The sequence below is a fragment of the Magnolia sinica genome, chromosome 9 (genome assembly GCF_029962835.1).
Source record: "Magnolia sinica isolate HGM2019 chromosome 9, MsV1, whole genome shotgun sequence".
NCBI classification, from domain to species: domain Eukaryota; kingdom Viridiplantae; phylum Streptophyta; class Magnoliopsida; order Magnoliales; family Magnoliaceae; genus Magnolia; species Magnolia sinica.
In genome coordinates this window covers 91,039,393-91,183,571 of record NC_080581.1, presented here as the reverse complement: position 1 = coordinate 91,183,571, position 144,179 = coordinate 91,039,393, and the positions used below count along the sequence as shown (strand labels likewise).

Genomic DNA, 144,179 nt, shown 5'->3' with positions numbered 1-144,179 from the left:
CGCATGTTTCGACTCCCCCGCCCGATGCGTGGCACACGCCGACTGACGCAAGTAACGCCTCCGCCACGTGTCCAACGCCCATAAGCGGACGAAACGATTCGACGGCTGTCCGCTCGTGCGACCTCAAGTAACGATCCGTCGCACGTCAAGAACGACACAAGAAGCAATAAATGACCCGTCATAGCCTCGGTCTGTAATACAGTACTTCTTAGTGTCGTTGTAACTGACACAAGGAGTAGGGGGTTTACTGTTGGGGAAAAATATGACAAGTTCGGAGACTCGGTTATGGAATGGACCAACTCTATTAAAACCGACCGAAGGATCCGAGCTTATAGTTTGGATCGAACATAATAAAGCCAAAGGAGAGACTTGCTCGGATTTGTAGGGAATGAATCCCGACCGAAAGTGAGAGAGTTGAGAGCCTTAGGCAAGTATAAGACACATCAAGTTGACTCGGTTAACAAGGCAGCAATGTCTAAAAGGACCTATTAAAGGTCCTGAATCAGAAAGCCACCTGACCGATTATGAAACCGACATATGTATGGTTGGTTGTGGTATCGGCTATCAGATAGAAGAAAAACATCGGTCCTGAACTGACTCAGTTTCGTCCGAAAGTATGCTAAAAGTCTCCTCTATAAGCCAGCCGAGATTACGAATCTATCGAGGCCGAGCCAAACAAAGGAGAGACAGTGTAATCTTAAACACTGTCCCGAGAATCTTGTAAAAGGATTCCCGATCCCGAAAATCTCGGGATCGGAAAGTATCCGTAAACAAAATTACACCTAAATCAAATCTCCCGGAAAATCAGGAGAGGAGCGTCTTGTTGGGAGATTGAGCTGAGAGCACTCGACTGAGTTGCATGAGAGGCTGACATAGGTAGATGAGTAAGCAGGGTTTGAAGATTGGTTCTTGCTGTTGATAGCAGCCATCACCACCATCGCAGGGCTGGCATTGGATCCAGGTGAGGTCGCTGCCGGTGTCAAATTCAAGGGTCATATCCATCTTTGGAATGCCGAATCCGACGGTCACGATGTAGTTTCCGGTAGCGAATGCATTGCCCGGTCGAGCCGGTATGGTGGTATCTTGAACGTTGACTCGAGTGGAATTGCGAGTGAGTCGGGATTGGAGCCATCTGACTCGAGATTGGTCCTGTTGGAGGATTTGGATGGGTGTGGCCTTTTCTCCATCTCATGGCGAGCATGGCCCATACCTGTGAACTATTTTCAGCCCTTGACTGATTTTTATATTCTGTTATAACCCAAAAGAAAAAAATAAAAATAAAAAATGATGAAATTAATAAAGAGAAATAATGATTCAGTGCATGCATCAGAACACTTGGATGGTTTTTTTCCTGTCAATCTGGACCGTGTATTTGGTGTAATACATGTTTAGTTCTCCGAGTGAGTTACTGAGTCATCGTGTCCAAAAAACGATCCATGTGGGGCGAGTAGAGTGAGTAGAGTGAGTTTTAACTCTTTGTGATTAACGGTCGCCTGTAAGTGTTGCCTCGTGGAGACCACAAGAACCAATTGTACATATGTACGGGTGACTGAAGACGGGCTCGGATTCGGTAGTAACCCCTTCAGTACTGAGCTAGGTACTTGTGGTACTTGCCGAAGCTCTGTGGGCCCACTATGATCCATTCTGTCCATCCATTTTTCCAGATCATGTTAAGATATTAACTCAAAAATGAGGCAGATTCAAAGCTCAAGTAGACCACACCACAGGAAACAATGGGGATTGAACGACTAACGTTGAAAACTTCTTGTGGGCCACAGAAGTATTCGATAAAGATGACTTTTGTGTTTCCCTTCATCCACGTTTATTTATTAACAGTTTGGATGGCAAATAAATATTATGGTGGGCCATAGGAAAGTTTCAACGTGTGTGATCCAGTTGAGCTTTGGATCTGCCTCATTTTTTGAACACACGCCCTAAAATGATCTCGCACAATGAATGGACGGTGTGGATAAAACACATATATCATAGCGGGACTCACGGAGCTTTTCCAGTACCGAGCATCACTACTAAATTCGAGTCCGTAGGAGACCTCTGTCCGCAGAGTGACTATTTTAAGTGGGGACCCACCACTTTTTTGTGACACACGAGGAATTCTGGCTTTGATGTGATCGTCAAGAGCAGAGATTCGTGCACTCGGGGCAACCTGGTAGAGATGTGGGGTACACAGGCCTTTTATCAGATGGGTCCCACCAAGAAACTTTCCTAGCTCAAAAATCAGCTGGCTGACCCTATCATTACCGGTCCACATCTGTACAAGATAAATCCATAATTTCAAAAATAAATAAACGAGTAAGTTGGGGATGGGGATGGATGCTAACCGTAGATTTGTGGATGGGGCCACCATATGTGTATCTTTCATCAAACTCATTCATTAGATCTGACTCTTCAGGAAGAGGGGAATTTATGAAAATCAATCTGATCTAAAACCCAGCAAACCACAATTCAAGGGTTATCACCTGAAGGACGGGTGAATTTAACATATACAACATGGTGGACCCACAGAGCATGTGGATGTTTTATGTAAGGGTATTATACACAAGTTGGGTCTTTGTTAGTGTGTATGTGCGCGTTCGCTTAAATAGAGAGCAAGAAGGCTCCATGGAACAAGATACATATCAACGGTCCTGATTAGAAATCAGTTCAAGCAACAAGAAATGTATAACCTTTGGATGAACAGGCCATATCTGGGGACGGCTGAGGTGAGACCTTCGTGTTGGCTCCAATGACCATTGAAATGTTGTAGAGGGAAGAGGAGGAAAAGGGCGAGAAACAAGTAGGAATTGGTGGCCATTGCTGCAACAGTGGTTGTTCTTAGCATTGCCAAACCCATACACATCTACATATAAAGAGAGAGATAAAACGATGACTGAGTCAATGATAGAAAGTAACCGTTTACGTTTGGAATCTTGGAGTCAGCAGACACCTGCAAGGAAGAGTGGGGTATGGCCCATTAAAATCAAGATGACCACCATTGAAACATTCTTAAGGTATGACTGGGTTTTTTTTTGGTTTTCAGTTCATATAAGTAGGAATGACATTATGAATCGCTTGGATGGCATATAAACATTAAGGTAGAATTAAAAAATGTTTCAATGGGTGATAGTATTTCTTAGTTCACTTGAGTTTTGAATTAGCCTTATTTTTTATTTCATGTACTCAAAATGATATGTAAAAATGGATGGATAGTAGACCCTACGAATAACCAGCCGTGACGCATGCATCGTGTGTTATCATGTGCCTTGATGTAACATGCACCGCACGTTGCTGCGTGGATTGTGATGATTTTTCTCGTCCTTTTACTACCATTAATTGCATGGAGTGCTTGAATGGCTTGTATCATGAGATGGTTCCGAGGTTTCTTTTCTTCTCTGTCTATTAGCGACTGCTGCTTGAATGGTCAAGAGGTAATACCCGCCGTGACGCACGCATCGTGTGTTATCCGTTGCATGATTGTTGGGCTCGAGTCCTTACTTCAGTGGTAGACGCTAAGGAGTTACAACACAAGGTCTTGAATTCCCATGGGTTGTGAAATCCTACTAGGGCGTGTGTGGGTGCATGTGTGTGTGTCAGGTGCGTGTGTAAAAAAAAAATTTTTTTTTTTTAAAGAAGTGGTACCTAATTAATGTTGAATTTATTTTTCGGAAACAAAATTTTTTAAATAACTACTCATAAATTATTATTATTATTATTATCATTTCACTACCTTCCCTTACAGCGTGGTATGGTTGAGTGGGCTTGTGAGAAAATGGGTTGGCTGCTTTGGGGGGCCACATTATGATGTTGATATAAAATTCATTTTCACCACATTGATGCCACCTCATGTTAAGCCAAAAGCTCAAAAATCACTCCTATCTTAATTAAGGTGGACCATGTGAATGGAAATAGTGTACAAGCAATAGTCACCCTCTAAAGGCCCACCTGAATCATGGATGAGTTTAAATTTTAGGACTCATGTTTAAATTTTTGTGTGGCATTTAATGGTTAGAGTGGATTTCATATTATCATCATGATGGGCTCTATAAGAATCAATCTTAATAGTTTTATATGATGTGTGTCTCACCTGAATCACAAGCTAGCCTCTTTTATTTTTGCTTGAGCTCTAATTTGAGATTATATATCTTATGGTCGGAGTAGATCTTACTAAATATTAAGGTGGGCCCCACCAAAAATCATCTGTACGTCCCTCTCTCCAAATTGAATGGAAAGTAGACGAATAATTAAGAAAGGGAATTCTATGTACCCACTCTTGATTTTGACAGGCCCATGGTATTTATGTAAGATCCACACCAACCATTAGATATTTAGGAAGGTCCAGAGAAAAAAAATAATCAGGATGACTTTGGTGGGCAACACAAACGTAAATAGTTGAGTGAGAGACGTCCACCCTTGATTTTTAATGGACACGCAGTCATAATAATATGAAATCCACTCTAATTATGAGATTCAACACAAACATTTAAACTTGTATCCCAAAAATCCTATTCATCTCTGATTCACATGGGCCATACTAATGGAAATAGTTTGGAGGGTGAGCATTGTCTTGCATGATGTTTCCAATCATGTGGTCCACTTGAATCATGGATGGAGCTGATTTTTTGCCTTTTGAATTAACATCAAGTTGCGCACATGATGGTTGGGGTAGATTTTATATAAACATCATGGTGGGGGTGACTCAAGCATGTGGAGAAAGTAAGAAGAGATTGAGGGAAAGAGGGAGCACAGCTGTGTGCTACATGCAAGAGAGAGAGATGGGTACTCAATGTTAGGCAACTCAATTCCCCTTTTAGTGTCATGGGGCACATAAGTTTTAAATCTCCCATGCTACATCCTTGGTTCCCAATGCAAATATTAAAGGGTCCCAATATAAAAGCTCTCTCTCTTCCCATTACCTTTTCAACGTTGGATCAAAACAACATCAGAAATTAAAGGGGACTAAAAGACTTAAATAGAGAAAAAGACAAGTAGAAAAATTAAGTTTTCCCTAATTTGATAAGTCCATTTTTTTCTAACATTAAAAATATCATTCTATGACAAAGAATTCAGAAATATATGATAGAAGCACATATTAAAGAAGTGAGCCACGGCATGTGCTAATACAAAACACGTGAGTGAGATCCTTGCCATGTATTAATTGGGTCTTAAATGTAAAACTGCCCCTAAAAAAGTCTGCTACATTTGCCTTTGTCTACATCAATTACAGTAATGTTGCAATAGCGGGAGATTGATTTTTTTTGGATAATTTCATTGGATAGCAACATTCTAACTTATGAGATGTAAGCAAAACAACTGAAATATCGTGGAAAGCGCTTCGCATGAAAGACTTTTCTACGATGTAACCATCTAACCCATAGAAGCTACTTTCCATGGACAGCTTTATCCCAAGCCAAAGTTTCAACGCGTGCAAACGCATGCAAAAGCCGCTTGTGTCTTCTAAGGCCCACTTTTGTACTTTTTCTCTCCTTGAACTATACTTTCGGGCGTGGATTGCGACTACTGCCCACCATGACCTAGTCAGAGACGGTCTTGGCAGGGACTCTGTAAAACCCACCGTGATGTATGTGTTTTATCCACAGTCAATCCATCTTGACTAATCATTTTAGGGCATGAGCTTAAAAAGGAAGGAAAAGTATTGAAGGCTTGAGTGGAGCACATGACAAGAAGCAATAATGATAATGATGCCGTTGAAACCATTCTAAGTCCTAAGACTATGTTTATTTGTCATCCAACCTGTTTATAAGGTTAGATGGACCCGGATAAAAGGAAAACATAAATATTAGCTTGATCCAAAACTTATGTAGTTTTGAAGAGGTTTTCTACTATAGGCGTTTCACCAACTGTTTCTTGAGGTGTGGTCCATTTGAGACTAGCTAAAATCTGCCTCATTTTTAAGCCCATGCCTTAAAATGATATGCCGAAATGGATGGACCATTTGGATAAAATATATATATCAAGATGGGCCCTACAGAGCCTCTACAAGGACCGTTCATCTCTAGCTAGGTTAGGTCGACGGGGTATTACATATCCATGAACCTTCCATTTTACTTTTAAATAAGAGGTGTAACCTTCCATTTTACTTTTAAATAAGAGGTGTTTTTTAATGGACAGGAATCTTTGGTCACACCGTTTGCAGGTAGAAGGGCACGGATTTCATCCGAAGCCATCGCCAGGGCCACGTTCCTGCACGCACTGGGATGCTAGATGGGGCCACTATGATGTTTTCGAAAAATCCATACCGTCCATCTGTTTTTCTAGATCATTTGAGTACATGAGACAAAAACTCAGGTGGATCCAAAACTCAAGGTAGGCATAATAAGGAAAAATTAGAGAAAGAGAGTTTCATACCGTTGAAACCTTCTTGGCTCCACCTTATGTTTATATGCCATCGAAACCGCTTTTAATGTCACTCCCACTGTGATGATATGAAAACAGGAAAATCTTAACTTAATATGAAATTTTTGTGGCCATAAGAATGTTTCAATGGTGGTTACTGAATCCCCACTATTTCCTCTCGTGTGGCCCACTTGAGTTTTGGATCCACTTCATTTTCAATCACATGTATTAAAATAAGCTTGTCAAAAAACAAATGAACGGTTTAAATTTATTACAAACATCATAATGATCCCACTTAGCATCTCAAGAAGTACCCGTGAAATACATCATAGTTTTACATCCTTTTGTGAAACACATGTTAAAGCAAAGGTCGGCCTTGCCAACGGGCAGGACGGGTCCTTTTTTGGCCCATATTTCAAACTGGTGGAACCAAGCCAGCTGGACCATCCCGGTTCAACGTTCCCACCTTGCTCTGTTAGGGTTAGCCCATTCACCGCTTCCAGTAATGCCCATCCTTCATTTTTATATGAGACCTGATCCAGTGCTCCACACCGTAAATGTGCCATTGGTGGCAGGATCTGGACTGTTAGGGGAAATGTAGTCCTTCCACTATCAGCTTGGCTCGACAATATTACAACCGGTGAAAGTGATGTACAGCCAGTATCCGTCCCCACAAGAACAGTTCTGAATAATATGAAATACAGAGCCTTTGCTCGGTAGTAACCTATCAAAGGGCGAGAGGAGCTACCCGGACGAGTAGTCTGGAAATAAAACTACACCCGAACTGAAGTCTCTGCTTGTCACATCCCGTCCAAGTCAGGATACGCTGTGCTCAGCCAACCGACGAGGATCGGTGCAAGGCTCGGTGTAGATGAGCTAGACTCGGGTCATCCTCGGCAGCTCAAAGGTAAGCTCAACTCGGATAATCCTCAGTCGACCAACAAGGCTAAATCAACTCCAGTAACGCACGATAGGAGTAACACCCAGCACACGATCTTAGCGTAACCGACAACATCACCAGTCACACAATTCTCGCCTAATGGCTGAGATCGTGCCTATAATGATGGGCCACAACATCCTATGAACATTATAAATGAGGAGCCCACCCATTAGGACAGGTACACAAAAATCTCTCACCTGAAACTTCACCTATACTACTTAGACCCAGATTCCTAGCCTGGCTCTAGCATTGGAGGGTTTTCTGCATTAGTTAGGATCTCTTTTCTCTCCTTCCTGTGCAGGTGCTCGGGTGGTCTAGCAACTGGGTCAAGGTGAACTGGACTTCTGCACCAACATGGACCATTCAAAGTAAACAGTTCATTTATGACATGTGTCCAATTCCTCATTCCCTGCATATCAAGAGTCATGCACAGTGGGAGTATTAATTAATTCCACGAGATCACATTTTGGAAGGGGAGCGAAATAGGTGTTACTGGGGAGCGGATTATGTGAGGCCCTGAGCTCACCCAAGATGGTGCGTAGGGCCCACCTTGATGTTTGTATTCAGTATCCATGCCATCTGTTTTTCCAGATCATTTCAGAGCATTATCTCAAAAATCAAGCAGATTCAATTACCGGGTGGACCATATCAGTAGTGATTGACCCTTAATGGGCCACAAAGGTACCGGATCAAGTTGATATTTTTTTACCTTTATCTAGCTAGGCTTATATGACATTATCAACATATCGAATGGCAAATAAATGCTATGGAAACATTAAGGTGCACCCTAAAAAGTTTTTATTGGTTGGGTGTTCAATCAAAGTGGACGCCATGGATAGAGAATAGAAACATCAAGGTGGGCCCCACAGTCTGTCTTGGGTGAGACGGGGTCTCACCTAATCCACTGCCGTTAGCCCCTAGGGCTCCCTTTGATAATTTTTCACATATCGATGTTCATCCATTTTTTCCAGCTCATTTTAAGACGTCATTACAAAAATCAAACATATTCAATTTTCAGGTGAGTGGTGATTGAATGCCGATTTTTAAAAATTTCCTAGAGCTCACCCTAATTAGGAGTGTGAATGGGTTGTGCTCAGGCTTACCAAAATCAGAAATTTGAATAGGCTTAGCCCGAAACAGTTCAAAATCCGAGACATGACTAACATTAGGCCCAACCTGTTGACACCACTAATCATGATGTTTATTTGTCATCCAACTTCTTTATAAGGTCTGCGAGACACCACTAATCCACTCCCTTTTGGAAGAAGACCTGATCTCGATCAAGGCTTTGCTGAAATTAATGTTGTTTTGTTCTTTTAAATGTTCTGCGCAATGAATCCAAGCAGTCTGAGTTGGGGGAAATCGGATTGCATATTCAGTTACTCAGTATGCTCTTATCGTACTGCGTAAACTCACTTGGGTCCACCAACTAGTCCCGGGCCCTATGATCTGACACTTAAGACTCAACATGGATCTAACAACAAGCATTCAAAATATATGGATTGTGTACGGAGGATTGAGGTTTAGAATAACATATTTGTAGAATATATTTATAAAATATGTTGCATAAAGAGATAAAATAACTTAACCAAGCCTTACCTCAAAATTGATTGGGCCATGCATGCCAGCCCCAAGCTTGGCTATAGACTCCCTTATGTGCAGGTTTCATAATCCATTTGAACACGGACCTAGATCAAAATCTCCAAGTGGGCCACATCAAAGGAACATAATGCTGATGTTTGGGGACACAAAAGTCATGGATCAAGTTGATATTTGTTTTTTTTTTTTTTTTTTTTTTTTTAAATTTTAAATCCTTCATCCCGGTCTGTATGAGCTAATCAACAGGTTAGATTAACTCATCAACAGGTTGGATAAATAAATAAATAAAGGTTAGATGCCAAATAAACATTACAGTGGGCCCTAGGAGATTCTTAATGGTGAACATCCAATCACTATTGCTTTCATGTGGTGTGGTCCACCTGAGATTTAAATCTACCTCACTTTTAGGATCAAGTACTAGTACAATGAGCTGGAAAATTGGATGAACGGCGTGGATAAAATACATACATCATGGTGGGGGCCATCGAGCACCGACCACATGGACATGTCTTTTGATCCAAGAACCGTACGTGCGAGTCCAGTTATAGAATTGTGTAGAAATAAGGTGCTTAGATCGTATGGATGTAAGATGCTTACTGCTCAGATCATATCTACCGGCATAAGGGCTTTGATCAACACACGAGTGGTCATCGACTGCTTTCAAACCAATCCATATATGCTCTTATTGATACTTCTACTTTTCCTTGTGGTATAGTTCGCTTGAGCTTTGAATATGCATAGATTTTTGGTTCAACGACTAAAATAATTTTTAAAAACGAATGGACGGCATGGATAAACCACATGCATTCAAGGTGGGCCCCAACAATACTTACTGTGTACAATAAGAAAGTGTTCGTTGGTGTACCGCACACAGTTATGTACAGCTGTCTTATCAAGACGAGTGGTTGGAAAGTGAAAATGACTCCCCTGCCACCAGCTAATGGCTGGCGATCGATGCTCTATGGGCCCCACTATGATGTATTTGTTTCATCAATGCCGTTCAATTATATTTCTAGATACTTATATGTTATTACACAAAAAATGAGGTATATCCCAATCTCAAGTGGACCACATTATAGGAAACAGTGTTGAATGTATGTCAACCATTAAAAAAAATTTGGGGCCCATAAAAGTATTGGATCAAGCTGATCTTTGGTTTTTCCCTTCATCTGGGTCTTTATGACCTAATCAACAGATTGGATGTCAAATAAACAGTACAGTGGGCCTTAGTATGATTTAAATGATGGATATCCAATCACTATTGTTTCCCTGTGGTGTCGTCCACTTGAGATTTATCTCCCTATGATAATTTAGTCAAAGCACTAAAATTATCTTTAAAAAAGGATGAACGGAAGGGATGAGATACATACATCATGATGGGCCCCACAGATCACCGACCACTGGCCACGGTGCCGGTGTCAGGGGGAGTAGCCAAACCGTCCCGTCTTCAGCGCGCTGGCGCTCCTCGAGCTGCGAGTTGTACGAACGGTTCAAAGGTGATCAAAGTTATATGGCCTTACAGTGATGTATTTATTATATCTACACCGTTGATATATATTTAGAGATCATTTTAGAGCATTATCCAAAAAAATGGATCATATCCAAAGATCATCTGGACCACACCACAAATAGCAACAGATAATGATTTTCAGTGTGGTCCCACTACTTTTTCCAGTGTGGTCCACTTGATAGTCGGATCTATCTTATTTTTTGTCTTAAGCCTTAACACTAGCTCGCCAAATGGATGGACGGTTTGGATATAACACATATTTCATGATCAGACCTACATAACTAAAGATATCTTTTCGTGGGCAACAAGTTGCCGCAGCTGCCGTGCAAAGCACGTTCGCCGCCACAGAGCCTCGTGCTCCGAGATGTACGAACGGCTCAACTGGTATCATCTCATATGGGCCCCACAATGATGTATTTATTATATCCATACCGTTTATCCATTTTGCAGGATCATTTTAAATCATTTGAAAAAAAAAAAAAAACATATTTAAAACTAAAATGACCACACCGAAAATAGCAATGGGATAATGATTTTCACCATTTTTAACCATTCGAATCGCACCTAACCCGACTCGATTTTTCTGAACGAGTCGAACGCGGTTCGGGTCAGACCAACCGTGTGTTGGGTAGGATTGAGTCCTACGTTCTGGACTCGGTCCCGGATCGGAACAGATTCGGGTCAGCCCAGTTAGATTTCGGATGAACGGCGTGGATAAAATACATACATCATGGTGGGGGCCATCGAGCACCGACCACATGGACATGTCTTTTGATCCAAGAACCGTACGTGCGAGTCCAGTTATAGAATTGTGTAGAAATAAGGTGCTTAGATCGTATGGATGTAAGATGCTTACTGCTCAGATCATATCTACCGGCATAAGGGCTTTGATCAACACACGAGTGGTCATCGACTGCTTTCAAACCAATCCATATATGTGTGACTGCCCATAAGATCCTGACCGTCCAGATTACTATCAAAGCAATTCAGGCTGTGCTTCTGCACTGCCCGTTAGATCCGGAGCGTCCATACTGTTGTACGTGAAATCAGACGGTGCGTGTGCACCGCCCATTAGATCTGAACTGTCCATATTATTGCACGTGGGCAATCCAGACTTTGCATGTGCACTGCCCGTGATCAGATGTCGATCTTCCATATTGATACAGGACACAAGGGACTCGGATTGGGTAGCGCACCACCCACGTGGGCACCGTATACTACTCAAAAAGCTCTGTGGGCCCCACAGTGATGTATGTTTTATCCACACTGTTCATTCATTTTTCCAGCTCATTTTAAGGCATGAACTAAAAAATGAGATAGATCCAAATCTCAGGTAAACCACACCATAGGAAATAATGGTGATTGAACGCTCACCATTAAGAACTCAAAGGTTTACAAAAGTTTTGGATCATGCTAATATTTATGTTTCCCTTCATTCAGGTCTTTGTGATCTTATAAACTGGTTAGATGGCACATAAACATTACAATGGACCCTTTGAAGCTTTTTATGGCAGGTGTTAAATCACCAATGTTTCCTGTGGTGGGGTCCATTTCTGCCTCGCGGGGCAAGATGGATGAATGGTAGGGTCCATAGAGTTTTTACAGCATCACACAGTACAAACGTCAGTATTGTGAGCTACATTACGCAATCCGAGTCATACAAACAGGGGTGTCAATGGGCCTGGTTAGCCTGCCAGGCTTTTGGGCCTTGGGGTTTCGTGCCTGAGGGCTGAGCACGGGCTTAAACTTTAAGACCATTTTTAAATCGGGTCAAGATAACGCTACACATCCAAAAGCCCATCAATGTCCCGACCCATTAAGGTTTGACAACCCATCTCTCTCTCTCTCTCTCTCTCTCTCTCTCTCTCTCTCTCCGCAACCGTTTCGGGCTCAGGCCAGGCCTGTTATATGTATTCAGGCTGGGCTTGGGCTAGACTATTTCAACCCATCATACTATAAGGGAATAATAGTGACCCAAACATAAGTTTGTACCAGGGGCCACCATGATGTGTATCTTTCATCAATCCAATTTATTAGGTTTGACTCGCCAAGATTTTTTATTTTTAAAAAAAAAAAAAAAAGAACATACATAAATCAGTCTGATATAATTAACCTAGGCAAGCCACAACACATGGACTTAAGAGGTCCCGCTAAAATCTATACGGTCTGGATTTCTCATAAACATCACGGTGGACCCCACCTTGCATCGCTTTCACTGGAAATCTACATCCGCCCCAAAGAGCAATTGGGTGTTTTATGTACAAGTGTACATCCAGTCAAACCGAGTCGAGCTGGGCTTAGCTCGACTTGGCTCAGTCAGCAAGCACACCCAGCTCGAACTCAACTCGATTGGTGACCGAGCCATCATCTCCAGTTCGAGCTAAGTTTGAGCTTACCAGTAGACAGGGCAGGCGACAGCCAGACTATCAAGTGGCAGGAGGAGGGCAAGCAGCAGGCTGCAGAAGGCCGAGCAGGTGAGTCGCTGGTCGAGTAGAGGCCAAACGAGAGAGAGAGAGAGAGAGAGAGAGAGAGAGAGAGAGGGGCAGAGTCACTGGCCGCTGCTAGTTAGGCAGGACAAGCAGAGAGAGAGGGAGAGTCGCTAGTCGGGTGGGACGAGCAGAGACTGAGAGAGAGAGGCAAAGTCACTCGATGTTGGTCGGGCGGGACGAGCAAAGAGATAAAGAGAGAGTCGCTGGCCGGACGAGGACGAGCAGAGAGAGAGAGAGAGAGAGAGAGAGAGAGAGAAGCAAAGAGCTAGGGTGGGCTGCAGGTTCTTTTTTCAAACAAAGGAGAAAGAGTAAATGATACAAGCATTTAAACAATTCACAGAAAAAATAAAAACTAATAATTACGTTTTTTATATATTCGAGAATATATATATATATATATATATATATATATATATATATATATATATATCTCGAATCAAGTCAAGTTGAGCTCGGGCAAGCTCGAACTCAGTTTCAAGCTCTAAAAACCAACACAACTCAGATCGAACTCAACTTCGTACCGAGCCAAATGAGCTTTTTCGAGCTGAGTCAAGCAAGTTGACCGAGCTAGCTCGGTTCGTGTACACCCCTAGAGGTGTGGTAGAAGACTTGGAACCTTGTAAGTGTATGCATGCACGTGGTTTGTATTGCCATGATGTATGATTTAGAGATGCGTGAAGTCAGGAACAGGATACCCATCAACGGTCTTGATTAGTGGATCATCTGGCATAATTGTGAGAAATTGGTCAAGCAACAAGAAATGTTAACCTTTGGATGAGCTGAGCTAGAGTGGCAGAGATCGGATCCTTACAAGATCATGGCTTGCCATGTTGGCACCAACGACAATTGAACGATTGCAAAGGGAAGAGAAAGGAAAAAAGGCTAAAAAAGAGGTAGGAATAGGTAGCCATTGCTGCATTGGTAACTGCTTTCTTGGTATTACCAGCCCTAGAGAGAAAACGCGTAACGCGTATTGAATCAATCATTGACTAAAAGCAACCCTTTTGTGTGGGAAATCTGGAATCTGTGGCACACGGAAAGCAAGATGCTCGACCCTCCAACATCATGACCCACTCCATTCATATTTTTCAGCTCATTTTAGGGCATGAATCCAAAAATTAAGCAGACCTAAAACTCAATGGACCATACCACAGGAAATGGTGGGGTAATGACAATTACCATTGAAACCTTTTTAGGGCCACCCTAATGTTTATTTTATCATCCAACCTGTTGATAAGGTCACTCAGACCTGGATGTATGGAGGAAACACAAATATCAGCCTGATCCAAAACTTTTGTGGCCCCAAGAAATTTTTAATGGTGGCCGTTCATTCACTAGTGTTTCCGATGGCGTGGTTCACTTGAGCTTCGTATATGATTCATTTTTTGACTTAATGGCCTAAAATGAAGGGGCAAAATGAATGGACGGCATGGATATAAAACATATATCACGTTGGGCCCCACAGCGCCCAACACATGGACACACCACCACTAGGGGTGGTGTTGGCAACACCATCTGAAACGCGTCCTTTTTTGTGCCGACTTCCTGGACATGGGTGATACGTGTGAGCAGTGATCCAGTAATCTTTATGGCATGGGAGTTATCATGTGCCTCGTTATTATGGACAGCACGTTGCTGTATGCATTGTGATGATCCGGACCGTCTTTCAGATGGGCACTTCCATGATTAGTGGAATCAGTGAATTTGTCGTTGAAATCGAATGTGAAACGGTTCTACCTTTTGTGTTTTAAATGCAAGTGGGTTAGGATCATGAGATGCTTGAGAATTTTCTTCTTTACGAGGACTCAGTATCCGGCCGTGATTCCCGTTTCCACCTAATTGTAAAAGTTTGTCGGATTTAAGAAATATTATTCTTTTCACATCGATGGTTCTTGAGAAAGATACGCTTTTAGCAAAGACTGGACTTCTTGAGAGAGAGAGCTTTTAGCAGACGCTGAACTTCTTTTCACATTAGTAGCCGTTGATCGGTAGTGAACTATTATAAACTAAGAGTCAGATAGAGAGAGAGATTTTAGCAAACACTCCACTTCTTTTCACATTGATAGCCCTTGATCCACGATGATATTATATATATATGCGAGCGGAGAGAAAAGGGAGCTGCTCATTAATGGCAGGTAACCTGTGTTATATTTGATATCTTAAATCAAGTTAAATACAAAGTATGTCGATGCCATCGACAAATTGTTCGATGGCACCTTCTATGGCATCGAACAATGCTCAATCCCATCGAGATTTTTTAGATTTTCTTCAATTGGTCACTTGACTATCAATGTATTTTTTCAATGCCATCAAATGATAGATTCGATACCATTGAACATAACTCGATATGATCGAGAATTTTTGAAAAATCATATTTTGTTTCTGAACAGTTGAGGTGTTGTTTCGATGTTATCGAACAATTAGTTTCAATGACATTGAAGACTATTTGATACCATCAAAAGTTTCCGCACATATTTACTCAGAGTTGCATATATGCAGGATTTGTTTCCGATTTTATTTAGGATTCTCCTAGATGTATATATGGGTGTAAACAGGATTAGGAGGAACCTTGGGTTGGGCTAGGGTTGAGCACTAACCTGCCCAACTTTTAGCCCTAGTAGGCATGTGATATAGAACAATTCATCCCCTTAAAGGCATGTGTAAGGATTCGAGCCAACACATTAATTGAATACATGGTGCCAAAGGAAGATCAACAGAAGATCTCTTCAAGTGTGATTATAACTTCTGCATATGCCAAGCATATAATGTTACTATGTGACATTTTTCCATTGGATCGGGTTAATGTGCCTAAAATGGGTATAACAATCCAAAGCTCAAGTCACCATCATTGTAGGCATTACTAAACTTCTTCATCGGTCGATATCTTATCACGAGCTATTTCTCTATCATTCTTCTTCACCACTTGTGGTATGATTGAGAATTCAACCGCACATGTGCTACCATGGAATACATGAGCAAGACTCTTGTCATGTATTAATTCGACTCCCCCACAATGATATGTGTGCTTTATCCACGCCATCCATCCATACTTTTTCCATATCATTCTAGGGCATGAGCACAAAAATGATGCAAATCAAAAAATTAAGTTAGACTTAAAACATGAAAAAGTTGGGAACATTGGACGCCTGTCATTGAAATTTTCTTCAGGGCTATGGAAGCTTTGAAAAAAGAGCTGATATTGGTGCTTTGACTTTGTGGAGATCTATGCGACCTTGTGAACAGGTTAGGTGGCTAATAAACATCATGGTGGACCATAGGAAGGTTTCAACGGGTGGACGTCATCATCCCAATTGTTCCTGAGTTGTGGCCCAATTGATTTTTGAAACTGCCTCGTTTAGGGCTCATGCCCTATAATGATATGGAAAAATGAATCGGTGGTATCGATAAAACACAGACTGTTAAACCTTTCCCAGCGTTTACATAGTACCCACGTAGGGGCTGCGTTTTATACTGCAAATTGAAATTTTATTGGAATCCCTTGTTCCATATGAAGGTCTTTTCTACAACATATGCATCTATCCAATACAAGCTACTTTCCACGGACGCGGTTTGCTGGTGACCCCAACACTAACTAGATATCTGGTGTCAAACTTCTGTGGGCCCCACCATTTTGTATGTGTTTTATCCACACCAGCCATCCATTTTACAACTCATTTTAGCACGTAAGTCTAAAAATGAGGCAGATCCAAATCTCAAGTGGACCACACCATAGGAAACAGCATCCACTTTCCACAGACAACCTTATCTCAAGCGAAGGTTTCAACGCATTACTGCCACCACTTTCCTACTTTTCTGTCAGCTTTCTTCTCAAACAATGGCCCTTATCCAATGGACAGGAATCCTCTACAACATCAGTGACAAAACTGAGGTCCCATCGTGATCGTCCATCCATTTGACCATACCATATTAGGATCCAAGCCGAAAAATGAGACAGATATAAGGCTCAACTGGACCACACCATAGGAAACAGCGTCACTTCCAAAGCCATGTCCATGAAGGAAGAAGTACCCCTATAGTATTGAAAAAGGGATTTTTTTTTCTAAAAACTACTTATAATTTATGCGATGATGAAATAACAGCCTAATTTTTGCAACTTCTATTACAATTCATTATTGAATTTAGAAAGACATGATTATTCTAGAAATTACTAAAAATCTCTTCATCAACCATATCTTATCACATACTATTTCTCTATTATTCTTCTTCGCATTCATTCTATTGCTTCCTATCTTCATTTCCTCTTTCTCATCTTCATTTCCTTAGCCAGAGCGCTCAACGGCAACCACCAGGACCGAACCCCAACCTCCCTCCAGCGACATCATAAACCACATCGAATGTCAGCTGCTGGGTATTTCCTATGATGGCAACGCCGCCGTCACCACCATTCGCAGCAAATGCCAGGCAGCCTACCGTCTCACTCACTTTGAAAATAATCCCAGAGTAGTCCACATTCACATCCACATCCCCTTCAAAATGCATCACTATCGGAGGAACCGACAAAGCTTCGCTCCCACCCAACTCATAACACGTTTCGAGTACGGACGATGGAGAATTAGCCGACCTGTAATTCGACATCTCCTGCTGGAATGCCGACCTCAGCGCAGCATAAGCTGATGAGGGTAGGCGGGAGATGACGGTGCCAGAATCGATGATAGTTCCAGGTGTTGAGAACGTCGATTCTGGTATTGACAGCGCTTTTCCTCCAACGCTTATTCCAATCAGGTTGAGGAAATAGAATGACGGATGGTTCGATTTCGTCACCAGTGGCGTGAATTTCATTCCGGACTTGATGGCATCAGCACCAAAAGTCAGGTACCCGGGCGAGCTTGGAGAGGATGGAAGGCAGTAAGAAAAAACACGACCGAATTTGGTTGCTGTTTGAGAAACTAAAGAAACGGGGTCACGGCCGAGCCCGAGCAACCCAGCAGTCTTGCCGAACAAGCCCGAGTTCTGCTGGCCGCAGCCGAATTTGAAGTTGGGGAAGATGTCGGAGGGGGATAGCGTCAGCGTATCACGTGAGAAGAAGCCAATGGATTGGGAGCCGTCACCGTAGCGAGTGAGGTAGACGCAGGTAGATGAGGAAGAGCATTGTGTTGGGAGACTGAGTTGAGAGCACTCGGCCGAGTTGCAGGAGAGCTTGAGATAGGAAGATGAGTCAGCGGGGTTGAAGATTGGTTCTTGCTGCTCGTAGCAACCATCACCACCATCGCATGGCTGGCATTGGATCCAGGTGAGATCGCTGCCGGTGTCAAATTCAAGGGTCATATCCTTCTTTGGAGTGCCGAATCCGACGGTCACGATGTAGTTTCCGGTAGCGAATGCATTGCCGGGTTGAGCTGGTACGGTGGTGTCTTGAACATCGAGTCGGGAGGAATTGCGAGTGAGTCGAGATTGGAGCCAGCTGACTCGAGATTGGTCTTGTTGGAGGATTTGGATGGGTGTGGCCTTTTCTCCATCTAATGGTGAGCATGGCCCATACCTGTGGACTATTTTCAGCCCTTGCTTTTTATATTCTGTCATAACGCAAAAGGAAAAAAAAAATGATGAAATTAATAAAGAGAAATAATGATTCAGTGCATCAGGACACTTGGATGGTTTTTTTTTATTCCTGTCAATCTGGACCGTGTATTTGGTGTAACACATGTTTAAAATGATCTTGGCTGTACATTTTGTAGGTTGGGTGCTTAGGATTGTCTGATTGGTGTGATGAGTTTCTGAAAGCCATGGAAATATATAATCAATTCCTGTTAAGTGCATGTGAAATTCAAGCCTTCTGATAGGTTGGGCCTACCATAAGAATTACTTTTTGTAAAAATCTGCTATATCCACTTATTGAGTGGACCACACTTATATTTTGCTATTCGTTAATTTCTACACACTGTTTTCATAGTGTGGCCCACCTGTTAAGCATGTGGGGATGATTTTTGTATCAGATGACTCTCGTGGTGGGGCCACCTAATAGATGCATTGGATATCGTCTGCACATGAAATTCTGGAAAACATCCATGTGGGGGCGAGTAGAGTGAGTTTTTACTCTTTGTGATTAACGGTCGCCTGTAAGTGTTGCCTCATGGGGATCATAAGCACCGGGTGACTGGAGACGGGATCGGATTCGGTGGTAACCCCTTCAGTACTGAGTTAGGTAGTTGTGGTACTTAGTCGAAGTTCTGTGGGACCCACCATGATATATGTGTTTTATCCATTCTGTTCATCCATTTTTCCAACTCATTTTAGGGTATAAATCGAAAAATGAGTAAGATCCACAGCTCAAGTGAACCACACCACAGGAAACAATGGGGATTGAATGCTTCTTCTTCTTTTTTTTTCATACTCACCCACAATATAAATCCATAGTTTCAAAAATAAATAAATGAGTAAGTTGGACCATCATTCTAAGCTCCAGGAATAAATAAATAAACAGTCAAATCCACAACCCAAGTTAACCACATGACAAGAAATAATGAGGATGAATGCTAACATTGATTTATGCATGAGCCCACCATGATGTGTATCATTCATCAAACCCATTCATTAGATCTGACCCTTTAGGACAAGGGGAATTTATGAAAATCAATCTGATATAAAACCCAGGCACGCCACAATTTAAGGGTTATCACCTGAAGGACGAGTGGATTAACATATACAAGTGGTCCCACAGAGCAGGGCTATTTTGTGCCTTTGTAAGTGTGTGTGTGTGTGCGCGCGTGCTTGCTTAAATAGAGAGCAAGAAGGCTCCATGGAACAAGATGCATATCAACGGTCCTGATTAGTGGACCATCTGTCATGGTTGTGAGAAATTGGCCCAATTAACAGATTCTGCAGACAATCGGGTCAAGCAACAAGAAATGTGTAACCTTTGGATGAACAGGCCATAGCTGGGACGGGCGTTGGTCGAACCTTCCTGTTGGCTCCAACGACCATTGAAAGGTTGCAGAGGGAAGAGAAGAGGAAAAGGGTAAGAAAGAAGTAGGAATAGGTGGCCATTGCTGCAATTGTGGTTGGTTTCTTAGCATTGCCAACCTCATACATATATATAGAGATAAAACGCGTATTGAGTCAATGATAGAAAGTAATCCTTTACGTTTGGAATCATGGAGTCAATAGACCCAAGGAAGAGTGGGGCCCGACCCATTAAACTAAAGATGCTTTAGATTGTCTAACGACCTTGGCGTGGATGCTACGTACCCCTCCTGTCCATCACTACCAAAAAACAATGGAAGGGGCTCTAAGATTCCACTACAATATATGGGTTTTATCCATTTTAACATATCATTTTAGGGTATAAGGCCAAAAAGTAAGCAGTTCCCATGCTTAAATGGACGCTTCCGATCTAAAACTTTTATGGGAGTTGGATCAAATTAAGTTGATATTTGTGTTTTTCCCATCTAAGTCTACGTGATCTTATGTACAGGTTGGATGGTAATTAACCATCACGGTGGGCCTTTGGAAAGTTTCAACAGTGGGTGTCATTATCACCGCTGCTTCTTGTGGTGTGGTTAACTTAAGTTGTAGAAGTGTTTTATTTTTGGGCTTGTACCCATATTAAATGGAAGAACGACATTGATGAAACCCACACATCACAACAGCCCTTTAGAAAGCTTGTACATTGCTCGGGAAGGGTGCCGAAGCCTTGTCTAGCCTACATCCTCTGGCTTGCGGATTAGGTGCGGCCCTTACCTTGTAGCACACCAGGATGTTTTTATTCTATATCTACTATGTTGATGTGGAGCAGGTTGCAGACGATTTCATGGCTAAGATGGATCAGAAAAGGCCTGGTTGATGATAGAAGTGATCCAGACTGTCAAACCTTAAATTGGGCGTATCTCGCAATTCAAGATAAGTTTTTCAACATACCATATATGATTTTGGGGTAGGACGAGGTACTTTAGTCATCCAACCTGCTATGCCGGGTTGCGCACGCTGATTTTGTGAAATACCGCCAAATTGATAGTTGAATTCTCGTTTTATTTTCATTTTTAATATTTATATTAAGTTCTAGTTTCAATATAACTCTTCATCTGTAGGAGTCGTGCCCAACATGAAAAGTGCATAGAATAATTAGGAGAACAGCGTGGTTCAGACAAATAGGACATTTACTATTTTTGGCTAAAAACCTTGTGCACTAGTAGACATCACGATCATCTATAAAAGGTAAGTTTATTGTTTATATTAAGTTGCGAATTTTAGGAGTTTTAGTTTTAGTTTAATTCCTAAACTTTTTCCAAGGCTTGGTATCCTTATTTAAAGGGTTGTAGACTAGTTTATTTTATTAATCAATTAAATTACGAATTTTATAGAATTTATTTCTATTTTTCTTGTTTTTTCTTCGTGGATTCAAGAAGTCTCCATGAGGAGTCTAGAGAAGCTCCGTGGATTCAAAGTAGTTATTCTTGAGGAAAACAGTGATTGGCCTCATCACGTTCATACCTATGCCAAATGTCCATCTGTTTTTTCGGATCATTTTATGACATGGGCTCAAAAATGAAGTGTATCTAATTCTCAGGTGGAACTTACCACAAAAAAGAGTGGTGATTGCAGACCTTACCATTAAAAACTTTCTAGGGTCCACTGTAATGTTTATGTAATGCTTATTTTCTATCCATCCTATTTATACATCAAAGAAACATGGATGAAGCGAAGAAAACAAATATCTACTTGACATAAAACTTTTGTGGCCTAGTAATACTCAATCACTACTGTTTCTCATAATATGGTTTACTTGAAAATTATGTCTGCTTCATTTTTGGGCTGTTTTGCTGTGGGAAGCCAGGTAGGACCCACTGATATTTGTGAGAAATACACTCTATCCCTCTATTTTGACAGCTCGATTCAGGATACGAGCCAAAAATAACATTAGCAGTCTCAAAACTCAAGTGAGCCACACAGGAGGAAACACGGGGGATTGAAAGACCACCGTTGAAGAAGTTTTTTTATCATGGTAGGATTTTTTGGTTTTCAGTTCATCTCAGTGGAATTGACTTTATTAACAGTTTGGAGGGCATATAAACATCAAGGTGGATCCAGAGAAAGTTTTAATGGTTGGTATTTCTTTTTCCACCGTTTCCTCTCGTGTGGCCAACTTGTGTTTTTGATCAACCTTATATTTTATCTCATGTCCTTAAAACGGTATGAAAAAATGAATGGATGGGTGATATAGTGGATCCTAGAAAGAAGCAGTGATCATCTGATCCGCATGACTTTGGAGTTATCATGTACCTTGATGTACCATGCACCGCACATCGCTGCGTGAATTGTGATTATTTTTCTTCTCCTTTTACTACCATTAATGGTACGCGATGCTTGAATGGCTATGATCATGAGATGGTTTGGAGGTTTATTTTTCTTCTCTGTCTATTAGCAACTACTGCATGAATGGTCAAGAGTGAGTGAATACCCGCCGTGACGGACGCGTCATGTGTTATCATCGTTTGTTATCAGTTGCATGATTGTTAAAGAAAATTCTATAAAGTCTTTTAGTAACTTATTCAAAAATAAATAAATAAATAAAATCAAATAGCTACCTCATAAATTGTTATTATTATCATTTCACTGCCTTCCATTGCACCTTGGTATGTTTGGGTAGGCTTGTGAGAAAATGGGTTGTCTGCTTTTGGGGCCACACCATGATGTTTATGTAAAATTTATCCTCACCACATGTTAAGCCAAAAGCCTAAAAATCCTTCCTATCTTAATTAATTAAGGTGGACAATGTGAATGGAAATAGTGTACAAGCAGCAGTCAACCACTAAAGGCCCACCTAAATCATGGATGAGTTTAAATTTTAGGACTCATGTTTAAATTTTTCTGTATCATCCAAAGGTTAGAGTGTATTTCATAAAAATCATCAAGCTAGGCTTTATAAAAATCAAGGGTGGACATATCTTTCCTAATTTTTTTCTATGGTGGTAGATCTTACATAAACATCGAGGTGGGCCCCACCAAAAATAATCCGTATGTCCCTCTCTCCAAATTGAATGGAAATTAGTCTCACAAGAAAAGGAATTCTATGTACCCAATCTTGATTTAATTTGACAGGCCCACCATGGTATTTATGTAAGATCCACTCCAACCATTAGATATTTAATCTAATATTATGTCCAAAGTAAAAAAAAAAAAAAAAAAAAAAAAAAAGAAGAAAGAATCAGATGACTTGTGATTTGGTGGGCAACACAAAAGGAAATAGTTAAGTGAGAGACATTCACCCTTGATTTTTAACAGACCCACCATGATAATTATATTAAATCCGCTCTAATCATGAGATTCAACACAAACATTTAGACTTGAATCCCAAAAATCTTATCCATATGTGATTCACATGGGCCATACTAATGGAAAGAGTTTTGAGGGTGAGCATTGCCATATATGTACGTTTCCAATCATGTGGTCCACTTGAATCATAGATGGAACTGATTTTTTGCCTCTTGAACTAACATCAGGTTGTGCACATGGTGGTTGGGGTAGATTTTATATAAACATCATGGTGGGGCTGACTCAAGCCATGCACCCATTTGCCCTTAGGGTAGCCGATAACAAAACATAGTGGAATAATAAGTATATCGGTTAAGGAGGTAGTTTTTTGAAAAAGTAATTGGAATGTAAAGTCTAGCAGCATTCTAACTTCTGAGATGTAAGCCAAACAACTGAAATATCGTGGAAAACGCTTGTCCCATGAAAGTCTTTTCCACGAAGCATCCATCGAACCCATAGATGCTACTTTCCATGGACAGCTTTATCCCATGCCAAAGTTTCAATGCATTCAAACGCTGCCTCTGTCTTCTTAGGCCCACTTTTGTACTTTTTCTCTTTTTAAACTTTACTTTCGGGCTTGGTTAGCTGTAGATGGACGGTCTTGGCAGGGACTCTGTAAAACCTACCATGATGCATTTGTTTTATCCACGCAGTCAACCTATCTTGACTATCATTTTAAGGCATTAGCTCAAAAAGAAAAGAAGCATATTAAAGGCTTGAGTGGACCACGTAACAAGAAGCAGTATAATGACAATGACGCCAGCTGTTGAAATCATTTAAGTCTTAAGTGGATTTTTTTATTTGTCATCCAACATGTTTATTAGTTCAGATAGACTAAAACATAAATATCAACTTGATCCAAAACTTACCTAGTTCTGAAGAGGTTTTCTAGTATAGTAATTCCACACCTTTGTTTCTTGAGGTGTGGTCCACTTGAAACTAAGATCTGCCTCCTTTTTAGGCCCATACCTTAAAATGATCCGCCAAAATGGATGGACCATATGTATAAAATACATACATTAAAGTGGGCCCCATAGAGACCCTTCCAGGACCGTCCATCTCTAGTTAGGTTACGACCTGACGGGGATAGTTCCCTGTCCACGTACTTTCCTTTTTTCCTTTTCTTAAATAAGGGGATTTTTTTTTCGTGGAGAGGAATATTCTGCAACACCAGTTGCACTCGCACGCAGCGGGGGGCGCAGATTTCATGCGAAAGCCATTCCAAGGGAAGTTCCTGTGCGCGCCGGGATGCTAGGTGTGGCCCACCGTGATGTTTTGGAGAAATCCACCCCGTCCATCCGTTTTTCTAGATTATTTAAGTACATGAGGAAAAAACTCAGATGGATCCAATATTCAAGGTAGCCATGCCAATGAAATTTTTGAGAAAGAGTTTCATACGTTGAAACCTTTCTGGCTCCACCTTGATGTTTATATGCCATCCAAACCGTTTTTAATGTCACTCTCACTGTAATGATATGAAAAGACGAAAATCTTGAGCTGGTACGAAACTTTTGTGGTCATAGGAATATTTCAACGGTGGTAACTGAATCCCCACTATTTCCTCTTGTGTGGCCCACTTGAGTTTTGGATATACTTCATTTTCAATCACATATCTTAAAATAAACTCTCCAAGAACAGATGAACGGAATAGATTTCTCACAAAATTCACAGTGATCCCACTTAACATCCCAAGAAGAACCCGCGGAAGGATTTAGCAAGAAATCCGCGTCTCGTGAAAGACGTCATAGTTTCACATCATCCTTCTGTGAAACACATGTTAAAGCAAAGGTCGGGTCTTGCCAACGGGCAGGACAAGTCGGTTTTTGGCCTATATTTCAAACATGTGGGACCAAGCCAGCTGGGAGATCCCACGAAAACGGGAGCGACAGGTGGGAGAAGTACTACTTTTTTTCTTTTTTTTTTTTTAATGTTTTACACACACATACATCCCCACACACGCCGTAGTGGGCTTTCACCGCTACTCCCACCCTTGATCAGGTGTTGAAACTCCCGAGATTCTACCACCGGAACAAGAGTAAGGAGCCGGCGGGAGAAAGATTTGTTGATGACAAGGGCAGCCGAGTTGGTACTGAGGAACGCATGAGCGACGCTGTCAGGCCAACAATGGGATTTCACCCAAGACGTGCAGCCCTTACCGTGGGGCCCACCTTTGACGCAGGGAAGGACGTGAGTTCGAGCAACATCTTCCTCAAGAGAATAACTATTCCGAATCCATGAAACTTTTCTGGACTCCTCGTAGCAACTTTTCAAATTCACGAGGAAAGAAAGCAGAAAATATAAATAAATTCTAATAAATTCGAAATTAATTAATGAATAAATAAAAACAAGTTCACAACCCTTTAAATAGGTGTACCAAGCAATGGGAAGAAATCAATATCAAACTACAACTAAAATTTCTAGAATTTGCGACTTACTATAAATAGTAAACTTACTATTTATAAACGATCGTGATGTCTACTAGTGCACAAGGTTTTTGGCCAAAAATAATAAGTGTCCTATTTGGTTTTATCAAGCGGTTCTCCTAATTTTTCTAAGCTATTTTCACGTTCAACTCATAAAGCCAAACGGATGAAGAGTTATAATCAAACTAAAACTTACTATTTATAGTAAAAATGAAATTAAAATAGGAAAACGACCGTCAATTTGGCGATATTTTGCAAATCTGGCATGGGTAACCCGGCATAGCGGGATTGGTTGGCTAAAGTAGCTCATTTTATCCCAAAATCATATATTTTACGTCAAATAATTCATTCCGGATTGCAAGATACGCCCAATTTAAGGTCCGATGGTCTGGATCACTTCTGTCGTCGACCAGGCCTTTTCTAATCCATCTTGGCCATGTAACTGTCCGCAACCCGCTCTACATCAACCTTAATGTATGTATTCAGCATCCACACCATCCATTTTTTCAGATCATTTCAAAATATTATCCCAAAAATCAAGCAGATTCAATTACCAGGTGGACCATATCACGGGAGAAAGTGGTGATGGACCACAAAAGTATTGGATCAACTTGATTTTTGTTTTTTAACTTTTTCTAAGCTTCCGTGACATTGTATATTAATATATTGGATGGCAAATAAACACTACAGAAACATTGAGGTGCTCTTGGACGACATGGATATAGAGTTGATACATCAAGGTGGGCCCTACTGTCGGTCTTGGGTGAGACTAGGTCTCACCTAATCCAGTCCATTACCTTACCTCAGCGGGTGTGACCCTTACCATAGGGCTCATTTTGATAATTTTTCACATACTCATATGGTCCATTCATTTTTCCAGCTCATTTTAAGACAGTTACAAAAATTAAATATATTCAATTCTTAGGTGGACCACATCATAGAAAATACTGGTGATTGAACCCCATTATTAAAAATTTCTTAGAGCTCACCTTAAGTAGGGGTGTCGATGGGCTGGGCTTGGGTTTGTCTAACTCAGAATTTTGAATCGACCTATCCCAAAACAGTTCAAAATCCAGGTCAAGACCAACCCCAGGCATGAATACAACACATTCACCTAATCCGCTCCATCCAGGCATTACTGAAAATGTTATTTGTTATTTTAAATGTTCTGTGGGCTTTTTCTGACCGTGGACCCACCTCAATGCATGTGCTTTATATCCATGCCGTACATCAGTTTTTCCTGTTCAATTTAGATTATGATACCAAAAAGGATATAAATCCAAATGATCTCATGTGGACCACAACACACGAAACAGCGGTGATTGACCGTTAAAAACTTCATAGGCCCTAGATCAATCTAATATTTATGCTTTCCCTACATCCACATCCAGGTGTGTGTGACATTATCAACAGGTTAGATGGCAAATAATCATTATTATGGGCCTTGGGAAGTTTTTAACTGTGTACGTTCAATGTCCACCATTTCCCACGGTATAGTCCACTTGAGATTTAGATATGCTTCAAATATTTTAGGACCATTCACTAAAGTGATACGTAAAAACTGATGGATGGTGTGGATATATATCATATACACCAAGGTGCGCCCCACGGTTAGTGAAACACTGGATACAGTGTCACCCATATAAAACCAGATCCACCCTGTTGTTCTCCGAACGAGTCAGACTTCTTGGAACTAGCATGCAGCCTGCCAACGCCCACCCTTCATTTTTTTTAAGAGTCCCGTCTTGGTATATACTTGAGCTCCACTCTTATTATTAGATGTGTAATCTCATTTTGGGCTTGTCAAAAAAATTGGGCTAACATGTGGTTCAAGTGGGTCATTCGCATAGAAATAATTGGGAGAGACATCCACTCTTAATTTTTACAAGGCCCACCGTAACGATCATCTAAAATCCACTTCAACCATTAGATGCCACACCAAAGGCCCATATATGATTCAAGTAGACTGCACCAAGTGAAACACTTTGTACGAGTCTGTAGATCAATCAAGCCAATTCGAAGACCCTCAATTGACCCCTTTGATCGATCGGTCATAAATCGAGGAAATTCAAAACAAATTAAGTTTTCAAACACTTTGTTATTTTGATCAATTGAAACCACTTGTTGATCAATCGAGAAAAATCCAAGTTAATTTAATTTGGTCATTAGACTATTTTCACTACCTCCAGTCGATATCTTCGATCAATCGAGACTACTCAAGGAATCCCTAAATTGATCGAGACCAGTTATCAATCAATCGAGGCAATTTTTGAATTTTAGCTTTGGTTTCTTGGACAAAAATTGCCATGTTCGATTGATCGAACCCAAATGAGTTCTGGTACACAAATCAATTTTGAAACTTTTATGATTTTTCTATATATCCTAAGTTTTATGAATTTATCATATTCATAAGTTAAATTCAAAACATTCAATGATTTATTGTCACAGAGTTTTGAAGAAACTAAAAGATTGCTTGGATCCAAACTATCTAATATCTACAATCATACTACAGTATGATTCATTATTAATATTATCTTAGATAGCTGTGGACAATCCAACAGTCAAATCCCTCTAAAATTCTGGGTCGTGATATGTTATGGCCTTAAGAAACCTCTTATTCAATACTATCAGTGTTAGATGGTCCAAATCCAACCTTTATGACCAGATCTCACAAATCCTTCTTCTTTCTTAAAACCTTTCCATAAATCTAAATAATAGACGTTAGGCCAATCCGTCCTGTTCATGATGTAGATCTAGAAATTTTTACATAAATATTTAAAATAAATAGGATTAAAACTTTACCAACGGAAGCTTTCTCCACATCAAAAAGTTAAATACCACGGTACTAGAAATCAATCATCTAACCCTGCCCCCACCAAAAGTGCATCTACCAAAGTGTTAAGTGTTTATTTTTATTATTAATTACAAAATCAAAATTTTAATGTGGTCAATTCATGTCTCACGTGGCTCAAAAATTCAGTGGCATTACACAAGCTATGGTATTGCTATGAAATCCACCCCAACAATCAGATTTGTAACCCCATTTTGTACTCAAGGCCCAAAAATCAGTCTCATTTGTAATTCTGTAAACCACAATATTAGTAAAAGTATATGTAGCACACCCTCCAAACTATATATTTCCCATGGTGTAGCTCACTTGAATCGCTGATATTTTGGGCCTTAGGCTAAACTTTTGGTGGGGTGTGGTTGAAGTGGATTTCACATGCTCATCATTGTCAACACTGCAAAAATCAATCGTGAATGTCTCTCTCCCGACAGTTTCCATGGATTCAGCCCACTTGAATCACACGCCAGTCTACTTTTCTAGTAATGGACCCTGCATAGGACTCCATGTCTAATGGTCGTGATGAGCCCCAAGTTGACGTGGCAAAGTTTTGTGGGCCATGATATATGTGTTATATTCATTCATTTTTTCATATCATTTTAGAGCACAATCCCAAAAATGAGATGGATCGAAAACTCAAATGGACTACCCGACACATTTCGGTGGCCATAAAAGTTTTGAATCAAGCTAATATTTGTGTCTTCTTTTATCCATGTCCGTGTGACCCTATGACCGCAAGAATAAACTGGACTAAAAATAAATATCATGGTGGGCCGTAGCGATGTGTCAACAGTGGGTGTCACTGTCCCCAATGTTGTGGTGAGGTCCACTAGATCTTTGGATCCGCCGAATTTTTGGATCATGTCTACACCAGCAAAACCGCTTCCGCTACTGGCAGGGCGCGCGACTTGCCAGCGACCCTCGAGCCAGCAACGTGGGAATCTAACCGTACAACCCACCTCGACGCATGCATAGTATATCCATACCGTCCATTCGTTTTTCCAGTTTATTTTCAAGGCATAATTCTGAAAATAAAATAAATAGAAATTTCAGGTGGACCACACCACAGGAAAAAGCGGTTGTTGAACACCCCCATTCAAAAATTCCAAAGGTCCACTGTAATGTTTGTTAACCATCCAAACTGTTAATAACGTCAAACAGACCTGAATGAGAGGGGAAAAAAAAAAAACATATCAGCTTGATATGTCCCACAAAAGGTTTTTAATGGCCAATAACCATTGTTTCCCTTAGTGTGGTTCACCTAAAAATTATATCTACTTCATTTTTGGGACTAAGATTTAAAATAAATTATCAAAACAGATGGATGGGATGGATATACAATGAATGCATCGAGGTGGGCCCTACGGTCAGAGTCCCACCCACAGCTGATTCCGGGGTTCGCAGCGAACGTCTTGTTCCCTATACGTACAACGAGCGTTTCCTCCACGTTTCGGAACGTACGCGGTTGCTTCCGGAAACGGATTGGCTACTCCCCTGCCACCAGCCCGGTGGCTGATGGTCGGTCCCCTGTGGGTCCACCATGATGTATGTGTTTCATCCATTCTGTTCATCTATTTTTATCAATCATTTTAGGGCTTTATCAAAAAAATTATATGGATATAAATCTCATGTGGACCACACCATAGGAAAACAATAGTGATTGGATATCCACCATTAAAATCCTCCTAAGGCCCACTGTACTTTTTTTGACATCCAATCTGTTGATTAGGTCATACAGGTCCAGATGAAGGGAAAAAACAAAGATCAGCTTAATCCAAAACCTTTAGGTCCCTCAAAAGGTTTTTAATGGTCATCGCTCATTCAACACTGTTTCCTGTAATGTGTTCCACTTGAGATTAGGATATAACTCATTTTTGGTCTAATAACATAAAATGATCTTAAAAAATAGATGGACGGCATGGATGAAACACATAAATCATCCTAAGGCCCACAGAGCACCAACCATCAGCCATTGGCTGGTGGTAGGGGAGTAGCCAATCCATTTCCGTTGCTTCCTGTCAATGGTTAAGCGCTAAAGGCTGTCAATGGGCTGGGTTGGGCTGTTGGACTTTCGAGCTTAGCCCACCTTAAGCCGGGCTCGAGCCAATGTTTCAAGCCCATTTTTAATTAGACTGGGCTTGAACATAAGGTTCCAAAATCCTGATAGCCCGGCCCACCCATCTGATTTAAATGCAATTTTAATTTCTAGGCAGAGGAAAATTGCAGATGAGAAGTCATTTCAACTTTTAGGAAGAGGGAAAAGCTATTTCATGGGAGTAGTTGCCGTTGGTGTTCATGTAAAATCTACTCGACCCACAGGTTAATGCTCACCCTCCAAACTCTTTACCTTTGTACAGCCCATATGAATAATGAATGGTCTAATTCTTCTAATGAAGTCATAAGTTTTTGTTTTCTATGTAGCGTTTGGAGTGTATTTAACATAATCATCACAACAGACCCTTTAAATATCAACGATGGACGTCTCTCTCTCCGGCCCATTGACACCCCTGTTTAGCACGCATTTTATTTCTCTGTATAAACACAAGTATGCATGAGTTTAGCTATTGCAGCAATGGCCAACCATTCCTACCTCCCTCTCTTTTTATCTTTTTGTGTTTGGAGCCATCTGAAACGGTGAGTATATGCTACTTATCCACATTGATTCATAATGTCCATCAGGTGGGCCCTGTAAGTTGGGCTAAATAATAGAGTTGCAGCTGTTGGGGGAACCCAACTGTGAAAAAGCTTCCCAAGAAGTCGAGCTCCGTCGGCACCATTATAATGTGTGAGTGACATCCATCCCATTAATCAAAGGCAGACTTTCATGGTAAGCCATAAGCCGAAAAATCAGGCCAATTCATGACTCAGGTGGAACACACCACAGACAACAGTTATGTATATAAAAAATGCTTTATGCTACTGAATTCAGTAGGGAACACTCCGAGTGATGTAACAAAGTTCCGGGGTCCTACCATGATGTATGTGTTGTATCCACACCGTCCATCCATTTGGAGAGATCATTTTAGGCATGAGCCAAAAGAAATGAAGCAGATCTAAAGCTCAAGTGGGCCCCGCCATAGAAAACAATGGGAACAGTGACTTCCACCACTGAATCCTTTTTAGGCCCACCATGACATCTGTTTGAGATCCAACCTGTTCCAGACATGCATGGAATAAGGAAAGCACAAATATCTACTTGATCGAAAAAAGACTTACACTTGGCTCAAAAAGTTTTTAATGGTAGGCGTTCAATCCCCACTATTTTCCCTGGTTTTCCTGGTTGAGTCAACTGAAGTTTTGGATATACCTCTTTCACTTTATCATGCCAAAATGATCTCTCTAAATGGATGGATAAGATGGAGCCCACATAACTCACATAACTTAGTGACGTCACTTCAATAGGTAGCGGGTGTCTTCGTTAGCTAATCTGCATCATTTAGGGCCTGTTTGGTTTTTCCAATTACGGGTATTTTGGTGTAATAAGTCATCATTACACTCCGGCCACCTATTTGAAAATCGAGGATTCAGACGCAGTCTGACTGCGCCTGAATCGGTGGTAAAGATGCATCGGGCAGAGACGGGATTTACATCTCCTGCTGACGGTAGTTCGAAGTATGGATGACTCTAACAGCCGTAGTTCGGTGGTCCGCATGAGCACCGATCGTGCTACATATGTATGATTTCAGATTTTAAAAAATCAAAACTGTCTCCTTCTCTTCCACTTCTCACCAACGTACTCGTCTCCTTTTAGAGCTTTCGATCTCAGGCCAGGTAAACGACGCACCCTTCTACTAGATAGCTTTCGCCTATCATATATTCTTTCATCCCTGTGTTTACTGTCCAAACCTCTGGATGGTTGTTCATTGCTCTATGGCTATTTGGTGGTAAGGCTCCTATCTTAGCGAACATCGCGCACTTGCGCATCCTCTGTTTCCATAATATCTGAGGTATGGAAACAGCGTAAAATGCATTTTAATCTGGTTGTGATGTTTCTGTTCATCTTTATCCAGATCGCACGCCTTGCTTGATGTCCGTCTGTTCGGTAGCTTGCATGTCACTGCATGTCTTGGCGGTACTGATGGCTGGACGCAGTGGTCGTTTAAGTAGGCAGCTGTGTGTGTTGGCTATATGGCTTTTTAAAAAAAAATTGTTATGGACAATATTTTGGATGTTGGTTTGCATCGTTGACACTGATATTTGTTTTGGAGATAATATGTTTTGGACTATCACACAATATTATGGACGTTGGTTTGCATCATTGACACCGATATCTAACAATTGTCACATGTATGACTCTTACAGGTAAACCAGGATATGTAATATTACTGCACAATCGAGGATTCACATGCTCCTAATGCAAAATCCATGTAACTTGTTGTCCTATGTGAGCATCATCGGCTGCCCACATACTGTTCTTTCAATCAACTCATTCACGGTTAATGTGGGAAGGATAGAAACTATTACAAATCCAATGGTTGATGACACCTTACTACTGTTCTTTCATATGTGGACCATTACTAAAAGCTTTAGCTATTTCAATTAATAGAGCTGAGATTATAGTTGAACTAGCAAGAAGAAAACCAAAATTACTAGTGATTTTAAGCATGGAGGAAATAAATGATCTCCATGTTCATCCATTTTCATCAAAGGTCGACTCTATGCATACAAAATGCACAGGTATGAAGAATAGTTAGATCCTACCCTGCTGCATTGTCCAGCGTACATGGAGAATATTTAGATCTTACGCTGATGCATTGTCCACTGTAGGCAGATGGACGTGAGGATGGTGGATTTGGTCCTGGTCGTATAAGACCCTGTCAAGTCCGATGCAGTCACTTGTAGCCTTCCAAACATAATCTGTCTTTTTGAAAAAACAAACAGGCGTTTTGAGTAGATGTATAACTAGAATGGTGGACACCATAAGCCTATTAACAGATTGATGTGACTACTACAATATATTACCAAACGATTGGTCACACAGTTAGTGTGAATTACACTCTGAAAGTTTCAAAAAACAAGCGTGGGAAAGCAGAATCTCGGTACTGCTCTAATGATTAGTAATACATGTAAAGAAGTTATTATGATGTCTTTACAGCCAATTACAGTGTAATTCGGAAAACCAAACAGGCCCTTAAGGAAAGCTTGATGTTAATAAATGTTATCATATGAAAGTTGTTATGGGTAAAAATAAATTGGTTAGAGGAATGAGGTCGGCTCGGATATCTAAGCACATCGTGTGGTTGGTTAGTGTCAGTCACGACCAAGAAGCTTCTCGATGACCAAAAAACAGTAATCTATTGTATGAGATTTGTCCACCCGATGGCCCTGCTCGCCAGGAAATGAAGTGCCTCCACCTCCTTTGGAAGAGGACGAGCACCGAGCTCTCCCACGGCTGTTTCCGAAGTCCTGCCCCGTATGATAAGATGAAGAGGATGGTCATCCGAGATGTCGCTTATTTCACCAAGAAAGGGAGACTCAGTCTTAGTACTCAGACACGGGCAGCTCGATAATCCAATCAGGACATTCAACCATAGTCAACCAAAGGGCCCAGTTGAAGGAACTCTTCCTCATGACAGCCGTGAAGATTAGCTCGCTTGGTTGGCCTCGACCCCCTACCATATGTTTTCAAAGTTCGACCACTTAACCTTATCATCACCGATAATCTCGCGAAACGGTGGAGAAACGTTTACTAAACGCGCGCCTATGATTTAGGAAGTGTTTCTCTCCACGCAATCAACTCATGGCTTATAAATAAATGGCCTATATACAATGAAAGGTACAAACTAGTGAACCCCCGGCTCTACTGAACCCAGCGTGCTTCATTCTGACTTATGCATCAGAAGGTCCCCTGCTACAGTCAAGGTCTCCTTTGTCTTCTTCGTGTACAAGTACTCAGAGGTCTAAAGAGGGTCAACTAGCAAACTGCATCAAAAGTTTGGCGCCATATGTGGGAAACGACATCAAAGCTACTCTCATCTCATCAGAGTTCTACAATGGCAAAAGCAAGGAAGAAGCTCTAGCCGCCATTGCTGTTGCGGATATCCCGACCCCACCGGAATCATCTGCAAAGCGAGGCGAACAATCCTCCTAGCAATGAGATGATTCCGCTCCAGCGGCACTAACACCCAGATCCCATACCCAAGGAAGTCGGCTCGTCTATTTGAAAAATCGAGTCGAGGCCTTGAACAACAATATGAACCGGCCGATGCAAATCCTAAAAAGACAAAACCCTCTCCCTAGGCACGAGGCAAAAGCTGGCGCTACCACCAAGCAGTCCTGACCTCCCTGCGACCCCCCAATTCCACAAGAGGTCAGACCGAGCTCGGGACAGCCCAGCCAGCTGCTTGCCTGAACCACAAGAACGGCCAGTCTCCCCACTTCCGACCTACGACACACGCTAGAGAATCAAAGGCGTGAAAAGACTCTTGAGGTAGTAGGGGAAAACGAAGTTCCTTGGGAAGTCAAACTCAAAGAGCTGCGAGGTCAAATTGGCAATATACACCAAGCATAGTGTGCACAAATTCCAACCTCGATAGAAGCTATGCTGGAGGAAACTGAACCGCCATTCACCGACGATATCATGCAAGCCCAACTCCCACATAGATTCAGGATTACACAAATTAATCCCTACTCCGGGTCTGCTGACTCGGTCGTGCATTTAGAATTTTTCAGGGCATGGATGGAACTTCATGGTGTTTCGACTGTAGTAATGTGCACGACATTCTCCTTAACTCTGTCAAGAGCAGTTCGAAAATGGTTTCGCCAGTTAAAACTAAAGTTCATCAATTCATTTGCACAGCTCAGCAAAGTCTTCATCATCCAATTCTTTGGAGGAAATGATAGGCAAAATTCACTGACCCACCTCCTTACTATTACCCATAAAGAGAACGAGTTGCTCAAGGATTACATCAAGCGCTTCAACCAAGAAGCCAGATGGCTACTTAAACCAGATAGCCCTGACAGCCAGGATGGCTGGCCTGAAGGAAGGGAAATTTCTCTTCCCAATCGGCAAAAATCCACCGACAACGTTGGCCCACCTCCTAAACCCATCTCAAAAGTATTCTAACGCCAAGTAGCTATTCAGCTCTCACAAAGCTACTTGGAGTGTAGGAAGCTCAGCAAAGGAAAAGAAGCGCAAAGAAGAGCCCCCTCCCAACGTTAGCAATAAGAGGAGAAGAGACGACGACCAGGCAAGACAACACCCGCCACTAAAAATTTTATAGAGTCATTTATAATGTTTATTTGTCATCCTATTGATCAGGTCACATAGACCTAAATGAAGGGGAAAAAACTAAATATCAGCTTCATCCAAAACTTTTGTGGCCCTTAAAAAGTTTTTAATAGCAAGCATTCAATCACTATTATTTCTTATGGTACGGTCCACATGAGATTTATTTTTGCATCATATTTTTGCTCATGCCCTAAAATAATATGTAAAAGTGCACGAATGCATTGAGTGGATAAAATACATACATTATGGTGGGCCCACATAGCATCATCTAGTAGCTACCGGGTATAGGCAACAATGTCAATAGGCAATCCTCATCCGAGACAGGTATTTAACTTTTCCTATCCGCAAACATCATTTCTCTCCTCTGTCCATAATGTGCGACCCATCTTGTGGAGCCCACCTTTGATGTAGACCATCCATTGTGTGAGTCATCAATCATGTGGGACCACCTTTGATATCTATTGTTTATCACATAGGGGGGGAGGTGTTGTCGGATGTACATATTGGTCTCTTGGAACCTTGATTTGTGATTCTAAAGATGATTCGACCATTAAAATTTAAGATTAACGATATTTGTTCATTTAATCAATGATAGCTTACAGGAAACCTGGTTCAATGAATCAAAACCATCCATAAGATAAGCCATTGGTCATCATCAACATTCAATTGATCTTCAGCTTAAAAACCAACCCAACACATGCATGAAAAATGTACACGTGCGTGTGGCACATTATCCCACTTAAAAGGGGTTTATTTCTTCATAAGATGGAAAAAAAGACTAAAATGGCTTATTATATTTAAAATAAATCAGCGAATGCAAGTTAGTTTACCTTAACGACTCTTGAGCTCACACAATATCGTTGGCAGAGACTCTCGAGCTCACACAGTGTCATTGGTGGAGGCATTTCCTGAATGGCCTTCATCTTTACTAGATTGATCTCAATTCCACGGTGTCGGGTGATAAACCCAAAATTTCCCTAGAAGATGCTCTGATTGCGGATTGCAACGAATTCATGCGCAATTGCCTTTTGCACAATCTGCAAAAGACAATGCCAATATATTAGTTATGTTTTTCACGACAATTAGAATGCCCTACTAGATGCCTGTTCGAGGAGGTTGACTAGATAATTGATCTTTATGTGAGATTTGAAGAGGTACCTTCAAGTGCCCTTGAGATGCATATTTAAGAGGTGCATATCCTTAATTCTCAATTGGCACGCGTATTGCGTTGGAGCCAAAAACCATTCATCTAGCTTATAGAGGTCTTCATAGCAGTATTAGACAATATTTAGCTAGACCTACCTTCGTACTAAGAAGCTATGGTAGACAGATGTAAGGAATAGACTACGTTTGCTCATGTTGCCATGATATAGTCTATCAACATTCTACTAGCCACAACTACCAAGTTGAATTGTGAGATTTGATAAATGGGCATGAAGACAACCTTCCTCGATGGTTTCTTATATGAAGAGATACATAAGCAACCTAAGGGATACTGCCGGCCTAGACAGGAGTTAAAGATGTGCATGCTTTATAACTCTATATATGGCCTGAAGCAAACGATTAAGCGCTAGAATTGTCGTTTTGATGAGGTAGTTCGTTCTTACGAGTTCAAGAAAAATTTTGTGGAACCATGTGTCCACTTTAAATCCACTAGAATAAAGCTACACTTCTTGGTCCTATATGTTGGCAATATTTGTTTAATAAAGAATGATGTAGGATTCATTATGGAGGCTTCGATACAAAAGATTTTGGAGAGGCATCGTATATTTTCAATATTAGACTCAATCGGAACCAACCTTCATGCCTATTAGGCCTCTTCTAAGCGACATAAATCAAGAAAGTGCTGAAGAAATTCTCAATGACCAACTCCAAGAAAGGCAATGTGCCTTTAAGGCACAATACTTCTCTCTCAGGTAGAGGTGGGCATCAAGTCGAGTCGAACCGGATTGGGCCAAACTCGACTCGGTCCAAAATTTCCAATGCCCGACCCAAACTCGATCCGATCCATTACACTATTGGCCTGACCCGAACCGAGTCCGACTCGGTCAGGAAAATCGAGTCAGATTGGGTTAGGTATGGTTCAGATCGAATCTTCTTGACCCCTAAAAGAGTTTCAATGGTAGATGTTCAACCCCCACTGCTTTTTGCAGTGTGGTCCACTTGATCTTTAGATTTGTCTTACTTTTCAGATCAAGCCTTAAGACGAGCCCGCCGAATGGATGGACAGTTTAGATATAACACATACCTCATGATGGGACCCACATAACTTGCTGACGTCTGGCCTGGTGCATGGTACATCTGCCAATCCGTGTCCGGATTCTTTTATTGAGATGAGGATTTCTGCATTGGGATGCTATGTGGGGCCATAGTGATATTTGTAAGAAATCCACACCGTCCATCAGTTGCGAGAGCTCATTTTAGGACATGATATCAAAAAATAGGTAGATCCAAAGCTTGAGTGTACCGGACAAGAGGGAAAACTGACGAAGGTGGTCATTGAATCTACACTGTTTCCTCTCGTAAGGGCCACTTGAGTTTTAGATGCAATTTGTTTTTGGCCGCATATCCTATAATGAGCTCCCAAAACGGATGGATGGTGTGGATTTATCACAAACATCACGGTGGGACCCACCCAACATCCCACGCAAGAACTTAGGCTTTCACTTGAAATCTGCGTCCGTCAAAGAGCTCGTGGCTCGATGCGCCAAGGGTGAGAAGACGGATTGGGTACTCCCCCTGCCACCAGCCAATGGTGGGTAGTCGGTGCTCTGTGGATCCCATCATGATGTATTTATTTCATCCATGCTGTCCATCTATTTTTCTAGATCATTTTATGGTATTAAACAAAAAATGAGGTATATCCCAATCTCAAGTGGACAACATTACAAGAAACAATGTTGAATAAACATTGCACGGATCGAATCGGATCGGATTGGATCGGTCCGGATTGACTATTGATTCGAACTTGATTTGATTTACGGTTGGATCTGACTGGGCCAACTCGATTCGACCCAATCCTGACCTTCGGTTCGGATCAGATCGGGTCAAATTGGATCGAATCCGTTGGATCGGTCCATTTCTGCCCAGCTCTACTCTCAGGGAATGACTATCCCAAGACCCCAGAGGATCGTCAAGCTATGGTTGGAATTCCCTATAAATCTACTATAAAGAGCGTGATGTATGTCATATCGTGCACAATATCTAATATTACTTTCGCAATGAAAGTGGCGAGCATTTACTAAAGCAATCTCTAAATAAATCATTGAATGTCAGTGAAACATATTATGAAATACTTGAGAATGACGAAAGATCTTGTCTTGGTTTAGGTGCATGGGGATTTGTTTATAGTCGGATACTTGATGTTGGGCATTTGACAAGTGGGTACATCTTCTCAATGGTCGGTGATGCTGTAAGCTAGCATAGTGCCAAGCACAAATGCATTACAAATTCTATCATGAAGGTAGAGCATGTAGCCACCAATGAGGCATCCAAGGACGTCGCATGTCTCAAAAAGTTCACTTTAGAACTTCGTGTTGTCCCTAGAAATTGATAGGTTGTTGCCCATTCTCTGCGACAACACGTGATTTTAAAACTTAATGAGTATCCATTAGAAAGTTTCTAATAAATATGCTTTATGAAATATTTCTATTAAAAAATAAAAATTGACATTGATTAGTGTGTCCAAGTAATAGAAAGTCTCTATTACATGGGCCTCACATAATTAATGAATTAGATTGATTAAACATTTTTCGATTATTGAATTATTTGAATGAAAATCTAAGAAATTAAATATCTTCGTCATTAAATATGGTTGCTCATTTAGGTATGATCTCTAATTGAGCATTCTAATAATATCCTTATCCATTTTATATCTATATGATGTGATGATGCATAAGATTATTAAATATTCTAAAATTGACCCTACTTAATCCATATATATATATATATTTATATTTAAGGCAATATAATATATTAACGAGGACACTTGCTTATGTGGATTCAAATAATGAGGTTAGTGTAATAATAAAAGGCTAACTTCCGATTTCTTGTTTCTGCTAACGGGTGGAGCGATCAGTTAAATGTCAAAGCTTTAGTTTATGGTGACTCTTTCTATGATTGAAGCTGAGTATATGGTAGTGATAGAAGCTTTCAAGGAAGGTATTTGGTTGCGAGAAATGATAAATCAATTGGGACTTCAGTAGGAGGCCGCGTCGATCAACTATGACAGTAAAAGTGCGATCAATTTTGCTAAGGATTCTTTTCATCACTCACGTACTAAACATATTAATGTGTGTCACTATTTTATCCGACATGTGCTTGAGGAATGAAGTGTGACTCTAGATAAGATTCACACAAGCGTGAATCTGGCTAACATGCTTACGAATATGATTCCCACAAAGAAGTTCAAGTTTTGTGCAAAGGCTTGGCGAATGCGTAAATGAAGGATGGAACGTGCACAAGAAGTGATGATAGAGCTATAATAGAAGACAAAATTAGAGATGCGATTGATAAAGAGGCATGAAGAATAAAGATTAAATACATGGTGAAGATTGTTGTTGATGTCTTACATCCGTCAATAACAAGGTTTGTCAATACCATTAACAGACCAATCGATGCCATCATGCAGACGTCGATGCCATTGGAAAAATTTAAAAAATTAATGTTAGCTGCTGGAACGTTTTAGTATTGCTACTTAATGTTATTAAAGAAGCTTTAATGTCATCGAGGTCTTCGATGGGATGTCGATGCCATCGAAGGTCCCATCGAGCACGTGCTCAGAATTGCGTTAGTGCAGGATTTATTTCATATTTCGGTTGTGATACTTTTATAAATCGGGTGTAATCGGGATTTGGGATGAGAGGGTGTTATAAGGTTTTCTAATTGGTTCTTATGGATTTAGGGGCATAGTTAGGCCTTGTGGAGTAGATTCAAGGCTTATTAGAATTGGAAAGACTCTCTCTTATAATTTCTATTTTTATAATGCATTACTTATCGCTTTTTGCCGTGATTTTTTCTTACAAAGGTTTTTCTACCTAAAAGTAAGATTGTTATTATTTGAATTGATTGTGCGATTGCATATACTTTGCTTGATTCGTTTTTGTACTTTCGTAATTCCCTAGTAGTTGTAAGATGGTTAGTAAAATATACAAACATGAATGAAGAGAAAATACAAAGATATGCCTGATCGAAAACTTTCACGGCCTAAAAAAAATTTTAATCGTCATTCACCACTTTTCGACCTACTTAATTATTAGAATAATCTCCTAAAATGAGCGGGAAAAGTGGATGGGTGGCATGGATTTACAAAAGTTCAACAATATGGCCCCTAAACAGTGATAACATCTCATCGGCTCATCATGCACATGCCACAACGGTTAAAAACACCAATTAGACATTTCTTTCCATCCAAACAACATTCCACCGAAACCGCAGTACTGTTACTTTAAATGAGAAGATGGTCCTTTCTTGAATGTGGGCCATCAATTCCTCAACATCCATCTCGGATATCTAATTTCTCCAAACAATATCTTCGATCAGATAATCAAATCCAACGGTCACTAAAATAATTCAAACATTCCAATGTTTAGGATCCCAAAAAGAATGCGAAATTTCGAATCGATAACTCAAGGAAAGACAACTTTGATCTAATGAACGGTCCAGATCGATTTTATTAAGTAGCCCACATGCCTAAAAGTACGAGGCTGCACTCAAAACTCGATTACACTCGTTTGCACTCGATCATTCCTAAGACTAATATTAGATCCTGGCCCGTAAAATACATCATCATCCCCTTCCCTCCCTTCCCCTCTTCCGTATACCAATACACAAAAAATATACGGATACAACGTTCCGTATATACTTATACGATATACTTAATTTCCCTCGCTTTATAGTAAGTGAAAGAGAGCGAAAGCGAGAGGGAGGGAGATACGTATTCGTAATTCCGTATGTCTAACAGTAGAATCGCGCGTAATGGTGCCCTCGAGGCTACTGCATGAGAGAGAGAGAGAGAGAGATAGAGAGAGAGAGAGCTTCTCCTTATAGCATTCGCAGCAAGAAAAGGTTCCCTTCCTTCTCTTCCCTCCTTTTGTAACGGTCTTACCTTCAAACCCTTCGAAAAACCCCTTCCTTCCCTATTCTTCTCTTACAAACCCTAGTCTCTCCCTTCTCTTCTATACCTGAGTTCCGTGCCCTAAATCGCTCCGATTCGACTCGCCCCGACTCGTTCCCCCAGCTTCATCCTTCCCTCTTTTCCTCAATCCCTTCAAATTCAACCTCCCTCCAGCGATTCCCCTCTGGTTTTCGAACGCATCCTCCTCCGAATTTGAAATACGAGCCGTTTTCAAACGGTTCGAGCTAGGGCACGCAAAATTTCACGCTTCAAACTATTAGGGTTAGGTCTGTCGTCTGCTTCGAGCGTTTGGAAATCTTGTAGTCTCGATTGAATCCGTTCTTCACCTCGGGCTGCTTCTTTATCTCCCTCTGTTTCAAATTTAGGGTTTTTTTTTACTACTAGAACTCCCCCACTTCCTTCGAATTCGAGCTTTTCTACTTCCTTCTGTAATTTCTAGGGTTTTCTTATTGTTTTGAGCTTCAATTCACTATGTTTTGAGTAATCATGGCCTGCATGGCCAAGTTGACGTGTTTGAGTTAGGTTTCTGCTATGGCAGTATTGCTTTTACAGTTTTTCAATCGGAGGTTAGTGTCCTAGGGTGGATTTCGAGCTTGGAATTGGTGAAATTGGATGAGTTGTGCTGGTTTTTGAATTGCATTGTGTAATACTTGAGGAAATGCCAAGGAGATTTGGTTTGCTTGCATGAAATTGTAATGGGGGTGGCATGACTGCTGAGAAAGCTCTGTTCTTTTCGGACGGGAGATGAGCGGACATGAGTAGGCTGTCAATCCGGCCTCGTCCTCTCGACATTCATAAGAAGCTTCCGATTGTTAAATCAGTCAAGGACTTTGAAGATGATGAGGTCACGGCTTCTACCCGTAACTCCCAGATACTACGCATCGCTGCTGAGGCCGACAATGAGGTAATGCCTTCTGTTCCAATTGGGCACCTGCTACCTTCTCTGTTATCTCCCTGAATTCTTTCCCTCTCTGAACCTGATAGCATTGCATGCTTTTCTCGTGAGGCAGCATGCCCATTCTACTTTGTGCTAAGAATGTGAGTCCTGTGAATTTAAGATTCTACACAATGCTTTCTTTTTAATCACCATCTTATAATGTCGGTTTTCAACTGTTTTGTTCAGTTCAACCAAACCTTGCTGCAATTTAGTTCTGTTATCAACCAAACCTTGTTATCTATTCTAGTTAGTGCCAGAAATAATATAGTGTCGGTTTTCAACTGTTTTCTTTGGCTCAACCAGACCTTGCTGCGATTTAGTTCTGTTATCAACCAAACCTTGCTATCTATTCTATTTAGTGCCAGAATTAATATCCAACAATCAACAAAATTTCCTTTTGGCTGTTGTTGCTCGGATGCAGAGAGAGGCCATTGCTTAGTTGCATGATCCTTTTATCAAGGTGCTGCTCCCCTTACGAATTGCACTTCACACTTGTGCTCCCGCTCCCACTTCCTCCTAGCTGTTATACTTGCTAACATTTCGAAACAGATGCTTCCCTGAATCTGTTATTGCTTTGGTTCACACTGTGCAACTATAGTCTATAGGCCAGTGACACCTTGACCGCCTTGCCAATCATGTGTTGGACTTTGAATCTCCTATTTCATGCCTCGTGGCCTTTTTGGGTGCTTATCTTTAAGTTTTCTTTTCCCCCTTTAGGGTGAACTTTATTTTCCTACCCCACCAACTTTTACATTCTCTTAGTACATCTCTTTAACGCTTTCTTTTAAAGGAGAGTAGTTTTGGTTTGGGCAGAAGCACATTTATTGGAACTCTGCAATTTATTGATTCATGTCCAGTATTTTGCCAAATTATGATTTTGTTTGGTCTATTGTTGAGTTGTTATTAGTTCTGTCTGCGAATTTTCAAAGTTGGAGCAGCAATGCTTTAATGAATTGATGGTTGTTGGGCCTTTTCTAATGTCAATCATTACGTTGCCATTTGTATTTACATTGTCTGAACCATTGAAACAAATACTTCCTCTACCATGTTGGAGAGGCTTTGCTGGTGCATGTGTTTCACCTATGAACTACTAACTGAAACATGTGAATATCTTTAGGTGCATCATGTCCCTACTAAGAAAAGTGCTAATGAGATACCTATTCCACAATTTGTTGTTGTGGATACATATGAAAGAGATTATTCAAGAACATTCGGGCAACCTACATCATATTTACGCGGAAGGGGAGGTACGTTACTTAAAAACCTTTCTTAGTTCCAAAAGGAGAAGTTTGTTCCAAAAGTATCTTCTGTACAGTTTGAAAAAACATTCATCACAAATTGCTGTCATATGTTTGCAGCCAGGGCTGAGATCGGAGAGTTTGTGGAGTATGACTTGGACAACGAGGACGAGGATTGGCTTGAGGAGTTCAACAATGAAAGGAAGATTATTGCACCAGAAAAGTAAATCCGCCTTCTAAATATCTTAACTACATTGACCAATTATGTAGATTCTAATTGGGGAATCTCATTTATGAAATCTCTGACACGCGCAATATTTATATTTCTGGTGGTCTCTTACCTTCTTGTTCTATGAAGCTGGTATCTAAATCCCTGAAAGACTCAAATCTTGATTAAGTAATCCCATTATGATTAATTGTAGACTCTTGATATCATCTTCATAGTGTGAAACATTTCTCCTCAATGAAAATTCACCACTTCCAGTAAGTGCCTGAGGTTTTGCTCTGCTGTTATAGAGAATTGTAATGTGTAATAGGAAAAAAGTTTCTCGCTTAACTGTTTTGAATGGCATAATACTCAGCAATATAGTTTTTTTTTTTTACTCTTTTCTTTTTGAAAAGAACTTGGCAATATTGTTATGCCTTTATAGATCATTTTCTTTAGCATGGGAGGTTCTTGGTGATCCAGAGTTGTAGAAAAAGGACTGGATTGGCCCTATAGTGGACATTTTTCTTTGAGGTGGATTTGAAACTAAATGCCTTATAACTTGCATAACATATGCCCTATTGACTAAAAAAGATATCCACAACTGCATAAATAGTCTGATCACATGCTTCCCGACATGATTGTATGTGTATTTGGAAAAAAAAAGAAAAAGAAATAGGAGGATCTTTGGAAATATCCCTAAACCTGTGAGGATCAAATATCTTCTCATGAGTTGGGGAATCACTTTCAAGGTGTTCATCAGAGCAAGACTTGCGGATCTTGATAGAAATTGGTTTGGCGATTAAAGATCGGCATAAAGGTCAAGAAGTTAGGGATGCAGTGACTGTGGATAGCCTTTGCATGTATTGTTCCTTTCTGCAGATGATGTGGCAGAACTTCAGGCTATTTGTGGCACACTGGGTTATGCTGTCCTCAATTGGGGAGTTTTTCAATGCTGCTTGGCAATGTGATAGAAGGCGACATAAAAGGATGATTCATCATTGGTAGCTTACTTTACTTTCTATCATATGGACTACTTGGCATGAGCTCAATAGCAAGGATTTTCTAGACAAATCGTGTTTGCTAGAAGTGGTCTTTCAGAAGGGTAAGGGGTTTATTATTGAATGGGCTGGATCGTCCAAGGCAGTGTTACCTGGACACTTTTACTTTCGAGGTTTTTGCTGTGCTGATACTTGGGGACACTTGGACACTCCTGGACATGACACGAAACGACACTTCAAAATCTGTATGGATGAAGTGTATTAGTGTCTTAGTGATGTCATCGACAAGTGCCATGTGCCGGGCGTTTTAAGTGGTCTTTCAAATGGGTACGGGATTGGATTACTCTCACTTCAAAAAAGAGGTGGGGACACCCTGTGTCTTCAAAAAAAATAAAAAATAAGAATGGGTAAGGGGTTTGTTATTGAATGGGCTGGATCATCTATGGCAGTGTTAACTGGACACTTCTACTTTCTGAGTTTTTGCTGTGCCAATACTTGGGGACAGTTGGATACTCCTGGATTTAACACAAAACTTCACAATCTCTATGGATGAAGTGGCTTAGTGATGCCATAAAAAATTGCCACATGCCAGACACTTTAAGCGAGGTGTCCAAAGATATCTGACACAAAGCTTTCCTTTCATCATTCTCAATTTTCTTTTCTTTTCTTTTTTTTTTTTCTTTTCTTTTTTAAAAATAATTTAATATGAATTTCTTTCAACAAATCAAAAGATGTCTCACTGCTAGCCCTTGAGCTTGCCTCCATTTTCTTGTTGAAGAAGAAACTACTCATAAGAACTTCTTCTCACTCTCTAGACTTTTCACTCTAGGTACCATGAGCCATGTAACAAAAAAAGGACAAGCTTTGTTGTTCTTTTTGCATTTCTCATCTTTTTATTGTGGTTCTCTAATCTTTTAAGAGAGCAAATAATGTTATACAAACTACCATTTTTAAGGTGATTATGAATTATTTTTGTTTATCAATTACTTGTTAGATTTCTAGTAATTGATTTTTGTTGGGATTGTGTGAGTATTCTTTCTAATTTTTTAAATTCTTTCTTATTTCCTTCCAGTTTTTCATCATTTTATTTTATTTTATAAATAATGTTATTTTTCTGTGTACGGAAGTGCCTCCGTTCCTACATTTTTGTTTGCCATGCCAAACACTTAGGGCACTTTGACAGTTGGCACCCATGCCATGCGTACAGGTAACACTGGTGAAAAGATTTTGCTAATATAGGCCTTTGGATCTTTTAGGGGATCTTGGGGAGTTTCTTCCCTTTTTGTATGATTAGGATCGATGCCTAATCATCTTTCTTGTATGAGCTTTTGGTTTCTATTCTACCATAGTTTTTTCTTGTATGAGCTTTTGGTTTCTCTTCTACTATAGTTTTTGTTGCCCCAAAAAATTATATTAGAGATGATAAATTGTGCACCAACTGGATTGGCTGAAGCTAAATGGTGATGCAGCTCCATGGGCAATTTGGGATTGTGGTCTCAGTGGTGTGGTCAGGGATGATTAATGCTCAAGCTAACTCTTTCATGCCTGTCAGCAGCGCGGATTTAACATATTAGGAATTAACAACATATATTTGTCTTTAATTACCAACTTGTTTGGGGGTCTGCTTTTTTCTTTTTTGTGGAGGGTGATTCAAGAAATGTCAATTTGGGTTGTCCTAAGAAGCCTCACTCCTTGGAATTGTGTGGGGTATTGGCCTACCCATCTCCTTTTCTCATATTGATAGGAAGGTTTACTCCTTGGTTGCTGTTTTGGTTAACGATGGTGGTTGATGCACTTAGGACCTCAATCACAATGATCTATCACCTATAATCAGGTTGGTTCCAGAGGCGATCAGATCATATTCATGCACCCCGAAGGTGGTTCGGTCGAAATGTGGACGCCACATACAACCACTGTTCACACGTATTTACTGTTCACCCCTGCACCATTCACACTGGTGGACTGTTCATCTGTAAACATGTATGAATTATCATACTTGATAAGCAAGATTCCTATTTTTGTTCAAGTTTGCAGTAAGTCTCCGCTTAGTCATCAAGCAAACTTATTACTGGAATAGTTAGATTAGGAAGTTACTGACAAAAGGCCTATAAATCCATAGCCCTACACATGAAATAGACTTGCTATTTCAACTGAATTGCACACTTTTGCTTCCAGTGGTTGGATTCTTTATCTTGCTGGAAAGTTTCCCTTTAATATCTTCACCATTATTCAAGGCCACTTTTCGGTACCAAATAATATCAGAATGACATGGAAAATTTCCTGTTCAAAATGATGTTGAGCTAGCATCTGCATGAACCCAAAATCATGGGATTGACTTGAGTTATGAGTCTTATGACCCATTCACAGAAAGCCTATACAGTTGTCATGAGATTTAAGGGTATGTTAATCATTATTAATATGTTATTCAAATAGGTGGTTGGAATTATAAGTAATGGATGGTGAAGTTACATTGGGGTGTCTTTTGCTTTGGGAAAGCATACCCTTTAATGAATAGTTGAATAAATAATTGAAGTTTTTATGCAAAGAGAGATTCTCTTACTTCGTGGAGCAATTTCTCTTAACCTATTGGGTTTGATGCTCGATGATAGTATGACATGATGCTATGCTCATACATGGTGTGGTGTTTTGTATATAGTCTGTGTGATCCTGTGGGTGGTAAATCTGCATTTCTAACGTTGATAGTGTTCTTCTTTATTTGTTATGGTTCATCATCCTGCATTAGTGTTTTTAGATCTTCTTTGTGTATGTGATCTGAATATCCTTTTTACTTGATAGATTGCTTGTACTTTATGTTGTTTTTAATAAACTAATGTTGCTGATAAATAAAATGTTTCTATAAATAAAAAAAAAAAACCACCAGACCTCTTTTAATCAAGTACCCGGACCTTACATGCTTTTCCATAATGATGCTTGGCTCCACTGACATCTCAGAAACTCCCCTCCATAACCACAACAAGGGCTCACCATTGAATGACCCATATCAAAACTCTGCTTTCTTCAACTGAAGCCCATAAGTTCTGACAGCCATTGGCAGTTTGATACCTCCAACTAAAAGTTTAAAACACTCTTGTGTTTGCATTCCATGCTTTGTCTTGCTGCATCTCATGGTTCTTTTTGGATTCTTTCCCATCAAACCATGTCCTGTTTTCTTTTACTTAGACCGGCACCGAATACTTGGGCTTTCTAGTTCAATGCCGCTTGTCCTGGGGAGACTTTGGGTCAGTGATGCAGTTCAGCTCTAATGTCGAGTGGCATAGAGGGCCCGGTGTGTGCAAGGTCAGGAGCATTCCAGTCCCCCAAAAGTCAAGGCATTTGCATGGATAGCGGCAGCATATAAGATGCAGTTGACAATGTAAAGAAGCGGAAATTGTTGTTTCCAAATAGATGTGTCATGTATAAGGAGAGTTGATCACTCATTCCTTCACTGCCAGGTCGCCAGAGAGGTCTGGGTTTGTATTTATCCTGCTTTCAAATCAAGTGGTGCTTCAATGCCTCTATGGAGAATACAATAGAGGAATGGAGGGGCATACCACTAAAGAACCGCAAGAGGATGTAATTTTTTGGAATTCTTTGGGGGTGTGTAGGAGTGAAATGATAGAATATATGAGGATACAACTTCATCAATAGGTGTGCTAATAAAGAGAATTCTTCTAATGATCATCAACTGGGCACTTGTTAGACAAGATTTTGGGGAATTTTCGAAGGACATGGTAGGAAATTGGGCTGCCTGTGATTCTGTATCGAATGCCATTGTTTATTCCATAGGCAGATTTGGGTTGGATAGCTGTTTTTCTAAATGTTGATTGAATGTTGGCTGTTAGTACATGTACCTCACATTTTATTTATAATTTTCAATTTTAGAAAAAAAATCATGATCAAGGTCCTATAAGAGGTAGAACTTCAATGCTTCGCATGGCAGTTTTTGTATTTGGCCTGTGGGAACAACTTATGTCCTCACTTACGTCCCCACCAGGCACCACATCTAGACGGATGACCATGAACATCATTAAGAAGAAGAATCATGCTTATGTGGTGGCATTAGTGTTTTAAATAGCTTCGCTATGTAGCATGTGGCTTACGCGACATAGCGTAGCTTAGCCTTCACACCGAGTAGCTCATGAAAATAGCTTAAGTCACGTGTAGCCTACGCTGCATGCTACATAGCCTAGGTATATGCTACACAGTTTACACTACAAGTTATTTTTCAGTAAAACATTAAAATTAATTAATGTTTTCAACAATTTGTTGCATTTTTTCATTTTTTTAAATAAAAATTAGTTAATCTTTTGATTTTAGTAAAATAATATAGGTAATAGAATTAAATCAATTAGGTTGCTATTTCTTTACCTTTATAGTTAATCTTTGCCTATTTTTCCTATTATTTTAGGCTGTGTTTGGTTGCAACAAATTTCATTATTAATTAGACTTATTGGTTTAAATTTGGTGCAAAATATCAAAAAATTTCATGATATTTGGCGCAACCAAGCACAACCTTAGTTAAAAATCTAGAAGTAGCATGCAGCTTAGCGTAGCTTATGCTACACGCTATATAGCTTAAGCCTCACACTTTAAAGGAGTGAACATATGCTACATGCTATTTGCTATTTAAAACACTGGATGGCAATGGAGTACCTCGAGGGGTAAGATTGGAAGCATTGAATTTGAAGTTGTTGCTCGACTTTGAAGAATATAGTTTAACAGGGTACTAACTATCATGTAGAAATCTTCCTCCCTTTGTTAATAGCTCTTTCTCCCTCCCCCTCTCTCTCTAAAATCAAAACCCTAACCCTAACATAAAAAAAGAAAGAAAGAGAAACCATGATGAAGGGAAGGTGTTCAACAAAAGCCAATAAGCAATTTTTTAAATTTTTTTTTCCTTAAGGCCATAAGCAATATTAAGGTGTTCAACAACCCTTTTTTAAAGCAGTTTACCCAAGCTAACTTGTGTCGTATGTAGCTGATTTGCTGATGCTGCTCTGTGTGTGTGTGTGTGTGTGTGTGTGTGTGTGTGTAAAGTAGATTATGCCTCTGTATGTAAACACAGGTGTAATGAGGGGACTTTTGTTGTTAAGAATTTGAGGAGAAAACTTAGGAAATGGAGAGATGTGGGTTCTCCATCTACCTTGAATTAGGCAAGTGTATTTTGTTGATTTTCATCTCAAATCATTTTGTTTGATCTAAATTCCCTTCTAGTTCTCTTTCATTTCTTGTTGGTTTGTTGGGTGACCATTTTCCTATTTAAATTGGTAACAAAGCAAGTTCATTTGCCGTGACGAATTTCTTTAGTCTATCTAAGGTGTTTGGATCTAGCAAGAATTTCGGTGTCTTTGTTTCTAATTTGCTGAATTCATGAACTCTAGTGGCTATGGATCCCATAAGACTGACAAAGGTCGGGGATGCGCAACAATGAATAGGAACCATTGATCGACCCATGTGACGAAAAGAACAAGCGATTATGATGGCGGATTGAGCACTTGACCCTGCACCTTGGGGACATGAACCCATCCAAAGTGACTAAAAGATGAGTACCAAGTTGTGCCAAACATGTTCTCATATGTGATCACATAAGTGCTTATGCAATCCCATATGCCATTTCAGGAGCTTATACCACATATGCCATAGTGGCATATGCAGTTTTATGACCGTTGGGCATTGTACATAAGCATACATAAGCATGCAACTGCATGTCATAAGTATGCGGTTATGCAATTGTGTGATTATGCGATGACATATACGATTGTGCGATTGTGCAATGGCATATGTGCATAGCCTCCTTGATTCGCATGCGATCACTTGTGCCATTTGACAACAATGGTGCCGAAACGGTTACGTAACGACTGTATCAGCGGTTACATAATGATATCATCCGACCCCATTACACGATATGGGGTCGAATCGGTGAGCCCTGAAAAAAACTCACCATAACGGTCCATTACAGATTCATAATGGTCGAAGCCGAGCCATTAAAAAAAGTCTCTTCTTCTTCTCCTATGATATGCCATAACAGTTGTGTAACAGTGGTAACAGTAACAGTGGTAATTGCCATGCATCAATCGTTTCGTCGAATGTCTGTTTTAAAGCTGAGTCAGTCGACCATCTGTTCATCCATTGCTCTTTTTCCAGGATTATCTGGTCTGGAATCTGAGATGCTCTGGTGTGATCTGGGCGATAACGGGCTTGATTGAAGGGTTATGTTGTTTGTGTTATGCTGAAGGTGGCGACAGTTTGTGCAAATCTAGATGGAAAGCTGCGCTACTGGCTGTCCTTTGGTCCCTTTTGGAGTGAGAGAAATAATCGCTGCTTTCAGAATGTTAGGGAGTCTACCAATGGGGTCTTCAGTCGGGCTCATTTGTATCTTAGGGAGTGGGTGCCCTAGTTGTGGGTGTGGGTTTGTTGCCAGTTGTCTGGTTCTTTTTGTTTCATTTTTTTACTATTTTTGTTGTTTTAGGTCTTTGGGTTGGGTTGTTTTTCTTCTTCTTCTTCTTTTTTTCTCTTTTGTGTTGTTTTTTTATTTTTATTTTTGGGCCTCTGGCCCTAATAAAGTTCATCATCTTTGAGGAAAAAAAAAAGCCTGTAGCAACCATATAGAAAAAATGGCTTGTAACAGTCCTGTAATGGCACCGAAGCAGGTTTTTCAAATAAAAAAGGGCCCATCATAACTGCCATTACAGCCTGTATCATAACGGTAATGGCGGTTACAGCCACCGTTACCATTATGGAATAGCTTGTTCTCTCTTCTTCTTCTTCTTCATCTCCCTCCCTCTTCCTCTCTTCTTCCCTCTGATACAAGCGTGCAAGCGCCTCTCTCTCTCTCTCTCTCTCCACCTAACAAGTAGATAAGAATTATTTTTGCACCAGGTGGCCCTCATTTTGGGGCTAATCAATTGGAAAGGTTGGTTTTCACATGTACTTAACCAGTTGGAAGTTATTTGTTGGGTGGACTGTAGCTTGTGGTCCAGCTGGTTTGACTTGAGAACTTTCTTTTTTCCTTATAAGATGCTCTGGTGGTGCATGAAACTTGCTACATTTGCACTAAAAAATTTGTACACATGGCATGTATTAAGCCAAACTAAACCCATTAAAATGTGGGCCCCGCTGTTTCCAAGTCACAATTCCAAAATCAAATTGTTTAAAGGATTGTAAATGTTAATTTACGGACACTTGTCTATTGAAATAGGACCAATTGGATTTTTTAGCTCTTCACTATCTGCTAAATGTCCACTGATCTGATAGTCGAATGGTGAAATAAGCATAATTTGGAGCCTGTTGTATCAGTGAGATGAGTGCCATACTTTGCATGAATTTTGGGCCAATTTGGGGGCACTCAAGTGGTCCCCCCAAATTAGCCAATACTATTCATCCAAATTTAATTTTAGTTTTTTTCTTAAAATTTCTCGGAGAGAATGATGTTAAATGCTTAGGGATATATATTAGTGGGATGAGTGCCATAGATTGCATGAATTTGAGCCGATTTGGAGGCATTTGAGTGGTCCCCCGCTTTCATTTGAATTTAAATTTATTTTTCTTAAATTACTTGGGGGAATGATGCTAAAGGGAATGTGCATTAGTAGGATGAGTGTCATAGCTTACATGAATTTGGGGGCATTTGAGTGGTCTTCCAAATCGACAACATTATCCATTTGAATTTGAATTTTTCTTAAAATTACTTGAGGGGAATGATGCGTTCAGTCCAATCTAGGATCAGTCTAAGCCTATCATCAAATAGCTTGAGACGGCATTCTCGCCAAAGAGTGGGCTGTTATACCATCATAAACAAGGGGAAAAAAGGAATACATATTTGGAATCCTCTAAATATTTGGGAATTTTCTCACTTTTTTTTTCCCATTTTAGCAAAAAAAGAAAGAAAGAAAGACTGTAACGGCCAATAATACGTCCATTGAAACCAATACAGCATACCTTGACAAGTACATTTCAACCAGGGGAGTAATGCATCATGAAATGGGGTCAGTATTCACTGCATCCTTCATCTAACAAGTCACAATCAAGGTCCACTAAGGGTGGAGTTTTGATACTTCACATATCATCGTCATATTCAACCTGGGAAAACAACAATGCCCTCACTTGTAGGCCACATGGGCACTACAACCAGATATATGGATGACCAGGAAGATCATCAAGATGATTACTAATGCCATTGTGGTGGACATGGAATAACCCAAGAAGTGAGATTGGAAGCACTAGAGCTGTTGCTCGGCTAGATCACGCGAAGTGTATAGTTGGCAGGATACTAATTGTCACACGGAAATTCAAATTCCACTTGTCAAAAACCCCAGATTCCACTTGTCCAATGCAGGAGAAATCTTGAAGATTGGGAAATTAATGAATATGTGCAGCTTATGGATTTCATCCAACATGCCCTCCCTTCTCAAGAAAGTAAGGATCGTATTATCTGGACTGCAGACAAATCGTCCGTGTTCTCGGTCAAATCTTTTTTCAAGCAGCTATCGATCTCCAACAACGAACCCCCCCTGCAGCATCCCCATTTCATCTGGAAGTATGCAGTCCCCCCTAAGTTGCAAGTTTTTGCCCTGGCTGGCTGGTAAGAGGCGAATCCTCACTGTTGATAACCTTAAGAAAAAAGGAATGATCCTCCCTAACATGTCCTTATGCTGTATGGCCGACGAAGAAACAGTGGATCATCTTCTCATCCACTGCTCTTTTGTCAGATCTATATGGGCTGCCATTCTTTCATCCTTCAAAATTGATTGGTGTTTCCCTAGAGATGTGGATTCCCTTCTAAAGGCCTGGCATGGTGTTCGTCTAGGTAAACTTTTATCTCGTTTATGGCATATGGCAATTTTGGCGACTTGGTGGGCTGTTTGGATTGAAAGGAACAATCGGTGTTTTCGAAACGAATCGAAGGCGCCTTCGCTTGTATGCTCCTTTGTCAAATGTTTCATTGCTGAATGGGCCTCCCATACGGATGGGTTGAATGTAAATTTTGCATTTCTTTATGACTCTTAGGGTCTGCTATCTCAGCAGATTCTTTCGCTCTTTTTTTTTTTCTTTCTCCTTTTTAATTCAAGTTATTTCTCAAAAAAAAAAAAAAAAACCCAGATTCTCAATCTTTGTGGGGTTTATTTTGTGAAGAGGAAATCTGATTTCCTTGTGACAAGTATAGAATGAGCAGAAATCTAATTCCTTGTGGTCGAGGCATCTTGTTTCAATGCAAATTTTAGTGTTTTGTTCCTTCATTTTAGGGGTAATTACGCACTTTTAGTTTGTTTTATTTGTATGGTTAGGATTACAAGTTAATAAGATGCATCAATGGTTTAAATTGATTATGTATTAGTATAAACATAGGGAGAGGAGGAAGAATCTCTGCATGATCTTTATTGACATAGAGAGTTTACGATATGGTCCCTAGAGAGTTAATTTGGTAGGTGTCGGGAGAGAAAGGAGTTGCAAGAGGATATATTGACATGATTAAGGATATGTATGAGGGAGCTAACAAATATGAAGACCAATAGTGGAGAGACAAGTGAGTTCCCAATTATTGTAGGCTTGTACCAAGGGTTGGCATTGAGCTCGTACCTTTTCACATTGGTTATGGATGACTTATCAAGGCATGTGCAAGAAGAAATCCCATGGTGCATGTTGTTTGTAGATGACATAGTTTTGATTGACAAGACAAGGGAGGGCGTAAACACAAAGCTAGATTTATGGAGAGGTGTTGTAGAATCTAAAGGATTTAAAACTAGTCAGACTAAAACAAAGTATATGAAAGTGGAGAGATTGAGAAGGATGTTGCCCATAGAGTTCAAGCAGGGTGGTAGAAATGATGATGTGCCACCTGAGTTTTATGTGATCATTGTGTCCCACTCAAATCGGAAGGAAAATTTAATATGTTGGGTAGTTAAGGAACAATGTGTCCATAGGATGTGTAGCTAAAATGAGGATGTTGAGATGGATGAATGGTAACAGAAGGATAGAATTAGAAACAAATGCATTCGAGCGAATTTAGGAGTGGCACCAATAGGTAATAAGATGAGGGAAAGTAGACTTAGATGATCTGGTCATGTGCAATGGACACCAAGAACTACATTGGTTAGGAGTGAGTAATACAAGTGGAAGACTCCAAAAGGGCAAGGGGAAGGCCCAAAAGGATGGGGGTGGAGGTAGTAAGAAAAGACTCGATGACCTATGGTCTGATTGAAATTATGGGCTGGTCACGTGCAATGGACACCAAGAACTGCATTGGTTAGGAGTGAGCAAGTACAAGTTGAAGGCTCTAAAAGGGCAAGGGAAGGTCCAAAAGGATGTGGGTGGAGGTAGTAACAAAAGACTTGATGACCTATGGTCTAACTGAAATTATGGCCCTTGATAGAGAATGACTGAAAAGGATTCATGTAGCCGACCCCAATTAGTTAGGATCAGTGTTCGAAATATCCATATCGTGTTACGTATCTCATCCTTGGGATACAGATACATATCGGTTATCGCATGGGATATATTGTTTGTATCGGGTATTTATCGCACTTTTTGGGATACATGGGGAAACATTGGGAAAATGGTTGAAATTTTCAATGAAACTTCAGGATTGTTAGAAAATACCCTAATAGACACTTTTAAATCATAATATATCAAAAAAGAAGTGCACATAATAGGTTTCATTTGTATAGGGTCCTAAGTTATATGTTGTCTGACTGAATTAATGTAACTATATTCAAATTGAACGCATAACATTTAGAGTGTATGTGATGACCATTTCATCAAATACTCCTAAATACTTCGAAATTAGTCTAAATTGACAATTGATTGAAGGTAACTTTCGAATTTTTTTTTTTTTAATAATTTTTAATTAAAAATGATTTTTATTTTTTGAAAATTGACAAGGACTTAAAAAATCAATAGATCAACCCTCATACATGCTTGATTTCATATTTAGAGTGCAACATTGGAAGCAATTTGAGAGAAATTGGAGAATTTTCGAAAATTTCCCCAAATCAGACGGGCCACCTACACTCAAATTTCAAAATTTGAATGTATGTGATGATCATTTCATTAAGCACTCCTAAATACTTTGAAAATAGTCTCAATTGACAGTTGGTTGAAGGAGATTTTCGAAAAAAAATGGAGAACATGAAGCACTAATGGATAGTGAAATCAAAGCTCCAACTCCATGATTTTTCATGCAAAACATGAAGAACCAATGGATTTATAACCATTTGGCACTGATTTAACATAATTTCAACAAAAAAAGGGATCGGAAATTGAAAATGCTCACCGAATCAAACATGTGGGATATATCAGCGCTACCTATGCGTTTCGTATCGCACAGGCGGGATACAAGATATATCGTGGGATATATCGGCCGATATCGTTGATATTTAAAACATTGGTCAGGATAAGGCTTAGATGATGATGACGACGATATTGGTACAAAAATACTTGGTTTTATTTGTAATGAGGGACTTCTGTTGTTGAGAATTTGAGGAGAAAATTAGGAAAGAGAGAGCTGGATAATATTATTTGGTTGATTTTCATCTCAAATCACTGTCTGATCTAATCATCTAAATTTCCTTCTAGATTTTGCTTTCTGTGTTGTTGTGCAAAAATTGTGTTGTTGGAGGTTCTTGGTGTTGGGCGACCATTTTCTTACATAATTTAGCAGGTGTGAGTAACGATATAGTTTTGTAACTAAGTTTACTAATCTTGGCCCTGCAAGATTTGCAAGCTGCAAGTATTTGAAGACGGGTTAGTGTGATCTGGAATATAGTAATTGGTGATTTTTTTTTTTTTAAATAAAAAATAATGTTGAATTTCTTGTAGCTAGTCTCTGATTTTAGTGTCTCCATATTAGCTCTGCACTTCGTTGTGGGTGTGATATGACAAGCTTATCTCAAATTAGAGTGCAAGTGTATTAATTGATCCCACCTCTCCCATATTTTTAGTAGGACATCTTCTTTCCTTTTCTTTTTATGACTTACAAACTTTATTAAATGTTCATTTGTTGCTTTCATTTATTCTGTATCTACCCCATTGTTGTAGTTAACAGCACATATGCTTGTCAATGCAGGTTTGAAAGTCTTCTATTTAAGTTGGAAGTTTTGGATCATAAGACCCGAGAAAGAGCAGGAATCATAATGCCTACCCTGAGTGCACCTGTGCCTGTTCTTCTTCGGCTAGATGCTGCATTAGAGGTGAGCATTTAATTTAACAGCGGAAACTGGGAGCCAGATTTGTTTGTCAATGTAACATGTTTATTGTGTTTCTGTATCTGGTTGCTATTAGTACCAAAAACTAGGGGTCAATTCCTTCTGAGTTGTTTAGCCTTTCTTGGTTTTGATCCAATCCAAGAGTCTGGTGCAGTAAGGAATGGACAAGGGTCATCTTCACTTGGTTATCTATGCCACAATTTTTTCTTTAAACTTGTTGTATGCCAAAACACAATGCTGCGGATATGCTCTTGATGAACTAATGCAGACCCTTTATATATAAATATAGCCAGTGAAGTTTTGCTGTTGCCTGGCTTCATAATTAATTGGCGTAAGATAAAATTCACTAGCACTTGAATATTCAATTGGTATAAGAAACTCATGCACTGGAGTCTGAACTTCATGTTTTTATTTGCTTGCAATGCTCTGATTACCAATAAGTGTATACTTGTTACTACGTGCCAGATACTTTATGGTGCATTTAGTTGCACCAAATATCATGAAATTCCATGGTTAATCAGACTAATATGGTGCAAAATGTCACAAAATTTCATGATATTTGACGCAACCAAATGCATCCTTTCAATGGCCTTGATCATTATAAATCAAAGTATCCCATAGGATATGCACATGCACAGCAATTCAAGTAATGCTGAGTGTTTCGAAATTTTTTTTCTCCTGTTTATTTCACACTTTTATAGTCTCATTTCCTGTATGCATTTGACTTGTGTATATATTTGATGTGGGAAGACTAATGATACCCAGAAAAGACAATATAATATTCTCTGAATTGAGAAACCCTGATACTTAGTTGCTCAGTGAAACCCTTGTTGGGTGGCCTTGCAGTTGTCCTTGGTCCCAAGGTTAATTAAGGTAACATCAAGTTGACCACTCTATCCAAAATGCCTCCATTTTTCAATTGCTTTTTCTGAAATAATCCTTTTGAAACAATATTCATCCACTGAAACCCTTGAACTAAACATCCCATCTTTTGCATAAATATTTGTTGTTCCCTCCATGGATTCGCTAGGGGCCTGGGGCCCTTTTTGTTGTTTCCTCATGGGTAGTGTGATACAGTCATTTGGTAATCACCTTCTATGATTAATATTTGGCAAATTTGAAATGTGTTTACACATCTTTACTTGCAATTAGAGGAAGCGTGTAGATAGCAGTACACCTAGGAAGGGAATATTTGTTTTTTTGTTCCCCCCCCCCCCCCTGATTTGAGAGCCACAGCTAATTGTTTACAGTCATCTTGTGCTGCAGGCCCTGCAATCCCAATCCATTAGATATGCAGTTTTCCAGTCCGTCTTTAGCTATTGGAAAGAAAAGGTATGTGTAGCATCTTCCAATATTAGACTGCTGAGTGTATTACATAGATTTTGCATGCGTTAAATGGTATATATACGTACTAACGTCATGCATAAACAGACGCATGTGCAACTGTGCATGCATATATGCACACTCACAGACATACAAACATACTAGTAAATGGCATGTGCGATGTGCATGAGGAGAAAAAGAAAACAGGTGTGATGAACATTCAGATGGTTAAGGGCCTCTTTGGATGCACCCCAGAATGAGAATGATGCGGAATCAAGCCTACCCTGGCTGCAATTTCAGAAAGAAGAAATTGTATATGGACAGAAGATTGAGTTGTTGATTCATGGTACACTGGCCAATGTGTCTGAGATGCTGGCAATTTATCAATTGGAGCTGATCATGAACATGCACTATCCCAAACTCAGACAGGTTCACTCATTAAATGGGCCACACGTGTGAGAAAACTGAACAGTTGGGAAAAGAGGTATTGTTTGATGCTCTATTCAAAGAAATGGCTTTTGTTGTTCAACCTAACATTGTATGGGTGGTCCATATTTCAATAACCTAATCTGTTTATCTGGTGGGCCATACCCCATGCCTTACTACTGGTCCAATCAATCCAATGGAAATGTGTTGGACATCCCAACATATGGTCCCACATTTAAATGGAACAAAATCAGATGATTAGGATTGGCTAATTTGGGTGGTTTGAGGGGCTCTCCTGTCCCATATGGAACCAACCAAATGAACAGTGACTGAGCATATGTGTGGTTATTAGGCTGAACTTAAAGCTCAATCGAACATAAGAAAAAGATGACTCTATATTAAATTTACACGTGCCCCACCTGATGAGTGAACCAGCCTGATTTTTGGGTGAAGGTATGTTCACAATTGCACCAAGGCATGTTTAGCTGCATCTGAATGTTCAAAAAAAAAAGTTTGGCTGCATCTGTTCTGAAATACATGAGTGCTTATCCTTTATAGTATATTTCATGCACTCATGCTCATAATCATTGCTTATTCTGTAGCAAAAAGATCTTATGGATACTCTCTTTCTTTTTCTCAGCGAGAGCAGTGGCAAAAGCCTATTTTACGTCGGTTGCAAGTGAGTTCTCTTACTTCCTAGCATAGAATGGTACTTTGGGGTTTTCGTTGGAAGCATTTCATGGGTCTGATATTTTAAGCATGACAACATGCATCACAATGCATATGAGATAGTTCTGTTCTGGCATATCGTGTATCAAAACGAAGAACCTTTGTTGTAGTCAACATCACTTCTTGCATTACATGGATTGTTGACTTGTCTCTCATGTGGTCCAGATAATATATTTATATGCATTTTAAATATCAAAATATCCATCTTCTACACTAGGTGCACCATTAACTCGTGTTTTGCAATTGAAATAATGGTTTCTTTACCTTATTCATTGTTCTGACAGCCCAAATGGATTGTTGACTTTAAAGTTTTTTAAAAAATTTGCTACATTGAGAAACTGTTTGAAATGTGAAGAAGATAGGACTAAGTCAACCATATTCGATTTTCTGCTAGTCCATTAATAATAATCGTTAGCATTTTAATGCGGAGAGGAATTATGTAGCATGTCTAAACCAATTATGTGCAGGAGGAAGTCAGTCTTAGCTGAGTACCTGCAATTAGATTCAGTGGTAGTTTGCATAATTTCCCTCCATAAAAGTATCCTACACAGTTCTATTCATTGTAGACTTCTGGTTGTTGCTATGAGTTGATGAAAGTTTTTCTTGAGTTTCTATCCAGGGTAAAGAAATACTCCTTTTTTGAACGATTTCTTTGGTTCTCTTGTTGCTCAATGAACTTAGATTGAGATTTCATTGGATCATTTGTTCAGTTAATCAATTTTATTTCATAGCTCAATTCACCATGTATGATGACTTTTATGTTTTTTCCTTGCATATCTTCCAAATAAAGCCACTAAGAACCTCCATCATATTTGTGCTTGTGCAGCCACCTCCACCAGTTAATGATACCAATCCCTACAATGTATTCAGGCCTAGGGAGAAAGCCCATCGGCTCCACACAAGAAGGGTAGGTATTAGAATTTTGTTTCATGTGTTGGAAATTTTTTTATCCCTTTGAAGTTTCAAGCATATTTGATGATCCCAGCTAATAACAAAATTTCTACATTTCTTTATGCCAGCACGAACAGAACAAATTAATTTATTGTCTTTATCAACCTCTAACTGTTCATGGTTTTTAGATGCAAAGGCGGGAGAACAATGTTCAGTCCTTTGAAAAGCTTCGCCAGGTAAAACCTGATTCCCTCATAGGAAAGTAGTGGTTAAATTTCACACACACAAATTTTATTTTTTTTTGAAAGATGACGATTTCATTAAAAGAAAAAACAGAGAACAGAAGCAAAGAGGATCCGCTGAGATAGCGGATCGAAAAAACTAGAAACCTAGAAAAAGATAATCGCTGTCTTTAAAAGAAGCAACATTGGCAGCCGATTCAATTAAAGCCCTTTTAGCCTTAGACAGAACAACATTGGCACACACACAAATTTGTAAGAGCTGATATCTTGTTCCCTAGGATCTGGTTCAGCTTTCCGATCTTTTAACAATTTTACATCACACATTTGGAACACATACAAATTTGTAAGAGTTGATATCTTGTCCCCTAGGATCTGGTTCAGTTTTCTGATCTTATCTTTTAACAATTTTACATGACATCCACACGCGCTCACGCAAATAGATACATACACCCATGCGTGTACTGTTCATTTATTTTTCGTTCTATAAGTTATTTATTTGTTGAATTCACTCTGTTCAGGTCAGGCGCAACTTGGACCAAGTAAAAACAGTATTAGAGGCTTTGATTAAGGTATTCTGGTTACTGATTTAAAATTCTTTCGGCTTCTGCCGCTTCTAATAAAATTTTTGTCATCCTTCCAAAAAAAAATCCGATTTAGATGTACCTCATGAAGGTTCTTATTACACTAGGAAATCCATATTCTGTATCTGATTACATAATTCTTGCAGAGAGAAGAGAAAAAGAGAGAGGTCATGGACAGCGAAGTTAGCCTTCAGAGGATCCAAATCAAGTATAAAGTATGTGTCTGACATCATTTTCTTCTTTGCTTTGGCTGCGTTAATTTGTTGGCAATTCAGAAAAGGTGGCCATTCTGCGTTAATTTGTTGGCAATTCAGAAAAGGTGGCCATTCTGCGTTAATTTGTTGGCAATTCAGAAAAGGTGGCCATTCTGCAAGTAACTACCTATAAAGTTCTAGTTAGTTATCTGGGTAACTTCCTATCAGAAAAAGTTATCTTCTGACATCTGTGTAATTAAAGGCGAGCCAGGCTTCCTTTTGCATTCCCCTGACTCCCTTTAATAAAATTTTCAATCTTCAAAAAAAAAAAGGGCGAGTCTGGCTCACAGCCAAGGGTGCTTAGCTTATGTGAGCCTTGCCAAGGAATCAGGTTGACATAGGAGCAGATGAGAAGAATATGTGAGGAGACACCTTAAATGAAGGGGTTTTTTATTCACCCTCGGAAAACCAGCTTCCCCATATTAACCCTCTGAACCCATTTTCTCCATATAATTTAGATCACAAAAGTTAGGGTTCATGGGATAGGATTTCCCTATATATGTTCTTCCACTAGTACTTTAGGATCACTAATTCAAATTTCTTGATGGCTAATTGAGCTTCCGTTGGTGACGCGGAAGAGATTGAGAATGATTTTCTTGAAAGCCTACACTTTCAAAGGGAATTTTCAATATCTCTAATTTGAGTAGTTTAAGTGAGTACCTTGATTTAATCTTTTTAATGGTTTAGCTTGAGTGATCAATTGACAATGTTTCATGTGGTTATAACTTCACAATTAAACTACTTGTATGACTCACTTCACACATGAAAGCAGGCAAATAGATGGGATAAGTCTCATGTTTGATTTCGTGTTTGGAGCGTAAGATTGTAAACAATTTAGGAGAATTTGGAGAAATTTTGAATTTTCCCTAAATTAGGCTACCTACCCTCAAAATTTGAAATTAGAGTGTATGTGATGATGATGAATGATTTCATCAAACACTCCTGAATACTATGAGATTAGACTCAATTGACTGCTGTTACAAGAGAAATTTTGAAAAAATTAAAAAAATTAAAAAAATTCTGAAAAATCACAAAAATTTCATGAATAAGTAGATTGGGCCTCATACATGTTTGATTTTGTGTTTGGAGTGTAAGATTGTAACCAATTTGGGAGAATTTGGGGAGATTTTGAAATGTAGGCTGTTCTCCCAAAAGATTGCAAAGGATGGATCGAAATCTCCCTGTAATCTGTTTAGAAGAAGAGAAGATTGATGGAAAAAGTGAAAAAAAAGTAAAATGAGTTGAGAGTTTTTGGAGGAAGTCCTTGCGGTTCCTTGTTTGATGTCGACGATATCTGTCAATAAATATCTGTCAATATTGACAGATATCATCGATACGAAGGATTTTTTCCAAGGAAAGATCGCTGATATCTCGGGATACAATTACAATATCGGCCATAAATTGCGATACTTTGACGATACATTGCAATACATTGACTGATATCAGGGAATTAAGACATTCTAGGCAGGTTTCATATCACCCACGTGCAATACCAATATTATCGGCCGATATTATCAATACTGTAAACATTAACTCAAAACATCACAAAACAAAAACTTAGCATAAATAATTTTTCCATTATTTAGGGTACAAAACAATGTGTTCAGCAATGAATGATACAATTATATACAAATAAATAGTTTTCCATTAGATCCTTGTAATGTTTGTTAGTTATTGTATTCCACTGTTACATTTTTTTGCTCCTTGGGGGCCTGCTTAATAAAATTGCTGCTGCTGCTGCTGCTTCTTGAGGAGCAGGAGAAGCGGCGGAGCCCCTAGGGCATTCTAGGGACCAGTCAATTTCAGGGTCACTTAGTGCCTTGTGTTTTATGGACCCCAAGCTTCTTTAACCACACTACAGTTCTAGGATAACACCCTGCTGCTAAAGTTTCAGGCATCGCTTAGCACCTCAGGCTTTCTGGGGATGCTGTTCCTCAGGTGTGGCTAGCGCCTTTTAGCTACACTACAGTTTCATAGTAACCGTAGAAACGATTTGGAAAGGCATATATGCCTGGTGTCCATGATTTTCATTCATGCACCTCACTTAACTCCTCAGGTGTTGTAGGGATGCTCATTCCTCAGGTGTGGCTAGCGTCTTTAGCTACACTACAGTCCATAGGGGCCCTTAAGTTTCAGGAATCCAAATCACTCATTGCCTAGCTGTTCTAGGGACACTTGTACTGTGGGGGTAGCTAGCGCCTTTAACTACATTACACAGTTCCATGTATAACTGTAAAAGGGACTGAGATGGGCATAGATGCCTAGATTCCCATATAACAGGATTTATAAGAATCAGTTATTTTTCATGTAGTTTGGGAGGTCTTAAGGAAAATATCATTACTGCCATGATTTTATAACGAAACTCCCCATTTTAAATATGCTGTCCTGTTATTTGTTATAATACTGCATGTAAGTGATGATTGGAGAATTTAACTAATTAGTGAGTTGATTTGATTTTTCAGCATGAGACTCAGCTTGTTGAAGATGGGTTGGTGCTGCCTGGTTTCCCGCCCTTCTCATGCAGGTTTGGTTCAAGCGAGGATGATTTTGTCGACTCAGACGATATGACAAATGGTCACCCACGTACTCGACCAGCCACAGCACAGAATCCAGCTTTCCCGGACTCCAAGCTGATGATGGTCCCAATGGGACGCATGAAGCGAGAGCTGAAACGGAGACCTCTGCCTCAGGATTGGCTTCATAAAAAGGTACGTATCTTTGGATGTATTGGTTAACCTTCTTTTCCAATTTTTTCAGGCAGTTGGTCAGCCATGGCCAAGCAAAGACTATTCCAAAGACAAAATCATGAAAAGACAACATGCTTGGTGGGAGGTTTAAAAAACTCATAAGCTCTGACTTGGATTCAGTAGGTATCTCTGACTGAGTTGACTCCAAACTTGGTTGAGTATTGAAGTTTTCAAGTGTAAAGGCTTTTTAAGTTTTTTCTTTGAGTATCTAACAACTACTTGATTGAGTTTGTTGGGCTTAAAATAAATAAATAATAGAATATGATATAATAAAAAGACCACGGCACCCAACTGTTCAGGCAGAATCTCAATTAAATGTAGTTGGCTATGAGTTTTCTTGAGTAGATCAGGATGACACATCTTGCTGAAAATGGTTGATTCCAGAACAATTATTTTCTTCCATCTGTTACCAAAGCCAAAGTTTACCCCCAAAAATAAATAAATAAATAACCATAATTCCTTAATTTGCACCAAAGATGCATGGCTGATGAAGTGTGTGAAATGTGTCATCAAATGCAGGATCCGGATGAACCTGTTTTGCTGTTCACAAGACCCCTGGATCCAGAAAGGTTGTCTGCCGCTGGCATTGTGCAGCCATCGGATCCTCCGACAGAAAATGGCGACACAACTCCACCTTTCCGTTATCATGGAAGGATTGGCCGAGGAGGGCGAATTATCTTTGATCGATGTAATCCTCTTCTTAGAAAACAAATTGGCCACGAGAACTCTTCTCCTTATCCCAAGCCTCCACCGCATGGTTGAATTAGTCATTCCAACATGTTTCTCCCATGCTTCAGCTGAGGCGAATCTAAACCTGCCGAATCTCATATGAAAATCACAACTGGGTTTTGAGATTGATTTGGCAGGAAGCAAGTAAATTGGAGAGGGAGAATGTCTTGCAACGCCTGGTTCAGGCATTTTTATGAAGAGGGCAGGAAGGCCCTTTCCATGAGCAAGCAGGTGGAAAGGGATGTAGCTCTGCAGGGGCTCCTTTGTGCAATCCGAGCAGCTTGAACCCTCAATTCTGATTTGTGATTATCACTGCCCGGTGGAAAGGGGTGTAGCCCATGCCGCCCTCGCCATTGTACAATTATTCTCATCTGTTCTCAAAGAAACTCGAGCATTATTTTCTCTACTGATCTTTGTTTCTCCTTTTTTTGCCTCCATTTTCTTTTCTTGCGTTATTGTGGCCTGCTGTATTATTATATGCTCCTGACCTTTCAATGGGAGGAAATTGGAAGGAGATCTGAGCAATGATACCAAGGCAAGGAAAAAAGAACAGGGAAAATTAACAACTACAAAGTGGAGAAGTATGAAAATTGAAAACAAAAAAGGTAGTGGGAATTAGGAAAATAATTAACTTGCACCGATGGTGTTCAATAGGGTTTGAATGGAATTAACATTTTCTTCTTTTTGATGAATGGAAAAATCTTCTTTTCTTTTTCCTTTAAAAAAAGAAAAAGAAAAAGAAAATCTTATTTAAAGACAAAAAAGAAAAAAGAAAAAGGGCTATGCAACCCTTAACACGTAATTACAGCCATAGTCAATGATGTGATTGGATATTAGGTAATTTACAGTTGGCCTTGAAGGAGAAAAATGTGTATCTTTTCTAATATACCAAAACAGAGATGTTAAAATAATCGTAGATGTTTTGAAATTTAATGAGTTGATTATTGAGAGGTGAGGGTGATATGTTAAGAGATAAAAAGTGTATATTTTGGAATGCACTTGCAACTTTTTTCCTTCAGTTTGGAATGCACGAGTAACATCATTTTTAATTCATGGCTGCAAGCCATTGCATTTGTTTAGCAAAGCTGCTCATTCCCTCCTCTTTTTTTTTTCTTTTTTTTTTTTCTCCTTTTTCTTCATTTTTCCTAACCATTATTGAGTGGTATCTCCTTCATACCAATTGGTGCCATGCGTTTCACATCTGACCTGTCCATCAAATGCTACCCCCATGAGAAAGAGCTCACTGTGAAATTTCTGTCCTGTTTGGGCCACAGTGTTGGTTTGAATTCCAGCCGTAGTACGTATGCTAATTCGAAGAAACGCATTAAAAACCGTTTTTAGTGGCACCCAAACATGCCCGGAAGTTTAATTTGCAGAAGTACGTAGAGAAGGGAAAGTTTGTTTTTCAAGAGGCTTTAAATAGCATCCCGAAGCACTCTTCTTCTTCTTCTTGTTTTTTTTTTTTTTTTAATGAGATTTTGATTGGAGGTTCTCAATGCACTGAAAAAGCAAGATGGCCACATAGAGACCCTCTTAATGAAAATTGGAATAAACACTCAGGATATCTTTTCCCTCAAACCATTCCATGAATAAAAAAGAATGGAATAAATTGAAAATTACACAATTGAGGATAGGGATCCGATTTTCTTCTTCTTTTTTCTTTTTCTTTTTTTTTTTGAAGAAAATGTTGGGACATACTCCATTATATTATAAAAACTAGAACCCAAATTTTTTAAAAAAATTTGAAGACAATGTTGGGATATACTCCATTAGATTATAAAAACTAGAACCCAACTTTTTTTTTTTTCGGCATGGTGTGTCCAGGCCGAACACCCCTGGCAAGCCTTTATGATGGGACAGGAACAGTGAGTACACCAACCAGCTCAGATACTGATCCGATTGATCAGTCCTTGCAATTTTTCTTGGTTTCTTTTAAATTTGTTTTATATGAATATATATTAACAGAGATAACCAGCTGATTATCAATAAAGGAAAAGAAAAGAAGCAGCATCTGCTGGGTGCTTTGCTTTAGACATTCTTTAAACAATATCTCCTTTTTGTTAATACAAAAAAGCAACCTCGCATTCTCTCTTATCCCTCTTTACCAACAGTAAAAAGCTAAAGCTCCAACCCCATCTCTGCATTTCACTATGGAAGCTTCAAACTGAAGAAGAAGAAGACTGCATGGCAATGATGGGGTCGACAAGGATCTGGGCTTAAGAGAAATGGTGGTGGAGCATCAAATCAGCCAGATTTAACACTGCAGAAGAATCAAGAGCTTTCTCAAACATTACCACATTATTTTCAGGCATCACACCAATTTCCTGAAAATTTCATATCAATTTCTTGAAAATTTCAAAAGATGTCAACGAGAGAAAACACGAGAGCAGAGCGTTCGTTATGTAGCAGCAACATTATCCGAAGGATTGTTAACCTCCCAATAAACATAATAGAAGGGATTTCGAGAGCTGTGGGTCATGGAATGGCATTGATAGGTGCTGGAAGGAGAGACCACCAGCAACCACATTTCCAGCAGCCGCATTTCCAGCAGCCCCAAGAAGCTCTGGCAGTTCCAGAGGAATGGTTTTTCATAACCAACTTCGAGCAGCAGTATGGTTTGTCCCATCCCTTTTTTTATGCCTGCAGATTTGTTGAAGCTCTCAAGATGGCAGAGCAGGAATCAAAGCTTCTCTTCCTTTATCTCCACTTGCCTGAGCACCCCTACACAGCTCCATTCTGCAGTGGAACCCTCTGCTCGGAGCTGGTCGTGCAGTTTCTGGATGCGAATTTTGTTTCCTGGGCCGCCATTGCAAACAGTGGGGAAGGTTTACACATGACTGCTGCACTAAGAGCACCCACTTTTCCTTTCTGTGCTATTATCATGCCTGCTTCCGGTGATAGCATTGTCATCCTGCAGCAGGTGAATAATTTTCTTTTCCTTTCTCAGAACCATCTCACTGCAATGTTTCTCTCTCTCTCTCTCTCTCTCACCATAACTGTTTAGGTGGAAGGGCCAGTGTCACCTGCTGAACTGGTAGAGATTCTACAGCTGACAATTGAAGAACAAAGCTCGGCTTTCAGAGCCAGAGCAGTAGAAGAGGAGACAAGAAGAGCGAACCGCCAAGTAAGGGAGGAACAAGATGCTGCGTATCGTGCAGCACTTCAAATGGATAGGGTGCGACTCGATCCTGACAGTCTCAAATCTAAATCGGATGCAGTACTAACTGACATATAACAAACAACATATTTTCAGGAAAAGGAAGTAATCCGGGAGTTGGTCATAGAGGAACCAGCTCATATTCAACAGCAGGTTGAAGCACACAAGAAGGAAAACATCCAGAAGCCAAGGAAATCTCCTACCACTGCGAAACAGTCGGGCAGCAAAGCAAAAGAAACAATCAAGGAAACTCAACGAAAGGAAACCGTTACTCCCAGAACAGGTCCATTGGTTACTCAGGTAATGGACACTGTACTTCCATCCATTGTTCAAAGTATCCCTGATATTATCCATATCTCCAGCTCAGCGATACTAATAACACTGGTAGCAATGCCAACACAACTGATACTATCAGAAATTTTAGGTATTGGCAATGTATCACCCTTATTTTCAATTGTGTAAATTTTAGGTGTTGCTTGTATTGAGAATGTATCCACGAAATTTCAACAATCTTGTCAATGGACTGATATCGCTAAAAATCTATTTATTAAAAAAAATCATTAAAATTTTTTTTTATGGTCGCATAGTTGTATTTAATGTTCAATTTGTCAACAATAATATTGAGATGTTATTGTTGTTGCAACATGGGCAATATTGAGACCACAATCTTTTGATTCCATTTCGGTTGTCCGAGATTTCTTGGCGAAATATTTTGTGTTGTCAATATTCTGAAATATCGATGAATATTTGGATGGAAGGTTGGATTGATAGATGGGATGGATGGACTAATTTCTTATGGTAGCACATGCTTTTAGGCCCTGATTAAATGAAAAGTTATTATGGATGTATTCTTTTTGCAATTTTTTATTCCTAAATATGTAAATATGTGTATTTTAGCATCTCCTAAAGTTTCACTAAAAAAATCCACTGTTTTCACCATGTTTCCTTGCATTTCCGATTATCAGCGATATTATCGGCAATATCGATATTGTTTTTGTATCCCCGGCTAGCAAAACATGTAGTGATACCAATGCTTCGAACATTGCTTCCATCTCAAATCAGAAGCAAATAAGCAATAATCATGAAACTGCTCTGATCCAGGACACATGGTTTTGCAGATACTGATACGATTTCCGAATGGAGAAAGGAAAGAGCAGAGCTTCCTTTGCACTGACAAGATTCAGTCCATATACAGATACATCGACTCACTGGATTTGCCAGGGATAGGAAGTTACCATCTGATATCCAACTTCCCAAGAAAAGTTTATGGCTTCGAGCAGATGAACATGACTCTCAAAGATGCAGGCCTCCATCCGAGCACAAGCTTGTTCCTAGAGCTAGTGGAATAGTATGTTCCCGTTGGTTCTGTAAGGATCTAAATTACCTGCAGAAAGTTTCCAGAAATACTACTGACAGACGTTTCTAAATGTACTGTATGATAGATTTCTTTGTTGTTGTAATTTACGTTTGAAAAAACCTATATGGACCCAAAAAAAAATGAACTTTAGTTTTACATCCTTAAATTTAATCAATTGATTCACCTCCAATGTGCATATAATGAGGTCATGGGGGACAGTTTGGTAGCAATTTTATATTCATGAAATAGCACACAGTAGCAGAAAAAAACAGACCATAATATTTTCATTTCATGAGGGTCTTAACAATGGATATGACATTATGCTTCTTGAGATCCATGTAAGACTGCCCACAGCCAATGAACACTAAAGGTGCTCCAGAAATGTAAACCGTGGAAAGTGCGGTCCCAACCTGTAAAAAAGTTCAGTTTACATCAAGTGTAATGCAGGGGCATTTTCACATTGGGCTCGAGTGGGGTTGCCTGTGGGATGCGGGCGCACACTCGGGGTGGGCGGGGCTCACGGGGGAGGTCTTGTGTTCGAGACTAGTCACCGGGGGTGATTAATGCACATTTCACACCTGGCTCGAGTGGGGTAGCCTGTGGGATGTGGGAACACACTCGGGGTGGGCGGCCGGTGTGAGGCAGTACCCATGTGATTTGGGGCCCACGAGGGGGGTTCGGCCGAGGTCCTGACCCATGAGATGTGGGGCTTGGGTAATGCAGGGGCATTTTCACACCAGGCTCGAGTGGGGTCGCCTGTGGAATGCAGGGGCACACTCGGGGTGGGCGAGGCCCACGGGGGAGGGCTCGTGTTCGAGACTCCTCACCGGGGGTGATTAATGCACATTTCACACCGGGCTCGAGTGGGGTAGCCTGTGGGATGCAGGAACACACTCGGGGTGGGCGGCCCATGTGAGGCGGTACCCATGTGATTTGGGAACCATGTGGGGGTTCGGCCGAGGTCCTAACCCATGAGATGTGAGGCCTGGGCTATAAGATAAAGGGATTAATTAGCCATACGCTAACAGTTTGAGCTTTTAGAGCAAGTGGTTAATTGTCCTACATCACTGGGCTATGAGATTAAGGGATTAATTCATCACGCTTTAACAGTTCGAGCTTTTAGAGCAAGTGGTTAATTGTCCTACCTCAAATTGATATCAGAGCGGGAGGTCTCGTATTCGAGACTCCTCACCGGGGGGTGATTAATGCAAGGACATTTTGGGGTGGGCCCATCCTTGTAAAAGAACCCAACTTTTTACCTTCAAGACTAGCTGCTACTGACTCACAAAGCTTCTCAGCTACCAGTGATGAAATGCTATAAACAGGCTAAATATGCACCCATAAAATGGATATTATGTACTGGACACATAAACATACCACAAATTTTATTTTATTTTTTGCCATAAGCCTATCCTTCAAAGCTTTCAAAGTCAGTTGCAGGTCTGAAAATTGCATTCCCTGAAATGCTGAAAAATGGTGAGAAGCTTGCTGCTACTACAAAACTCACGGCTTACATCAAAATGCAAGAAATATGTAGAATGCTCACAGTGATCTACATAAGCATGCACATGGATCTTTGCATGTTTGGACCCATGTTTATTTTATCCCAATTATATTTGTAACTTATGGTTCTATGAGTTGCACTGGACATTTGCATAGCCCGACAAATCAAGTTGGGCCACACTTTGTAGGCCAGTGAGCTGAATCACACCATCTAATTATTCAAATCATCCCATCAATGTCCTACAAAACAAACGTTCATGATCATTTATAGAATATAGATCCCATCATCAATATGAACCATCCATCTGGTGGCCCCTGGGTTGCATTGCTTTCGATTTCATAGAATCACTTTAATGAAACAATCTTCACCATCCCAGCCATGCTTAAGAAAAGACTTCCAACATTTGGATGGATATGGCCATTTCATTAAGATGATCTTTGAGCTATGGACCATGAAGTGTGGGCGAGACGTAGTGGACTGTCTAGAACAAATAGGTTCTCCGTGTGTCAAAATGCAACTCAATGCATCATAACTTATTGTGCTATGGGAGGGTAACCATAAACCATGACATGAGTTTTGCTAGCATTTACTACTTTTTGACTTTTTGCTTTGCCCTTCCGTTTTTTAATCATTTAGTTTTTTGAGTCTCTGCCATGGCCAATTCCAAAGATCAGGTAAAACTTAAGAGAGGAAGGTTGATGTCGGGTGGGCAGCTGCTCATTTAACTTTTGCCGATCTACTATTTAGAAGCTGCACCAAATTGCTAGGAGAGAAGCTTCTTTGTTAAGCTGGCAATTCATTAGTATATTATAAATCGACACAAAAAGATTGGACCCAAATACAAGTGACACTCTCATCATTCAAGAATCAGGCGAAATCTAGACAGAAAAGAAATTTACAAAATCCTATATTACACACAGTTGACAGAAGCAGACAATAATTTATTGCTTAACGCCCCAATTGCCCAAAAGCTCCACCGTTGAGCAGTTCCTCTCTTGCAAACACCCAACTTAAGGGGAGAACTGAAATGATGCAAAGGAAATAAGCGACAGAGACAAAATTCCCATATTAGTGGGTCCCACGCTAAACAAGCTTATCTATCTTTTAAAAGTATGTATTGCTATTAATAAGTTACCAGCTGGAGAAATCAACCGGGAGCCTAGAAGCCTTCACTTCACAGGGAAAAAAAAAAGGCAATAAGATTCGGAAGAAAATCAGCACTCTGATTATTATGCAGATGCCCTACATCCTCCAGAGAAAAGATCAATGTCCATGGTGATGTGGTCATTTCAAAGATATGAATCGTTTCAACGTCATTTTTTATTTTTCTTCATTTGGTATTTGAACAAGTTCATAAAAATTTTAGGGCCCAGGTACCTTTGTCATTAGTTAATATTTGAAGTACTTTCTCATTGTGGTTAGTTTCCCAGTCAGAATAAAGGTTCTTTTTTTTTTCCTCACTTTTGTGTGTGTGTCAGTGTGCGTGTTTGGGGGGGGTAAGCAAATTGCGAACGAAGCCATCCTTTTCTATCTTGTTGGAGGCAAAATAGCTCTTTATGAATAACAGAATGTTAGTAAAGCAATAGGATACATAGGAAAGGGAGAGGTGGCGGATCACCCACAATGAGTGACCCTTTTGCCACTCCTTATCTTGCAAGAGAATCGGCTACCTGATTAGCCTATCAGGGAAAAAAAAAGGTTTTTGAATTAGAAAGATGCACATACAATATCCATCAAGCTAGTCATAAGAAGACCAATAAAGAAACTGGCAGACAAACCCTTAAACATAGACTTGCTTCGGAGTATTATCTAACCCAGTCTTTGTATGTAGTTCAGTTAGTTGATATTTAAGCATGAAACTCTACTGTTAAGAATTTTCTCCTCATCACAGAACCAAAAGTACCCACATTTTGGAAATTCTGTTAAGTCAGGTGACAAGGCAGTAAACATTTTTTGAAAGATGATAAATTCATTGAAAGGCCGAAGCCAAAATATACAAAAGAATAAACAGAAACAGAAAACAGCAAAACTGCTACCAACCCATCTGGAATTGGAATAAACTATCTGATCCCATCACCCATTCCATTACAAACGGTTTAGCCCTCCTAAAAACATCTACGCTTACTTCTTGTTCATGAAACATCGACCATTCCTTTCAAGGCAGTAAACATCAAATGAATGTATGCAAAAAGCTCCATGAGAGGAATTTATTTACCCCTGGAACATAGATGAGAACCATCCTTTCTTCTTTTGCATTAGGCTTCGTTTTCTTCTCCACTCCCTCCACTTCGTTGCTGTCACTTTCGCTGCTGATGACCTCTTCCCAATCCGTCACGCTTTCTTCTTGATCGGTTGCCACAACTATCACATTCTCATCCCCTCTCTCATCTACAGGATCTGTAAAATCCAGTTTCGACTCTGGAGGTGAATCATCCCAAACTCTGTTTTTCTTTGTTACCTTTTTCTTTGGCTCCAGCTTGGAGGAAGCCTTGCTAACTACTGTATCTGTTTTCTTACCCACTTTCGACTGCAACTTTTTTATTATTTGAAGGATGATAATTTTATTAAAAAAGGGAGCAACTGCAACCCAGAAGAGAACAGAATAAACTGAAACTATACAACACACTGCACTCAAGAGGGGCCCAAGCATGGAGAACAAAACAAAATTCATCAAAAGAAGATCGAAACCCACAAGGATAACCCAGAAGAGCCAAAAAAACCTAAACAAGAGTTACCCAACCCAAAGAAAAACTGAAAACCGAAAGCAGCCAGAAGGGAGACTAACCGAACAGGAAAGCGAGATCTGAGCCATCCATCTGAGCAAGGGAAGAGGCCCATTCGTTCACCACTCTAATAATTTGAATAACCTCTAAAGGAGCAGGGGAAGACATGTTTCTGAAGCAACGGCCATTCCTTTCTTTCCAGATTTACCAGAGGGTAGCCAAAAGTGTCATCTGCCACACGGGTCTGAGAGAAGTCTGAATATGCGCATCATGCCAAGCAGAGAGTAAGGTGGAGATGTTTGTCGGCATGACCCAAAGGAGCCAAAACTTAGAAACAATGGAGGTCCATATGGCAGGTACATATGAACAATGAAGAAAGAGGTGCGGAATGGATTCAGCGTCTCTGTGGCAGAGGTGGAAGATATTGGGCAGGATCATTCCCTGTCGGCGGAGATTGTCGATCATGAGCGTCCTTCCTCTTGTTAGAATTCATGTAAAAACTAACAACTTAGGAGGGACGTACCAGAAGGAAGGATACTGGAGAAGAGATGTCGGGTTTCGCAATTTGATAAGATTCCAGAAGGATTTACAAGTGAAGAGGCTCAAGGTAGAGAGAGACCAGTGGCATTGATCTTCCTCCTTGGGAACAAGCTTAATGCCATGCAACAAGAACAGCAACTCCAGCAGCTCCAGAACATCAGAATCCAAAAGAGCAAGTCTACAAGGAGGACACCGGGCACCTGAGCAATCAACAGAGGACTGAGCCACTGAAATGGAGATATTGGAGGACACTCTGGCCAGAGCAGGGAAAAGTTTTGAAATGGGGCTGTTGGAGATCCAACTGTCCAACCAGAACCTTATCCTAAATCCATCTCCAAGACTGAAGGAAATGCCCTCTCTGAAGTGGGGGTGGCAGAGATTGCCTTCCAAATGGCTGAGGCCCTATAGAGAGAGGAAGGTTTAGTGTGCCATCCCCCTTTCGATCGCAACTTTTGAAGCTTAATTACATTAGAAGCCCTGACATCTAAGCTGTCATTCTCTTTACTCTTAACACCATCAGCTGCACAAGATTGTTTGATCCCAGCCTCATGTCTGTTAGAATAACCACCGCTCTATAATCCACAGCCTTTTATCAAATCATCATCTGCATTGTCCTTGCTGGACCTGCCAGTGCTCTTTTGCTTCATGCCGTGCTGTGATCCGGCCTTCTTGAGCGTGATCTACTTCACAGGCCTCGTCACCTGCTTCCAACTTCCTCATCTCTCCACCCTAGCCTCTGCTTCCTTCTGCAGCTGCCAAAAGACGTCATCAAAATCATCATAAGCCGTGCACTTTGGATCATAGATCTGCAAGAACTAATGCTACACCATGGAGAGAAGATCGTCGACATAGAGGAGATGGAGTATCCTCTAAATAGACATCAACGAAAATGAGGCTGAGATCATTGTCGAAGGTCCATTTGAGATGTACACGGCACCCAGGGTGTCATAATTGTACAACATGTCACCGGATCGCTCCTCCAAGAGGCAGGACCGGATCAAGGCGTCAATAAGGGACCCTTTAAGGGCGTTTCCGAGTGCCTTGCATGCCCACAGGATCAAGCCACCCCACATAATCAGCAATTGCTCCAACATCTCTGAAACAAATCTACCCGAAAAGGCCAAAAATCACAAAACAGATTCTAAAATAATAAAAGAATATATCAGCAATTTCTCAAACCATATACAGTGAATTGCAATTCAACAACAGAAATGATGAAAGGGGGAATTACAAAATAGATTCAGATTCAGATTCAGATTCAATCAAAAAGATCAGAATATAATTCCAGAACAAATAAAGATGAATTTTCGTAGAAAAAAAAAAGGAGAATTGAAATTGATTGAACCCTAATTTCTCCAAAAATTGGAAATGAATGAAAATAGTTGTCTTTCTCGAACACTGAGAAGCCAAATTTTTTTTTTTTTTTTTAAAGATGAAGATGAAACAAAAGAGAAAAATACTACTAATTTATTGAGGCCACAAGGGCAAAAAGAAAAACAAAGAAATAGGAGGAAACAAAAGAGAAAATACTAATACAAATACAAAGGCACCCAACCCTAAGGCGCCCACTCCCTTATACAATGATTAACCCTATTAATCACCCATTGACTGGAGCATTTTTCTATCTTTGAAACAACAATCATTCCTTTCAAGACAAAGGGACTAGATGACCGTAAGGAGAGCAATCCTCCAGCTAGAAGAGGCCTTCTTGCCTGAAACAGCTGAGGGCCAGGCTTGGAATAAAATGTCCAAGGAATACAGCATAACCCAGTAAACTCTGAAGCACCATGCATCTTTTGCATAATTTGTCCACAGGAAAAATTCCATTTCTTCCAACCAGCCAGGTAAAAGCATCTACCTTTGGAGGAGCTTCATACAACCACACAAGAACTCTATGATGACGAAGGGCCTGGACCATAGTATTACTGTATTAGAGATCTGAGAGAAGAAAGATCTCCCTAAAAATAGACCTGACTTGTCCAGTCTCCACACTAAAGAGTCCTCGATGGCTAGGTTAGGCTAAAGGCCATGTAATCAGGAAATTCTCTGCGACATGCTTGATACATAGGGGTAAGATATTATTTGTTGAAGACGCTAGCATGACTCACATTGTATACAGACGGCATGCCTACTGCTCATGTGTTAGGGGAACGACTTTATGTGCATGAGATCCACCCCGTCCATTCGATGGGCCACCTGATCACATAAATCAAGGCTATTCAGTAGAATCATGACTCAGTTGGGACACACCGCAAAGAACAAGGTTGAATCATGCCTAAAAACTCTAATTCATGTGGTGTGACCCACCTAAGCTTTGAAAAATGGGATATTCAGAGAGTCCCTTCATTGTGGTGAGGAACATATGATAAATGGATTGGATGATAACGTTCTCATCCCAACCACTCTTTATGGTGGGGCCTGCCTAAGTTTTGGATTGTCCTGATTTTCAAGGACCATGGTAAACACGAGGAAGTGCCTGATGGACAGGCTGGATCTCTTACATGTGTGCTCCTTCAACCAGGTTGTTTGTAGGTTACCATATACCACACAAGTCACAGTAGTGAGGTCCTTATTTGATACACTAGAAGAGCATGACACTTGATATGTAGGAACTTTGAAATTTTACGCTTGGAATGTAATAGCTCAAGTAAAACCGAGTAAAAATTATGTACCGAGCTCTTAAGTAAAACTAACAGAATGAGATTGTTTGAACAATTGTAGCCTTTGATTCGTGGATAGTTGCCTGCTAAAATAGGGCTGTTGGATTTTATTTTATTTTTCCTTCTTTCCACCATCCAAAATTCCCACTAACCCGATAGTCAGATAATCAAATAAGAGTGATCTTTAAATTTAAATTTTTTTTTTTAAAAAAAACAACAACAACAACAAAAATAAGAGTGATCTTTCTTTAATGACAAATGTAAAATGGGACCCATAAGTTGGACAGTTTGATTTCACTTACGTAGAAGCAAATGCCACATATTCAATTTTTGAGTAAAATTTCGAAGTGCCTATGTATCATCACACTCCGCCAGACTATCAGAGTTTTTATTTCCATACAGGGCTGGTGACAGAGAGTTGTTTGACTCTCTATGCTTTGAACAACGGCTAGACGCACATTATGGGACATGAATTGCCCTCTGCCCCACGCCCACACGAAGTTCATGTGATCAATCTACATGGGGCTTACTGGTATGTCTGTGAGAATACCCCGTCCATCAGTTTCCCCATCTCATGTTAGGACATCTCAATGGGCCCCACGTAGCTTGATAGTGGGAAACATTTCTCTGCAATGAAAATTCACCACGTCCATTAAGTGCCTGAGATTTTTGCACTACTGTCATAGAGATTTTATTTTTTATTTTGATTTTGAGAGAGAGAGAGAGAGAGAGAGAGAGAGAGAGAGAGAGAGAGAGAGAGAGAGAGAGATGAAAATTTCTTTAAAAGACCCGCCAAACTGTTATAGAGAAATGTAAAATGTAATAGGAAAAAGTTTCATGCTCAACTTTTGAATGGCATAATGAATCAGCAATAGATTTTTTCCTTTTTTTTCCTTTCTGAAAAGAACTTGACAATATAGTTGTACCCTGATATATCATTTTCTTAGCATGGAGGTGGTTGGAGATCCCTAGAGCTGTAGAAAAAAAGAATGGAGTGGCCCAATAGCGGACGGTTTTCTTTAAAGAGCAAATATGGATTTGAAACCATATGCCTTATAAATTGCATAGCATATGCCCTCATAACTAAAAAAGACATCCACAACTGCATAAATAGTCTAATAACATGCTTCCCCACATGATTGTATAGGTATTTTGAAAGAATGAAATAGTAGAAAATATCCCTAAACTTGTGTAAAAAGTGAATGAGAGGATCAAACGTCTATGATCATATGGCCTCATAACTAGAAAAATATCCACAACCGCATAAATAGTCTGATACCATGCTTTCCCACATAAGGCAGTGTTACCTAGACACTTCCACTTTCTGGGTTTTTGCCATGCTGACACTTTGGGAACACTTGGACACTCTTGGACATGACACGACTTCAAAATCTATATGGGTGAAGTGTCTTAGTGACATTATCAAAAAGTGCTGCGAGCCAGACACTTTAAATGAGGTGTCCAAACATGTCTGACACAAAGCTTTCTTTTCATCTTTCTTAATTTTTCTTTAATGTGAATTTCTTTCATCAAGTTAAAAGATGTCTCATTCCTAGCCCTTAAAGTTTACTTTCTTGTTGTTGAAGAAACTACTCCTAAGAACTTCTCAGTCCCTAGATTTTTCACCATAGGTACCATGAGCCGTATAACAAAAAAGAACAAGCTCTTTTGTTCTTTTTGCTTTTTTGATCTTTTGTCGTGGTTCTCTGATCTTTTAAGAGAGAGAATAATGTTATACAAACTACCATTTTTAAGGTGATTATGAATTATTTTCAATATTTTGCTTATCAATTACTTGTTATTTGGAGTTCTGGGCTGGGTATTCTATAACAGTGACAGTTACCATTATGGTAACGGCCGTAACGGGCTTTTTTTAGTTTTTTGAAAAGATCTCTTTCAGCTCCGTTACGGGCCATTTTTTCTCTAACGGCCATTGCAGCTGTTTCGGCCCTATAACGCGCAATGGTTACCACCATTACCGTTACGTAACGGCTGTTATGTAATTATATATTCATTTCTAATTTTTAAATTCTTTTCTTATTTCCTTTGTTCGAGTTTTTCATGGTTTTTATTTTATTTTACAAAAAATGTTAATTTTCTTTAAAAAAATGTTAATTTTCTGTGTAGAGAAGTGTCCCCGTGCCTACATTTTTGTTTGCAGTGCCAGGCACTTTAGGATACTTTGACACTTGGCACCAATGCCATGTGTCCAGGTACTGGTCTAAGGATTTTGCTATTGGGCCTTTGGATCATTTTAGGGTCTCTTGGGGAGATTTTTCCCTTTTGTATGATTAGGATTGATGCCTAATCATCTTTCTTGTATGAACTTGTGGCTTCTATTCTCATAATTTTTTTGTTGCCCTAAAAAATTAAAAAATAAAAGCTGAGAAGTGAATTGTATCCCCAGCTGGATTGGCTGAAGCTAAATATTGATGCAGCTCCATGGGTAATTTGGGATTGTCGTATCGGTGGTATGGTATGGGATGATAAATGCTAAAGCTAACTCTTTTGTGCCTGTCAGCAGTGGTGATTTAAATTTAAGGAATTAACAACCTATACTTGTCTTTAATTACTGACTTGTTTGGGGGCTTGCTTTTTTTATGGAGAGCTATTCTAGTAATGTCATTGTTTTGGTTGTCCTAAAAAAAGCCTTGCTCCTTGGAATTGAGTGCTACTGGTCAATCAGATTAAGAGAAGGGGAAAAGTGACGGGGGAAAAAAAGGAGAAGGGCATTGGCTTACCCATCTCTTTTTCTCGTGTTGATAGGGAGGTTAACTCCCTAATGCTCTTTTAGCTAAGAAGGATGTTTGATGCATTTAGGCCCTCAATCACAATGATCTATCGTCTATAATCAGGTTGGTCCCACAGGCGATAAAATCATATTCATGCAAGCGGACCTACATGCGACCATTGTTCACACATGTTTACCATTCATTACTGCACTGTTCAAACTTGTGCATTGTTCATCCATAAACATGCATAGATTAGCATAATTGATAAGCAAGGTTCCTATTTTTATTCAAGTTCACAGTAAGTTTCCTTTTTGTCATCAAGCAAACTTATGAGTGGAATAGTCAGATCAGGAAGTTATTGAAGAAAGGCCTATAATCCATGGCCCTAAATGTGGAATAGACTTGTATTTTCAACTGAATTTCAGATTTTTGCATTCTTTGATTTGCTGGAAAGTTTCCCTTCAATATTTTCACCACTTATGCTAGGCCACTTTTCGGTACCAAACAATATCAGAATGACATGGAAATTTTCCTGTTCGAAATGACATTGAGCTAGATTTCACAAGCCCAAAATCATGGGATCGTGACGTGACTTGTGTGAGTTATAACTCATTAGCAGAAAGCCTATACAGTTGTCACAAGATTTAAGGGTATTTTAATCATTATTAATATTTTATTCAAATAGATGGTCAGCATAGAGGTAATGGATGGTGAGGTTGGGGTTTCTTTTGCTTTGGAAAACATACTCTTTAATGAATGGTTGAATAAATAATTGAAATTTTTATGCAGAGAGATATCCTCTTCCTTCATGGAGCAATTCATCATAACCTATTGGGTTTTATGCTCAATACAAGTATGGATTGATGCTATGCTCATATAAGGTGTGGTATTTTGTATCTAGCATGTGTGATGTTGTGAGTGTTAAATCTGCATTTATAATGTTAATCATGTTCTTTTTATTTGTTGTGGTTCATCATCTTGCAATAGTGTTTTTAGATCTTCTTTGTGTATAAGATCTAAATAGCATTTTTCCATGATGGATTACATGTATCTTTATGTTTTTGCAATAAACTAAGGTTGCAATGAAAATAAAATCTTTAAATTATTAAAATTAAAAAAAAATTAAAAAAAACCACCAGACCTCCTCAAATTGAGTACCTAGACCTCGCTTTCCCATAATGATGCTTGGCACCACTAACGCCTGAGAAAATCCCCTCCAAAATAACCACAACAATGACTCACCACTTAATGGCCCACATGAAAAATCTGCTTTCTTAAATTGAAGTCCATAAATCTTGACAGCCATTGGCAGTTTGAAACCTCCAAACTAAAAGTTTAAAACCCTCTCATATTTGAGACCTCCAAAGTAAAAGTTTAAAACACTCTCGTGTTTGCATTCCATACTAAGCATCACTTGGGTCTTTTTGGATGCTTTCCACATCCATCTCTCTCCCGTTGGGGTTGAAAGTCAATATTTCCAAGCGCGAGCTTTTGAGTGTGCACTTGGCCATGGAAGAAGTGGAGCTCGTGAGGACTTTTGGGTGTGGTGCGGGGTCTTTTCCCTTGTCATACCTAGGTTTTCCTATTGTATCGGCAAATCAGAAAAATACTTATGGGACAAGATTATTGAGAAAAAGACAAGAAAATTGAGAGAATGGAAAGGAAGCAATCCAGATGTAAGAGTTATTATTTGTCATTGGGTGGGACCCTCATCAAAGCGGCTATGTCCAATATGCCACTATACTTCATGCCGCTCTTCAAGTGACGTAAGTCGGTGAAGGACAGGATCGAGAGGATGCGGTGGGAGTTCTTGTGGAGGGGGAATGAGGAGAAACAGAAATTCCATTTGCTGAGCTGGGGAGGGGTGTGCAAACCATATAGCGAAGGATGTGCAAGAATAAGGAAGCTGGAAAGTATTAATCTGGCTCTCCTTGGCAAATGGCTATGGGGTTTTGGAACGGGGGAGGGGAATCTTTGGAGAGAGTCAGTTGCTCAAAAGTATGGGCTTCATAAGGGAGGTTGGGGGTAAAGAGCTCCTCTCGGGGTCATGTTTGTGAAAAGCAGTCCGTGATTGGAATGTTTTAGGAGGGAGATGGTTCGATTTTAAGATGTATGGGTTGGGGATAGTCCTCTTCAGGCAAAGTACCCCAGGTTAGCTAGCCTTTCTCTGGAGGAAAATGTTCCAATCGCTCGATGAGTCTCCTTGTCGAGGAATCTATGGATGGGGTGGAGTTTGTTAGGCTTCAAGGAAAGCTCTAAGGTTGTATTCTAGCTTCAAGGGAAAAGGATTATATAGTGTGGAAAAGTGACAAGTCGGAGCACTTTTCAATCTAGTCCATGGTTTTGAATGTCGGTATCGATCGGTGAATCAGCCCAACAAAAAAAAATGATATGATACAGCGTCACAGTCAGTATCGGGGCTATATCAGTCAGAATTTCATTTAGACCAAAGAATTAAGGAAAATATCGGGCAGAAGGAGAATAATAAGATATAATAAGATATTTAAGAATCAATCATTTTTATTTTTATTTTTGTATTTTGGACATGCATATGATGGTGTATTGAACTATTCTTTGATAAGAATGTTGCCTATCAGCTTGACTTGTTGAAGGTCAACTAAATGGGCCTCAATTGAACACAAGTAAAGCATGATTGGGTGAACTAGGGCCCATTACATTGCAATACAATAAAAAGAAAATGAAAATATCAAAAAGAAAGTGAAGGTTTACCCTTCTTTCTGATTTTTCCCATAATGGACTACTTCACTTTGATTTGTTGAATCCCATTCAAATCATTTGTTTTTATCCCAAAATAGGTCTAGGTCTAGCCTAAAATGAGTTTTTAAGCTTCTTCCATAGTTTAAATGAAAAAGAAGAGAAATGAATGAAATTTTGAAAAAAAAGTCAAAATCAAAATCAAAATTGGGTTTTTATGGGCATATCAGCTTGTATCGGCCATATCAATGCCGATTCGCCCTGTATCGGCCGATATAGAACGATATAGGCCGATACAGGCTAATACGGGTCAATTTTTTCGTTTCTAGCCGATACGACCCCGTATCGCATATCGTCTTGTGTCGCTACAGATACAATACGGTTGTATCAGCCAATACAATATTGATATTCATATCTATGGTCTGATCTTTCTACAAGATGATTTGGAAGCCTCCAATTGGCACAAGCAGTAACTAGATGACTAAGATTCGGTTATATGGAGGTCCTTTCAAAGTGGTAGCCTTTGTTTGGCTAGTAGGGAGAAAGAAGGTGTTGACTATTGTCATTATTCAATAGAGATCAGTGTTTTAAATAGCTACACTATGTAGCGTGTAGCTTACGCTATGTATCATAGCTTAGCCTTAATGCCACATAGCTCATGAAAATAGCTTAAGTTGCGTGTAACTTACGCTACATGTTACATAAACTACGCTACATGGCTCACATTACAAGTTATTTTTCACTACAACATTAAAATCAACAATGATTTGTTACATTTTTCTATTTTCAATAAAAATTAGTTAATCTTCTCAATACTTATAGTAAAAATAATATAACTAACAGTGCTAATCAGTTTCATTGCTCTTTCTTTACCTTTATACTTAATGATTACCCTTTCCTATTACTTTAGGTTGCATTTGGTTGCACCAAATATCATGAAATTTTGTTAAATTTCATTATTAATCAGTCTAATTTAGTGAATATCATGAAATTGGTGCAACGAAGCACAAACTTGATTAAAAATCTAGAAGTAACATATGGCTACGTTGCACATTATGTAGCTTACGCCTCAAACTTCAGAGGGATGAATTCTACGCTAAACTTTATTCGCTATTTAAAACATTGAAAAAGATCTTTGGTGCTTCCTAGTATGTGTCATGTGTATGGAAAACATCCATTAATCACCTTTTCATTCTTTGCTCTTTCCCTCGAATGGTGTGGTCAGTGGTGGGATTCCTTGGTTTGTTCAACATGGCATGGGGGCGGAGGAGGGGCAAGGAACTAGGGTAGAAGGGTTTGGCAGTTGGTCTGCATGGCTGTTCTTCAGATACTATCGGGGGAAAATAGAGTCGTTGTTTCCAAAATAGAAGTGGGTAGGCGGAGGAAGTGATTAGGAAGACTAAGGTTGGGATTGTGGGATGGGCCTCTTGTATGAAATCCTGCAATATTAGCTCTGTGTATGGTCTGGGCTTTATTTTTATCCTTTCAGATCGATTGGTGATTTAATGCCTCTATAGAGTATATGATGGAGGAATGGAGGGGCACCCCAACAAAGAACCGCAAGAGGATGTGCTTTTTTTGAATTCTTTGGGGTGTGTGGAAGGAGTGAAACGCTGGAATATTTGAGGATGCAGCTTCATCAATAAAGGTGCTAACAAAGAGAATTCTTCTTATGATCATCAAATGAGCACTTGTGAGACGATTCCAGGGACATGGTAGGAAATTGGGGCAGCCTATAATTCTGGATTGGATTTCATTGTTTATTCCCTAAGCAGATTTGGGTCGGATACCCGTTCTTCTGAATGATAGAGGGTCTCTTATATCGGGGCTGTTAGTCCATGTACTTTATATTTCATTTTATTAATAAAATCACCAATTCAAACAAAAAGGGTTCAGAATCCACTGCATCATTCTTCATCAAACAAGTCATGATCATGGTCCTATAAGAGGTAGAATTTCAACACTTTGCATGGTGATTGTTGTATTTGACCTGGATGGACAGCTCACTTATGGCCCCACCAGGCACCACATAGATGTCTGGATGACCATAAAGATCATCAAGAAGACTGATGCTGATGTTGTGGCAGTGAAGTACCTTGAGGGGCGATACTAGAAGTGTTGAATTTGAGGCTATTTCTCTGTTTTGAAGAATATAGTTTAGCAGGGTAGTAACTGTCACCCAGAAATCTTATTTCCAAGTGAGAGAAACCCCAAATTCTCAGCAGTGTTTTTAAAAAGCACCTCGTATTGCATAGCATTCAGCCCTCTATTTCACTACACGGTACTTTTATTTTTAATGGAAAAAAATAGGAAAAATTGACAAATAGTGAGAATAAATGTTAACCAAAAAAAAAAAAAAAACCCTTCATTTTTTCAAGCAAAAGCATGTTTAAACTGTGACTGTGGGCCACTTAAGAAAATCAAGCCAATCCAACCATCAGGTGGGCCACGCCATAGAAAACAATGTACAGCTACCCAAACACCTACACTGAAGGAAGGTGGCCCACGTGTGGTTGGATGCGTTGCATGCATGTCATACATACACCACAGCATGGCCAACATAGAAAAATGCTATAGAACAATCCTCTCCAACAACATTGCATAGCAACCAGCCTAAATTGAAAAAAGAAAATTCCCAAAAGGAAGCATACATATTCATCTGAAATGAAAAAGAACTCAGAAAGAGATGTGAAGGAGGCAATAACTGATTTATTTATTTTTTCCAATTTGTAGCCGTACGGATGTGAAAACATACCTCAATCAAAGTCGAGAAGATATTCAATTAATTTTATTTTATTTTCTTTTTTTGCTTCGATTAAACTCGAATGCTCTTGAACATACAGCATATGGACCTTCTTGCAGGGTCAATGGATCGGCCAGAGAATTCGAAAATCCCCAATGCACTTTCAAGCCATCCTTCCAAGGAAGCGAATTGCTGGACTCGGATTGGGTAGTGACCAGACTTTGGAACCCACCATGATGTATGCATTTTATCCACTCCGTCCATTCATGTTGCGAGCTCATTTTAGTGTATGATCCTGAAAATGAGGCAGATACAAATCTCAAGTGGACCACACCACAGGGAGCACTGGGGATAGTGATGGCCACCGTTGAAATCTTCGTTGGGCCCACCGCAATGTATATTTGCCATCCAACCCAGGATGAAGGGAAACATAAAAACCAGCTTAATCCAAAACTCCTATGGCCATAAGAATTTTTCAACAGTAGGCATTCGATCCCCACTGTTTCCTTTGGTGTGGTCCACTTGAGCTTGAATATAGCTGATTTTTTTGAAGGATGCCATTGGCAAATGTTTCAACGGTGGACATTCAATTCTTACTTTTTCCTGTCATGTGGCCCACTAGAGTTTTGGATATGCCTCAGTTTTGGGCCTCCTACGTAACATGATTTGAAAAAACGGGTGGATAGGATGGATTTCTCACAAAAATGATGGTGGGCCCCAATTAGCTTCCTATCGCAGAAACTTCGGCCACACAGGCCATCCTACCGCTTATAGGGGTGTAAATGGGCCGGGCTTGGGCCTGCAAAACCCTAACGGCTTACCCAGTACTAAACTCTGTGGGGGCCACTGTAAATGTACGTGTCTTATCCACGCCGTCCATACATTTAATGACCCCAAATTGAAGCATATACAAAGCTCAAGTGGACCATAGAAGCAGAAACAGTGGTGATAATGACTACATCAGAAGTTGAAAGTTTGAAACCTTCAATCTTTTACAGGCAGTTGGTCAGCTAATGTAGTTGGCTATGAGTTATCTGGAGTAGATGAGAGATTGACTCCACAACTATTCTTTCTCAATCTATTATTATAGGAAAGCAACATTTCACATGCATGTCTGAAATGTGTTTTCAAATGCAGGATCCAGATGAACCCGTTTCACATGCATGTTGTTTCCATTTTCATGTTAAAAGGATTTGACCGAGTAGAGCAAATAAAATCTTCTTCAAAAATCAATTTATGTTTCTCCCATTCTTCAGCTGAGGTGAATCTCATCCTCCTGTAATAGTCTTATCTACACCGTTCATCGTTTTGGTCAGATCATTTTAAGATATTATCCAAAAAATATGGCAGGTCCAAGGATTAAGTGGACCACAAAGTGGGGATTGAATGTCCACCATTAAAAACTTCGTGGGAGCTGGAGAAGTCTCGGATCAAGCTGATATTTGTTTTTTCACTTCATCCACGTCTAAGTGGCCTTATTAATAGGTTGGATGGTAAAAAACACATCACTGGCCCTTGGAAAGGTTTCAACGGTTGGTGTCATTTGAAGATTTGAAATGAGCAAATTGCGCTCTGTGGCCCTACTTCTTTAGTCTTAAGCACAACATTTTAAGTGATATGAGCTTTGCTACAGGAACTTTCTGCTCAAGATGCCACTCCTGCTTCCTTTCCCATCTGAAGTTGTGATGCTGCTACAATTTTCTTCTGTCTATGAATTTCAACCACTGGTATTGGATGCTCCAGGCCTGGTCATATGGAGAACTTTGTCTTGGTTTTTAATTAATTATGGGCTTTTCTATTATATTACTGTTCTTTCTGGAGAATGTGCAAATTAAGCAGTGAGCTGTCACAGTTTCTGCTTCAATTATTTGTTCTAGGAATGCAACTATCAAGGGATTTAACTCTTTGAACTACTAGAAGATGCCCATACCAGACATGGACTGCCGAGCCATGATGGTATGATGCATATAGGCTTCTTCTCTTTTCTTTTGTAGATTATTAAAAAGGAAAAAAAAAAATGTCGTTCCTATAACTTCTGATCAACTACTAGAGGTTATAAAAAGTGTCTCAAAATTTCAATTCTTCATTGTATTATAAATTAGAGGTACAATTGATCTACAGTGAGAGTCCTTAACATAATTTCATTTTCCAAGAAGTGTATGCTCAAAGTAATGTAAAATCTTGAGAACTTATTAATCTACTTGCAGCTCAACCAGGTCCTTTCAATTGGCCTGGCCTCTTGAGTCCAAAATTGACATATTACATTACCAACCTAGCAAAATTCTGCTGACAGTTCACTTGGACTGCAAAATCAAAATACCAGTTTTCTGAATTGACTTCCAAAATTATCGAATTAGAATTATAAGCTAGCACATAATTGGATGCATCTCATGCTTGTTTACTCTCATTGTTGAAATCTGAAATTTCTTGGCGCGATGCAAACTATGCCCAGATATTGGAATACCTTCGAGATGAGTATGAGCTTGCGCAATGTTTTGGAAGCCTCGATTTCAAATTGAAATTTGTGGAGGTATAGTCCATCTTGCTATTGTTGTTTCCCATTGAAATAATGTCTTGTAGAGTTCAATGTTCGTGAAGAAAGTTTGCCATAGGTTCAAAACTCACCGATTGAGCTAAAATCAACTTTCTGGCTTTGCTGCTAGACTGGGTTTAGTTGCGCCTTGTGCACCAACTCCAAACTCTTATCATAGTTTTGTCTGTTCCCGATCAATTTAATTGACTCACAAATACTCTATAAGACTGGTAAGTTTGTTGCTGACTCTGCTAAATTGAAGGTGGAGATTGAACAGCTTATTTCAATGTTTCAACAGAGATTGACAGGCTTCCAAGTCTTATCTTCTTTTGAAACCCTGCACATGGTTAGTTTTGGAGATCATTGTCGATTTTTATGCTCAAATCCCGCATGTATATTCACAATCTCTGGTTGTGGTTTCTTATTTGCATCATGGTCTAATTCTAAAAAAATGCATTAGCAAGCTTCAAAGAGAATTTCAAGAATCGTATGATCTCTGATTGGACTTTGGAACTGCACTCTATCCATAATTTCTTCATGCATCCATTCTAATTATTTCAATACTTCATCCTATTTCTGCAGGTAAGCGCCTGCTGAAGAAACAAGTATCGAATTGGAGAAGATTGAAGGAACATATGCACAGGTAAATTAACAGAAAAGAGCAACGTTTATAGCTTTGGGGAGCTCTTGCTCAATCTTTTTACTGGAAAGAAGGCTTATGACCGGAAGAGGATGGGTGATGGAGGTGCTGCATTTTCAGATTTGGTAATTTCTTCCATTAAAGAGGAATGGCTTGGCCTGGATTTGGAGGCCAGCATTGAGAGTGACAAAAAGATGGAGCAACTGATAGCTTGGGTAGAGCTTGCTTTAAGCTGTGTCAAACCAAAAGGGGAGGAAAGGCCTACAATGAAGGAAGTGGCGCAGGAGCTCATAAGAATAAAAGGAGCCAAGAATTATTTGTAAGGATATCACTGCGAGTGCTGTTGTGTTACTAAAGATTTTCATAAGTAGGTTTTTATGCTTGTTCCGTTCTCTTCAGAATTTGTGTTGGCAAGACCATTGCCTTTTGGCACATACAATCAGGTTTTACAAGGTTATTTAGAGCCATGTATGTTGATGATTGTAGACTGGTAATGAGACTGTTTATGATTTTATTTTTATGCTGAAGTACTTATCTAAATGAAATTAGATAAAAAATGCTGCTTGTGCCCCACGAATTAACTGGTCAAGAAGCTGGTTCAAGATGTTGACAGAGATGCAAAGCAAGCCAAATCACATGTAATCAAGACCTTAAGCCCTCTCATGTCCCGAGGTCTAAGGATTAATCAGGTTTAGTGGAGTCTCAAGGATGAATCAACTACGGATCTAATCTGTACCAATCTCTTTCTAGTAGTGTTAATTTTTAATTTCTTTACATTTTTATTTTATCAAATTTCAGCTAAAGAGGCCCCATCTCCAAGATTGCTCCGGTTAACACCTGGTTGATTGGATGCTCTTTTCAATTTACTTGGCAACCCCATCACTTTATCTAATGGAATCTCATCACTTTATCCAGTAATCCCGTCACTTTGTCTACAAAAACCTTGTTTCTTTGTCTAGCATTCCTTTCACTTTATCTAGTGAAATCTCTTCACTTTGTCTAACAACACCGTCACTCTGTCTAGCAACCACGCCATTTTGTCTAGTGAATACCGTCACTTTGTACTGCAACCTCGTCACTTTGTATTGTAACCTCGTCAATTCGTTTAGTGGAACCAAGTCACTTTATTCGGCAACCCATCACTTGTTTCAACAATCTACTAGTTGGATTGGATTTTCATTTAAGTATAATGTTTGACCCTTTAAAATTAAGGGTGGACGTCTCTCTCCTTAACTATTTCCTTAAGTGCATATCTCTAGGCCTAATATTGGACTCAACAGCCAATGGTTATAGTTGATCGTACATAAACATTGCATTAGGCCTCGATAAAATCAATAGTCGCACCCCATACAAATAAAATATTTGGAAGAGAGACATCCACCCTTGAAATTTATAAGACCCACCATAATGATTATGTAAAATGACCACATTACTTTGTCTAATGGAACCCCGTAAATTTGTCAGTGAAATATTGTCACTTTGCACAGTAACACCGTTACTTTGTATAGCAGAACCAAGTTATTTTTTAAGAAAACTCATCATTTTGTCAAGCGAAACCCTATCAATTTACTTGGCAACCCCATTACTTTATATAATGGAATCCCATCACTTTATCCAGTAATCCCATCACTTTGTATACAATAACCTTGTCACTGTCTGTCTAGCACCCATTTCACTTTATCTAGTGAAATCTCTTCACTTTGTCCAACAACCCCATCACTCTGTTTGGTAAAACCCCGTCAAATAGTATGATACAACATCATCTCTTTATCTAGTAGAACGTCATCACTTTGTCCAACAACTCAATTACTTTGTCCAGTGAACCTCGTCACTTTGTTTAGTACAAAATGATGGTATTTTCCGAACAAAGTGATTGTGTTACACTATTCAAAGTGATACATGGTGCTCAGATAAAGTAACGAACCTGCACTACATAAAGTGACTACTTTACTAGGTAAAATGAGGCGGTAGAGGAGGGCGGCCTGTGGATTAGAAAGCTCAATGAGGCAGTGAAAGCTACTAGATTGAGAATGGCGTGGGCCTGGTCATGTACGCGATCTTCCGATTCAGATCAGAGGTCTGGTCTTCTTAGAGAAAGCGGGCCTCGGTTTCATTAGATTAGTGCCATCGGGCCACTAGGGTGGTTGTTTTTTCTTTTCTTTTGGAAAGTTCGTCGTCGTTTGTTGTTTTTTGGTATGGCATAGCAGATCCTTTGTATGAGATATGATAGGTGGGCCTTCTTTGGTGTTGTTGCCCCGCCCAAATTAGCTCAGGTTGTATAAAGTTTTTTTGCCATTTATGAAGCTGGTGGGCCCTTTGATTCGTGCCGCACCATTTTTTTGGGAAAAAAAAAAAGCTACACAAATGATAGGATTTCTTATGTTGTGGTCCACGCCTGAGATTTGAAACTTCCACAGAGTCCACTATAATGTTTAAATATTGTCCATATCTTTCATAAGGTCATTTTTTACTGTTGAAACACCATAATTATAGCACAAGTCAGTTACTTTAACCAGCAACCCTGTCAATTTCTCTAGTGTAACCTCTACACTTTTTATATTGTAATCCCATCACTTTTATTTAAATCCCTAACATATTCTCTAGCTAACCGTGTCACTTCTACGCTAGGATGGATCTATGGTTTGCATATAACACTTGGCTAAAAAATCAGTCCCTCACTTTCCATCCAACAAAAATGCTAGCCAGTTAGAACTGCATCAATTAAAATTTTTCATTAAGCCATACATCAGAGAAAAAAATACATTTGTCTCTGCCTGGTTTAAAAAAATATTCCAACAATGCTTGAAAAAAATATTTTAATTAAAAAATTCTCTCCAACCCGCCATCATTTCTCTGCCTGTAAGACAAGATGACAAAAATAAATAAATTACATTTATCTCTGACAGCGGATATATGAGGGAATGTGAATGGGCCAACCAGCTGAATGGCTTAGATTAAAATTTTTGTTTCCATGCATGCTTCATATGGTGGTGAGGCATCTGGAAACAACACTGGTATCAGTCGAAGCATCAGGTTCAAGAGCTAAAAGCAATGCAACGTTGCTTAGCTGGTGCAAACGATCTTGGCCCTCAAATGCTGAACTTTGTAATGAGAAATTCAGCAACATTGATCCAGAAGCTTCGAGGGTGGCAGTTGATACATGTCTTTGGAATTATGCTATTGAAGTATGCAAGTGCAATCTGCCCATTTCAAATCATTCATACATGTCTTTGGAATTCTGCTATTGGAGCATGCAAGCGCAATCTGCTCCTTTCAAATCGTTCGAATGACACCAACCGTTGAAACCTTTCTAAGGGCCAGTGATGTGTTTTTTACCATCCAACCTATTAATAAGGCCACTTAGACGTGGATGAAGTGAATAAACAAATATCAGCTTGATCTGAGACTTCTCCAGCTCCCAAGAAGTTTTTAATGGTGGACGTTCAATCCCTACTTTGTGCTCCACTTAATCCTTGGACCTGTCACGTTTTTTGGGAAAATGATCTGAGAAAAACGATGAACGGCGTGGATAAGACTATTACATCACGGTGGACCCTGACTCCAGGAAACACCGGATCCGCACTCTTTATAACATTCTGGTTGAGAGAGACCAATGCCCAATTGCTACATGTTGTCGGCCTCATGCCTCAATTAGTGCGAAACATTGAGTGACCCTCCAATGATATTTGGAATAAACACCGAGGATATATATATCCTCGGTGTTTATATATATATATATATATATATATATATATATATATATATATGGAAAAGGTACTATGCGCTCGACCTTACTATAAGCTCCCGTGAGGTTGAGCTGTGTAGGCCCTACCATGATGTGTGTCGACCATCAACACCGTGCATTTGATGGGTCCCCTCTAAATTAAGGGATATCCCAAAAATCAGCTGTATACGGAACTCAGGTGGGCCATACCATCTAAAATCATGTGAAGACATGCCAAAAACATATAAAAGCACTTGGTGGGGCCCACCTGAGTTTTGAATGCTGCTGAAACTTGGTCTGAACCCTCATCCAAGTGGGACACACATAATGGATGGGCTGGATTTGCAAACCACATCTCGGTGGGCCCAAAAAATGATTATGAATGTTTTAATGGTGCACGGCCCCTCCCCACTTCTGTATGTGGTGTGGCCCACACAAGTCACGGATTGACTTGATTTTGAGATCTTGGCCCACGATGGAATGGTGCATCTGACTAATGGGGTAGATGTTCGAAACGCATCACGGTGGGGCCCACACAACTCGACCTCATGGGACGGTCTTGTAAGGTCGAGCGCATAGTACCTTTTTCTATATATATATATATATATATATATATATATATATATATATATATATATATATATATATATATATATATATATATATATGTTAGCTTGTTAGTACACCCCAATGTCAGATTACACTTCACTATTAGCCACCTCCGCTAGGGAATGATACCAAGACCTCGGGGTTTCAATGAGATATCTTTCACTCAGTCTACCACTTGAGGATATCTTTTCCCTCAAAACCATACTACCATGGATATAAAAAAGAAGAGAATAAATCCAAAATTGCATAATCGAGAGGGAGGCATCTTATTCTCGTATTTCATTCTTCTTTAATTTGATGAATATGTTAGAATATTCTTTTAGGGTCGTTTGGATGCTGGTAAATGATTTACAAGTAAATCATTTACACTATGCATTTGGATGGCTTTTTTTGCTTGCCTATAAATGATTTATAGCATTTACCCCATTTCATTTATAGGCAAAATTTTCAAATTTTATTTTTCAAGATCTCCATTTATAGCCCACCATAAATGGAAGGATTGGCCTTCCATTTACATGACTTGAAATAATTTAAAGGCTATCTAAACATGGAGAATCATTTACCTATAAATTATTTACAATTCAAAGTCAAACAGAACAAACTGTACTAAAACCATTTATAGGCATCCAAATGACCCCCTATAGATTATAAAAACTATAACCCAAATCTGTTTTTTTTTTTCTTTTCTTTTTTCATATTCTTTTGGCAAGGTGTTCGGATACTGATCTGGGTGTATGGAACAGAGACAGCAGGTACACTCTGTCCACTCCTTTGAATTGTTCTTGTTTCCTTTGAACTTTGTTTTATATGAATATATGCCACAGATCACCAGCTGATTGTCAAAAAGAAAAGAAAAGGATAGAGCATCTGCCGGGTGCTTTACCTCAGACATTCTTTAAATAATAACTCCTTTTAGTTACAAAAGGCATCTTGGCAATTCTCTCAAATCCCTCTTTATCGACAGTGAAAAGGTAGAGCTCCAACACCATCTCTGCATTTAGAATGAGGAAGCTTCACACTGACAAAGACGATTGGTATAGCTCAAGAAGGTTCTGGCCTTGAGAGACGGTGTTGGAGCATTGAATCAGCCATTTCAGAGAGTTCTTCACTTCTTACTCAAGAATTCACAGCTTCATCAAACATTCCCGTACTACTTTCAGGTGTCCCAGCAATTTCCTGAATTTACCAGAAGATGATGTCAATAGGAGAAAACACAAGAGCAGAGCGTTCATCACGCAGCGGCATTGTGCGAAGGATTGTTAACCTCCCGATGAACATAATAGGAGGGTTCTCGAGAGCAGTGGATCATGGAATGGCACTGATAGGTGCCGGAAGGAGAGACTATCAGCGGCTGCATTTCCAGCAGCCCCAAGAAGCTCTGGCAGTTCCAGAGGAATGGGTTTTCATCACCAACTTCGAGCAGCAGTATGGTTTGTCCCATCCATTTTTTTATGCCTGCAGATTTGTTGAAGCTCTCAAGATAGCAGAGCAGGAATCAAAGCTTCTCTTCCTTTATCTCCACTTGCCTGAGCACCCCTACACAGCTCCATTCTGCAGTGGGACACTCTGCAAGGAGCTGGTCGTGCAGTTTCTGGATGCAAATTTTGTTTCCTGGGCTGCCGTTGCAAACAGAGGGGAAGGGTTACATATAACTGCCGCACTAAGAGCACCCACTTTTCCTTTCTGTGCCATCATCATGCCTACTTCTGGTGATAGCATAGTGGTCCTGCAGCAGGTGAGTAGTTTCCTTTTCCTTTCTCAGAACCATGTCACTGCAGTTTCCAGGTTTTCCTCTATGGCAAATGAAGGGTTTTTTTTTTCCACCTCTCTGCTGAGAACTCGTTTTCATGCACATAACTGTTTTAGGTGGAAGGGCCAGTGTCACCTGCTGAACTGGTGGAGATCCTACAGCTGACACTTGAAGAACAGACCTCAGCTTTCAGAGCCAAAGCAGTGGAAGAAGAGAGAAGAAGAGCAAACCGCCAACTGAGGGAGGAACAAAATGCTGCATATCATGTGGCGCTTCAAATTGATAGGGTGAGATTCTATACCGAGAGGCTGAAATCTAAATCAGATGCAGCAGATTCTATACAGAGGCTGAAATCTAAATCAGATGCAGCAGTAACTGACATATAACAAACAACATCCATGTTTCCAGGAAAAGGAAAGAATCCGGGACTTGGCCATAGAGGAAACAACTCAGCTTCAAAAGCAGGTTGAAGCACACAAGAAAGCAAACATCCAGAAGCCAAAGAAATCTCCTGCTGCTACAAAACAGCCAGGAAACAAAGCAAGGGAAACAACCAAGGATAATCAATGGAAGGAAACCTCTACTCCCATAAAGGGTCCAATGGTTACTCAGGTAATTGACGCTGAACTTCCATCTCAAATTCAGAAGCAAATATGTGATAATCATGAAACTGCTCTGATCCAGGACACGGTTTTGCAGATACAGATACGATTTCCGAATGGCGAAAGGAAGGAGCAGAGCTTCCTTTGCACTGACAAGATTCAGTCCATATACAGATACATCGACTCACTGGGTTTGCCTGGGGTAGGAAGTTACCGACTGATATCCAACTTCCCAAGAAAAGTTTTTGGCTTCGAGCAGATGAACACAACTCTCAAAGATGCAGGCCTCCATCCTAGCGCAAGTTTGTTCCTAGAGCTCATATAATAGTTTGATAGTATGATAGTACATAACCATCTGTATGAATCCAAATCACCAGCAGATAGTTTCCAGAAATGCTACTGATAGACATTTCTAAGTGCACTACATGATGGATTTCCTTTTTGTTATAATTCATGTTTGAAAAAGACATGCTACCTACCTATATGGACAAAAACCAAAAACCCAGATCAGAAAAATCAATAAACTGAATTTTAGTTTTACACCTGTAACTTTAATCAATTGATTCACCTCCAATGTGCCTACGATGAGGTCATGGGAGACAGTCTGGTAGCAACTTTATATTCATGAAGAAGTAGCACACAGTAGCAGTGAAAAACAAGCCATAACATTTTCATTTCAGGAGGGTCTTAACAATGGATTTGACATTCAGCTTCTTGAGGTCCGTGTAAGACTGCCCACAGCCAACAAACATTACAGGTGCTCCAGAAATGTAAACCATGGAAAGTGCGGCCCCAACCTGTAAAAGAGTTCAGTTAACATCCAGTGGACTCAAAATGCATCTGATGTTAAGCAAAGCTCGTAAAACCTACACTGAAATACCTTGTCATCAATAGTATCAAACTTTGTGAGCAAGATGCCATCGATCAATCTGGCATTAGGTGAATTTGACAGGTCCGCTAATTTCTGTACAGGGTAAGAAAATTGCTCAATCCACACATGTTAGCTAAAAAAATCATTAAAAAGAACAGTGGGGGGAAAAATCTCATCAATCTGAAACATGATCTCAATCAAATGGACAGATGCACACACGAGTACAAGAAACTTGCAGCAAAAACTAAACCTGATCAAACTTTGAGAGTTGATCCACAGCATCATTTCCCACCAGCGCCTCTCCAACAAAAAGAACCAGATCTGGGTTGTTCATATAAATGAGCTTGGAAAGTGCTCTCATCAGTGGTTCATTGTCCTGAAATGTAACATTCAATTACGCAACTGAGTATACAAATGCACACCAGTGAAGAAATGAAAGTCTGATGGAAGATACTCAAACTACCAAAAGAGCAAAAGAGAAGGAAAACAAATTAACCCCAAAGATATATTAGATAACAGTTACCTGCATCCGCCCAGCTGTATCTACAAGAACAACATCTGATTTATTGCGAGTGGCCTCTTGGATAGCTTCCTTTGCTACGATTGCTGGATCTTTTTCGTACCCTTTCTCAAATATAGGAATCTGAAAGGTAGTTTCAACAACAGTTGATCAGCTCAGAGAAACAGCACTTTTTCTATTCATATAGGGGGTTGATATGATTTGAGAACGATCATGTAACCAGCTCTCTCCTATTTTACAGAAATGAGAAGAAGAGTATAAAAAATAAAAATAAAATAAAATAAAAACTATCACACGCCTGTGAACAGCACACCAGCAGCTGCAAGCAGACTGTAAAATCCATTTTGAATTCTATATCATTGAATAAAAATGACCTTGGGGCCTGCTCATTCCTGGAAGGCATATTGCAGTTCTTCAGAGACTGCTTATATTCCTTTCAGCTGAACAGGGTGGATGCGGCAAACAGCATTTTTATATTATTTTATTATTATTTCTTTCTTTCTTTCTTTCTTTTTAACGATCAAGAACAGAATCCAATTACTTTTTTGGTAAAAAAATTTCACTAAAGCAAAATATAAGAAAATAGCAAGGAATGGAAAACTGCTATCCATGTTGGTCAATTATAACCAGAATGGAGATCTCTTTTTCCTACAGTCAGGATCTTGCAAGGAAAACTTAGAAGCTAAATGCATTGAATCCTGACTCATGGCTTTGAGATACTCAAACTCCGGGTGGAGCGCCTCTCCAGAAACAGCCCTACAACCTCACAAGGAAAGAGCTACGACTGACACATCATACCTGGAGTCTGCGGGCATGAGTTCGGAGCTGCTCAACTGCACCTGACCGAAATGTATCACAAGCAGCCATCATAACACTGATATTATGCTGCAAAAGCCAGTATGCAACCTGCAGAGTGGTATTTGATAACTAAAATGAGTTTCCAGAGTGTGAGTGCAGTTCCACTTGATCAGAACAATATTATCATCACACATGCCTTCAAATATGTAAACACAGATGAAAGAAAACTATCATAACCTTGGCAAGATTGGTGGACTTTCCAACTCCATTGACACCAACAAAGACAACAACATATGGTTTTCCTTGTTCCTTAGCAGCATGGACATCCCTCAAGATATCAATAGATCGTCTTGGAGTTAAAATACGAAGTAAAGCCTCCTCCATTGCCGTCTGCAGTCTTTATGTGTTAATGAAGCTCTCCAAAATGGTAATAAGAAGGAAACTCATGCAGCCAATATTTGCAAAATGGCAAGAAAAATTCTTATAAAGAAACAAGTTCACAAACCTGAACTGTTGAAGAAATCCTTGTGAAAGAACCCAACTTTTTACCTTCAAGACTAGCTGCTACCGACTCACAAAGCTTCTCAGCTATTTCCTCGGCCTGTGAATACAGTGATGAAATGCTGTAAACAGGCTAAATATGCACCAATAAAATGAATGTTTATATAGTGGATGCATAAACATACCACATTTTTTGTCATAAGCCTATCCTTCAGAGCTTTTAGAGCAGGTTCCAGGTCTGACTTCTCCAAAATTGCATTCCCTGCAATGCTGAAAAATTGCAAGAAGCTTGCTGTTACTACAAACACCACACCATCAAAATGCATGGAATATGTAGAATGCTCAAAGTGATCTACATAAACATGCACATGGGTGTTTGCATGTTTGGACCCATGTTTTATGGTTTTTTTTTAAAATTTTAACGATGATGAATTTATTAAAAGGCCACAGCCAAAATTACATAATACAAAATCTAAAAAGGAAAGTTACAACTTGGCCCAATTATTGGGGAATTGCTCAATCATCTTTGATGCATACACCCACTCCTTAATAATAGATTTTGCTTTTTGAAAGATCACCAAAACATTCATTTGCTGATTTTTAAAGTACCGATCATTCCTTTCTAACCAGAGACACCAGAGACCTGCTAATAGGGACATGCGCCAAACATATTTCCCAACTTTTCCTTTTCCCACACCATGCCACACCATAAAGAAACTACCAATCAAGCTCAGAACCACCCAATCAACTCCGAACAATTTAAAGAAGCCATCCCACATACTTTTTGCAAAGGAACAATGAAGGAAAAGATGGTCCACCTATCCCGCAGCTTTGATAGCACATAATACACACATTTGAAAGGATCATCTTTTTCTTTTTGAAGGTTGGTTATCCACCATTAGAAGCTTCTTGCAACCCACTAACCAGGCAAATGCCGCCACCTTAGGAGGGGCACCATATCGCCAATAGGAGCTTGTCAGACTTTTCTCTTCTCAAAAGATTCTCCACTCAAGACCTTATAAAGAGATTTCACTGAAAATTTTCCCAACTCTCATACAATCAATTCATGGAGCCTTTTTCTGAAAGCGATGGCTGCATTTTTGGATAATAGCTGAAGCAATCTAAGAAAGTTCATTTATCTCTTCATTCTCCAAATGCCTTCTACATGGTGAGACCCAAATGACCTGCTCCCCATGCATTGAGAAACATCTGTCAATGCTCAATCCCCTGTCCAATGCAATTCCCGCTAACTGCGGAAAGATGTCAATTAGCTTTTGGTCCCCCTACCCAAATATCTTCCCAAAACCTTATGTCTCTCCCATCTCTCAAATGGAACCCTATCCCTTCCCACGCTATCCTTTCCAACGATGCCACCATTCGCCAAAGATATGAAGACCTATAGGGAAGATGATCTTGTCCATGGACCCATGTTTTATGTTATCCTAATTATATTTGTAAGTTATGGTTCTCTGAGTTGCAATGGACACTTGGATAGTCCAACAAATCGAGTTGGGCCACTCTTTGTAGGCCACTGAGCAGAATCATTCCATCTGATTATTCTAATCATCCCATCAATGTCCTACAAAATGGATGGTCAATATCATTTATCGAAAATATGTCCATCAATATGAGCTGTCCATTTGGTGGCCTCCAGGTTGACTTGCTTTTGATTTCTTAGAATCACCTTGATGAAATAATCTTAACCATCCCATCTGTGCTCAGTAGAAGACATCCAACATTTGGATGGATATTACCATTGGACTAACATGATCTTTCAGTGGTGGACCACGAAGTGTGGGCAAGACATAGTGGACTGCCTAGAACAAATAGGTTCTCCATGTGTCAATATGCAACTTGACACATGGTAATTTATTGTGCAATGGAAGGGTAACCATAAACCACGACATGAGTTGTTTGCTAGCATTTACTATCTTTTGACTTGGTGCTTTGTCCTACTGTTTTTTAACCATTTAGTTTTTTGAGGTTCTGCCATGGCCAATTCAAAGATCAGGTAAAACATAAAAGAGGAAGGTTGATGTCAGGTGGGCAGCTACTCATAAAACTTTTGCCAATCCACCATTTAAAGATGCACCAAATTGCTGGTAATTGACAATTCATTAGTATATATTATAAAATGACAAAAAAAGATTGGACCCAAATACATGTGACCCTCTCATCACTCAAGAATCTAGCCAAATCTAGACAAAAAGAAATTTACAAAATCCTGTCTTACACAGTTGACAGAAGCAGACAATAATTTATTGCATAACATCCCAATTGCCCAAAAGCTCTGGCTTTGAGCAGCCTTTGAATTCCTGTCTTGCAAACACCTAACTTAGGTGGAGAACCATGACGATGCAAAAGAAATAAGCAACAGAAAGACAAAAAATTCCCATATTAGTGGGTCCTATACTAAACAAGCTCATCTTTCTTTTAGAAGTATGTATTGCTGTTGATATGTTGTCAGCTGGGGAAATCAACTGGGAGGCTCAGCCTTCACTTTGCAGAGGGAAAAATAAAAGGGAATAAGATTCAGAAGAAACTCAGGAGTCAGGACTCTCATTATTCTGTACATGCCCTAAATCCTCCAGAGAAAAGATCAATGTCCATGGTGATATAATCATTTCAAACATATGAACATACGCCGTAGGCATAACTTGCGACTGTTATATTCATCAAATAACAACTAATGAAGTAAGAAATGTTAATGTTTTAGGAACCCAAATCATGTCTCGGGTTGGGTTATAATGCATGCAAAGGGTCTGGTTATTGATTGGGCTTTGAATCAATGCTTCGTATATGTGTGGAGACATTGATTGTAATTTTTTGTAATTTTGAGAAGGTTGATTTGTTTGTTTTTTGTATTCTTGGGTGGCTGGTTACCCCTGCTGTATAGCTCCTGGGTCTTCAATGCTTTGTTTATAAAATTATTGTTCTCTCTCTAAATTAATTAAATAATAATAATAATAATAATAAAAAACTAATAGCTTTGGGTGTACAATTTTCACACAGTAATTCTCTGATATGTATCCAAGTCTAGTTATGTTTTGATGAAGTTATAAAGGAAAATTTGGGTACTTATTTTGGATGGGCAGTTTAATTGACTTCCTTTTTCTTTTTGTAATTTAAGCATAGGTATTTATATCATCTGATATTACTTTTTTGTTTTGAAAGATTATATCATCTGATATTACTATGCCTTGATATGAAGCAAGGCTGCTCCCAAACCTAGGGTAAAGGAGGGTAATGTCAGGTGGCAAGCAGGTTGGCCAAGAAATCAAGAGAACTAGGTTCCATTAATCCAACCCCAAAATAGATTAGAGAGGGCTGAGATGAATAGTTTCTTAGTAATTAAGGTTTCCATAATTCTGCAGGCACTTTCATTTGCGAATTATCCAGAGTCTATTATTATTTGAGGGAATTCAATTTCCTCCAGCATCTTTTGCATGAAATGCTTGTGTTTGTTTCTTTTTTGAATTTTTTTCCAACATCAGTTTAATAGCAGAGCATCTCAGATAACCCTTGAGAGCTAATCTAAGGCCATATTATAAGGCTTTCTCTTGGAAGACCTTACAGCTATAAATTGTTGGGCCATGGACCAATAAGAAATATTGGAACATGGACTGACTTGTAACAACATACCCTTTTTGTACAACAAGTCGATACAAGATGGAGAAGTTTTATTGAATGAAGAAGGTACCAGAAGGAGGTCTTGACATTTTACAATTGAGATGACGACGAGAGTTCCGAAACCAGAGAAAGTGCTTGATTTGAAAGATTCAACATAACAATTCATCAAGAACAATAGGAATGATGGGATTCTAAAAGAAACTATTGACAAGGATTGCTAGAAAGATTATCTGAGGTCAAACAAAGTACTGAGGGAGAGGAAGAGTTCAGTTAAAGCCAAATCAAGTGAAAGGAAAATAATATATCCTGGTGGAACAGAAGGTGAAGACCAACTTGTTTTAATAGGAAGAAGATCATAGAACTCGTCAAAGCCTAGTATCTTTCCAACCTAAAGAAGAACATTGTTGCAATCAGAAGGTAGGGACTTCATGATTCAGTATCCAATTTCGCGCAAGAGTAGAAGGGGACTCCATTAGTGTGACTAATTGAACAAAGGGGTCAGGCCTGAGCCTTGGGGCTTAAGTTTTATTTTTTATGAAGTGAGATCTCTTGGAATTGGGCTAAAGATTTTGTTTTTCCTATATTGCTAGAGATGATAACTCCTCCGCTGATGAGTTGCCTGAGGCAGGGGTATCTCATACCTCTCTTTGTTCTGGGAGTTTTATTCCCCCTTTCCTAGTTTCTTAATGCATCTTATATTACCTTGACAAAATAAAAAAGAGAGAGAGAAAGAAAGAAAAAATCAAAAAATCATGCAAGAGTAGTCCTCTAATATCTACTCAAGCCAAGCTAAAGTTAATATTTAATTTTAAGGTAGTTTCTCATTGTGGTTAGTTTCCTAGTCAGAATAAAGGCTCTCCTAAGATTTTCTTTTCTTTTCTTTTTCATGTATGTTAGGGACTCAGATTACGTAGTGTAGCACACAGCACCGTCGTTGGTACTGTGTGCTACTGGAAAAGCTTTGTAGGCCCCACCATGATGTATGTGTTTATCCACACCGTCCTTCCATTTTGCCGGCTCATTTTAGCACATGAACCCAAAACTGAGGCAGATCCAAATCTCGGTGGACCACACCATAGGGAACAGTGGTGATTGAACTCCCACCATTAAACTTCTTGGGGGCTACAAAAGTTTTGAATCAAGCTTATATGTGTATCTACCCTTTATCCAGGTCTGTATGACCTAACCAACAGGTTGGATGGCAAATAAACATTACAGTGAGCCCTAGGAAGTTTTTACTGGTGGACATTCAATCACCTCTGTTTCCTGTGGTGTGGTCCAGCTGCGAGTTTGGTGTGCCTCACTTTTGGGATCACGCCATAAAATGAGCTGGCAAAATGGATGGACGGCGTGGATAAAACACATACATCATGGTGGGGCCCATGGTAGCAAACGGTACCAATGTTAGTGCAGCACAAAGCACTATGCAATCCGAGTTCATGTGTTAGGCATTGAAATAGCTTTTGCTGAATAACAGAATGCTATTAACAAAATGAGCAAAATACAACATAGGGAAGTAGAGGTAGCAAATTGCCAGTGATGAGCGACCTTTTTATCTGATCAGGAAACCTTTTCTTAACAGAATTTCAGAAGAGCAATAGGGTATATAGGAAAGGAGAGGTAACAAATTGCCAGTGATGAGTGACCCTTTTTTATCTTGTTGGAGACAAAATAGCTCTTTATGAATAACAAAATTTTAGAAGAGCAATAGGATACATAGGAAAGGGAGAGGTAGCAGATCAACGAGTGACCCTCTTGCACTACTTATCTTGCAAGATAATCGGCTACCTGATTAACCTCTCGAAAAACATGTTTTTTGAGATAGAAAGATGAATACACAGTATTCATGAAGCTAGACATAGGAAGATCAATAGAGAAACTGGCAGACACACTTAAACATGTACTTGCTCCGGAGTGTTGTCTAAGCCAGTCTTTGACTATTTGGATATAGTTCAGTTAGTTTTGGCATTTAAGCCTCAAATTCTACCATTGAAAAATTTTCTCCCAATCACAGACCCAAAGGTACCAGCATTTCGGAAATTCTGCAAGTCAGGTGACAAGGCAGTAAACTTAGAATGAATGTATGCAAAAAGTTCCATGGGAGGAATTTATTTACCTCTGGAACATTGATGAGAACCATCCTTTCTTCTTTGCATCAGTCTTGGTGTTCTTCTCCACTTCCTCCTCTGCATCGCTCTCACTTTCACTGCTGATGACCTCTTCCCTATCCATCATGCTTTCTCCTTGATCAGCTGCCACAACTGCTACATTCTCATCCCCTTTCTCATCTACAGGATCCGTAAAATCCAGTTTCGACTCTTGTGGCGAATCATCCCAAACTCTATTTTTCTTTGTTAACTTTTTCTTTGGCTCCACCTTGGAGGGAGCCTTACTAACTGTTGTATCTGTTTTCTTCCCTGCTTTCGACCTCAACTTCTGAAGCTTACTTACATCAAAAGCCCCGACCTCTGAGCTGCCATTCTCTTTACTCTTAGCAACATCGGCCGCACGAGATCCTTTGATCCTGGCTTCATGTCCGTTAGAATAATTACCGTTCTCTAATCCACGGTCTTTTGCCGAATCGTCATCTGAGCCATCCTTGCCGGATCCACCACTGCTCTTTTGCTTCGCACTGCCCTGTGATCCGGCCTTCTTGGCTGCGATCTGCTTCGCGGGCCTTGCCACCTGCTTTGACTTCCTCATCTCTTCCGCCCTAGCCTCCGCCTCCTTCTGCAACTGCCGGAAGACGTCATCGAAATCATCATAAGCCGTACGCTTCGGATCGTAGATCTGTGAAAACTCATGCTTCACCATGGAGAGAAGATCGTCGACATAGAGGAGATGGAGTATCCTTTGATAAACGGCGACGAAGATGAGGCCGAGATCGTTGTGGAAGGTCCATTTGAGAGTGTACGCAGCACCGGGGGCGTCGTAATTGTACGACGTGTCGCCGGATCGCTCCTCTAAGAGGCAGGACCGGATCAAGGTGTCGATCGGGGACCCTTTAAGGGCGTTTACGAGCGCCTTGCATGTCCAGAGGATCAAACCACCCCGCGTAAATATCAGCAATTGCTCCAACATCTCTGAAAAGAATACCCCAAAATCAGATCTCGAAAGAGATTGAGGGCTTTGAAAGCCAAAAATCACCGAAAAGATTCTAAAGAAGAGAGAGAGAGAGAGAGAGAGAGAGAGAGAGAGAATAATAAGAAGAAGATATCAGCAATTTCTCAAACCAAATCCAGTGAATTGAAATTCAACAACAGAAATGATGAATCGGGGAATTGCGAAATAGATTCAGATGCGTATTCTATCAAAGAGATTGGAATACGATTCTAAGATTAAAATAAAGAAGAATTATCGGAAAAGAAAAGGAAAATTGAAATCGATCAAACCCTGATAGCCCCAAAGATCGGGAAGGAAAGGAAGCGAAAATACCAGTCTTTCTCCAACGCTGAGAAACTAAAAAATCAAAATCAAAATCAAAATCAAAATCAAAGAAAGATTTTATATATATATATAAGGGGAGAGAGAAATTGTCTTCGTTGAATACGACCAGACGCGCATTGCGACTGCCTCTGCGGATGTCCATGGTTGGTGGACGCGAATTGCTTGGTGTGCCACACACCACCGAGACGTCACCAAGTTCTGTGGCCCCACCACGATATATGTGTTATATCCTCACCGTCCATCCAATTTTTGGCCCCACCACGATATATGTGTTATATCCTCACCGTCCATTCAATTTTTGAGATCATTATATGGCATGGTTCCAAAATATATGTGTTATATCCTCACCGTCCATTCAATTTTTGAGATCATTATATGGCATGGTTCCAAAAATGTGGTAGATCCAAAGCTTATGTGGACCACTCAAAGAAAGGACCGAGACAATGACATCCACCATTGAAGCCTTACTAAGGCCGTATGTGTGTGTACACACATGCACAATTTCAGCACCTATGGGTTCTTGAACCCTTGACCCATTGTTGAAACTCCCGAGAGTCTACCACCCGGGTAAGAGTAAGGACCCGGCCTACATGTGTTTATTTGTCAGCCAACATACTAGAAGAAAGGGAAAACACAGATATCAATTTGATCCAAAACTTACATGGCCTTAATCTGGTAGCCATTTAATTGCTAGTATTATTATTTATTTATTTTTTGTGTTTGTGAGCCGCTTGAGTTGTAGTCCGCCTCATTTTTGTGTCCATGTCCAAACATGATCTAATAAAATGAATAAGCAATGTTAATATAATATAAGTTAAACCCCAACAAACTACGTTCAGAGGTAGTGAAATTGGTGCTTTATAATTTATGAGGTACAACGGACCACATTTTGACATTTTAGAAATTAGAGAAAAGGCTTATAAGCTATGTGGATTCAAATTATATAGGAAATGTGGATAAAATAAAATCAACTTTCAATTATTCATTTGTATTAGCAGGCAGAGTAATCGGTTGGATGTCAAAACTTTAATCTATGGTTGCTTTTTCTACAAGAGAAGTTGAGTATCTGGTTGTTACGAAAGCATTCAAAAAAGGTATTTGGTTAATATGAATGATGAACGAGCATGTACTTTAACATGAGACAATGCTAGTTAATTATGATAGCGAAAACGCTATCAATTTGGTGAAGAATTCGGTTTACCATTTTAGAACTAAATATATTGATGCTTGTCATCATTTTTATCCAACAAGTGCTCGAGGAAAGCGGTGTTACTATCAAGAAGATCCACATGAGCGTAGAATCTGATGGATATGCTTACAAAGGTGATTCCCACAGAGAAGTTCTGATTTTGTCTTACTTTATGTTTTGATGAAGACAAAGTATGTGCGAAAAGTGATGACGATGGTGAAGCTATGATATATGTGATTAGAGATGGAGTTTGAAGATGATTGAAAATGAGAGCTTAAGATGTCCTAGAGAGGGAGAGTGAATAAGATAATTCCAAATAATTCGTAGGATAACCTTCTCCTAAAGTTTTAGGCAGGATAACCTTATTTCACGAATTTCTTTAAAATAAAAACCTCAAACTTTTAAGAGTAAATTAAAATATTACAACATACACCACTCAATCTAAAATTAAATACAATCATTCACCACAAAAAAAATAGAGACATTCACCACATAACACAAAAGATTATAGTAGTTCAGTACTTTAAAAACAGCCACACCTACTCCACTCGCAAAATTACTTCCGTCGTAATTTTATCTTTCACTATGAAAAGGTTTCCCATGTTCACCTTAATAACTTATACAATTCTTTTGATTTTCACGGGCTATCACAATCAAACCCACACTGAGATTTTTAAGTTATCTCAAACAAAACTTAAACTGAGATTTTAACAGGTTATCTTAGAAAAACCTAAAAGAGTTTACAAGGTATACTTATTTTCACCGTAGTAGATGTATCAGAAGCTTGTACCAGTAGAACCTCTTTCTTGAATATAGATTGTTCCTTGTTCAGTCAGGTAGAAAGGATCTAGGATTCTATTGATTTTAATTAAATTAAACTCAATAAGCTACTTAAATCAATTCTCTTAAATCTCAAAAGAAGAGTATAGTTTACTTTCTTTAGAATCAAACTTGAAAGTCCTGAAATTAAGAGAATCGAAAAAAGCTATATAAATTAAATTATAAATACCGTTTAATAGCTTACTAATAACTTGGGCTTCTCTCTCTCTTGCAGAAAGATTTTGATAATTTACTTGAGTAATTCGGAATGAGAGAGAAACTCAATTTATAGGTAAAGGAGTCGAATCTTCGGCCAGCCTGAGCAGATCGAATTCAATTCAATGGACTTCGGATTGCATGGGATAAGATTTATCCAAAATTCGGCTAGCCCGAGGTCAACTTCAGTTAGCCAAACACCCTCGTTCGGCTGACCAAATTCGTCCAAATTCCAAAATGAGATGTTGCTAAAATTTGACCCGAACTTTCTCGGGCTAGCCGAACCAAAACTCAGGTTCACCGAACCAAAACTCGAGCTAGCCAAATTTGCAACAAAAATCAATTGTTGCTTCGAGCTTGAACTTGAGCTTGCCGAGAAAGCTTGAGCTAATTGAACCAAAAGTTGGGCTGGCCAAATTCAAAGCAAAATAAGCATAAAAACCCAAAATAACATATTTTTGAAAGTACCTAGTCTTAAGGTCTTTTTAGGGTTTTATATCACCTGAGATATCAAATATTTGATCTTCTTTGACTTGAACTAAGTCTTGGACTTCATCTTGACTTTGAACTTGATCTTTTCTTGAACATTAGTCGATCTTGAGCTTAATCTTCTTTTGATCTTCAGCTTGAGCTTCTCTTGATCATGGGTCAGTCTTGAAGATCTATTGTCAAGTTGTTTTGGCTTTACAAAATTTAACAACTAAAGTGTGCTTATCATTTTAGCATGTACAATGATTAAAGTTATGGTGGAGATTGTTGTCAAATGTCTTCAATCTGTACGTTAAACTAGAGTTCGATCGATCGACCACCATAGTTGATCAATTGAATGAGTCATGAATTATACAGATTGACATCTGGACAATTTTGAACAATTTCAATCAATTGATCTATCTAATTGATTGATCAATATTATTTGAAAAATACTTGTAAACTGTCTAGGCAATTTAAGCCATGTTCAATTGATTGAACATGAGAGCTCGATCGATCGAGGACTGCTCAAGTCATATTAATCAATTGATGCTTAGATCAACGACGCGCACAAATTTGCATAATTACATTATCTGTTTTCGATCGACCATCATGGTTGATCAATTGAATGTGTAACATCCTGTCCAATCGGTACAGTGTCCTGAGGTGTCCACGTAGGATTTTTCCGCAGGACCGAACATTTGGAACATTCGTGGCAGGGAGGCCATGAGTTAATTAGTTTAGGATTAGCCCATTTGCCTATACCGGGCAGGCCATGTTAGGACTAAGTGCGGGCCGCCAAGCCGAATGACTATTTACACTGAGCTACAGTCCGTCCGGGCTGTACCGCGACGCCGGAAGGTCAGAAAAATCTAGAAATTCAGGGGATTATAGAAATCACTGGGCTTGTAGACCACCGCGGACCGCAGGCCCAGTAGACACTCGGAAGTGGGATCTGGCACTAACTTAATGCACCCCACCTGTGCCAGGACCAAATCTGGCGTATGCAAATGGAACCGAGATTCCTGGTTATCCGACCATCGGATCTCTTCCATATTTATGGGGGAGGTCAAATGGATTTTTCTACACCCGTCCACCAACTCTGGGACCCGATCGTGGATCGGTGACCGTCGATCACAAATCGGACCCGTGCGACCAAACCCCTGGTCCGATCATCCCAAAATTTTGCGTGACCCTTCATCGGGCCGTGAATCACCCATCCTAGAAATTTCATATCTGGAGGACCACCAGAAGTACTCAAATCACTAGAATGGACCCCACAGGGCCGTTTAAAGATCAGGACCTTTGACTCAAACCCCACTTTCGTTCGTCCATTTATTCCCAAATTGTACACGGGCCCTAATCGGTCCATAGGGCACCTACCCACCAAAATTTGGTGACCAAGGGAGCATTAGGGCCACACCAACTCCAAAGTTGCCCCTAGGAGGCTAATTTGGGAAATTGAGGGAACTTAAGGCCAAGAGGGCCAAGTCTAGGGAATAAACCCTATCCCTCATAAACTCCTCTCTCATTTGCTACAACTACCAAGAGAGAAGGAGAGTAAAGGGGAGAAAGAGGGAAGGAAGAGATTTGTAGGACCCTAGATCAAGGTGGGGCCCCAAGAAAAGCCAACCCTTCCATCTCGTTGCCACTCTTGCAAAGAGAAACCCCTCTCCTTAGCTTCAACAATGGTCCGCGGGTTGCCTAGGTAAGGTTTTCACCCCTCATTCTCAAGATCCATGTAGCAAGGTGGGTTTGGCTTGAAATTCTAACATGCAATAACTTGGCTTAGGGATTTCGTCCGGTCTACCCGAAAGCCCTCTTTCCTAGGGCGTTTCCGATTCTCCAACGAACCATAGGTGCAGACTATTACTCCTAGGTGGTCTTACACCAATTTCAATATGAGATTAATGATTTTGATTGCTTGGTGGTGTGTTTAAAGAATATAGAGAAAAACTTAGGACTTCATGCTTATCGGATTGCTATGGAATTATATGTTTTAAATTGATTTCCTCACATGATGTTTGTACTTGCTTCTTACATGATTTGGTGTAAATTTGTTGATTACTTGTTGATGTTTTGTTGCATTACACTTATGATGTTGCCCTATAGCATGCATGTCTTAATTGTTTTTCCGATGCAAATATGTTTTCCATGAGTGGTGGGAAGTGAGTAACTTCCTCACTAACACACACACTACACATGCACCATTACTCATAAATCATGATGTTCAGCTTAGTAAATGAATTTGAATTGTATATAGACGTATGAGATTGTGATGATGAATTTTTCCAGTTGATAACCTTATCCGTTGACTTGTTGTGAACCACCATCCAAACCCTAGGGATTGGTCAAGAAAGCATGAAGAGTCGAGGTGGTCCCATTGGTAGGACCGCCTTAAGGTTAAACCCGCGGATTTGGGCGAGTGCGGGAGGGCGACAGTAGTTGGACTACATGGGTTGCTTGCACCCGATGTCGCATCGCCACGTATTCGCCTGGACTCGTGCGGTTTAACCTATCGTTGACCAACCATGATTGTTAACCCTGTTTGCTCACCTCTGTATGGAACCTGTGACACCCTACAACCGGTGTAGCCCCTCAATAATCCACCTAGAAATGGTTCACAGCCTCGTGAGCCGGGCATGGTGAAATGGGACACTGTGTTCGAGCTGTCGGCCTACGCTGGGGTGACGCGCCTCCCCGTAGTGACCGCGAGCGATCCCAGGTTCAGCACCCCCATGTGCTTGAAGTCGGGGATAGGGGAAACCCGACGGGGTCAAGGACCGCGGGGTCTCGGCCTCACGCATTGGGGGGCCTTGGCCTTGCAACTAGTTCAGGGCATATGAAATGTGAGGTGTGACGGATTCTCAAACCTGCTAGATGAATTTACTTAACTAAAAACTCGGCTAACACGATCGCATCGCATCGCACTAGGTAGGATAGCGACTCGGCAGTCGAGGTCGCACTGAGGGAGTGTTGGCATTGGCGATCGTTAGACGTTGTCGCATGAGGGAGCATTGTTGTGAGGGCATGCATCATATCATACTGCATACATGCGCATTAATAAGACTATTTAGATGTTGGTGATTATATGCTTTTCATTAAGACCGTATTAAAATTGTTGCATATGATAACTTGAGATTAATAGCACCCACTGAGTTGATCACTCACTCCCACTCTGGGACGGTGTTTTAAAACACCAACCAGACTCTTGTATAGATGCAGGTGACCCGGCACTGGAGGAGCCTGGCGAGGCAAGCCCGGACGAGGAGGACGAGCTATCGTACTTCCAGCTGATGGAGGGTTCTCCGCCGGTTTAATTGGCGGGATTGGGATGGCCGGGTGTTAGGCTTGGCCTCATTCTTTTGGACCTTAGTATTTTTGTAGGTGGCTTGGGCAACGCCTTGTGCGACCCATTTTATTTTGTTTGAACTTGTGTATGTAGATATATATATATATATATATATATATATATATATATATATATATATATATGACAGCCCTCTTTCATTTCAGCTGCTATGCGTGTTCATGCTTCATGTTCAGGGAGCCTTCTGGCTGCGCTACTCTGATAGACATAATGCGCATTAATGGAAATCTGACAATAGTGACTCCCGGGAACTCGGGAGTTGAGCGGTTGCGCGACCCTCGATTTTCAGGGCGTTACAAGTTGGTATCAGAGCGTGGCTTGGAATTTATTGGGCCATGGAATATGAACCCGTTAAAGTGTTCACTGACTTGAAAGGCGGTGTAGTAGGAACTACGAACCCTTAGGAACCCCCACTTCCGGAAGAGGAACAGGGAACTAGCCTGGCGAGCCCAAATTAGTGCGATGAAGTGCCACTAGTCAAGTAGGAGGGATAAAGACAAACCGTGGGCTGAACGATTTGCGAGGTATAAGCCCTCGTTCAGGTCCGGAGGGATAACATTGGGCCCAACGTGCTAATTCTGGCTCACCCGGGGGAAATTAGGATCGGGCGAACGTGAGACTACCGGAACGGGAGAGGAGGTAGAGAAACTAGATCTTTGGATCCAAACCGGCAAGAATCTTGCGGCGCCACTGAGCCCACTCCATAGATCGGCGTCTCCTACCCCAATTTCATATATGGCACGCCAAATAACTCACCGCGGTTTGGGAGATACGGCCGTCGCAAGGCGTGGCTCAGAGCTCCGGCGCCGCCACAGCGCCCGATGTCCAGAAGCTCAGCGCCGCAGTGCCCGTCTGGCGCCGTCACAGCGCCCATTGTCCAGAGGTCCGGCGCCCGTGATCCAGCAGCCCGGCACCGCAGCGCCCGCCCGGCGCCGCCGGCGCCAGAGTTTGGGGTTGGGTTTTCCCTCCCCTCCACCATGCACACACGTGTGGGACCCACTTGGCTGACCATTTGGGGTGTTTTAAACCCCATTCCCTCTATTTTCCTTTACTTCTCACCTCATTTCTTTCCTCCCTCACTCTCCCATCCGAAATTTCTTTCTTCCACCCATCCTTCCCTTCTTCACAACTCCCTTCACCCATCTACAAGACCCATATTCAAAAAAAAAAAGAAAGGAAGGGGAAAACCCATCACCTTCTTCAAGAAACCCCTTCCCTCAGGGCCCATTTGGAACCCATCTCACCCCATTTCCCCCTAAACCCTCCTTCTCAAATTTCTTTCCTCATCTCCATTAAAACCCAACATTCAACATCTTCTCAAGGCCCACCCTTCTACATCCACCCCCACTCATTTTTTCCAAACCCCATTCCTTTTCTATCCATCTTCCTCTCCCTCATCTCAAAACCCTTCCTAGACCCATCCCAAAGGTTTCCCTAGGCCTCCTTCAACCATCCACTTATTTGGATAAACCTACATTCCTTAGCCAAGGAATGACCTTTCTCGCAACCATTGTCTCCTTCTTCACCATTCCGGTGGTCCTTTTACTCATGGGGAAGAAAAGACCGGCAATCGCCGAGCCGGGGCCAAGCCGAGAAAGGCGGAGTAAGCAGAAGGCTGATCCAAAGGGGAAGGCAATTGCGGAAATCCGATCCAAGCGCAAAGATGACCCTCGGAGGGCTCCCGCGAATCGAGCGACCCTACCGCCCGTGGAGGATGTAGGAAATTTCCGTGCACGCAATGTCGCCTTTGAGGTCTCCGTGGAAGAACACCTGTTCGACGAGTTCGCCATACTCGGCCGACTGATGGAGAAGGATTGGAGCCCAATGTTCTATGGGAATCATCAAGCGAATGTAAGGCAAGCGAGGGCTCTCTATGTGCGGATTAGAAACCCTCGATTTAAGCCCCTAGGATTCGACCTGATAGTGGGAAACGAGAGAATTCCGATCGGGGTGGCAGATATCGCTGATGTGCTAGGAGTGTCTCAGGGTGAGCTACAGATTGATGAGGGAAGCTTAGATACGAGCCAAGCCCGCGATGTGCGGACTCGTTTTCTATGCGGCCAAGTGGCCCAGTGGAAGCGGGGAGAGCGAGGGCAAGGTCTGAGCGCGGCCAACTTGACCCCAGAGTATCGGGTACTCCATCGCATCTGCACCTACAACGTGTACCCGAGACTGATCAACCGCACCGAGTGTTCCCGCTACATGGTGGAATTCTTATATCAGGTGGGACGTGGGGCAGATGTATGCCTTCCTAGTGTGGTGCTTTATCAGATTGTGCGGGCCGCCCGAGCAACGAGGAAGAGTGCATGCCTTCCGTTTGGCCGCCTGGTCTGTCGGCTGGCCGAGGAATACGGGATACGCGAGTCCGACGGAAACCCGGTGCCAACGCAACTACTGGGAGACGAGATGCTAAATAGCCTGAGGGCAGGCCCCAAGCAGCGACAGGCCCACGTCGACTGATATGGAGACCCGGTCGAAGACGAAGCCAATAGTGATGGGGATGAAGAGGAAGGAAGTGAGGGCGAGGAGGAGGCAGAGGATGAGGATGAAACCGAAGCACCCGAAGGGCCTGAGGGGGCTGAGGTGGCGCAAGAGGCTGAGGAGATTGAAGGAATTGGAAGGGAGCCACCTATTGCCCCAGATATGTTAGGTCGTTTGGACTCTCTCGATGCTAGGATGGCTAGGATCGAGGAGAACCAAGCGAGGATTGAGGCAAACCAAGTAAGGCAGGAGAAGTGGAATAAGAAGATGTATCGGGCCATAAAGGCCCTGATCTGCTGCAGCAAGGGGGAAAAAGCGTCCCCGCTATCACCCGATTCAGACGAGTAGCTCTGCAGCCGAACTGATATCTAGTAGTTGTGTTAAGCTTATTAGGTCAGATTTCATGTACTAGGAGTTAGTTGGTACCCTAGTTTGACTTAGTTGTATTTCTTTTCGTTGTCATGATAGTGATGCTTGAAATCCGTACTGCGACATGTAATTGGCCATATCAATGGCATTTTTGAAATCAATGTGAAGTATGGGTTATCTTGGAAATTCTTCTTGTTGCTATGGAAATGTTTGTAAGAATTTACCTTTATGCACAAATGGATCATGTATGGACCTTGCATTTGTACGCATAATCAGGATTGAGAAATCTTTCAGCCCCTAATCGGTCTAAGGATGTTTTACAGGAAATGCCTCCTCGACCGGAGGGTCGATACGTCCGTCTTCCTCACGGAGGGTTGATCGAAAGGGATCTCCTCCCTGATGATCCGCAAGGCCCCCAAGGCGAGAACGGATCTCAGAACAAGGGTAGTACTACCTAAGAGGCGGCCCCTAGTGCTCCGCCACCGCAGGCCGCGGCATCTGTACCACCTCCCCCACCGGTCATAGATCGGGTAGATCAGATGTTGCTTCTCATGCAACAGCAGCAACAGATGATGGTTGCAAATATGCAACAACAGCAGCAGATGATGGCCACTATGATGGGGGCCATGGCCCAGAGCATGGGAGTGCCGCAACCGGCGCAACCCGGTCCAAACGCATCTGCAAGCAACGTGAGCAGCCTGTTTGAGCGGTTCCAGTGGTATAGACCGCCTACATTCGCAGGCTCCCACCGCCCTGAGGAGGCAGAATATTGGCTCAACCGAGTCGCTAAGTTACTACGGCCTCTCCATTGTTCTGAGGCAGAAAATGTGGAGCTTGTCTCGTATCTTTTTGAGAAAGAGGCGGATTTGTGGTGGGAGAGCGTCTTCCGATCCATTCCCGAGGACCATGTATGGACATGGGAAGCATTTGAAGCCCGCTTCAAGGAGAAGTATATTCCTCAATCGTACCAGCACGAGAGAGAGAACGAATTTCTCCGTCTCCAACAAGGGGGGATGAGCGTGGCCCAATATGAGAACCGCTTTACCGAACTCTCCCGTTACGCTTCCGAGATGATTGCCAATGAAGCGGTAAAGATGAGACGATTCACGGCTGGGCTGCGAAGCGGCATTCGCTCCAAGATATGCTGCGTCAACATCAGGACATACGCCGAGCTCGTCGAGATGTCCATCAGGGCGGAGCAGGATGAGGAGCGGGTCGCCCGGAACCGATCACAGTTAGGGCTTCGAAACAGGGTGGAGGGACCGTCCTCCTCTTTTACAGGAAAAAGGGCGCGCCCCAACTCACCACCCCGACTAGCCGCCACACCGGCCCCTTCTACGCGACAGGCCCAGGTTTGCACCTATTGCAGGAGAGCGGGACACTCTGAGCCCTATTGTTTTACGAGGATGAGGGACCTCGGATTCACCCCACCTCAGCGCAATATTAGGCCCCCGCAGCCGGCATTGCAGATTCCGCCCCTACGGGCAATGGGGCCTAACCAGCAGTTTCGACGCCCACCACCACCTCAGGGTAGGCCGCCTCAACGGCCCATGTAAAGGCCAAATTTTTCACAACAGGCTCGAGTGCATGCCCTAGCAGTCGAGGGTCAGGATGCGGCCATCCCCACTCCTACGGCCTTCGAGGTGACGGCTCACATACAAGGTACCCCTATTTTCCTTTTGGTGGACACCGGATCTACTGCTTCTCTCATATCTCATGCCGCCGTCAAGCATTTGGGGCTACGCCCCAGGCCTTTCGTGGGGGTAAAGATCATCGCTGCCGCTGGCACATTTTCAGAAGCGACTAAGATATGTTATGATTGTCCCATCGACCTGGGATGCAAGGTGGCAAACGTGGATTTGATAGTAACCAAAATATTCCATTACGACGTCATCTTGGGCATGGACTGGTTGACGGTAGTGAGGGCAGAGATTGATTGTGATGCAAAGACAGTGAAGATACATGAAGACGATGGCACTTCCCTCACATTCCCAGTCCAGGTCAGCTTCGAACGAAGGATCTCGTGTTATGCATCATTGGAAGACGGATATTCTGGACCCTCGATAACGGACACACCTGTGGTCAAAGACTTTTGGGACGTATTCAAAAACATACCGGGACTACCGCCTCGACGTGAGATAGACTTCACGATTGATCTGGTTCCTGGAGCCAAGCCCATTTCTCTGCCTACTTACCGCATGTCCCCATGTGAAATGGAGGAATTACGGACTCAAATCGATGATTTGCTAGAGTCAGGTTTCATCCGGCCCAACGTGTCGCCATGGGGAGCCCCAGTGCTATTCGTAAGGAAGAAGGACGGCTCTTTACGACTATGTGTGGATTACCGAAGGCTGAACCAAATGACGGTTCGGAACAAATACCCGTTGCCCAGGATCGACGATTTATTCGACCAGTTGAGGGTTGCCCAATACTTCTCAAAGATAGATCTAAAATCGGGGTACCATCAGCTGCGGGTTAGAGATGAAGATATTCAGAAAACGGCCTTTAGGACCTATTTTGGCCATTACGAGTTTCTGGTTATGCCGTTCGGGCTCACCAATGCCCCCGCGGTCTTCATGGACCTAATGAACTAAATCCTTAGGCCGTTCTTATACCGATTCGTCATCATGTTTATCGACGACATATTGATTTATTCAAAGAGCCACGAAGAGCATGGGAAACACTTAAGAGCCGTCTTTGAAACTCTGGAAAAGAATCGATTATTTGTGCAATTTAGGAAATGCGCCTTTTAGAAGAAGGAGGTCAAATTTCTAGGTCACGTTGTGTCCAAGGAAGGGATATCTGTGGATCTCGCCAAGGTGGCGGCGGTACAAGGTTGGAAGCAACCGAAATCAGTTACAGAAGTACGAAGCTTCCTTGGTCTGGCAGGCTATTACCGCAGATTCATTAGGGACTTCTCTAAGATAGCCCGGCCGCTTTCACAGCTAACTCGGAAGGACCTCAAATTCGCCTGGAATGAAAAGGCGGAGGCGGCTTTCCAAGAGTTGAAGGACAAGCTGACGTCGGCGCTTGTGTTTGTGCTACCCGAGCAGGGGGTCAAGTACACCGTCTATACTGACGCCTCTCTAGTAGGATTGGGTTGTGTACTCATGCAGAAGGACAGGGCAATTGCATATGCGTCTCGACAGTTAAGAAAGCACGAGGAGAACTACCCCACGCATGACCTCGAACTTGCGGCGGTGGTTTTCGCTTTGAAGATATAGAGGCACTATCTCTATGGTGAGGAGTTTGAACTCTTTACTGACCACAAGAGCCTCAAATACATCTTCACCCAAAAAGGACCTGAATATGAGACAGCGTCGCTGGATGGAGACGTTGAAAGACTTCAAGTTTGATGTCTCGTATCGTCCTGGAAAGGCCAACCTAGTGGTAGATGCCTTGAGTCGCAAGAAGACAATTGAATTTGCGGCCCCGCTAATGGTGAGAGAGTGAGACATGGTGGAGTTCGTTCGGGACTTTGACATGAAGCTAACGGTGGAGGAACCATATGAGTTCTTAGCCCACGTTCAAGCCCAGCCAATGATTGACAGTAAAATCATTGAAGTCCAAGAGAGCGATGAGCTATTGAGGAAGATGAGGGAAGGGGCAAGGAATGACGAGAAGTCCGAATGGAGAGTCGGCACCGACGGGGGATTGTGGTACCGAGGCCGCCTTTGTGTCCCAAACATCCAAGGACTACGAGAAGAAGTTCTAAACGCCGCCCATAATTCCAAGTTGGCAATGCATCTTGGTAGTACAAAGATGTACCGGGACCTAAGGCGAACGTATTGGTGGGACAACATGAAAAAGGAAATAGCGGAATATGTATCCCGGTGCCTCACCTGTCAACAAGTTAAGGCCGAACACCGCCGACCACCGGGCCTGTTGCAACCCATGCCTATAGCGGAATGGAAGTGGGACTTCATATCTATGGATTTCATTGCTGGGTTACCCAAGACAAGGAAGGGGCACGACTCGATATGGGTGATTGTGGACAGACTGACCAAATCAGCCCACTTCTTGCCGATTAAGACTTCTACCTCCGCCGACGACTTGGCTAAGCTATATATCAAGGAGATAGTGCGGCTCCATGGCGTCCCATTGGAGATTGTGTCGGACCGGGATGCTCGTTTCACGTCAATCTTTTGGACCCGCATTCAAGAAGCTATGGGAGCGAAACTGAAGTTTAGCACCGCCTTCCACCCGCAAACAGATGGACAAACCGAGCGGGTAAACCAGATTTTGGAAGACATGTTGCGCGCTTGTGTTCTGGACTTCCAGGAGAGTTGGGACGATTGCCTCCCATATGCCGAGTTCGCCTACAACAATAGTTTCCAAGCTAGCATCGGAATGGCACCATACGAGGCCTTGTATGGGCGTCCATGCCGAGCCCCACATTGTTGGGAGGAAATTGGCGAGAAGGGTTTGCTCGGACCGGACCTGGTACGGATCACGACTGAAAAGATTGGAATTATCCGGCGCCGCCTTTTGACGGCTCAAAGCAGGCAGAAAAGCTATGCCGACACCAGGCGAAGGGACTTGGAATTTGAAGCGGGGGACCACGTATTTCTCAAGATTTCCCCAATGAAGGGTGTTTTACGCTTTGGCAAGAAGGGGAAGCTTGCGCCACGATTTATTGGGCCATTCCAGATTTTAGACCGTGTGGGCGCCGTTGCTTATCGCTTGGCCCTACCCACGCCTCTAGCCGGGGTGCATAACGTTTTCCATGTATCCATGTTGAAGAAATACGTCCCAGATCCTTCGCACATCATCAAGTGGGAACATGTGGAACTTAAGGAAAATGCCACATACATTCTTCGACCCACTCGTATACTTGATAGGAAGGAGCAAGTCCTACGCAACAAGGTCATCCCGTTGGTCAAGGTACTATGGACCCATCACGATGAAGAAGAGGCCACTTGGGAGACGGAAGCAGAAATCCGCAAGCATTACCCATCCCTGCTTCAACAATATGATCAGGTACAAATTTCGAGGACGAAATTTAATTGTAAGGGGGGTAGATTGTAACATCCCGTCCAATCGGTACAGTGTCCTGAGGTGTCCACGTAGGATTTTTTCGCAGGACCGAACATTTGGAACATTCGTGGCAGGGAGGCCATGAGTTAATTAGTTTAGGATTAGCCCATTTGCCTATACCGGGCAGGCCATGTTAGGACCAAGTGCGGGCCGCCAAGCCGAATGACTATTTACACTGAGCTACAGTCCGTTCGGGCTGTACCGCGACGCCGGAAGGTCAGAAAAATCTAAAAATTCAGGGGATTATAGAAATCACTGGGCTTGTAGACCATCGCGGACCGCGGGCCCAGTAGACACTCGGAAGTGGGATCTGGCACTGACTTAATGCACCCCACCTGTGCCAGGACCAAATCTGGCGCGTGCAAATGGAACCGAGATTCCTGGTTATCTGACCATCGGATCTCTTCCATATTTATGGGGGAAGTCAAATGGATTTTTCTACACCCGTCCACCAACTCTGGGACCCGATCGTGGATCGGTGACCGTCGATCACAAATCGGACCCGTGCGACCAAACCCCTGGTCCGATCATCCCAAAATTTTACATGACCCTTCATCGGGCTGTGAATCACCCATCCTAGAAATTTCATAGCTAGAGGACCACCAGAAGTACTCAAATCACTAGAATGGACCCCACAGGGTCGTTTAAAGATCAGGACCTTTGACTCAAACCCCACTTTCGTTCGTCCATTTATTCCCAAATTGTACACGGGCCCTAATTGGTCCATAGGGCACCTACCCACCAAAATTTGGTGACCAAGGGAGCATTAGGGCCACACCAACCCCAAAGTTGCCCCTAGGAGGCTAATTTGGGAAATTGAGGGAACTTAAGGCCAAGAGGGCCAAGTCTAGGGAATAAACCCTATCCCTCATAAACCCCTCTCCCATTTGCTACAACTACCAAGAGAGAAGGAGAGTAAAGGGGAGAAAGAGGGAAGGAAGAGATTTGTGGGACCCTAGATCAAGGTGGGGCCCCAAGAAAAGCCAACCCTTCCATCTCGTTGCCACTCTTGCAAGGAGAAACCCCTCTCCTTAGCTTTAACAACAGTCCGCGGGTTGCCTAGGTAAGGTTTTCACCCCTCATTCTCAAGATCCATGTAGCAAGGTGGGTTTGGCTTGAAATTCTAACATGCAATAACTTGGCTTAGGAATTTCGTCCAATCTACCCGAAAGCTCTCTTTCCTAGGGCGTTTCCGATTCTCCAACGAACCATAGGTGCGGACTATTACTCCTAGGTGGTCTTGCACCAATTTCAATATGAGATTAATGATTTTGATTGCTTGGTGGTGTGTTTAGAGAATATAGAGAAAAACTTAGGACTTCATGCTTATCGGATTGCTATGGAATTATATGTTTTAAATTGATTTCCTCACATGATGTTTGTACTTGCTTCTTACATGATTTGGTGTAAATTTGTTGATTACTTGTTGATGTTTTGTTGCATTACACTTATGATGTTGCCCTATAGCATGCATGCCTTAATTGTTTTTCCGATGCAAATATGTTTTCCATGAGTGGTGGGAAGTGAGCAACTTCCTCACAAACACACACACTACACATGCACCATTACTCATAAATCATGATGTTCAGCTTAGTAAATGAATTTGAATTGTATATGGACGTATGAGATTGTGATGATGAATTTTGCCAGTTGATAACCTTATCCGTTGACTTGTTGTGAACCACCATCCAAACCCTAGGGATTGGTCAAGAAAGCACGGAGAGTCGAGGTGGTCCCGTTGGTAGGACTGCCTTGAGGTTAAACCCGCGGATTTGGGCGAGTGCGGGAGGGCGACAGTAGTTGGACTACATGAGTTGCTTGCACCCGATGTCGCACCGCCACGTATTCGCCTGGACTCGTACGGTTTAACCTACCGTTGACCAACCATGATTGTTAACCCTGTTTGCTCACCTCTGTATGGAACCTGTGACACCCTACAACCGGTGTAGCCCATCAATAATCCACCTAGAAATGGTCCACAGCCTCGTGAGCCGGGCATGGTGGAATGGGACACTGTGTTCGAGCTGTCGGCCTACGCTGGGGTGACGCGCCTCCCCGTAGTGACCGCGAGCGACCCCAGGTTCAGCACCCCCATGTGCTTGAAGTTGGGGATGGGGGAAACCCGACGTGGTCAAGGACCGCGGGGTCTCGGCCTCACGCATTGGGGGGCCTTGGCCTCGCAACTAGTTCAGGGCATATGAAATGTGAGGTGTGACGGATTCTCAAACCTGCTGGATGAATTTACTTAACTAAAAACTCGGCTAACACGATCGCATCGCATCGCACTAGGTAGGATAGCGACTCGGCAGTCGAGGTCGCACTGAGGGAGTGTTGGCATTGGCGATCGTTAGACGTTGTCGTATGAGGGAGCGTTGTTGTGAGGACATGCATCATATCATACTGCATACATGCGCATTAATAAGACTATTTAGATGTTGGTGATTATATGCTTTTCATTAAGACCGTATTAAAATTGTTGCATATGATAACTTGAGATTAATAGCACCCACTGAGTTGATCACTCACTCCCACTCTGGGACGATGTTTTAAAACACCAACCAGACTCTTGTATAGATGCAGGTGACCAGCACTGGAGGAGCCTGGCGAGGCGAGCCCGGATGAGGAGGACGAGCTATCGTACTTCCAGTTGATGGAAGGTTCTCCGCCGGCTTAATTGGCGGGATTGGGATGGCCGGGCGTTGGGCTTGGCCTCATTCTTTTGGACCTTAGTATTTTTGTAGGTGGCTTGGGCAACGCCTTGTGCGACCCATTTTATTTTGTTTGAACTTGTGTATGTAGATATATATATATATATATATATATATATATATATATATATATATATCTATATATATATATATATATATATATATATATATATATATGACCCTATGTTGATTTCAGCTGCTATGCGTGTTCATGCTTCATGTTCAGGGAGCCTTCCGGCTGCGCTACTCTAACAGACATAATGCGCATTAATGGAAATCTGACAGTAGTGACTCCCGGGAACTCGGGAGTTAAGCGGTTGCGCGACCCCCGATTTTCAGGGTGTTAAAGAATGAGTCATGAATTATATAGATTGACATCTGGACAATTTTGAACAGTTTCAATCGATCGATCTGTCTGATCGATTGATCAATAATATTTGAAAAATACTTGTAAACTGTCTAGACAATTTAGGCCATGTTTGATTGATTGAACATGAGAGCTTGATTGATCGAGGATTCCTCAAGTCATATCAATCAACTGATGCTTAGATCGATACGCGTGTAAATTTGCATAATTGCATGATTTGTTTTCTATTCTGAGTGTTATGCTATATACATGGGTATCATTATGAGATTAGATTATTCTAATCGAAGCTAAAACATTTTTAGAATTTAGAGATGAGAAAATGAGAGTTTTCTGAATTGCAAGTGCATCAATTTCTCATACTTTTTTGCTTTCATAGTAATCGTCGTCACTTGCACCATAGTTTTTTTTCCATAAAAGTATATCCACGTAAAAATCGTGTGTGCTTGTGCACATTTTGTTTGTGTTTGCTTATTTTCGTATGATTTAAATTTGAGATTTGCTTCTGCAATCCCCTAACATCTTTTGGATCCCAGGTTGAGTTAGGCTATCTATCTCCAACTTGGGTTCAGGTAAGTAAGGCTTGACGAAGGTATTTTGTAAAGGTAATAGTGACCATAGCGGCAACTACCATTATCTTTACAATATGGGTTGTAGCGACCATTATCTAGCCTGAATTTGGGTCATGTTATGTAAGGTTTCGACCAAGGTATTTTATAAAAGGTAATGCTGGCCATAACGGCAACTACCGTTATCCTTATGATACAGACAGTCTCAGTTGTTACGATTCTCATAATGGTTATCATAGTCTCTTTTTATTAAAAAAAAATAGTAGTATGAAAACCTATATCAGCTTAATAATGATCTATTATGGGACCATTGTAGCATTTATGAGGGGTATAATGGGCTGTTATGGGTTATATTTTTAGTAACTTATAACAATTGCTACTGCTATCTTTATGTAATGGCCTTTATGGCCCCATGACAGCTATCACGACACACCACGAGTTCGACTCTAGCCTAACATATAGCTCGTTTAGGCCAGCCAAATGTAGGTTAGACCTGACATTGCCCCCTTCTAATTGGGAAGGCCTGAACCCAATACCCATTTGCTGGTTCACTACATTTCTACCATTAAAACATAAGTAATGTGAGGGCTAGGGGCAGCCATGGGTTGGGTTAACTTGCAGGTAAATTGACCTGACCCACTTTCAAGGTGGGTTATGCCCAAGCTAAAATAGGAAGCGAGTCTAGCTCGGGCTAGAAATGTGGCTCATTTAAGTTAATACTTTGGGCCTCATAAAACCCTACCTGACCTAGCCTGCCCATACAGTTTATTAGTGGATTGAGCTAGATGAATCAACCGGAAAGCACTTCAAAATAAAGATTAAAAGTATATATAGGTGGGTTAGGTAGTGATAGCCTTAGCCTCACATTCCATTATTAAACTTGAGTTTGGGTACGATCTGGATCGGGTTAGTCGAGCCCAACCCAATTTCGATCAGAGGGTAATGGGTCATGAGTTGGGTTTGAGCCAGCATTCTTTGCTTGTTTGGTAAATGGGTCGAGCTTGGGCTGACTCGACCCACTCAAAACCAACCCATTGTTACAGTTAATCACAGCAAGTCAGCTTCAGTCAACATAAACCCAACCCAACCCATTTGGTTGAATGAGCTATATTTTTGGACCTGAGCCAATAAACTCAACATGAGCCTACCCTTGAAACGGTGTCTGCATGTGGGTCAACTCAAACCCAAATGTGACCCTCCTCTCCCTCCAAAGCCTTATAATTTTTCCCCTGACTAGACCCAACAAGGCCTAGCTCACTTAAAGGCGTATGTGTAGTGCTCATTGGTACACATCAAACAAAACCACCTCAGACGCACCAATTCGGAACACATGCGAGATTGGTTAGCTACACATGTAGGGTCCAGATTCAATGTCGGTAGCATAAATGGGCCAAGGATGACCTGTCATGTTCAGCCTTTATGCAATTTGGTGGGGCTCACATGATAATTGGTATAAATCATATGATTGGATTACTTTGATGAGCTACCGATGGCCTGGCTCAATTTGTTCTGGGCTCATGAAACTCATGTTTTAGGTACGAGATGGACCCAGGTCATGGATCAAGCAATATTTGTGTTCTCCGTTTATGCATGTTTGCTTAACATTTGTTAGTACGCACCCCATTGTTGGTCACACCCTACTTGGGAATTGATACCAAGACCCCAGTGTTGTAATTATGTTATCTTCACTTATGGCCTGTTTAGTAGCGCTGAAAATTTTAACTTAATGCATAATTGGAAAGCAATCTGCATTTAGTTTTGTTTGTTAACACGGAAGGTGGAAAACACTCCGTGTATTTTGGCTGAAATTTTTCAACAATGAAGGTCTAGTTTAATGGTGAATGGAGAATGTGCTCCGTATAAATTTTTATTTATTTATTTTTATATTCCAAAATTACCATGCATTTTGTCCTTTGCGTAAAACATAACCCAGCTTTTAACGTGTGGCACTTATTTAGGCTCACTATGATTTATGTGTTAGATCCACACTGCCCATCAACTTTTCTACATCATCCTAGATCATGATCACAAAAGTTGAGGCACATCCAAACCTCATGTCGACGACACCATAGAAAGTAGTGGGAATGGAATGACTACCGTTAAAACCTTCTCAGGGTCCATTGTGAAGTTTATTTGCCATCTAACCTCTTCATAAGGTCAATCAGTTTGATCAGAGGCTTATGTGGCCCCAAGAAATTTTTTATGGTAGGCAACCAACTCCCACTGTTTCTTGTAGTGTGGCCCACTTAAGCCTTAGATCTGGTTTTTGTCATTTTTCCTAAAATGATACGTAAAAATGAATGGACAGTGTAGATAAAATATATACATCACAGTATGCTCCATAGAGCCATTTGACAGCCCGTCCATCTATAGCTATACCGTTTGCCGAGTTGGGGTAGTACCCAATCCCACCCGAAATTGGGGGAGCGGATAAGGTCAGTAGCGTCACTCGAGACTGAAGTGACGTCACCAAGTTTTGTGGGCCCACCATGATATGTGTTGTATCTACACCATCCATCCATTTGGAGAGCATTTTATGGTATTATACAAAGAATGAGGCGGATCCAAAGCTTGAGTGGACCCCACCATAGAAAATAGTGGGGAGAGTGACGCCCACCGTTGAAACCTTCCTAAGGTCCACCATGATATTTATTTGAGATCCAATCTGTTCATGTGTTAACGCAAACATGAAAGGAGGGAAAAAATATCAGCTTGATCAAAAACTTTTATGGCCCTTAAAAGTTTTTAATGGTGGCGTCACTCTCCCCATTGTTTTCTATGGTAGGGTCCACTTAAGGTTTGGATCCGACTCATTCTTTGGATCATGCCCTAATATGATTTCTCCAAATAGATGAACGGTGTGGATACAACACATATATCATGATGGGACCCACAAAACTTGGTGACGTTAGCAAGTCTCGCTCCTCAACCTGACAACAACTAATTTGCGTCTGATTATGGGGTTTAGCAGATTGTGTGGTGTATAGAGGTGGGCATCGAGTCGAGTCAAACCGGATTGGGTCCAACTCAACTCGATTCGATTTTTCCAAGAACTCGACCCAAACTCGATTCGATCTAGGATCGAGTCCAACATGGCTAACTCAATCCTTATTGAATCCTTGCTAGCCTGACCCGAACCGAGTCCGACTCGGTCAAGGAAACCGAGTTGGATCGAGTTGAGTCTGTCTGGTCGATTCAGACTGGGCTAAGTCAAGCCGAGCCGAAGACCCTTGTGCTAGGAAGGAAATAGGAGGGAAATTGGGAGAGAGAGAGGGAGAGAAATGAGGAAAGAAAGTGATGTAGAGCGGGTCACGAACAGTTTCATGGCCAAGATGGATCAGAAAAGGCCCGGTAGAAGACAGAAGTGATCCGGACCATCGGACCTTAGATCGGGCGTATCTCGCAATCCGGAATGAGTTATCTGACGTAAAATATATGATTTTGGGGTAGAATGAGCTACTTTAGCCAACCAACCCCGCTATGCCAGGTTGCGCAGCCCGAAATTGCGAAAAATCCCTTGATCGACGGTCGTTTCCCTGTTTTAATTTCATTTTTACTCTAAATAGTAAGTTTTAGTTTGATTATAACTCTTCATCTGTCGGGCTTTAGGAGTTGTGCCCAACGTGAAAAGAGCTTAGAATAATTAAGAGAACAGTTTGGTGAAGCCAAATAGGACACTATTTTTTGCCGAAAACCTTGCGCACTAGTAGACATCACGACCGTCTATAAATAGTAAGTTTACTATTTATAGTAAGTTGCGGATTCTAGGTGTTTGAGTTATAGTTTGATTCTGATTTCTTTCCCATTGCTTGGTACCCTTTATTTAAACTCGTTTTTAAGAATTCTTTAATCAATTTCGAATTTATTAGAATTTATTTCTATTTTCTGCTTTCTTTCCTCATGGATTCGAGAAGTCTCTGTGAGGAGTCCAGAGAAGTTCCGTGGATTCGGAATAGTTATCCTCTTGAGGAAGATGGTGTTTGACCTCACGTCCTCCCCTGCGTCAAAAAGAAGGAGATGAGGGAAATCATGAGAGAAAGAAAGACCTCGTGCGGCGCCGCTCGGGTAGGGAGCAGTTAGTGTTCGTCGTTCAAGTAAAAGATGGGTAAAAATAAAAGTTTTAAAAAATATTATTTATACTACTCGATCGGATCGGATCGGATCGGATCAGATTGACTATTGACCCGAACTCGACTCAATGTGCGGTTGAATCTAAGTGGGTCTACTCGATCCAACCCGATCCTGGCTTTCTGTTCAGGTTAGATCCAATCTGACCGGTTCGAACGAGTCGGATCCATCGATTTAGGTCAGATCCTACCCAGCTCTAGTGGTGTGCCACATGCCACCTACCTTGGCCCTAACCATGGGGCTCACCTTGATGTATGTATCCTATATCCACTTTGTTCATCTGCTTTTTCAAATCATTACGGGAGCATTATACAAAAAAATGAAGCAAATCCAATTATCAAGTAGCCATAGAGTAGGAAATAGTGGTGAGTGACCGTTAATGAGCCAAGAAAGTTCTAGGCCACATGAGATTTGGATCATCCTCATTTTTGGGATCAATCCTTAAAATGATTTGGAAAAATATATGGACGACATGGATAAAACACATATATTATGATGGAGGCCACACAATACTATCCAATAGCTATGGGCTATTGACGTTCGTATGCAATATGGATCCATCGAGGTGGGTGGGACCATGATTGTGAGGCCCATGGTGATGTATGTGACTACATTCATGCTATCTATCTATATTGAAAGCACGTTTTTCGGCATGATACAAAAAATGAAGCAGATCCAAATCTCAAATGGGCCATGGTACAAGAAAAAGTGATAAATGACCATTAAATTTATTGCGAGCTGCAAAAGCTTTGGATTAAGATATATTTGTGTGGTCTCTTCATCTGGGTGTTGTTTTTTATCTTATAAACATGTTGGTAAATAAACATTTTGATTGAATTCATGAAGCTTTTAATGGTAGGGATTATTTCATAAGGGCAAATGTGTCAAATTAATACATTCCAAATATTTCAGACGTCAGTTAACAAACAAGGTTATTCTAAATCCAATACTAGGCCATCTTTAACAGCAACTTTGAATTAAATCTCATCAGGATGTGCTGCTTGTCTTGCATAGCAATAATTTGATGGGTTTTAATTGGACAGCAGACCACATAAAAGATAAGGTCAACACCAAGCATTATGCTCATCATACCCGTATTAGACATAATAAGATTTGATTGGATTTCATGAGGGAGACACTTAAAAGAATGTTGGAAGTATTAAATTAGCCTCATCCCAGAGCACCTAGCCGTACAATCAAATCTCACACCTTTGCCCATGGGGACACCGATTGCCTAGTCCCTAACCGCATGATGTTACTGTGGTCGGAAGCTGTGGGGCCCACTGACACCATTACTGTGTGGGACTATCTTGGTGAATATGTTGTATAACAATGATGTTGAAACGGATGTGAACAACCGTTAGAATTTATATTTTTTGGCCACAAAGGCCTGTCTTTGTATTTTCGCTCTTGGTCTTCTTGACCTTTTCAATGGGTTGGATGGCAAATAAACATTACGGTGGGCCCTGAAATTTTTATTTTATTTTATTTGTGGTTGGCGTTCAATAACCACTGTTTCCTGTAATGTGGTCCATCTGAGATTTCGATTTACTTAATTTTTGGGACAATTCTCTAAAATGAGCTGAAAAAAATGGATGGACGGGGTGGATGTACAACACATCATCAAAGTAAGCTCCAGGGTACACCTAATTCGCTCCTATTAATTTGGCAACCTCACAAGCCACAGCAGGACGAAATCGGATTGCGTACTAACCTTTTATCATACTGAGTAAACTCATTTGGGGCTACCGTGAATGTGTGTGAGTTATCCACGCCGTCCATCCGTTTTTCGAGCTCATTTCAGTGGTTGATCTGAAAATTGAAGAATTCCCAAAGCTCAAGTGTGCCACACCACAGGAAACAGTGAGAATAATGACTTCCACAGTTGAAACCTTGATAGGGCCCACAATGATGTTTATTTGTCATCCAACGTGTTCATAAGATCACACAGACATGGATGATGGGAAAACACAAATAACAGATTGACACAAAACTTCTGTAGCCCCCAAGAAATTTTTTACGGTACAATTTCAATTCACATTCTTTCCCGTGGTGAGGTGCACTTGAGATTTGGATATAGTTCGTTTTTGGACTAGAGCCTTAAAATTATCTCTTAAAATGGATGGACGGAGTGGATAGCATATTTAAATCCTGGTGGACCCCACAGAGTTTACTCAGTACGCAATCCGCGTCCCAACAGGACGAGAGATTGAAAGCTCATGTGGGCCACGGGATACGAAACCGTGAATATGGAAATGTCAACCGTTGAAAACTTCGCGGAGCCCACCATGATGCTTATATGCCATCCAAACCGTTGATAATGTTATTAACACCGTCATAACCTGTAAGAGTCAAATGGACGGAGTGGATTTCTCGCGGGAATCTATGTGGCCCCACAGCTTCCGACCATAAGAATCAAAATCGTTTCCTTTTAGCTCAGTGAAGAAGTTCAGATTCTTCTTCTCTCTGGAGATTTTGATGCGGATCAGGTGTTTGTTGTTAAGTCAAAGAGATTGAGTAAAATGACTATGCATGGCAGCTATTTCTTCGATCATGAGATAGGCAGAGTCCTTGAATTAAATTCCCATGTTTCTCTGGAATGCAGCGAAACATCGGTACCCGGCATTTCCTCACAAGACGAACTCCGTTGGTTCATATGGCTACTTGTTGGAGAGATGCACGAGCTTAGTTCAACTCAACCAGATCCATGCTCAGATGCTTGTGAATGGATTCCACAGAGATAACTGGCTGTTGACAAAGCTCATAAATGCTCTCATGTCGATTGCCGAACAAAAGCTGGCTTGTGCGGTTTTCCATCACGTGGACTCCCCAGATGAGTTTCTGTGGAATTGGATGATCAGGAGCTACTCTTGTCATGGCCCAGTTCGAGAAGCGATCGTCTTTTATGATATGATGAGACGTCGATGTGTTCGTCCTAACAATTTCAGCTTCCCTTTTGCACTCAAATCATGTGCAGCTGTTGAAGCTCTCTCCGAAGGTGAGCAGATGCATGCTGATATTGTGAAGCTAGGATTCGTATGTGATGTTTTCGTCCAGACGGCGCTTGTTGACATGTATGCGAAATGCAGTAGAATTGAGATGGCGAGGCGGGTGTTTGATGGCATGGGAGAGAAGAGCGTGGTTTCTTGGACTGCTATTGTTGCGGGTTATTGCCGGCATGGGCTTTTGGAGCAAGCCCAAGAGCTGTTTGACGAGATGCCTGTTAGAAATGCCGTTGCGTGGAATGTGATGATCGATGGGCTGGCTCGGTTTGGGGATTTGGAGGTTGCCCGGCATGTTTTTGACAGGATGTCTCAGCGAAATACAGTGTCTTGGACTATCATGATTGGTGGTTATTTGAGGGTCGGGGACATGGTACGTGCCAGGCGCCTGTTTGATCAGATGGTTGGAAAAGAAGTGGTAGCATGGACGGCCATGATCTCTGGCTATGCTCAGAATGGGGAATCTGGTGAGGCAATTAAGCTTTTCCACATGATGCTGGCTGATGATGTGAAGCCAGATGAGGTGACCATGTTGGGTGTCATCTCTGCCGGTGTGCAATCAGCAAGTTTGCATCTTTGCACATGGATAGAAGAGTGCATCAACAGATGTGGTTTTGGATCCGACGTCCGTGTCCTGAATGCAGCAATAAACATGTATGTGCAGTGTGGAAGTATCGACCAAGCTTTCCACGTGTTCGAGAAGATGCCTGAAAGAGATGTGGTATCCTACAATTCCATGATAGCTGGATGCGCTACTCATGGTGACATGAAAGGCGCTCTCTCCGTGTTTTCTATGATGATTGAAGCCAAGGTTCTGCCAAACAGCATCACCTTCATTGGAATCTTGACCGCTTGTGCCCATGGAGGATTGGTAGATGAGGGAAGGACTTACTTCCGCATGATGCTTGATCTCAGCCATGTCAAAATTACAGTGGAGCATTATGCATGCATGGTGGACCTGTTGGGTCGTGCCGGCCACCTAGATGAGGCCCATGAGCTCATATTGAACATGCCTATCGAACCTAAGGCTAGCACATGGGGTGCGTTGCTTGGTGCTTGTAGGATCCACGGGAACCTTGGTCTGGCAGAGGTTGTTGCTCAGAAGCTCTTTGAGATGGAGCCTGAGAATCCAGGGAATTACACAATTCTCGCCAACATGTACACGGAGGGGAGAATGTGGGATGCTGCAGGTTGGGTGAGGAGACTGATGAAAGACAGGCAAGTGTCTAAAACAACAGGAAGCAGCTGGATCGAGGTCGCCAATTCCATCGAGAATACAACGGAAGGTATTTGATATGCTCTCTTTTTTCATTTTTCAATCACAATCTTGTTAACACATATAGAAGGTGATTATCCATCTTAAGTCCACAGGGTTTGTAATATATTGGATTACCACCCATTTTCTCCAGTACATAATACATACTTCCAACAGAAACACAATTAAGTAGCCCAACAAGATCAAGGAATGCAACAGATGTTTTAAGATATCCGGTCCGTTTTTCAGGTCGGATCCATGGTGTAGATAATTCAAATTTAGGCGGTTCAACCATCAGATATTACACGTGTATGAAAAAGTCGGGTGGCTTTGAAAATTTTGTAAGACTTTTAGACCATTCTTTGTTTCTTTACAAGTTGGCCTACCTCATTGTCGAACGCTAGAGTTTTTCGCTGGATGATGTACATGGTTGGTCCCACCTGATACATGGCGATGTGGACATCAGTGGTGCATGCTTTAGAGTGTACTAGAGGAGGACGTGTCGCCGACAGAGTACTGGAGTGGAGGAGTTGATGTGGATGGACATTGGGTCCATCGGACCCATTTTCTGATATGCTATGAGTGCAGGAGCGGCATGAATGCACTCTGACTGCAAGCCCATGGGATGGATTTCACACCCTGTCGTGCTGGTGTTTTTAATTTTATGCATTTTTTGTTCCTTTCTTTGTTTTCAAGGGCTTTAGTGCACTTTCTTTTTATGGTCTTTTTGTTATTTTTTTTTTGTTTTTAGGGACTTTAGTGCACTTTTATTTTTTCATGTCTTATATATACACTGGGAGAAACCCTATTTTATTATTATTGAATGAATAGAAATTCATATGCTTTCTTCCCCTTTTACCAAATAGATTAGGGTTTCAGGATTGACCCTTGGGTGTTGAGGATTCCACCCGGTTTCAGATTGTCATTTTTTCCAGATCTTCAAGTTGTAGGAAAAAGAAAGAATAAACCGTCTTTTTCTTTGATGCCTTAGAATTCGTACTCCTTCTCATCTCGAACCCATATCTCTTCTTCATCCCTTTTGTTCCTCTCTGGATATACCCTTTTGGTTTGAACGGAAAAGAGGGATGTCTAGTTAGGAGAATCAGATCCCAACTTGATTGTGGATTGGCTTATGCTAGATCTAGGATATCTTCATATCACTAGATCCTTCATTTTTACTATTTACGTGATTCTATGCTAAAGGGCATGATCCTGACGGAATGACTTCATCTCCATGTTGAGATTTGCTTAATCGATGCGATTGATAACATTTAGTTACTTAATTTTATTATTTGAATCTCTTCAACCTGATTATACATGCATATATGGTTATGCTATCACATGTCCCTGCATCACATGGCTTGTATATCCTACACCCATTCTAGGTTGTCATCTATGGTCATGTGTAGATGTTCATGTGGGGCTGGCAAACCTCATTGTGGGAAGGCCAAGTAGTTCTTAAACCCAACTGCCTTGGCAGGGAAAAAGAAATAAGTCTTTAGGAAATGTAGAGGAAGAAAACTACACTATAAACTGGCTCCTGTCTGCCGTCAAGAACTTTATTTTCTTTGTTTGTTTTGTTTTCTTCTTCTTTTGTTTGGACTACGCATTGGTTCAAGCAAATGGAAACAGCACATCAATGAGCCTTGAGGCCGAGATCTCCCCTATACAAAGTGGTCCACAATACCAACTTGTCTACTGAGCAGTTTGCACCCTTTTGCACAGCGACCAAACACACATTAAACCATAAGACTTGAATCTTTGCCAACTCAGCGATGATTCGATTTGAGTCAGTCACTGAGTGAGGGTCTTTTTTAATAAAATTAAAAAGAAGCGGGGATGGAATTGAACCCACAACCTTAGCAAGAGAAGCAAGTGCTACAAACCCGCCACACGGTGCTTTTCTGTTAACTTTCATATTTTATTTTTCTTGTAATGTATGTAACTACTTTAAATGTGCCTTTCTTGCATTATATATATATATATATATATATATATATATATATATATATTGAAACTTGTTGATTTTGAGGAATGCATGGAGCTTGTGTTGCTATTGGATTGTCTCAGGCCATTCACCACTGCAACCGGGGAAAAAGATTCCTTGATGTGGCATGTGCATAGCTCCCCGTTCGCTTCTTGTACACGATGATCTGCCTTAGCCACTCAAGTCTTGCTATCCCCACCCCCTCCCGAGAGTGGCGTCCTTTGTTTGGTTGTTGGGAAGGAAAAGGGTGCTAACAATTGATAATCTCCAAAAGAGGTCTATGATCCTCCTCGATATTTGTGCCTTGTATATGGTTGATGTAGAGTTGATAGGTCATCTCTTTCATTCATTGTTCCTGGGTCTATGATCCTCTTCGATATTTCTGCTTTGTATATGGCTGATGTGGAGTTGATTGATCATGTCTTCATTCATCGTTCCATCATTCGCAAGATTCGGGATTTTTTTTTTTTGCTGAACATCTTTAAAGTAGTGTGAGCAATGCCGAAGTCAGTGGAAAGTCTCCTATGGGCTTGGCATGGGGAGGTCCCAGGAAAGTTGGCAAGGCGTTATAGTAGCTTTTCATAGTTGCAGTTGTGGGGTGTTTGGGGTGAAAGGAATGGATGTTGCTTCTGAATAGGATTGCATCCGTGGAGGAGGTTGTTAGGAAGGTCAAATTCAATGCTAAGAGTTGGGCCTCCAATGTAACGGTGGTGAGCTCCGCCTCCCTCTTTTCCTGTTTTGTTTGATCGTTTCAGGTTGTATTCTTTTCCCATCTTGCATTTTGTCTTGACGGGCTTTCTAATAAAGTTTTTGTTGTCTCTCTCTTAAAAAACGAACTCGTTGATTTTAATCAAATTATGTAATTGACTATTACAGAGCACCTGTGGGAGCTTTCTGCTCTTTTTGTTGGTCCCAAGCTTGGATAAATGAGGGTTGTGTCAGGTTGATAGCCAGCATGAAACTTTTGTCAGAACTTTTATCACGAATCCTGATAATATGACATTGATAGTGGATGGTGCAGTTGACCCCAATTAGTTGGGATAAGACTTTGATGGATGATGATGAGTTTATTAAAAATCGAGTCAAGTTGGGTCAAGTTTTCAAGCCAATCCGAGCCATACAAACATCGAGTCGAATCGAGTTGTTGGGCTTTTAAACTATGGATTAAATATGCTGCCCTTTCTTTCCTTCAATTTTTTTCCCCTTCTGGTCTGGATTACATAGCTGGGTTTATTTTTTTTTCCCTGGTCTAGATTACATAACTAGTTCTGGCAGGTGTGAAACATAGTACCTCAGGGTCACAGCTTCAATGCATCCCTGGATCACCAATTTTCAGTGCATCCCTGACTGTAGGGCCCACCATGATGTATGTGCCTTACATCCACACCGTCCATCCGTTTTGACAGCTTATTTTAGGGCGTGATCCCAAAAAATGAAGCAGATCCAATTCTTAGGTGGACGACACCAGAAGAAACAATCATGATTGAATACTCACCATTACTTCTTGGGGGCTACAGGAATGTTTATTTGACATCCAACATGTTGATAAGGTCACAAAGACCTGGATGAAGGAACCACACAAATATCAGCTTGATCCAAAACTTTTATGGCCCACAAGAAGTTTTTAATGGTCAATCACCACAGTTTCCTGTGGTGTGGTCCAGCTAAGATTTTGATCTGCTTCATTTTTGTGATCATGCCCTAAAACGAGCGGCAAAAATGGATGGACAGTGTGGATGTAAGGCACATACATCACGGTGGGCCCCTCAATCAGGGATCTACTCACCTTGGTGGATCCCCGCCACCCCCTTACCTCAGTGGAACTCAATCCCATCTCCCCTCTAGCATGGGTGCACTAACCAGCTCAAAAGAAGAAGAAGAAGAAAACTACATGTAACATACTGCTGTTTCTCTAATCCTTCTTATACCATCTATTTCCATCATGGCCCACTAGCAAATTTCACTCGTCATGCACTTCTTTCTTTCTGATTGTTTGGTCCATCCAATTACAAGTTAAAACTATATGGAGCTAGGGACAATGGAAGGTGGAAATTACCAGGTCCAACGATGAGGGGCGCTGCATTGCATGGCAGGCTGGGCCCACCCTGAAACATTGCTGAAGCATCATTTTGTAGATTGGGAATCTTCTAATCTTTTTATCTTTTCCTAGAATGCTATTGCCTTGTGATCCATATTTCACCTTTTCTTTCTAAATGCCCGTCTCTTTGCTTTCCACCCGCAGCTGACTGTTCTCCTCAATCCCTTTAATTTAATAAAATATCCATATAAATCATCGACTGTTCCTGCTATTATTTGTATAAAGAAGTCAGCCACCTTGTGGCTCACATCACCTTGTGGCTCACATCACCTCACCTCACCTCATGTCAGGCATGACACATGTGGGCCTATTTCTTATCTCATGTTCTTAACACTGTTATGGAAATGAGGTTGGATCCAGTACAGAGCTTTGTAGCTAAGCTTAACCTACAACACGATGTGTGGGCCCATGTGATGTGTGCATGACATCCAATCTGCCCATTGTGCGTGCCCCTCTATCTACTTGGCACCCATGTGATAATGCATCCATTGTGCAGATCCAAAACTCAAGGGCCTCATAATGTAAATCATGCCTAAAACATCTAAAATCACATGGTGAAGCCCGCACGAGGATTGGAACGGCTTATTTCGGTTCATCATGTTAGGATGTGTCTTTTGAATGGATTGGATGGAAAACATGATGTGACACACACACAGAGAGAGATAGAGAGAGGTTGTTGATGGTCGGTGTCTCCTTCTCCACCTAAGTTTTGAATCGGCCTGATTTTTGGGCGACAAGTAGAATATAAGGGACATGAATGATGGATGGATTGAATGTCATGCATGCATCACGATGGGCCCAAACATCATGTTAGAGTTTAAGTTTAACCTACAAAGCTTTGTAGGGGATACATTCTCAACTAGTAAAGTATTAGAGGAATGCTAATCATGGAAGTGTTCTTGCAGGGGGTGTGTGTGTGTGTAAAAGCAACCAAGTGCATGCAAATTGGTCCACCTAAGCGAGGGTAGATTTGTTTTCTTCCACGTACCCATGATAGCCTTGATTATGTGGGTCCCTTGCTTAGGGGGAGTGGATTAGGTGTTACCCGGGTAAAACCTTAGTGGGTGTTACCTTTACCATGTGGGGCCCACCTCGATGAATGTGTTGTATATCCATGCCACCCATCCGTTTTTTCAGCTCATTTTAGGAGGTTGTCCTAAAATTTACGTAGATCCAAATTTCTGGTAGACCACACCACTGGAAAAAGTGGTGAATGACCATTGAAAACTTTTTGTAGGCCACAGTTTTTGGATCAAGCTGATATTTGTATTTTCTCTTCATCTAGGTCTGTTTGACCTTATCAACAGGTTGGATGGCGTATAGGGTCTGCATTCAGGGCTCAGTGGTAGACTCACAAGAGTTTCAACACTGAGAACAGGGATGAGTGCCCATGTAGTGTGAGTGGGTGTGTGAGTGTGTGGGGTGTGTGTGTGTAAAAAAAAAAGGTTGGATTGCAAATGAACATTAAAGATCTGCTTACGGTGGCGGCATTCAATCACCACTGTTTCCTGAGTTGTCGTCCACCTGAGATTTGGATCTACTTAATTTTTTGGACTACGTCCTAAAATGGGCTGGAAAAACAGATGGACAGCATGGATATACAACAGACTATCAATGTGGGCCCACGGTGAGGGTAACACCTGATCTGCCGCCTTGCTTAGGTGGACCAGTAAGCTTGTGTTCTTTCCGCAAGCGCACGTCTGCACTCAGCATTCCTCCAGAGAATATTGTAAAGTAAATGCTGGCACTCGTTCTCCATGAGGTCTGATTTTAAATGTATTCAGAGACGTCCACCAATTGCATTTAATATATAGTAGGTAGGATATTTAATATTTGAATTTGAAAAGCTAAGAAAGATGGCTGTTTGAAGACCCAGTCAATTTATAATGCCTTAATCAAAAGGGAATATTCAGAACCATGTTTATTCATTGATTATCCAGCATTGTTTTAAAACCATGACTGGACTGGACTGTTGGACCCTGACTTAAGTGGATTACTGTAAAGTATAAAATTTAATACATCAATCAAAACTCAAACCTGAAAAATCAAACACTTCAACCAGTTACTGGTTAATTCCTTTTTCTGTGATTTCAGATTAAGCAAATTCTCAGGCTGAAATGGGCCAGAGCAGTTGGACCAAACCGGCCACAAAAACAGGTTGAAGTCCGATCAAGGTTTTCGAAGATTGTAATGTAGAGATCAAGAGATGTATGAATTGTATTTGTTAAGAAAGTCATCAATACCATGCTCTTATTTACTCCGTTCTCTTATATTGCTTGATACATCTTCATCTCCACATCTTTTAGGGGCTGTTTGGATACAACAAAATTTTTGGTTATGGTTGAGAACAGTGCTTTAAAAATAATGTATTATTTGTAGAAGGTCTCAAGCCCAACTGGTTGGATTATAAGTTATGGTCCACCCAATGTATAACTTCTAGCATGTGTGTGCGACGTCTAACCCATCTAATAGGTTGGCCCCATGATGGGGGTAGCATAGCAAAACAAAAATGGGTTCCTTGTTATTAGTATGTTTGCTCGTAATAATTGTGGCCTCTTGGGAGAATTGATGACTGCACTATATTTTTGATACACTGCTAGTACATCATATGAGAATTATTAATTGGCTAGTTGTAAATAGTCCCGGGGCTTTGGAATAAAGAAGTATCTACACCGAAGTATTGACGGTGATTTTCAAATATAGCATGATAGAATGTGATAGTGAGATGGAATGCAATAGAAACAAAGATAGGGAACGGGATACCTACTCTTAAAGGTCAAAATGAGCCTTTTAATTCTGAATTCTTTAATTAAGAATTCATCAAATGTTCCCAAGTATCACTTTATGCAAAATTTACAATTTCTACTCATTGAGTGGATCACACTTGATTTTGCTATTTTGTTAATGGCCACCCATTGTTTTCATGGTGTGTCCCACCTAATGAGTAGATAGGGCTGAGTTTTGCACTATTTGACCCTCCTGGTGGAGCCAACGTGTTGAAAGGGTTGGATTTCACATGCACTTGATAGGATGGAAGCTATCTGGTTGCTAGGAGGACCATACCTTGTGGTCTGACTAGTTGGACTTTGAGACCTTGAAATTAAATATACAAAGTACTGTCTATTGGGCTCCAATGAATTTGACAATTAAAATATAATTTCACTATTTTATATTGGTTTACAATATATCTAAAGTGAGCCCCACAATTTGAATAATCTAATAGGCCCACTATTTGGACGGTTTAAATTGAATGACATATTTATCATTCATGTCTGGTTCATGATCCATCTAAAGTGGGCCCCACCATTTGGGTTGTTAAGTTTTGATGTAGATATTTCTAATGTGTGGTTGTGGTAAGGGCAGCAATGGGCCTACTGCTTGAAGCTTTGGACCAGGCTTGGAAAATGTTGAGATTGAATCTTTCGGCCCTTCAATAATGCAAAAGGTTACAATGACGGTCTATTTTCTTTGCAAAATAGTCAAATTTTTATATGGTCAAAATAATTCAATTTAAGAAAATTTATTTAGAATTAGTCTAAATAGTGAGGTGGCTATTGGACGATGCTTTGTGGGTCCCACTATGATGTATGCGTTTTATTTGCGCCATCCATCCATTTTTCCATATCATTTTTAGGGCATGAGCCCAAAAATGAGTCAGATAAAAATCTCAAGTGCACCACACCACAGGAAAATAATGGTAATTGATTGCCCACCATTAAAAACTTCTTAGGGCCTACCGCAATGTTTATTTGCCATCAAATTAATTGATTAGGGACATGGATGAAGGGAAAATACAAGAATAACTTCATCCAAAACTTGCTTGGCTCCTAAGAAGTTTTTAATGGTGGGCATTCAATCACCACTGTTTCCTATGCTGTAGTCTACATGAATATGGACCAGCTTAATTTTAAGATGGTGACCTAAAATAATCTAAAAATTTTGACGGACAACATGGATAATATACATACATCATAGTGGGGTCCACAAAGCACCATCCAAGTTAGTGGCAGCATTAGTAGGCAATCCACGTCCATAAGTTACACTCTCATAGAGACAGTTTTCGATCATTGGATGAATAGTCCCAATAAATCACATTGCAATAAATGAGAACAAACCTAATTTTCAAAAGGAAAATGTAATTAAAGCACACAGGTAGAGAGGTCCCTTTTAATTGTGAAATAAGCAGATGACAGATATAGGGATGGAGAATGCCATGTTGTTATAAATGCGATCATGTTAGCTGCTGTTTGATGGGCGCGGATTTCCTAGTGTCACTACCAGTAGCATGGTGGCTATTGGACAGTGCTCTGTGGGACCCACCATAATATATGTGCTTTATCCATGCCATCCATCTATTTTTGAAGATCATTTTAGGGCATGAACCAAAAATATAACATCTAAATCTCATGTGGGCCCCACACATAAAAAAAAATAGTGGTGATTGAACGCCCACCATTAAAAACTTGCCAAGGCCCATTGTAATTTTAACAAAAAAATTATCTGAAAGTTAAAAAGAATGCATTTTATATTTAAAATTTAAAATTATTTATTAATTTATAATAAAATATTTTTTTTATATTTTATTTTTACCCAGATTTTTCCAATCACATTGTAATAAAAACATCAAAATCTGAAAATCTTCAGGTACATTCCCATCTTGAGAAGGAGATTTTTCAATGTTCATTTACATGTGTTATAAATTGAAATGGGGTGGGAGTGTATGACTTCTCAGGTAATTAAGGGCAAGATCACTTTGATTGTTCACCACCATTTTAAAATGCACTTACCGTGGGGTCCACCTTGATTCTTCAACTGCACACATGGTACAATTGCCCAAATCACTTAAAGTTACACTGAGAAGATGATAGTAACAATCACAACTCACCCTTGAAATTTGGACCACTTAAATTTTTTCTCTTTTTCACTTTTAACCAACCATTTGATAGTCATCAATTGGATAATTTTAATTGCTCAATCAACACGATTTTCAGGAGCATGCTCTAATTTGGATGGTCTGGATTGGCATACATGATAGACCCCAATTGATTCACCCACCTTGACGGTGAGATGATGTGGCGAGATTTGATTGATGGGGCCGTACGCTGTCAAAGATGATCCCAAATTTTTTAATAATTTTTTAGTTCCAACAGTGTGACCCACCAATCAAATCTCGTCAGGACGTCTCACCACCTAATATGTGTTGATACATGAGTGCCACATGCCAGGAGAATGAGTCACCACCATTTCAAAAAATGAAGGTGAAATGAGACCTAATTTATATATTATAAATATAATAAAATAATAATATAATGGATATAAAATGGGTGGTAGTGAAGCATGAGAAATGGCATTTATTCAGGTGATGAATGCATGGTTTTTAATATATTGCAAGCTATTTTGCAATCCATATTAATAATTAAAGGTTGTTAAGTTGGGTTTGAGAATCTTTCAGCATTTGCTGTAACCTGCAAGAGATAGAAATGGGCATTGGGGGCATCATTTCCACACTAGATCTAAACAAAATAAAATAAATAAATAAAAGCACATTTCAATCTATGCGAGGAGCACCAAGAGTCTCCTACCATTTAAGGACATAGGTCAAGAATCTCTAACATTCCAAATTGTAATTTTTTAAAGCCTACTACAAACTACAAGGTCAAAGTAGGGCTAGTCTTGGCACGGACTTCTCCTTTGTTTTCTATGGTCTGGCCCACTAAATTTTAAATGAGCCAGGTTCTTGGAGCATCTGATTCATGGTGAGGATCACATAATGCATGGGTTGAATAACATATATAAATCATGGAGGACCCCACCATACAATAACCTATAAATTCATGTAGTGGCCCATATGATGGTTTGATTGACTTTAACAGGCATCCAAATTTCATGGTGGGCGTTGTCTTCTTGATGGGCTGGATACCATACAAAAACCTGGTGGTGGACCGGACACATGGCATTTGTGGAATAAACTTTTTTAAAAAATAATATTTAAATAATTAAATATTTATTTGTGGAATAAGCTTATTCTAAAGGGACTTTGTAGAGGAAGCGGCGTCATATCATGGTTGATGACTCCTCCAACTTGTATTTGACTTGGTGCGTCAACTCGGTTTCGAATCGACTCAGTCGGGCCATTTTCCCCACGAATTATGCTGAGTCTTGACTCAGCTCGTAGAAAATGGGCTGAAACCTGAGCAGAAAAATGCATGCCTTTGATGTAAAAAGGACACTTGAAGACATCAAGGGTCCAATTTCAATGGGCACAAGAAGCACCAAGAGTCTATACTCCTACCATTAAAAGAAGAATAACGGGAATCCCTAACATTTCAAATTGTGAAATTTCAAAAGCCTATTTGTTAAGTCCACATCAGGACACGACCTTATTCGATAAAAAAAGAATAAAGAAGAAATTCCCACCTTTGCTCCAACTCAATTCTTTTTAAATCTTTCGAGTAGATGGGGTAAGGTAAAACCCTATTCTGGTAGGCTGTGTAGAAGTTTCCATGAAGCAGCCTCCTCGATATTTGATTGGGACTGTTGATCTGGTCACCTACCTTATGGATCCGCCGTCCCAAATTGCTTTGATTGGACATCTCTAATAATTCAACCATGGTTGCAACGTAGAAGACTGATCTTAGCTTTTTAGGATATGTTTCATTACGGGATGACCCACATGAATGATAGTTCTTATTATGAATTTTAAAATTCAGCAATTCAACGTCAGTTACACCATCGATGTAGTTTCATTTTATTTGAAATAGAAACTGGTAATAAGAACACAAAACTTTATTAAGTTGAGTTATTAAAAAGAATGAGTTCATGTCATTATATTTAATCATTGATATACATTAGAGAGCATAGTTGTTGGTAATATATAATTAATGTTAACTAAAATTGGGGTGTATGGTGTGCATGGGAGGGGTCAAAGCTCTATGAACCTTCCCATGATGTATATGTTTTATCCATGCCATCCATTCATTTTGCTAGTTCAATTTAGGTCATGAGCTTAAAAATGAGACAGTTCTAAAGTTCAAGTGGACCACACCATAAGAAATAGTAGGGATTGAATGCTTACTTTGAAAACTTCTTGGAGGCCATAAAAGTTTTGGGGCAAGTTAATATTTGTGTTTTCCCTTTGTCCAAGTTTATGTGACTTTATGAATAGATAGAATGGCAAATAAACATGCAATGGGCCACTAAGAAATTTTCAATGGTAGGTATTCAATCCTCACTGTTTCTTGTGGTGTGGTCCACTTGAGCTTTAAATTTACCTCGTTTTTGGACTTGTACTCTAAAATGAGATGGGAAAATGGATTGACATGGGGGATAAAACACATACCTCATGGTGGGGCCACAACTTTGACACCAGCTAGCTAAGGGTCACCAACAAAACCAACATAGGGTAATGGTGTCACTATACACGGTGGTTTCAACAATAGATAACCCATCCTCACATTTTCTAATAGCTTGTGTCACTTGAGTTTTAAAAATTTTCATCTTTACATTGACGTTTTGACACATGGAAGGGCGTGAATAATTAGAAGAGGATTATTGTCTTTATCAAGTAGGCAAAATCTTGAATTTATTATTTAAAAAAAAATGTATTATAAAATAATTATTTGACTTTCCAATTACATCACTTGTAAAGAAAAAAAAAAAGAAGAAACAAAAATCCAATTAGGAGTACTAATTTGATTAAAATATAATTTATTAAGAATGGTAAGTTTTACCAAAAATAAAAAGTCATAAATTAATTGTGCTGGATGATTTCTAGCATTATTAGAAACAATTCTTAAAAAATTGCACATACTAAAATTCTATAACAAATAAGATACATCAAAGTTAAAAATTACTAAAAAATATTAAATTTTCTTAAAATTACAATTTTAAATTGAAAGAAAGCGTTTCTCAAAAAATGGATTGACGCAACCCGCTATGCGGGTCAGTTAACTCCAGATGACCCATTACAGTAAAGATTAATAGGTTATGTATTTCGTAACAATATCTGGAAAAAAAAATAAAATTATCCCTATTTTATGGTCCAGACTTCAAACGTAATTTTCTTCTACCCGAAGTGAATTTCTTTGATTGGACATGCTCGAGGCTCAATTACATCATGCCCTACGTACGACTAGGCCTGGATCTAATGAGCTATTTCCAATTCCATTCAAACCTATTTTAGACCTATTTTAGTCCAATTGTATAAATAATGCCTCCATGCTATCTCAAAAATATCCATCCTTCTCACATGAGTAAGCAGGACTTATGTATGAAGTTGATGTCACGTAGTCATCATGATGGGCTTCGCAATTGCAGGTGCTTATTAATAACTCGTTAGTAAAAACTAACCCAAAGAGGCGGCACCAAGTTGACTACTCACATTAATGAAAGGACAAAAGAGCCCTCCGTGTAATTGAATGACTACATCACTTACCCTATTAAAATCCCTTCCCCCCAAATGTTCAAAAACTACTGGCATTACAAATGGTATAGATGGTGACACCCAAACAAACCCCTCAGTTTCATCCAACCATGCATTAAAAAAGAAAAAAGAACAGACCCAACCCAAGACAGCTGTGGAGGCTCCAAATTTGAGCACCCAAACATGGAGTGTAGTACCTTATCAGGACTACAATTTTCAAGGACTACTAAACCCACCCACTTTATTATTCAACCCCAAAAGAATTTAGTGGGCCCCACAAATAGTATTCCTCTTAAGAGGACTAGGACCCACCACTATTAGAGAGGAAGCAATGATCCAGGGCCACATATTTTAGCAGCTCACGTGGGACCATGTAGCCCTCAAGGGCTACAATTTCTGAGGACTACCAAAGGGAGCTTCTTAATCACTTTGGATTATAGTTACTAAAAATACTTGTATAATAAATGGAGATGACTACATCACTCCCACTCTGACATTCCACCTAACTCTCTTGATACCTTTTAGTCCACTGAAATTAAATGGTTATCTTTCTAGTTAGGGAATTAGATCAGCCTCTTGTTTATGTGGGCCACAGTTTATGAAACAAATGTATGGTTGAGAAAAACTTAGAGAATTTTCTAACTG

At 40.6% G+C, this 144,179-nt stretch overlaps 8 protein-coding genes and 1 pseudogene across 17 annotated transcripts; 5 read left to right on the top strand and 4 right to left on the bottom strand.

Moving 5' to 3' along the window:
- Positions 1 to 16,956: 16,956 nt before the first annotated feature.
- LOC131256076 (aspartyl protease family protein At5g10770-like) lies at positions 16,957 to 19,906 on the bottom strand. Its single transcript, XM_058257128.1, has 2 exons — positions 19,765 to 19,906; positions 16,957 to 18,423 (listed from the first exon to the last, which is right to left on the bottom strand). Exons 1-2 carry the CDS (start codon positions 19,892 to 19,894, stop codon positions 17,183 to 17,185), a joined length of 1,371 nt encoding a protein of 456 aa, XP_058113111.1. The 5' UTR covers positions 19,895 to 19,906; the 3' UTR covers positions 16,957 to 17,182.
- Positions 19,907 to 41,473: 21,567 nt separating this feature from the next.
- LOC131256075 (uncharacterized) lies at positions 41,474 to 65,702 on the top strand. The gene is made up of 12 exons (XM_058257127.1): positions 41,474 to 42,697; positions 43,848 to 43,977; positions 44,089 to 44,191; positions 57,236 to 57,359; positions 58,641 to 58,706; positions 59,764 to 59,802; positions 60,679 to 60,759; positions 60,932 to 60,979; positions 61,504 to 61,554; positions 61,713 to 61,781; positions 64,283 to 64,528; positions 65,087 to 65,702. The coding sequence occupies exons 1-12, from the start codon at positions 42,548 to 42,550 to the stop codon at positions 65,327 to 65,329; spliced, it is 1,350 nt and encodes a 449-aa protein (XP_058113110.1). The 5' UTR covers positions 41,474 to 42,547; the 3' UTR covers positions 65,330 to 65,702.
- Positions 65,703 to 67,310: 1,608 nt separating this feature from the next.
- On the top strand, positions 67,311 to 70,000 carry LOC131256072 (plant UBX domain-containing protein 10-like). The gene is made up of 4 exons (XM_058257122.1): positions 67,311 to 68,216; positions 68,301 to 68,471; positions 68,550 to 68,753; positions 69,572 to 70,000. The coding sequence occupies exons 1-4, from the start codon at positions 67,659 to 67,661 to the stop codon at positions 69,800 to 69,802; spliced, it is 1,164 nt and encodes a 387-aa protein (XP_058113105.1). The 5' UTR covers positions 67,311 to 67,658; the 3' UTR covers positions 69,803 to 70,000.
- A 94-nt stretch (positions 70,001 to 70,094) lies between these two features.
- LOC131255373 (uncharacterized) lies at positions 70,095 to 75,678 on the bottom strand. Its single transcript, XM_058256065.1, has 3 exons — positions 73,530 to 75,678; positions 71,188 to 71,268; positions 70,095 to 70,220 (listed from the first exon to the last, which is right to left on the bottom strand). The coding sequence occupies exons 1-3, from the start codon at positions 73,983 to 73,985 to the stop codon at positions 70,095 to 70,097; spliced, it is 663 nt and encodes a 220-aa protein (XP_058112048.1). The 5' UTR covers positions 73,986 to 75,678.
- LOC131256074 (uncharacterized) lies at positions 74,895 to 75,671 on the bottom strand (annotated as a pseudogene).
- A 17,949-nt stretch (positions 75,679 to 93,627) lies between the features above and the next one.
- Positions 93,628 to 95,709, top strand: LOC131256073 (plant UBX domain-containing protein 10-like). 3 transcript variants are annotated; one of them, XM_058257124.1, is made up of 6 exons: positions 93,634 to 93,685; positions 93,758 to 93,904; positions 94,094 to 94,668; positions 94,800 to 94,970; positions 95,092 to 95,295; positions 95,383 to 95,709. In XM_058257124.1, the coding sequence occupies exons 3-6, from the start codon at positions 94,126 to 94,128 to the stop codon at positions 95,608 to 95,610; spliced, it is 1,146 nt and encodes a 381-aa protein (XP_058113107.1). In that variant the 5' UTR covers positions 93,634 to 93,685; positions 93,758 to 93,904; positions 94,094 to 94,125; the 3' UTR covers positions 95,611 to 95,709. The 3 variants fall into 3 exon arrangements, with proteins under 3 accessions (XP_058113108.1, XP_058113107.1, XP_058113106.1); XM_058257125.1 differs by lacking the exon at positions 93,758 to 93,904 and having other exon boundaries at positions 93,628 to 93,685; XM_058257123.1 differs by lacking the exons at positions 93,634 to 93,685; positions 93,758 to 93,904 and having other exon boundaries at positions 93,980 to 94,668.
- Positions 95,710 to 95,775: 66 nt separating this feature from the next.
- Positions 95,776 to 105,163, bottom strand: LOC131256071 (uncharacterized). The gene is made up of 10 exons (XM_058257121.1): positions 105,041 to 105,163; positions 103,722 to 104,688; positions 98,161 to 98,245; positions 97,980 to 98,075; positions 97,712 to 97,864; positions 97,475 to 97,582; positions 96,680 to 96,799; positions 96,407 to 96,532; positions 96,166 to 96,249; positions 95,776 to 96,082 (listed from the first exon to the last, which is right to left on the bottom strand). The coding sequence occupies exons 2-10, from the start codon at positions 104,684 to 104,686 to the stop codon at positions 95,957 to 95,959; spliced, it is 1,863 nt and encodes a 620-aa protein (XP_058113104.1). The 5' UTR covers positions 104,687 to 104,688; positions 105,041 to 105,163; the 3' UTR covers positions 95,776 to 95,956.
- Positions 105,164 to 114,503: 9,340 nt separating this feature from the next.
- On the top strand, positions 114,504 to 116,558 carry LOC131255372 (uncharacterized). The gene is made up of 2 exons (XM_058256064.1): positions 114,504 to 115,494; positions 115,564 to 116,558. Exons 1-2 carry the CDS (start codon positions 114,504 to 114,506, stop codon positions 116,556 to 116,558), a joined length of 1,986 nt encoding a protein of 661 aa, XP_058112047.1.
- Positions 116,559 to 129,194: 12,636 nt separating this feature from the next.
- LOC131256069 (putative pentatricopeptide repeat-containing protein At5g37570) lies at positions 129,195 to 137,382 on the top strand. 8 transcript variants are annotated; one of them, XR_009176576.1, is made up of 3 exons: positions 129,195 to 131,058; positions 134,290 to 134,907; positions 135,028 to 135,361. XR_009176576.1 is itself a non-coding variant. In XM_058257113.1 (3 exons), exons 1-3 carry the CDS (start codon positions 129,357 to 129,359, stop codon positions 135,121 to 135,123), a joined length of 1,890 nt encoding a protein of 629 aa, XP_058113096.1. In that variant the 5' UTR covers positions 129,195 to 129,356; the 3' UTR covers positions 135,124 to 135,361. The 8 variants fall into 8 exon arrangements, 7 of the variants coding, with proteins under 7 accessions (XP_058113096.1, XP_058113103.1, XP_058113100.1 ...); XM_058257113.1 differs by lacking the exon at positions 134,290 to 134,907 and adding an exon at positions 131,277 to 131,368; XM_058257120.1 differs by lacking the exons at positions 134,290 to 134,907; positions 135,028 to 135,361 and adding an exon at positions 137,207 to 137,382.
- The last annotated feature ends 6,797 nt before the right edge of the window (positions 137,383 to 144,179 follow it).

What these genes read in the sequence shown, in the direction of transcription:
- LOC131256076 (XM_058257128.1), bottom strand. Translation starts at nt 19,894, where the DNA reads ATGGCCACCTATTCCTACTTCTTTCTTACCCTTTTCCTCTTCTCTTCC. An exon ending in TATGGCCTGTTCATCCAAAG is followed by an intron (nt 18,424 to 19,764) that starts GTTACACATTTC and finishes GCGTTATGACAG; the next exon opens with AATATAAAAAGCAAGGGCTG.
- LOC131256075 (XM_058257127.1), top strand. Translation starts at nt 42,548, where the DNA reads ATGAGTAGGCTGTCAATCCGGCCTCGTCCTCTCGACATTCATAAGAAG. An exon ending in AAGATTATTGCACCAGAAAA is followed by an intron (nt 44,192 to 57,235) that starts GTAAATCCGCCT and finishes TTGTCAATGCAG; the next exon opens with GTTTGAAAGTCTTCTATTTA. An exon ending in TATTAGAGGCTTTGATTAAG is followed by an intron (nt 61,555 to 61,712) that starts GTATTCTGGTTA and finishes TAATTCTTGCAG; the next exon opens with AGAGAAGAGAAAAAGAGAGA.
- LOC131256072 (XM_058257122.1), top strand. Translation starts at nt 67,659, where the DNA reads ATGTCAACGAGAGAAAACACGAGAGCAGAGCGTTCGTTATGTAGCAGC. An exon ending in CAGCACTTCAAATGGATAGG is followed by an intron (nt 68,472 to 68,549) that starts GTGCGACTCGAT and finishes ACATATTTTCAG; the next exon opens with GAAAAGGAAGTAATCCGGGA. An exon ending in CAGGTCCATTGGTTACTCAG is followed by an intron (nt 68,754 to 69,571) that starts GTAATGGACACT and finishes ATGGTTTTGCAG; the next exon opens with ATACTGATACGATTTCCGAA.
- LOC131255373 (XM_058256065.1), bottom strand. Translation starts at nt 73,985, where the DNA reads ATGAATTTTGTTTTGTTCTCCATGCTTGGGCCCCTCTTGAGTGCAGTG. An exon ending in TTCTCATCTATGTTCCAGGG is followed by an intron (nt 71,269 to 73,529) that starts GTAAATAAATTC and finishes TCAGCATTTCAG; the next exon opens with GGAATGCAATTTTCAGACCT. An exon ending in AAAATAAAATAAAATTTGTG is followed by an intron (nt 70,221 to 71,187) that starts GTATGTTTATGT and finishes ACTTTTTTACAG; the next exon opens with GTTGGGACCGCACTTTCCAC.
- LOC131256073 (XM_058257125.1), top strand. Translation starts at nt 94,126, where the DNA reads ATGATGTCAATAGGAGAAAACACAAGAGCAGAGCGTTCATCACGCAGC. An exon ending in GCATAGTGGTCCTGCAGCAG is followed by an intron (nt 94,669 to 94,799) that starts GTGAGTAGTTTC and finishes TAACTGTTTTAG; the next exon opens with GTGGAAGGGCCAGTGTCACC. An exon ending in TGGCGCTTCAAATTGATAGG is followed by an intron (nt 94,971 to 95,091) that starts GTGAGATTCTAT and finishes CCATGTTTCCAG; the next exon opens with GAAAAGGAAAGAATCCGGGA.
- LOC131256071 (XM_058257121.1), bottom strand. Translation starts at nt 104,686, where the DNA reads ATGTTGGAGCAATTGCTGATATTTACGCGGGGTGGTTTGATCCTCTGG. An exon ending in CTCATGCCCGCAGACTCCAG is followed by an intron (nt 96,800 to 97,474) that starts GTATGATGTGTC and finishes ACTACCTTTCAG; the next exon opens with ATTCCTATATTTGAGAAAGG. An exon ending in AACTCTCAAAGTTTGATCAG is followed by an intron (nt 96,250 to 96,406) that starts GTTTAGTTTTTG and finishes TACCCTGTACAG; the next exon opens with AAATTAGCGGACCTGTCAAA.
- LOC131255372 (XM_058256064.1), top strand. Translation starts at nt 114,504, where the DNA reads ATGTTGCTTCTCATGCAACAGCAGCAACAGATGATGGTTGCAAATATG. An exon ending in ACGCCCACCACCACCTCAGG is followed by an intron (nt 115,495 to 115,563) that starts GTAGGCCGCCTC and finishes ATGCCCTAGCAG; the next exon opens with TCGAGGGTCAGGATGCGGCC.
- LOC131256069 (XM_058257113.1), top strand. Translation starts at nt 129,357, where the DNA reads ATGTTTCTCTGGAATGCAGCGAAACATCGGTACCCGGCATTTCCTCAC. An exon ending in CATCGAGAATACAACGGAAG is followed by an intron (nt 131,059 to 131,276) that starts GTATTTGATATG and finishes TCCGTTTTTCAG; the next exon opens with GTCGGATCCATGGTGTAGAT. An exon ending in CGGGTGGCTTTGAAAATTTT is followed by an intron (nt 131,369 to 135,027) that starts GTAAGACTTTTA and finishes TCCAATTACAAG; the next exon opens with TTAAAACTATATGGAGCTAG.